At 36.8% G+C, this 141,505-nt stretch overlaps 13 protein-coding genes across 27 annotated transcripts in view; 5 read left to right on the forward strand and 8 right to left on the reverse strand.

The window, feature by feature from the left end:
* The window catches only part of LOC306857936 (pre-B-cell leukemia transcription factor 1-like), a 45,450-nt gene extending 35,087 nt beyond the window's left edge, over window positions 1-10,363 (reverse strand). For 3 of the 6 annotated variants that reach the window (XM_079398221.1, XM_079398220.1, XM_079398218.1), the window contains exons 1-3: window positions 9,111-10,327; window positions 5,488-5,589; window positions 2,069-2,142 (exon numbers count right to left, since the gene is read on the reverse strand). In XM_079398221.1, the coding sequence (XP_079254347.1) occupies window positions 2,069-2,142; window positions 5,488-5,589; window positions 9,111-9,295 (361 nt within the window). In that variant the 5' untranslated portion in view covers window positions 9,296-10,327. Of the gene's footprint in view, window positions 1-2,068; window positions 2,143-5,487; window positions 5,590-9,110 lie in introns of all 6 variants that reach the window. The other 3 variants (XM_079398223.1, XM_079398222.1, XM_079398219.1) reach the window with 1 other exon arrangement.
* Window positions 10,364-14,113: 3,750 nt separating this feature from the next.
* On the reverse strand, window positions 14,114-23,309 carry LOC306845773 (kinetochore-associated protein DSN1 homolog). 5 transcript variants are annotated; one of them, XM_079378754.1, is made up of 12 exons: window positions 23,236-23,284; window positions 22,920-22,947; window positions 22,696-22,726; window positions 21,987-22,254; window positions 21,823-21,896; window positions 21,632-21,704; window positions 20,582-20,663; window positions 20,432-20,482; window positions 20,248-20,319; window positions 20,003-20,150; window positions 18,066-18,153; window positions 15,214-16,249 (listed from the first exon to the last, which is right to left on the reverse strand). In XM_079378754.1, the coding sequence occupies exons 4-12, from the start codon at window positions 22,165-22,167 to the stop codon at window positions 16,167-16,169; spliced, it is 852 nt and encodes a 283-aa protein (XP_079234880.1). In that variant the 5' UTR covers window positions 22,168-22,254; window positions 22,696-22,726; window positions 22,920-22,947; window positions 23,236-23,284; the 3' UTR covers window positions 15,214-16,166. The 5 variants fall into 5 exon arrangements, with proteins under 5 accessions (XP_079234877.1, XP_079234880.1, XP_079234876.1 ...); XM_079378751.1 differs by lacking the exon at window positions 22,696-22,726 and having other exon boundaries at window positions 14,114-16,249; window positions 23,236-23,309; XM_079378750.1 differs by lacking the exon at window positions 22,696-22,726 and having other exon boundaries at window positions 20,003-20,174; window positions 23,236-23,309.
* A 1,093-nt stretch (window positions 23,310-24,402) lies between these two features.
* LOC306848212 (endoplasmic reticulum transmembrane helix translocase-like) lies at window positions 24,403-45,849 on the reverse strand. The gene is made up of 25 exons (XM_079382620.1): window positions 45,394-45,849; window positions 45,109-45,198; window positions 44,144-44,407; window positions 43,793-43,948; window positions 43,101-43,170; window positions 41,749-41,855; window positions 41,535-41,664; window positions 41,361-41,416; window positions 41,076-41,202; window positions 40,102-40,239; window positions 39,882-40,002; window positions 39,398-39,555; window positions 38,247-38,422; window positions 33,625-33,735; window positions 33,414-33,539; window positions 32,135-32,243; window positions 31,850-32,043; window positions 31,647-31,743; window positions 30,257-30,438; window positions 29,838-29,952; window positions 29,557-29,753; window positions 28,180-28,322; window positions 27,373-27,484; window positions 25,146-25,289; window positions 24,403-24,898 (listed from the first exon to the last, which is right to left on the reverse strand). Exons 1-25 carry the CDS (start codon window positions 45,688-45,690, stop codon window positions 24,788-24,790), a joined length of 3,531 nt encoding a protein of 1,176 aa, XP_079238746.1. The 5' UTR covers window positions 45,691-45,849; the 3' UTR covers window positions 24,403-24,787.
* A 1,309-nt stretch (window positions 45,850-47,158) lies between these two features.
* LOC306849844 (coiled-coil-helix-coiled-coil-helix domain-containing protein 5-like) lies at window positions 47,159-48,845 on the forward strand. Its single transcript, XM_079385193.1, has 4 exons — window positions 47,159-47,202; window positions 47,504-47,644; window positions 48,160-48,311; window positions 48,403-48,845. Coding segments are annotated over exons 1-4 (321 nt in total). The 5' UTR covers window positions 47,159-47,200; the 3' UTR covers window positions 48,429-48,845.
* A 1,887-nt stretch (window positions 48,846-50,732) lies between these two features.
* On the reverse strand, window positions 50,733-72,569 carry LOC306845458 (LIM homeobox transcription factor 1-alpha-like). The gene is made up of 9 exons (XM_079378278.1): window positions 72,393-72,569; window positions 70,063-70,148; window positions 69,735-69,918; window positions 55,471-55,703; window positions 55,232-55,395; window positions 55,073-55,150; window positions 53,011-53,128; window positions 52,786-52,941; window positions 50,733-52,703 (listed from the first exon to the last, which is right to left on the reverse strand). Exons 1-9 carry the CDS (start codon window positions 72,434-72,436, stop codon window positions 52,546-52,548), a joined length of 1,221 nt encoding a protein of 406 aa, XP_079234404.1. The 5' UTR covers window positions 72,437-72,569; the 3' UTR covers window positions 50,733-52,545.
* A 1,598-nt stretch (window positions 72,570-74,167) lies between these two features.
* On the reverse strand, window positions 74,168-92,457 carry LOC306845613 (GEM-interacting protein-like). 3 transcript variants are annotated; one of them, XM_079378516.1, is made up of 21 exons: window positions 92,155-92,457; window positions 90,270-90,363; window positions 89,810-89,900; window positions 89,607-89,670; window positions 86,312-86,437; window positions 85,403-85,467; window positions 84,159-84,266; window positions 83,963-84,043; window positions 83,716-83,877; window positions 83,273-83,410; window positions 82,937-83,127; window positions 81,674-81,780; window positions 81,524-81,586; window positions 81,357-81,446; window positions 81,112-81,272; window positions 79,598-79,774; window positions 78,680-78,817; window positions 78,232-78,434; window positions 76,796-77,123; window positions 75,483-75,585; window positions 74,168-75,169 (listed from the first exon to the last, which is right to left on the reverse strand). In XM_079378516.1, exons 1-21 carry the CDS (start codon window positions 92,201-92,203, stop codon window positions 74,589-74,591), a joined length of 3,120 nt encoding a protein of 1,039 aa, XP_079234642.1. In that variant the 5' UTR covers window positions 92,204-92,457; the 3' UTR covers window positions 74,168-74,588. The 3 variants fall into 3 exon arrangements, with proteins under 3 accessions (XP_079234642.1, XP_079234643.1, XP_079234644.1); XM_079378518.1 differs by lacking the exon at window positions 75,483-75,585 and having other exon boundaries at window positions 74,169-75,169; XM_079378517.1 differs by lacking the exons at window positions 89,810-89,900; window positions 90,270-90,363; window positions 92,155-92,457 and having other exon boundaries at window positions 86,312-86,432; window positions 89,607-89,637.
* Window positions 92,458-94,543: 2,086 nt separating this feature from the next.
* Window positions 94,544-107,914, reverse strand: colgalt1a (collagen beta(1-O)galactosyltransferase 1a). 2 transcript variants are annotated; one of them, XR_013782293.1, is made up of 13 exons: window positions 107,516-107,914; window positions 103,818-103,928; window positions 103,623-103,740; window positions 101,080-101,214; window positions 100,794-100,998; window positions 99,069-99,188; window positions 98,916-98,992; window positions 98,726-98,832; window positions 98,506-98,638; window positions 97,614-97,741; window positions 97,307-97,513; window positions 96,091-96,708; window positions 94,544-95,448 (listed from the first exon to the last, which is right to left on the reverse strand). XR_013782293.1 is itself a non-coding variant. In XM_079383768.1 (12 exons), the coding sequence occupies exons 1-12, from the start codon at window positions 107,734-107,736 to the stop codon at window positions 96,441-96,443; spliced, it is 1,830 nt and encodes a 609-aa protein (XP_079239894.1). In that variant the 5' UTR covers window positions 107,737-107,898; the 3' UTR covers window positions 94,547-96,440. The 2 variants fall into 2 exon arrangements, 1 of the variants encoding a protein (XP_079239894.1); XM_079383768.1 differs by having other exon boundaries at window positions 94,547-96,708; window positions 107,516-107,898.
* Window positions 107,915-109,682: 1,768 nt separating this feature from the next.
* On the reverse strand, window positions 109,683-112,730 carry LOC306849017 (6-phosphogluconolactonase-like). Its single transcript, XM_079383853.1, has 6 exons — window positions 111,981-112,730; window positions 111,365-111,634; window positions 110,766-110,873; window positions 110,577-110,678; window positions 110,232-110,372; window positions 109,683-110,091 (listed from the first exon to the last, which is right to left on the reverse strand). Exons 1-6 carry the CDS (start codon window positions 112,041-112,043, stop codon window positions 109,945-109,947), a joined length of 831 nt encoding a protein of 276 aa, XP_079239979.1. The 5' UTR covers window positions 112,044-112,730; the 3' UTR covers window positions 109,683-109,944.
* Window positions 112,396-114,544, forward strand: LOC306848992 (uncharacterized protein). 2 transcript variants are annotated; one of them, XM_079383799.1, is made up of 4 exons: window positions 112,396-112,829; window positions 113,395-113,497; window positions 113,601-113,703; window positions 113,803-114,544. In XM_079383799.1, exons 1-4 carry the CDS (start codon window positions 112,591-112,593, stop codon window positions 114,420-114,422), a joined length of 1,065 nt encoding a protein of 354 aa, XP_079239925.1. In that variant the 5' UTR covers window positions 112,396-112,590; the 3' UTR covers window positions 114,423-114,544. The 2 variants fall into 2 exon arrangements, with proteins under 2 accessions (XP_079239925.1, XP_079239926.1); XM_079383800.1 differs by having other exon boundaries at window positions 113,395-113,482; window positions 113,803-114,536.
* A 200-nt stretch (window positions 114,545-114,744) lies between these two features.
* Window positions 114,745-119,148, forward strand: LOC306849002 (uncharacterized protein). The gene is made up of 4 exons (XM_079383817.1): window positions 114,745-115,141; window positions 116,175-116,305; window positions 116,392-116,509; window positions 117,983-119,148. The coding sequence occupies exons 1-4, from the start codon at window positions 114,886-114,888 to the stop codon at window positions 118,534-118,536; spliced, it is 1,059 nt and encodes a 352-aa protein (XP_079239943.1). The 5' UTR covers window positions 114,745-114,885; the 3' UTR covers window positions 118,537-119,148.
* Window positions 119,149-119,778: 630 nt separating this feature from the next.
* LOC306848963 (uncharacterized protein) lies at window positions 119,779-130,132 on the forward strand. Its single transcript, XM_079383757.1, has 9 exons — window positions 119,779-120,238; window positions 120,405-120,535; window positions 120,616-120,727; window positions 121,250-121,444; window positions 127,283-128,295; window positions 128,391-128,460; window positions 128,535-128,709; window positions 129,564-129,726; window positions 129,910-130,132. Exons 1-8 carry the CDS (start codon window positions 119,977-119,979, stop codon window positions 129,724-129,726), a joined length of 2,121 nt encoding a protein of 706 aa, XP_079239883.1. The 5' UTR covers window positions 119,779-119,976; the 3' UTR covers window positions 129,910-130,132.
* A 730-nt stretch (window positions 130,133-130,862) lies between these two features.
* On the forward strand, window positions 130,863-135,411 carry LOC306849007 (uncharacterized protein). 2 transcript variants are annotated; one of them, XM_079383832.1, is made up of 4 exons: window positions 130,863-131,313; window positions 134,181-134,311; window positions 134,398-134,509; window positions 134,592-135,411. In XM_079383832.1, the coding sequence occupies exons 1-4, from the start codon at window positions 131,058-131,060 to the stop codon at window positions 135,131-135,133; spliced, it is 1,041 nt and encodes a 346-aa protein (XP_079239958.1). In that variant the 5' UTR covers window positions 130,863-131,057; the 3' UTR covers window positions 135,134-135,411. The 2 variants fall into 2 exon arrangements, with proteins under 2 accessions (XP_079239958.1, XP_079239959.1); XM_079383833.1 differs by lacking the exon at window positions 130,863-131,313 and adding an exon at window positions 133,945-134,101.
* LOC306848982 (uncharacterized protein) lies at window positions 135,412-139,474 on the reverse strand. The gene is made up of 4 exons (XM_079383783.1): window positions 139,070-139,474; window positions 138,839-138,966; window positions 137,472-137,550; window positions 135,412-137,366 (listed from the first exon to the last, which is right to left on the reverse strand). Exons 1-4 carry the CDS (start codon window positions 139,338-139,340, stop codon window positions 136,495-136,497), a joined length of 1,350 nt encoding a protein of 449 aa, XP_079239909.1. The 5' UTR covers window positions 139,341-139,474; the 3' UTR covers window positions 135,412-136,494.
* Window positions 139,475-141,505: the final 2,031 nt, after the last annotated feature.

Consider the following 141,505-nt stretch of genomic DNA (forward strand, 5'->3'; position numbering starts at 1 on the left):
CAGGTATGAGACATAATCCTTATTATTCTTTTGTTTTTATTCAGCCATTATCAGCCTTTATACTGGCAATAAAACGTTTACCAATCCACATCACTTCAATCCCAGTACACATTTACCCAACTATTATCAAAAGTATTTCTAAATAAATACAACAAATCATTTTCTTGCGACCTTACATGAAGTACTATGATAAAATGCATTATGAAGAAGAATTGGACCTGTTCTGCAGGTGCATTAGAGCTAATATTAGCATCATGCTACATAAGACAATTTATGAGATTAATAGTACAACTTTTACTCAGAACTCACGTTAAACCACCATCGAGTGTTTGTAATAACTTCCTTTTGCGATCACATGTGTATACTTTGGGCAGCCGCGGTACATTATAAAAGTAGCCCAAAAAACCGCAACCCACGGCTCTGTCATTTTCACATACCCTTATCACATATGAGTATACATATCTCTCACGCACTGTCGCTCTCTCTCTCTCTCGGACGCACTCGCTCTCTCTCTCCACATTCGCTTCACTTTTGTCGAGCCTGGCACCTTATAATCACACAATCCCTGCGTCCCAATGTGCATACTATCCACCCTATCTGCCCTAAATAGTATTGAAAATTACTAATATCACATAGAATTTAGGATGGATAGTGTGCACATTGGGACGCAGGCAATGATTACCTTGCATGCTGCGATGACGGCAAGAAGTCGGGGTCAAACCTTATCAAACAATTAATTTGCGTTAAAATATTAATGCGTTAAAAAATTAACATTTTTTGATTAATCGCATGCGTTAACATTGACAGCCCTAATATATATATCTATATCTATATTAAATATATAAAAATTATATAAAATTTAACAATGTATTATAAATTGTATATAAACAAACAATCTAAAATACATTAAATATATTGGAACTTAGAATTCTCAAATTCAATTTATTGCAAATACAAAGAATTTTAGTTTTGGTGCAAAAAAAAAGTATTTTGTCAATTAATTTACCATAAACAAGCCTTATCAGCGAAACCGCGCCTCATATCAGACAGTAATGGCCTCGCTCCTGTCATCTAGTAAATCAGCTCATTTACGCCAAAGTCTTCAGGGTAAAACACGGATTGTAGATTAAGTTTGGCGATAAACGAAGTGATGTATGGAAAAATTCTGACCATTAACTTCGCCTGTCTGCATTGGAGACAACACCTTCCATTTAGTGCTGCATTTCTCCCTGGCCCTTTCTCCACTGGCAAGCTAAATGTGAAAAATCAAAGTGAATGACATTAGGTAAATAAGACAGCAGGTTGCCTTGGCAACAGGGACAACCCCCGATACCCATTCCTCTAGCCTACCCTTTACTTGCATCCAATTATAGGAAAGTAAGACTGGGTTATTGACAGATTGCCACAAACAGACCGCTGCACATCATTTTTGCACTGTAATTCCACGAGCATGCTTGTTACAGAAGCTGTGACGGATTCAAGCTGCAGGATATGACAGGAAAGAAACGAGAGAAACCATGGCACAAAGACAATGACAACACGCCTCCATAAATATTTAATAATTTGTCAGCCTCTCGTTTGAGGGGATAAAGCTGCAGATCTGCCAGAGAACTGACCACTGTGGATCTTCGAGTTAAGATGCGGGAGCCGTTACCTGTTTGGACCGGGATGGTTTGCGTGGATGGGGTTCACAATGAGAAACGTAAGCTCGAAAGCACTGAGACTAAAGCAAATATACTTGTTGCTCGTTCAAAGCTTTGAAATTAATTCAAGTGAGATTTCACACAATGCAAACATTGAATCCATTGCTATGACACTTAATGACTGCAGTGGGCGATACAATAAGACACCTGGAAAGCCCAGAGTAACATTTAAAAAAAAGAGCACAGGGACACAATAAAGACACAATAAATTCAGCCTGATGATTATTAAACACCTGTCTCTGCATATGGTCAATGCAGAATTAATACGGTGTAATGAAAAAGATCTACTAGCAATGTGGGAGTGCGGCTTGAAGACGCAAACCCGCACAGAAGTTGTGCACTGGCAGAGTAAGCGAACGACTTACCAGTTTTTTCTTTGATCTCGCATAAAACGCTGAAGAGAGCCGGCTTCATCCTGTGGCAGTTCAGTGCGTGTTTTCTGTAAGAGAGAAAAGGAACGTGTTAGAGAGACTGATTATATTCCATCTCAAACAGTCAACATATCGACCGCTATTTGGCCATTTTAAGTTTATTGGCATCTGTCGAATACTGTGCCCAATTAACAAAGTGCCCTTCTGTTTCTAAATCTACCAATAGCCTCGTCAATGAGAAATAAACATTCAAAGCCACTGATAGAGCCATTTATTTATTTACTTTGCATACGTGTTATTTTAGTGACTGAATGACTAAAGAAATTATTCAAATAAGATCATAGCACAAACGCTCCCACAAAATATGTGATTCGAATGCAATTTGCAAAGTGCAGTTCCCCATTTTGTGGGCCAGTTCTGAAGGATGCAGCAGACTAACATAATCTGGCATACTTTACCACATCGCTTTAAACTGTAGAAAGAAGGCCTGTCTACTGCCAATGTCTGAATATATGGCCAGATATAATGCTGATCTACATCATTTGATTAATTACTGCTGCCACAATCAACACAAAACATACACAAAAGCCTCTCTTAAACAAAGTCCATTTACTGTGTATATTTAGTGCCTGAGGTTGTTGAATTAGCCCCAAAATGTTTTCACATTTTTGTGAGTTTTGAGTATATAACATGTAAAATAAGGGCTCATCTAATTCACCATACTTATATTTTATCATCATTGATTTTGCTCTCTAGACCTTTATTTTAAAAACTCATATGTCCTCTTTTCCCAAACATGTCCTGGCTGGATTTTGGCTTTGTTTTCCAATTGTTTTCATACATGCTAAAAGTAATGACTGAAACGTAATTTAACCAGTAGTGTGCAGGTGTACATAATCGACTATTCATGGTTTGCGAGGTGGGATCTATAGAGAACGGTCAAAGCAAAGCAATGCAAATATGCTTACATATAATGTATATGGACTACAGAGGATGTCAAATGGAAAACAAAGCCAAAACCTAGGCATTTTAGAAATCCCAACCAGGACAGGTCCAGGAAAAAGAGGACATATGAACACCCTATTTTTAGAGAATTGTTCATGATAGATTCTTCAAAGTCTCAATTTAAAGTATGAATCGTATGGCTGTCAAACAAACAAGAGGATTTATTGTTATTGAAGACATACCAACAACCTTTAACATTCTTTGCTGAATATGATTGCAATCACAGGTGCAAACATCCACTCCAGAATCAATCAAGATGTAATGGACTCACTAAGACTCGAGTCTTTTAAAAATCTCAGTGTCTGTAGATTGAGAAGATACAGCAGCAGTCTCGGCTCACTCCAGTTAAATGAGTAACTGACACATGGTCCTCATTTGTCTTCAGGGAAAAGCATTCCACCCTTTAATGGTATTATCCAGCCCTTTTTACACCCTGAACGTGCTTAATTTATTGTGCAGGTCTGGAGAATATCAAAACAAGTGAGGACCCTGTCTCGCAGAGGACACATTCTTCTCAAAGCCAGAATCATATGTGCTAAATCCAATCATCGATCATTTCAGGGCAGCCTCTCATCAGCAAACTTTATTTCCAGGCTCGGTGAGCTCAGATGCATGGGAAGCTTATCTACGCACAGCCAGATTTCAGCGCTACTGTATTAGAGAGCAGATGAAGCATGCTTTCCAGGAGCACTGTTAACCCTTAACAAATGCCAATAATCGAGGTGTGCTCGTAAAAGCTGTTGAACTCGCAGCTGGGATTAACATGCCACCTGAGCATGAAACTGATCTGATCATGTGACACACCCACCTGTAAAAGGTTTTTATTCTTAGCATTGCATTAGCATTAAAAAATGTGTTGCATTTTGCGGAAATACTATGCTACAAATCTCTGCACTAGCCTGAATAACCTTTTATAAGAAAGTCCTGAACACCACAAAACTCGCTGCCTAATATTGCAGTTGGCCGCAGCTAAACAAAGTTAGAATGTTTCCCTTTTGCTCCGAGGCAAACAGATAACGTGGGAAATCCAAAAAAAAGATTGTTTTTGGTGGATGAGGCCTTAAGCTGATGACACACAGTGCAACTCGTTGGGTAATTTTGTTGGAAATGGGCAACGGCACTAGCTTGGGCAATGCTGAATAGGTTACTGTTGATTAGTTAGCTTGTCTTATCACATTGCCTACTTTCCAGCTGTCGTGTTTATCATCCAACATGAGTTAGAGGCAGAGCAAACTTCAGATTTACTTCTAGCTAAGGCTTCATTTGCTGCCTAAATGTTCTTTGTTTGCTTTAACATGTTCACACCCAAATATCTGAGGAATGTTGCATTCAACACAAGAGGCACAAATATTTAAATATGTGAGATGCCAAAAAATGGATCGCTGAGTCTTGAATGTATGTTTTTTCTTTCGCTGAAAACTAATGCAGTATGAGCAAGACAAATACAAAAACATCAAGTAACGACAACTGACATTACAAACAGAAATCCAAACTCATGTCTATGGTTGGATGATCATGAAAAGGTGTAACTGACACAACTGAAACATTTACTGGGGTGTAATGACAAGGGAATTATTATTATTGTATAACTATCTTAAGAGAGTTTCACTCTTTGATTGGGGCCTGCAGTGGGTGAATTATTCTTATATGTGGCTTTTGTGTGAACACTCAAACTGAATTTTGAAACGAATACCATCTGATGAGGTGGTTTGAGCACTGTTTACTTTAAGTTGCTTATGAAGCAAAGGTGAGCGCACAATGCGCACGTTATTTTAAATATTTTTGGCCATTACAGGCTATTATACAAAGAGAATGATGACATGCAATGAAACAGAGGAGGGAATAAGTCACTTATTCTCATTTCTAGAGATTACAAGGGGCATATTTTTAAACTATTGTCAAATACACACAGAAACAGCAAAGACTGTTTAGTTTTCTGTGAAAATTAAGGTTTAAGTGTTCAATCTGAGGTGCTTTTTATAATTTAAGAAAACTACAATCAAAAATATTTATTTTATAGTACTTATTTTATTAAATGACAAAAATATTACAATAAACGAAAATATTTTTTTTATATAAATTGGTATTATATTTAATAACTTATTAAAACACAATTGAGTTTTGAACAGACTATCATAACTAAAACTGATTCCAGAAAGAGCCCTTTTTAGAGCCAGGGAAAAGTGAATATAATGAGAACTGGTTTCTTTCTCACTCGATTCACATTTCCGTCTGTTCAAATGAGTCTGAGTTTGGTTCTTTTAAATGTTTAGCCCCACTGAGATCTTTTATAAAAGACTGAACTGCTTCTTAAACTGTATGAGGGTGCATTTTTCTCTTTGTCATCAGCATGGAGGGGATGATGGGGGAGAGAAGAGGAGGGGGTGCTCATGCGCTCCTGTACTGACCTGTGCTGGAAGTTGAGCGGCAGGGCACACCCTGCTGTGCTCCCCCCCAGCTCCCCCTCCCTCTGTGGGGTCCACTGCGCCGGTGCCTCCTCTGGCCAGCATCTGGACACAGGGCAACAGGGTGAGAGACACAGGGCAGCAGGCTCAGACAGCGCTGGCATCTGCCCCCACCGTCCCATTGGCATCCCACCCCATCTTCCCCTTACACTCGGACAACAGACAGAAAAAATAAACAGAAATCAAGCACCGTGGCATATGAGGATGGAATCAGAACAAGTCTGATTTTGCCCAAAAATGTCAAAACGAAGATCAAATCCTTACCAACTAAATGCAAAGTAAACCTAAAGTCACATGAAAACAAAATGTGATGTTTAGCAGACTAGACTGCTGGACTAAAAATATCTAACAAACAAATATTAAACACTTCCTCAATGAATAAGGACGTATGCATAAAAGCCAAAGTGATTTAGAGATGTAAATGCTTAACTTGCAGCTCTTTTTTGTCTGTCAACTCAGCTGACCTTATCTACCAATACTTACAGTGACAACAACAGACCAAAGCAAGTTAAGAAGTCTTGTGCATTTCATTTGTTTTAACATGTAATGAAAAGCCATCCAGACAAGACCACGTCTTAACATGCTCTTCCATTTCTGAGCAAAGCACGTGCCTCCACTCAGCAAATAATGCAGGTTTGGGACACATACTAATTAATTTAAGAGGCATTATGATCCATTTAATGAGATACCACAACTGTGCATATTTCATTAGTCTCAAATAAAGGAAATGTGTTTATAAAATGACAGAAAAAAAAGTTAAATATGCATTGTAGTGTCCAAGAATGCTCACAGCACTAGGTAAAATCCTTCTGAAGCGGAGTAAAGCTCCCCACTCTGCACTAAAACCATCCCACACTTGACAAAATAACAATGCATATTTCTCTCAGGTATCTGAACTATTTCAGGTCTGTGCGGAAGCACCGAAGGGCTTTTTTGCTTCATAACTGAAGGTGGCAAGGGCTTATACTCAAGAATAACGGCAGAATATCAGTGACAGAGAAGAAGTGACTAAAGAGAAAATGCATTTACGTCCATCACTAACAATATCTGGCATTATCCTTAAAGGAGTCGTTCACCAAAAAAAAAAAGAAAGAAAAAAAGTCAATTTTGTCATTCACTCACCCTCATGTCAATGTGATGCTTTGAACAGTGTTTACACTGCCTTTTTCCATACAACTCAAAACTCCCTTTGCTGCAGCTCTCAAATCTAATTCACTTCTGCATATTCAAACTTGCCATATTATGATCAGTTATGAGACACACAAGAACCAACAGTGTTTTGCATCATTAACATGACACATGCTGTGAAAAATCTTCATGCCAGTTTGAAGATGCAGAAGAGCTACAGCGGAGGGGAAAAAGTAGTAATAGGTTACCTTGAAGAGTGATTTATACCTAATCTAACCTAAAAATACATCCATACACTCTGGAAAACTTCAGACTCCCTTTGCTTCAAAACTTAGTTGAATAAAATGTTACACGAACAGAGGGTGTTCTTTTGAACATGAACTTTTGCATTGTCAAATTTCAAACTGTGTGGCTTTCTTGGATTTCATAATGTACCCTTACATAAAGTTCTCCCTGCAACAATTTTTTGGACCTACACTGAAAGAAATTAAGCATAGAAACAATTTTCACTCAGAAATTGCTGATAAATTTCACAAACAAAAAAAAGAAATGGCAAGAAACACATTAAATTAAACATGAAATTCTGAAGTAAAAACATCTGCAACAGAACTTTATTGTATAATATACTCAAAAGATTGTTTTATTGACAACTATGTGTATGCTTACGTTAGCCTGTTCATATGTATGTGGGGAATTCAGGTGAATTGGGACAGTGTTTGTCATTGAGTTGTCTGTGAAAACCTGTCTCAATATATGTAGGTGATATTAAATCATTTTTGGCTCGAGTAAAAGCATTTAATTTGGATGTTACCCCACAAGAAACATTTTTTATTTTATTTTTTAACAGTCTGAGATGTCAGTCTGTTTCTCACGTAAAGTAAACATTTGGCTTCGTAAGACTTTGGTCATACTGATTGTCATTTTAATAATGCTTATCAATTTATGGAGCTTGATTGCATTAGCAGCCAGGTCATTCACCAAAAATAATTAAAGAAATTTTAATTTTTAGGTGAAAAATTCCTTCTTTAGCTGTTTAATCTTCATCCAAACACATTAAAACCCCTCTTCAAATAGACCAGCACAGCATCAACACAACATTCATCTCAGGGGTCTTTTGCACAAGTGAAACAAAGTCACCGCACAACACTATGACCCTATAAACGCAGTATAGACATAAAGGCAATATAGTTGCATTCATAAGTTCTCAGTGTAGAGATCCTCCATCTCATTAATTGAAACTCAATTTGCGGACAGCTGCACACGCGCACACATTATAGGAGAATTGATTGCGCCCAACACACAATGAAAAGGATGAACACCAGGGAGGAGGAGGAGGGTAAAAGAGAAGTGAATTAATGAAGAGAACCAGGTGGTCAAATGGCTTGGTGGAAAATCACAAGCTAATGACACATATACAAGCACATACGATCCCTCATTAAAAAGGCTTTTGTCCAGGATCAGCGGCTGGAGTTGACCTTTCAACAGATCGCAGGTCACCAGTGATCCATAACAGATCAATTTCAATGCGGTCAATAGAAATACACTGACTGTACGCGCGCAGGATTTGCGGGAAAGTCGTCAAACCTGTCCGCTGTTTTCATCTCGAGGTTAAGTCTGACACTGTTTGACGGCGATGACTTAATTAAGCGCGCGCTGATTATCTATGCTAATGACGGGGTAGCACATTAATCCAATTCATTTATCTAGTGGGGCCTCAATCTGGCAGACGCTCACTGAAGACCAAATGGCTTCACAGAGCCCATGGGCTCCTGATAACAAACTGGTTGACCTCCAAAGCCTTTTTGGCCTCATTCAGCAAAATCAGAGGAGAGAAATATACTTGCGTAATTATAGTCTGATCATTTTGGAGCGTGAATGGAAAACTGCGTTTCTTGCGTCAGTTTGTCGCCATAAAAAAAAAAAAAACTAATATAAAATCAAAAGATGTAGACAATTTCTGCCAAAGGGATCTCTAGTATTAAAAACTACTTTATCGTTACAATAACTTTAATTGAGTACATTACGTAACCATCAACCGATTATTTAGAAGATGGGTTTATACTTGTTTACTTCAGCAGATGCCTTTATCCAAAGCAAGTCATTAAATCTTCAAATACCGCGACTGTTTATCCAACGCTAACTTTTAACAACTTAAAAATGGGAAGATGCAAGAAGGCCCAAACAAATGAAATTAATTAACACTAAGTGCATTTTTTTTCTATTAAAACTGTAAATGTAACATCGGTGCAATGCATTCGATCACATGCGATTTTCAGCCGACGCAATTATTCATAGTGTCTATACAATGCAAAGAGATGTTAGATTTTATCCAGCTGCTGTTGCACAGCAATTCCCCATCGGAGAAATGAAGTATCTATCTATCAAAACAATGCTTTTCTTGAGTGCCTCCGCACTGGTCGTCCTCTCGCAGGTCTTACCTCGCCTGGGCTTCGTCGAGGCTCTCGTCGGTGATGGCCATGATCTGCTGGAGAATATCCCCGATGTCTTGCTGCGGTTGACCGAGGGACTGCTGCTTCCGAACCGAATCGGGGTCACCCACGCCGGCTTGAGAGAGTCCGCCGAGTCCACCCAGGCCAGCCAGCATTCGTGTTTGATCATCCATAATACCTCGAGCCGAATCTCGCCGTTTCCCCGCCGCAAACCAATGAAAGCGTGTATCAGCGCCCTGTCTCAGCGACCATGAACCACCAGCGGCGTGAATACAAGCGTGGAGCCCAACGAAGCGCTATTAGATGAGAAAACAACGAGAGTGCGACTGAAATGTGGGCTTTAACCACATCAAAACGACGCGCGGTGGATGGATAAACCAGCTCGCATGGAGAGGAAATAAAAAAACAATGATTTAATTCCAGTACTATCTAAAGCAAACCCCCGCACTCCCATAAAACAGTCTAACAAGAAAATAAAAGCGTCCCTGGAAACATGAAGTATCCCACGCGCGGCATCTCAATGCAACTCTTCTCTAAACAACTCGCAGTCCGCGATCAAATCATTCATGTCCACAAATAACGCGACCAATGTGGCTGACCGCTATAACAGTAGAAATCTCAGACACTAACGTTACTAACAAGCTGGACTAAACCAACCAGAGCGGCTAACGAGCTAATAGAGAGGGGGGAGACTCTCTGCTGGAAATAAATCGAAATAGAAACTCTAGCCTTCGCTTATTAGAGATCCCTCGCTTAGGAAAACGCAAAAACTCAACGGACAAAGCGAATCCCGAGAGCGGCGGAGGAGCGTGACGGCTTTAACGCGTAATTCTGCGATCTCCGACACAATTGACTCGCAGTGTTGGCTAGCTGCTTAGCAGCGGGGCTAACTAGCATTCGAGCGCTGCTAGCAACAGATTCAGACAGGGGCTCCACAAACACCCCCGGGACCGACAGCAAACTGCCCCCCGGTTCTGCGCGAAATACCCCGGCTTTAGGTGGACGGCGCGAAACTGCTCAGCTCCATGCCAGCAGACTCGACTCAGTTGGTTTGTTCCCGAGCCGCGGTGCTGTCGTAGAAAGACTTGCCCCTCTCTTGTGTTTCTGCCCTCCTCGGCGGCTCTTTCTCCCCCTCTGAGCTACTACATACGAGCCATACGTCACCATCGCGCACAAAAGAGCCGCGGCGCGTCGCGGAGCCTCTAGGGGCGACACTGAGCGCGCAGACGCCTCGCGCCTCCACGTACGTTACGTTTGTAAACAACTTGCGCGTCTCAAGCATTAACTTACATTGAACATCTAAGAAATAATAATGATTAAAAAAAAGGCGAAAAGGATGTATAGAATTTTTAAATAATTTTCTTTTGGACATTTCTTGTAAGTTATTCCCTTGTAAGTTTTTCTTTCCATTTTTACGGTTTGTTCCTGATGCTATTATGATTGTAATTGATAATATTTAAAAACAATGTTCACCTCTATATTTGCATGTTGTATTAATGTTGTTTTTAAAAAAAGACAGTCAGTTACAGTTAAAAAAAACACACAATAAAAACTCGCGGGTCTCTTTCAAACGCATCGCGTGCAGGCTCTTCGTGGAAGGGGCTTTTGAATAGTAACCATAGCTGCACTGAGGCATTAGTACAAGTAAAACCTTGGTGACCAGAAGTAAAACAATGAATGACTCCTCACTGCTGTGCTTTGGTCAGTGTAACTGATACACAAGCGGTGGTATTTAGAAACTGGCATTACTATTGGGAATGGATTCACTCACGCACTCCCCTTATGTGTTATTTAAGAATGGACCTTCAACACGCCTGCTTGTAATTGCAATGTTACTGTAGTAAAACCATGGTACGTTTATGGAAGGGTGTCCAGATTCTATAATCAGTGGAGGTTTTTGTAATTTACGAAGCACAATAAACTCTTGTGACCAAAAACTATTTCTGTTAGCAACATTTTTACAAAATATTCTATTATTCAAATTAAACAGGCCTACCTAGAAAATGCAAATCAAGTCTACCTGAATGGTTGTGAAACCATCATTCAATAGTGCTATGTTTCCTCTTTGGGTAAACTGCGAGCTGCTGGTGTAATGTACATTATAATACTTAGCAGAGAAGCTGTTTTGAATATTCAGCTGGTCATTTACAGGCATATAAAAATTTAGTTTTGCTCTTAAAGAAAAAGCTCACGCAAAAATTAAACTTCGGTCAGCATATACCCACCTCATGTTAATACAAACCTGTATGACAGACTTTCTTCTGCAAAGGACAAAGAAAATATTTTGAGAACTGTCTCTTTTTGGTCCATGCACTGTCAATGGGAACCTAAACTGTTTTAACAACATCCTTCAACCAATCTTCTTTCGTGTGCCACAGAAAAATTAATTAGACATTTGATGTCTTTACTACATTTTACATTTATACATATTATGTATACCACTGGGCCACAGGACCAGAAATTACTTTACGTGAAACACAAAGGGAGATATTTTGAAGAATGTTAATAACAAAACAGTTTTGGTTACCAATAACGTCTATTATATGGGAAGAAAAAAACACAGAGCTTGTCTTCATGTCCTGCAGAAGAACAAAAGTCATACAGGTTTGGTACAACATGAGGATGAGTGGAATTTTAAAAATATTTGGTGAACTATACCTTTAAAATATGACATAACAGCATAGTGTGCACATTACTGTACAAGATATCTATTCTGCATGGGAAAAAAAAATAATCCATAGCTTTATACATAAGAAAACAGATTATTAACAAAAGGTTTATAATATATATGTTCATAAAAGCTCCAGAGTATTCACCTGATTACAAAGTAAAATTGACCTTAATTACCTAACAAAAATATTATTATACATATTATTTTAATGTTTTGTCCATATAAATGACTAAGTATAACATCACTTATTTAAATCAATGTCTTTTTCCAAGTGCACGGACAGTTCAGATTAAAAATAAGTGGTCCCAATTGTTTTTGCAAACGTAGACGTTTTGGGGTAGTTCATCACTCAGAGAGAAAAGACAGGCTTCTCAAATGAATGGGTGCTGGAATATGTGGAAGGGAGAGACTCAGCCTGGAGCATTTCAATGGGAGTTTGATGATGTGTGCACAGAGAGAGGAATGGGACAAAAGTGGTCCTGGTTTATGCTGACGCGTAGCACGTCTCTCGGCTACAATCTAACACTAATCAATCTGAAGTGAGAATGAGAACATTAGAGAACAAACTGTAACCTGAACTCGTTATCAGTGTTGCTTTCACACAGTGAGATTTCGAGTAACTGTAAATCTATATTTTTTCCATATTTCTCCTCTCATTTCCTAGACGATGGACAAAGCAGTCCTGTGGCTCCGTGGTAAAATGAACCACAAATATTATATATATATATATATATATATATATGTATGTATAAACACACATACACACATAGAATGTCACATTTTATTATTAGCTTTTCAACACATATGTTTTACCAAATAAAAAGAACAGCACTTTTAGAGTTCATCCCACTCATTGATGTGAGCATAAGTATTGGGACAGTTGAACATAAGGCAGATATAAAAGATTAAAAGCTATTATTTAGTTGCAGACCCCTTGCGCACAATCACAGCAGTGAGTCTGTGACCCATAGACATCACCAGACTCTTGGTCTCCAGCATCTGTAATTCTGTGTCAAAGTCTCCTGAGGACAGTAGATAGATAAAAGTTGACCTAACTCACAAAAATAAGGCAACCTATCACATTCAACTTTTAAGTTAACTCAACTAGCAACCGACAACTTAAAAACTTTAGTTCATCTAATGAATAAAAGTCAGTTTACTGAGTGTTAAAAGATCTGTTAGAGCAACCAAAGATGTTTTAGCATTTAGCAATGCTAATCTTTTTTTTAACAATTCTCTTTCTTTTAGATAAATGTTTATTTTCAAAGCTTTCTACATAATATGGGTAGCATTTGTCTCTTAAAACTAAAGGCAAACATTTATGTTAATAGACAAATGTAATTAACAAGTTGCAATGAGAAGGATCAACAAATTTTAAATCAGTAAAATATGAATTCTAATCCACATGACAGCTAACTGACAGTGAGAACAGCAGCAGGAGCATAAATTAAGCCAGTAAAATGTAAAACAATGATAATATTTTAGTAATAATTTACATAAAATGTTTTCAAGCTGCAATGCATGCTGGGAACTTGTGCAATGTTGTTCAATGTAAAATTGTTTGTTCAGATGACTCAATTTGAAAAGTTGGGAGAACATTTGGATATGTTGTGAATACTTACAACAAATACTTGAGTATCTAAGTAAGGTAAACAAAACAACTTTTGCTAGCGACATGCTTAGAGTATTTTTGTTCAGCTCACACAAAGAATTAAACTGACTTCTACTAAAAATTCTTTGTTCAGGCTACTTTTTTACATTGGTTAGTAGAACTTTTCGAAAGTTGGATTTTTTACAGTGCAGCTTTCTGGAAGTTGTTGGTGATTTTACAGACACATATTTTAGGGTTCATTTTCACAGCTTTTATGATTTGTCTGTCATCAACTACATGTTGTTTTCTCAGCCGATCAGGTCGTTGTTGGTTGCTGGTGGTTTCCAAACTCTTGATTTCTCCATGCCCTTTGTTTTTGCTATAGCTCTAAGTGACTTCCTCTTTTCTTTTAGCATCCAAATTGCTTGCTTTTCTCTCAAAGTCAGCTCCCTCGTCTTCATCCTGGTTTGTGTGTCATCATCGAATGCAAGATTCAGAATACAGAAGTAATGGATATAACTGATACGACACATTCCCTGCTTTTAATATCTGAAGAATTAATGCAACAGGACACAGCTGATCACTTAGAAAGACCTGTGAGGCAACGGTTCCAATACTTATGCTCACATCAGATAGAGGGATGAAACTCTACAAGTGCTGAACTTCTTAGCTGGTAAAACATCTATGTGTTGAATCACCCAATAATAAAATGTGACATTCTGTAGTTTTGCCTCATATTCATCTTTTAATCATATTTGTAAATGTCCAACAGAGCAATTTTGGAGGGCACTACATACACACACGTTTTTCTTAATAATGAAGATTCTATTCTGTGTATTGCACGAACTTAAACTTTGAGAATGATTTAAAGGAACGGTACACCCCAAAATGGATCGAAGACTCGTATTGTAGCCCCAAATGTCTTGATGGATTTGTTATTGCAAACACACAGCTTTTCACTTCTCAAGACATTAGATGGACTGGAGTCATGTGGATTACTTATGAAGTTTTTATCAGCTGTTTGGACTCTTATTCTGATGGCACCCATTCATTGCAGAGGATCCATTGGTGCGCAAGTGATGAAAAGTTTAATTTATCCAGAAACAAACTCCTCTACATCTTTCTTGGATGACCTGAAATGAACTACTTGGTGAACTACTCCTTTAATATGCCCAGCAACAAAAAGACCATCTGATTTTTACTCCATACACAATGTTCCAAAGGTTGTTTTTTTTTTTGCAGTTGATGACATGGAACCATTATTTTGGGTTCCATTTTTTCTTAATTTGAAGAATATTTTAATAATCTAATCTAAACAACCTTTTTCCATGATAAAGAACATTTTGTCTGAAGAAAAGGTTCCAAGGATGTTAAAGGTTCTTCATGATGCCAATAAAGAACATTTATTTTTGAGAGTGGCCAACTACTACATGGCATGCATACATTAATCTTGGTCAATTGACATTTAATTTAAAAGTATTTGCCACCATGAGAATAGTTTTCCCCCTCTTGACTGTGAATAGGTATTCTTCTTAAATCTGTTTGAGGCAGATGCACCCTCGACCCACAAGCGCTGAGCCTCATTTTCATCTAAATAAGAATCGATCCCAGTGCTTCTAATGCTTAACCTCACTCTCCTGCTACACCACCTCCATCCCTACATTAACAGAGAAAACTAAATACAAGCCAAGTCTAATCAGCTTCAGGAGAGAAAGGAGAGAAATATTACCTCGTTTTCCAGATCTTGAGGTCGAAACGGTTAAAGATTTTCTTTTGGGATTGTTAAAACGTCTGTCTTCAATTTCTTAGATCACAGTGGACATAGTATTGAAAGCAAACGCTGCTTTATTCAAACACAGATGCTATTATTATGCCATGGGAGTTCAGAGCAGGTCGTGTTTAGTCTTGTGGGCATGGAAATGTGATATAAACAGAGAGGATGTGAAGTGGAGAAATCACTGGGAAAATCTTCTAAGCCTGTTTCTTGCTCAGCATCCCTGTGTGTTGGTGAATAGAGAACAAGGGCTGGAAGTGTGGTGGAAGGGGTCACGGGACGTACACGAACAAACATAATAGATGGCTAAACGGCCCTCAAAGAGCTCATGACTAAAGCCCAAAGGCCAGTGTCTTTTCTTTAAGCTAATAATGATGACTTAAAGCGTAGACATACTGGCAAGCTTGTGATGTTTGTCCTGGAAACAAGACACCAGCGTTTATTCAATTTTTCCATTCAGGCAGAAGGAAAAAAATCCAGTGATAGATGAATGAATATCATTCTTAGTCCATTAGACATACAGGACCATTTAAAGACCGTTTAAAAGCATTTGGGTGCTAAAAACTGAATGAAATCTTTCTTTTTTACGTGACCAAAAAAAAAAAAAAAAAAAAAAAAAAAAAAGTGTGAAGCAAATGTCAAGGCATTTAATTATATTCAGAAATCTGTAAAATTGTGAAAAACAAAACCCAATACAAAACTACACCGGTTAAAGTAGCGCTTTGAATTACTAGGTGAATATCTAGTCTGCCACCTAGTGTCCATCTTTGAGCTTCATGTACACATTCTGAACCTTTCCCTCTTACTAAATCTAGAACATTTAGTATGAATTTAGATACTTTTTATCCAAATTATTGGTTAATATAAAAAGGACATGTATTTTGATACAACAGAATGTAGAAATGATAGCGTAAAAAGTAATAATGCATAACCGAAATGGTCCTATCAGATCATAGCGTTTCTCTGTGGAAGCTCAGCATCCTATGGGATTCATTACGGCACTGTAAACTAGGAGGAAACGCTAGATATGGGTCCTTTTATCAGCTGTCTGACTGGAGATGAAAGGAGATTCTGAAATCCAGCCCTGGCAGCTGTGAGAAAAACAAACAAACAGAAAAACCCAGTGCTTAATTCAATAAACTGGACTAAATAAAAACCAACTGGCACAATCAAGGCAGCTCCCACTGAACTGTATTTCATGTGAGTTTACACCATAAGTAGTGCTATTTTTGAAACACCACGTTTGTTGTTGTTTTGCACTTAATTGTCAATTCGATTTTTTAAATGTTTTTGAAAGACGACTGCATTTATTTAATACAAAATAAAAACTGTAACATTGTGAAATTACTACAATGTAAAATAAGCCTTATATTTCAATTTAAAATGTATATATATATATATATATATATATATATATATATATATTATTAGGGATGTAACGATTACCGGTTTGATGATAAAATTTCCCATCGTTAGTATTACCATTTCATATTTTAATTATCATTAAAACCGTATTCGATCACCGCGATTTGAACAACTTGCGATAAATACTGTCCAGCATAAAGCACAGTTTTAAAGTGCCCCAATTATGCCATTTTTAAGGTTGCTAATATTGTTTTATGAGTCTCCTAAAACAGGTTTACATGCATCGAAGGTCAAAAAACACTTTAGTTTTCTCAAAAAATAGCTTTAATTTTACCTCATTTCCAAATGATTCCTAAACGACTCGTGCGAAGCAGTTCAAAGAATCAATCTCTCTAAACCCCTCCTTCCCGCGAGCCCTCGCTGCTGTGATTGGTCAGATGGCGCAGTCCTTTGTGATTGGTCTACTCAAATGCGTTACTTCGTGATGTACAGCCGTAACAGAATAAGATTCGAATTCCTAACGACTCGTTTAGGCGATTGCGAGCCGACTCTTTTTTTTTGATAGACAATAACTTTATATATTGTGCACTTTCGGCTTCACAACTTTGCAGAAAGTTTATGTTCACATACAGCTACATGACACTGCATGAAAGGTAATGCTCGAAACGGCATAATATGGGCACTTTAACAGTCTCATGTGCGCACAGCATGCAGAGTAGGCTAGTTTCGTTTTGAGTGAAAATAGGGCAGAAAAGCTGGGAGGTTTTAAAAGAGTGCTATGGGAATTATACACATGAATATATGAATGAATTAATTATATGAATGTACCTCTGAAGGTTCTGACTGTCTTCAGAAACGATTCTATGACATTTTGTTTTAATCTTCGCTCATGTAATACCTAGAAGTGTTCTTAATCGCAATACTGCTTTGTCCACCAGCATGTCCTGCTGTAAATATTGCCCGCTTGATGAAAAACAAGCTTTTGTGGATTCTACACATTTAACCAATTCAGATAAGTTATCTAGAATTATTTATGGAGTAGATAAAATACATTTAATCATTTATTAATCAATTATCATTTTGACAACCATTTTCTTTCTTTAAAGGCTGAAATGTGAGGTTTACCTTTTTATGAAACTTTTTCAAAAGCATTTACATTATTTATTTGAACATGCTAATTAACTGTTGTCAGTCAAGCTGTCATTTAAAATCCGACCATCACTGGTAATGCTTTTATTTTAGTGATTACGCAAACAAAAAGTCATTATTTGTTGTTTGTTGATTTTTAAATATAAAACTTAAAAATTGTGTCAGTACTTTTTGATCATCTCCAGCACATTTTAACAATACCGTGATAATACTGATAACCATGATAATTTTGGTCACTATAATCGTGATAAGAAATTTTTATACTGTTACATCCCTTATATATATATATATATATATATACACCAATGCTGAAAACAAATGTATTAATTAAAAAAAAAAAAAAAAAAAAAAAAAAAGGTAATAATCCCAAACTTTTGGACGGTAGTATCTCACCTAGTCTGGCACTGGTCTCCTTTAGCAGCAGCTGTGATTTCTCATGGAAAGACAGCAGCTCCCTCATTATACAACACTGCGAGTCCATCTGTGAAGAAAGACAACTGCAGCTCTCAAAACTACTTTTTGAAAGAACATGACATATAACCAGTTCTCTAGTTTATAAACTCCACATTGACAATTAGTTCATTTTTATTTCTGAAAACTCTAAACTTTATTTAGTGACATTATGTTAGAATATATTCAAAATGTGATGAAGAAAGAAAGGCTGGGCACCATGAAATAACACAAAATACATGGCATGACCAGTGTAGTCTAATTCACAAAATGAGACTTATGAGCCAGATCTTTTTTTTAATTTCCAAAAACCTCAAAAATCAGTCTTGAGCTCACTCACTGAATAAAACAGACTGGAACAGTGACTTATTTAACAAACAAAGTTGTGTCATTTAACTTGTGTGTGTCTACATAGTTAATGTTAAAATATGTCACCAAAGAGTAGTAGTATTTGTGTTTAGGATATTTGTTATATACAGTATATATTAAGCTTGTACTGTAAATAAAGGAAAAGCCCCAAGTGGCCGTGATGACCTTTAATTTGCCAAGAAAATAGTAATAAAAACATGCCATTAATGCATTTTTTTTGCTTTAGCATTTCTTACCTTTTTAATTTAAATGTAGCTTTATTTATTTGATTTTTTAAAACTGGTTCATTTAAATCCTATATCAAATCTAATATAGTTGGGTCAAAGATGAGATGTTACATTTTGGTGTCTGCAAATTAAACTTACAAAAGTTTTTCTATTTACATAGAAAGCATATTAAATGCAAGTAAAGTGTTTACTTTACAATGTTTCAAATAACTTGTTTAAATCTAATATGAGTGAAATAATGTTCCATATTCGTTCAGCGTAACAGATATACTTATGTAAAATGAAACAACATACTTATTCTGACCTGCGCTTATTAAAATATATAAAAGAATAAGTGAACATACTAAATTTTATTATATTTTTAATGATTAAAATCTTCTTTGTGACAAATGTGTGAAACCTCGTGGTTTGAAGCTTTTTGTTAGATGAACTGTTTTTACACAATAACATTTTAGTTGTCTTCGGTGAATAAAGGTAAAAATGTATGACTGTCATCATTTTTTGCTCAGAAAAAAAATCAAATGAAACAGGGCACATTATAATGTACAAAAAAACATAACTAAAGCTGTATTAACTTCTACTGTTTTGATGCTTTAAAAAAAAAAAAAAAACTTTATTCGTCTTTGACCAGCACCTGTCACTTGTGCAGCATTGGACTGATCATTACCTCATCCAGCATTGACTGCAAACTACCTCTTCGGATGGTCTGATAGAAGGACTGTTCTCCCTACTGACAAGCTCTTCTTGCACTACACATATATCTGCACAGTTTTGTTTTTATTTAACTGGTTTGCACTCTATCTATTCTGCCATGCACCTTATGCCACTTTATCTATTTCTTTATTTTTCTACAATATCCTCATTTGTATAGCTGTATAGTTGTATGTACATATGTTTAAACTGTATTATCTGTATTTGAACGTGTTTAATGTTAACTGTTTACACCAAGGGTCTGAGAGTAACGCAATTTCAATTCTCTGTATGTATGTGCCGTACATGTGGAAGAATTGACAATAAAGCAGACTTGACTTGACCTAGTTATATTAGAATGCAAAATTTACTTTCTCCTCACAGCCCTCAATTTTATTTTTGGCCCTTTGTAGTAAAATGTTTGGGCCCCTCTGGTATATAGTTGCCATAAAATAGTAAAGAAAAGATAGCATTTAATAGCAAAAATGTCAACATTTATGGCAAATATAAAAATTGCCTGACTGATTTCTATGGCTCTCTGGTCTGAATATATACTGTAGTTGAGTCCCAAAGAATAAAGCATCATGGTCTCACCACTAACTCCATGTTTCTGAGTAGTTTTTGCTGTCCCATGAGTACCGCCTTGTAGTCAGGTTTGTTCAGAATGAGCTGACTCTGAGAGGACTTTGCAAAGCATGATGGGTCCAGTGGCACCCCCTTCTCTTCACCCCGCTCCACACATCTGCAACAGGACAGAGATGTACTGCTAATCAACACTTCAAAGAGAATGAATCGGAGCAGCCTTCTGTATCCATGTGTGCTTATGTAGTTGTGCTCACTTGTCTAGTTCGTCAGCTTTGCTCCGATGTTTGTTCAGTAGTGACTCCCATGACATATTTTCAGCCTGTAACCTACACGAGTGCATGAAGACCATTAACATGGCAGATGTACATGGCAAACGCAGTCATAAAATGAATTCGATTTTCACGGTAATGTCTTAGGTGGATGAGAGCAGAGAATTACCTGTTAATGTCCTCTTGAATGCACACAGTGTTCATGTTAACTACAGGGTTACTGCACATACAGAGAGAGAGAGAACTGTAGTAAACTGGAATGTGCTTCAGGATCAAAGGACTAATGATGAATGTAATCAACACAGAAAAACCGACTGACCTCTCAACAGTTGGAAGTGAATTCTGAGTTTCTCTTCTGACGTCTTTAGCCAGACTGTCCCACTCTTCATGCAAAGATTCAACTGGAAGTAAATAGCATTCATATAAATATCACAAAATGTTCTAGACACAATTTTATTATGGACAACATTCAGTAAATATGGGCCTTTTCTGTGACTTTTTTTTATAAGAATGTGTTGAAAATGACACTAAAAAAGTGATCATACATATTTTAAATGATTAAAAACTTGAATATTTAAAATAATTAATTATATATATATATATATATATATATATATATATATATATATATATATATATATATATATATATATATTTTTTTTTTTTTTTAAGAAATGCTTTTAATCAGCAAGGATACATTACAATTGATCAAAAGTGAATGTAAAGACATTTATAATGTTACTAAAGATTTTTCAAGATTTTTAATATATTTTTAAATAAATGTTATTCTTTCCAAATTTCAGTTCATCAAAGAATCCTGAAAAACAAAATCAGTTTCCACAAATATATTCAGTAGCACAACTGTTTTCAAGATTGATAATAATAATAAATGTTTCTTGAGCAGCAAATGAGCATATTAGAATGATTTCTGAGAGATAATGTGACACTGAAGACTGGAGTAACGATGCTGAAAATTCAGCTTTTCTATCACAGGAATAAATTACATTTTAAAATATATTTAAATAGAAAACAGTTATTTTAAATTGTAATAATATTTCATAATATTACTATTTTTAATCAAATAAATGCAGCCTTTGTGAGCATAAGAGGCCTTAAAAAGTTTTTTTTTTTTAAATCTTACCAATCCCAAAATTTTTAAACGGTAGTGTTATAACTGTAGCTTCCAGCTTGTTGCAAATATTCTTTATTTAAAAGGATAAACATTTTAGTAAAGTTATACCTCTAAATGGTAAAGAAAACTTAACACGTAATATATGCTAAAAAACAGATCATTCCTGTCTGGAATGAAAATATTTGCAGGACGAGTAAAAATCTAAATGACTGGCTCGACCAGGACACCATGACTTACCTTGAGTCTGGAGCGTCTCCGTATCAACACCAGGAACAGTGTACAGACTATTTTTGGCCCTCTTCACTGTCCTCTATGCAATCAGGAAAAATAAATGGTTAGACTAGAAAGTAGAAAAGGCGAGAAAGTGGATTCATGGTCACAATGACAAAGCTGAATTTAATTTCCTTAATAATATGCATTTTAAAGACCTGCATAGCAGCTTTAATTAGCATCTCCAGCCTCTCATTATCAGGTAAAGACAGACTGATGGTTTCACACAGAGCTAAAAAGCACAAAGAGAAGGGAAAATCAACACAGTCATAAACAATTCCAGCATGACGTCCGGTGAAAGTGTCTTTGGTTGGGCACTCACACTGTGAGGAGCAGGAGAAGGCCGGCAGAGAGCGTCTGCCTCTGGACGATCTCCTCCAGGATTTCCTCCGCGAGCGAGGGCTTCGTTCTGGAGCAGTAACGGTCACACTTTCCCTCATACTGTCCTCAACAGAGCTCATCTTCAAGTCCTCCAGCCGCTCCTCCTCTCCTAAATGCTGCATCGCTGCAGGAGGTGGTGACTTCTGAGGAGGACCTGAGATGTGGCTACTGTCACGAGGCCGTTTGACTCCATGAGACACTTCTGAGACCTAGTTGACATCACAGCGGTTGTCTATGCATTTGTCGAATGACTAAAGATACTGGAAGCAGCAATAAAGCATAATGACAGTTTAAAAGCATAACTAAAGAAAAAGCCAGAATCAAAATATAATAACAGGCACAAAGCATGATAATGATTTTTGGATATAATGCTCTTTTAAATTACACATTCAAAAATTATCAATAATATGCTCACCGATGCTGCATTAAATTGATCACAGTAAAACACTAGGGCCCAGTTTCACAAACAGGGCTTAGACTAAACCAGGATTAGGCCTTAATTCAACTAGGACATTTAAGTCATTTTTATAAACGTGCCTTAGGAAAAAAAAAAACACTACTAGTGTCCCTCTTGAGACAAAACAAAGGCATTTATATATTTTAAGAGCAATCAGTGCACGTTTCTTTCAATTGAAACAGTTCAGACTTACATTTTAGTCTGGGACTAGGTTTAAGCCTTGTCTGTGTAAAAAAAACAACTTAATATTGTTAAATATCATTACAATTTAAAATGTGATTTTTTTCAAATTTTGCAGCCATTACTTCAGTTTTCACGGTCACATAATCCTTCAGAAATTATTTTAATGTGCTAATTAAAAGTCTTGATCCCAAAAGTTTGAAAGGTACATTTAAAAACAACCGAAAACAGATTTACCCTGGCATTGATGTTACTCGCATCAAACCTGTGAGAGAGATTGAATGGTCATGTACATTACATCAACATTTCACAACCTTGTTTAGTGCATCCAATAGAGCGATAATGCAATTTTATTTTAAACAACAGTTATCTGTATTTGTCCATTAAAATCATATATGGCGAGTTTAGCTGTTTCACAACATCAGCCGCGTTAAACGCTATTCCAAAAGCTGTGCTTTATTAAAGGACGTTCTTCATATAAAAATTATCATCACGTCAACAGGAAACATTTAGTACATATATTCCCCATGTTGTAAAAAAAAAAAACACTCACAGCTCCATCTCTCCAGTCTGAAGCTCCGCCATTTTCTTTCAAAAACCGCGCGCAGTGTCAAAGATGCCCCGCCCACCTTCATGTCGACCGTGATGGTTCTTGGGAAGTGTAGTCTTGTTAGGTTATCGTGACATTACACACGACATGACGATTCTCATGTTTTGATTTGTGACACAGCTATTAGAAAAAGTCTGATAAACTAATATCTAATATAAAATGACCCTAACATAAAACATACACAAATTGCAGAGTCCACTTCATAACGCTCAACCTTCAAACCTGTAAGGAAAAATGTCAAACAAACATTTAATTTAATTTATAATTTTCCTGGAACAAATCTAGCTTGTTTCTCCTGAGTAATGCCTTCCTTTAGAGTAGAGGGGCGACCCAGGACGACTTAATTTTCAGATGAATGTATTATTATTAATACAATTGATATTAATATTATTAAAAACATATAACTTAAATAGTAAAAACAATGCATGAAATGTACACACATTTAATTTCCCCCTCAAACAAGTATTGTTTGTTTCCCAGTTTCTGTTTATAAAAGACACGATTATAGCAGAAGTACTGGCAGAAATATCAGATAGTCAACAAAGTTGAGAAGCACAGATTAAAGGTACATTTACAATCCTGTTATTTATGTCCTTGCATCCCATTTTTAAATATTTTAAATTTTTTCTTATATTTATTAAAAAAATTTAGTTGGTGCATAGAAAATAAATGTAAAATAAAACAATATTTAGTTTGACCTTTAAACTTGACAGTCAACATTTTCTGAAAATAAAAGCCCTCCTTTCCCTAAACTTTTTGTTTTATTTTTGAAAAATAATATTAATCTGGAGAAAATCTTCAGGCTCTATTTTCACTTTATGCCTGCTGAAATGTTGATATGAAGAAATTCCATTGACATACAGTATTTAATAACACACCACACCATGGGGTGCAATCGCATATCATGTCATTATTTGCATTCCTACATGTGATTTAAAGCTTTAAGTGACCATTGTAAAATAATGTACTTTCACCTTGCTTTCCTGAAAGTATTAGCTTATATAATATCATATATTGCTATGTTATTAGTACAAAATTAGCTTGTTCTCTAAAATTTAAGTCTTAATAAGAAAAAGGCATGGAAATAAAGAACACAACGACAGCTTTTTTTGGTCATTTATAAGTCTTTCTGAGATTTGTCTTTTTACAAAATGATGAAAACAAATCAAAATAAAACAAATAAACACTTCTTCAGAACGCCCCTGTCACAGCCGTGTGCCTCAAACGCACTCTCACCCTCAACACAATACTGTAGTTTTCTTGGCCTTCAGAGCAAAGGGGGTGGTTAAAGATGTCAGTAGAAAGAAAATGAAGCTAAACTATTAAGACAGAGAGGACAAGGAAACACTGGGGTGTGTACAGTATTGAGTTTCACATCCATCCTTTCGCATCTCTTAGAGTTTGCCACCAGTCAAGTACCGTGTTCCTGTAAAGCCCGTTCACAGTCTGGTCACGAGAGGCAGCAGCTGCTTTGGTGACTGTTGGCAATAACAGTTCATTTAGGCAACCTCAGGGTTCCTTTGCCCAGCAGGAACTGCAAAACTCTGTCCACCAACAGGGCGGCGACAAAATCCAAAACTAGGACCTGGGATATTATTAACTTAAACTGCAAAGAGAAAGAATATAAAAACATATTAGTCATAAATAGCTACACATGAGAGGTCAGCAACAAAACTGCAGCAAGTGCTTATAGTAAACAGAATGTCTGTTGGTGTGGACGCTAAAAGGGTTATATAATAATAGTTAGTTATCGTCGCTCTTGGTGTGAACAAGCCTTTACTGCATGCTTAAAATGCAAGCACGTTTCCACAGACAGTCTAGTATGTGAATAGTGTGGAGTATTGAACTCATACCTCAGTTGGAATATCCACTAAGGCGAACTGCTCATTGAATTCAGGTGAAGATCCCGTCAGAAGTCCTACTATGGCGAGCCCTGATATACCGATGCTCCACAGCAAGGGCCGATTCTCAGTGAGAGACTCCATGAAAGGATGGCCCTGAACAAGACAGTGTGTTGAATCTTAGGCTGCAGGTCTCAAATCTCATCTGTGTTTGCAGTGTTGTTACTGTTAACTAAAATTATTAAAGGGATAGTTGACCCAAAAATTAAAATTACACCATGATTTACTCACCCTCAAGCCATCCTAGGTGTAGATCACTTTCTTTTTTCAGATGAATACAATTGGAATTATATTAAAAAAATGTCCTGGTTCTTCTAAGCTTAATAATGGCAGTGAATGGGGGTCAGGATTTTGAAGCCCAACAAAGTGCATCCATCCATCATAAAAAGTTCTCCACACAAACGCATTGCTTCACTTCAGAAGGCCTTTATTAACCCCCCGGAGCCGTGAGGAGTACTTTTAAAATGGATGGATACACTTTTTTTGGCTTCAAAATCTCGACCCCCATTCACTGCCATTATAAAGCTTGGAAAGAACCAGGACATTGTTTAATGTAACTGATTATACAACCCGAATTCTGGAAATGTTGGGATGTTTTTTTAAATTTGAATGAAATGAAAACTAAAAGAATTTCAAATCACATGAGCCAATATTTTATATAGAACATAGATAACATAACAATTGTTTAAACTGAGAAATATTACAATTTTATGCACAAAATGAGCTCATTTCAAATTTGATGCCTGCTACAGGTCTTAAAATAGTTGGGATGGGGGCAGGTTTACCATGGTGTAACATCTTTTCTTTTCAAAACAGTTCAGAGTTCGTGGTCGTCTTTGACATATTTTTTGTTTAATGATGCGCCAAATGTTCTCTATAGGTGAAAGATCTGGACTGCAGGCAGTCCAATTCAGCACCCGGACTCTTCTACTATGAAGCCATGCTGTTGTAATAGCTGCAGTATGTGGTTTTGCATTGTCCTGCTGAAATACACAAGGCCTTCCCTGAAATAGACATCTGGAGGGGGGCATATGCTGCTCTAAAACCTTTATATACCTTTCAGCATTCATAGTGCCTTCCAAAACAGAAAGCTGCCCATACCACTTATGCACCCCCATACCATCAGAGATGCTGGCTTTTGAACTGAACGCTGATAATGCACGGGAAGGTCTCCCTCCTCTTTAGCCCAGAGGACATGGCGTCTGTGATTTCCAAAAAGAATGTCAAATTTGGAACAGTCCATTTTAAATGCGCTTTGGCCCACAGGACACGACGGCATTGTTGGACCATGTTCACATATGGCTTCCTTTTTGCATGATAGAGCATTAGTTGGCATCTGTAGATGGCACGGTGGATTGTGTTTACCGACAGTGGTTTCTGGAAGTATTCCTGGGCCCATTTATCAATGTCAATGACAGAATCATGCCGATGAGTGATGCAGTGTCGTCTGAGGGCCCGAAGACTACAGGCATCCAACAAAGGTCTTTGGCCTTGTCCCTTACACACAGAGATTTCTCCAGTTTCTCTGAATCTTTTGATGATGTTATGCACTGTAGATGATGAGATTTGCAAAGCCTTTGCAATTTGACGTTGAGGAACATTGTTTTTAAAGTATTCCACAATCTTTTCATGCACTCTTTCACAGATTGGAGAGCCTCTGCGAATCTTTACTTCTGAGAGACTCTGCCTCTGTAAGACCCTTTTGTAGCTAATCATGTTACAGACCTGATGTCAATTAACTTATTTAGTTACTAGATGTTCTCCCAGCTGAATCTTTTCAAAATGTCTTGCTTTTTCAGCCCTTTGTTGCCCCCATGCCAACTTTGAGACCTGTAGCTGGCATTAAATTTGAAATGAGCTCATTTAGTGGATAAAAGTGTAAAATTTCTTAGTTTAATCATTTGTTATGATCTCTATGTTCTATTGTGAATCAAATATTGGCTGATGTAATTTGAAAGTCTTTTAGTTTTCATTTTATTCAAATTTAAAAAACGCCCCAACATTTCCGGAAATTCGGGTTGTATTCGTCTGGGATGACTTGAGGGTGAGGAAATCTTGGGGTAATTTTAATTTTTGGGTGAACTATCCTTGGGTGAACTAACCTTTAAGTGCTACAAAGCATAACTTCATTATAAAGCATCATTATATGTGATTGATATCAAACTAACAATTAAAGTACCTTATAATTAATGGCAAATGTGGCCATTTGCATGGCCATGGACATGATGTATACAGTACTGTTAATGAGACTGGGCTCAAACTCTTTGTACAGGTCCACAAACTGATCTGCCCTGCAGGAGAGGAAAAAAAAGGAAAAGAGAGAGAGAGGTGAAACATGAAGCTAGATTGCAAATGTTATGAAAATCAAACACAAATGTGAACAATGACATCACATATAAGGAATGTCTGGTACGGACTGAACAGCCTAAAGAGGCATCCCACTAAAAGTGATATCCAGCAACCCTAAGTACATTCATTTTGAAAACAACATGTGCCATTGGCTAAAGTTTGGAGACAGTAAGATTGCTTTGGAAATAAATTAATACTTTTATTCATCAAGGGCACATTTAACTGATCAAAAGTCACAGTAAAACATTTATAATGTTACAAAAAAATTATATTTCAAATAAACGGTTTCTACAAAAATATTAATCAGCCGTTTTCAACATTGATGATAATAATCATCATATTAGAATGACTTCTGAAGGATCATGTGACACTGAAGACTGGAGTAACGATGCTGAAAATTCAGATTTCCAATTGAAGAGTAAATTACATTTTAAAATATATTCAAATAGAAAACATCTATTTTAACCAACAAACAATTTTACGTAAAAAATATTTACTATTTACTGTATTTTTGATCAAATAAATGCAAGTGTTACGAGAATTTTCTAAGATTTACGGCAGAATTCTTTTGTAAAGATACTGGGAAATCCCACTCGGCCCATTCATGTGATGATAAGTGTCCTAGTTCCATTCATACCTGGGTGGGCTTCTGCTCTGTGCCCCTCTGTACAGGTACACCAGACTGCAGAAGTGGACTGCAAACTGCAGCAGCACTGTGAGGACAGTGTACAGGTTGAAGATGTTCGGTAAAGGCCGCTCTTTGGACAGAGACTTCAACGGCTGAGGTGAAAAAAAATTCTTATTTAAAATTACATAGCGCCTTTCTGCACCTCAAGGTTGCTTTACATATAGCCTAACAAGTAGTTTTGTACATCCACGCAAGCAATATAGACACAAATACAATATAAACACATATAGCCATTATCCAAAGTGTATATTAATCAGATATGTTTTTAACTGACTCTTGAAAGCAGACAAAGATAGGATGGTACGGAGAGTAAGGGGTAATGAGTTCCATAATTTAGGAGCATTGAAACTAAATGACCTTCCACCTACAGCAGACAACCGAAAGCGAGGGATGGACAAAAGGCCAAGTTCAGAAGATCTAAGAGACCGGGGAGGACAGTATGGGTGAAGTAGATCAGCCAGATATGGTGGTGGAAAACCATTTAGTGCCTTAAAGCAGTAACTTTAAGTGAATACGCGATGCCAGTAACCAGTGAAGATCAACAAGGAGTAATGTGAGCAGAACGTCTGGTGGAGGGGAGGACTCTTGCTGCAGAATTTTGAACATACTGTAATCTTGCAATAAATTTTTTGGGGAAGGTCTGCAAATAAAGAATTGCAATAATCCAGACGTGATGTGATTAGCTGATAGTGAAATTTTTATTCATGCATTAGAGTAAGAGAAGACCGAAGATGTGCAATATTATGGAGGTGGAAGGAGGAGTTTTTAACAACAGTGGAAAAATGAGAGTAAAAAGATAAAGTTGAGTCAAATAAAACGCCATGATTATGGGCAGATGAGAAAGGTGAAACACAAATCCCATCAATGTCAAAAGACAGGTCCATTATTTTTACTGAAGTAGCAGAGCCAATCATCAATATTTCAGTTTAGTCATTATTTAGTTCAAGGAAATTCAGGGACATCCAATGTTTGATATCCCTGATACAAGAAGTGAGTGAGTCAGGTATGGATGGTGGTAAGCTGGTGGTAAGGTAAATTTGGATATTATCTGCAAAGGAATGAAATTGAAATCCATGCATGTGTATGATGTTATCAAGCGGATACGTATAAATGATGAACAGTAGAGGCCCGAGAACTGAACCTTGAGGAACACCCTGTGTCAGTGGAGTAGTGGCGGATTTACACCTTTGTATATTGACAAAATACTTTCTGATGCAGATATAGGAAATGAGCCAGGAAAGAGCTGAACCAGTGATACCGTTCACAGTCAGTGAATCTTGGTCCATAACAAACGACAAGCAGCTTGACAAAACATTACAGGCTCACCTTTGACCTTGAGATGAAGAGAAAGCAGCCGGCTAGCAGCAGGCCCTGAAGAGTCGCCTGAAAGTCGCTGAATTTGACCCCCTCCAGGTAAAGCACAGACTGACTGTAAGCCAGAACCAGAGCATTCAGCGCCAGGATCTTAAACATCTGCAGGGTGGTCACCAGAGTGCAGCGCCCCTGTTTAATCACGTGACAGACTGAAAATAGATGGGACAATGTTAGGCCAAATGTACAAAGGACTAAATGAGAGCGCAAGCTGATCTAAAACATGTGTTACTTACTGCACTGTATGGAGGACAGTTTAGAGGTGAATGGAGCAGCAATGGAGGCGTCGCCCAGTTTAACGACCTGAATCTGATCCTCTTCTAGCTCTCGCAGCACCTGACTGATCCTCTCCTGTGACACAAATCATTAATGCAACATATGGTTACATATTTTGGAGTAAATAGTACCAGCTTAATAGGCAAGGTTCACCCAATTTAAAAAATATTTTTTTTCCATACTATGGAAGTCAATGGCTACGATCAACTGTTTGGTTACCAACAGTCTTCAAAATATTCTTCTGTGTTCAAGAAAGAAACTTATACAAGTTTGGAACAACATGAGGGTGAGTAAATGATGACTGAATTTTCATTTTTGGGTGAACTGGTTAAATACTGACATTCAAAATGTAAACCACAATCAGACTTGAGCTGCTTACCTTCTGTGCAGCGAGCTGCTCCTCTCTCTGGGCCATCATTCTCTGTCTGGCTGCACGGGAGCTGAATTTGACCCCTGAACTCTGGACTGGGGGTCTGGGCTCCCCAGAGAAGAACTCTTTGTCTTTGCTTCTCCTCTTTTTCTCAGGCATGTGCTCTGGGGCATTAGCTAACAACGCCACACCTGGTAAACACAAAGGACGTGTTATGGTATGAGCACATTTACTGAATATCAACTATGTTAAACCTGACACATGAAATAATAGTCTGAAAACTGTTTTTATTATTTTTTGAAGTTGGAGAGTTTATTGGACCTTTGAACAAAATATAAACAAATCAACCTTTGTTAAGTATCATATCTGATGCATTATGAAAACAAAAAGGACATGTGTGCCATGACCTGATAGGGCATTTACTTGCTATAAAAATATGAACTATCAGTCAGATGACAGAAGGCATTTGGTAAATTGTGTACAACAATTGTAGGTATTGATCATGCTGATAATTTAGAGGTATATTTTGCTTTTCAAATATGATACAGTAGACTTTATAGGGTAGCCTTTATAGATTATGTTCCAGATTCAATACAAGAGAATCCGTGACATGCTGTCAATTGATGATGAAATTGTCTTTTAATTTTTAAAAAGAGCACAATTAATGCACTCATATTTGTGTTTAGAGCAGTGCCTCTCAACCAAGAGGATGGAGCCTACTAGGGGGCCTCAGCAAACTTCTAAAAGGGTCTAAGATCACACCAAATGATTTAAAATAAGTTAATGCAAGATATTTATCTTTTCACCCCCTCAAAAACTGTCTTTAAAGAAGCAGAGTTCCCACTTTTTAGAGCTGAATAAGTTAATTTAATAAAACCTTAAAATGCCAAGGGTATTTTTTATAATCAACATACATATATTTATGCCAAGGAATCCCAAACGACTGGAAAATTAGTTAAGTTAAAAAAACTTAAAACTACAGGAATCCTGAAATGTAATTATTTTAATTAATTTAACCTTCAATAATTATTAAAATCTAATCTATGGACACATTTAGTTTCTGTAAATTAAAAAAAAAAGTTGATTGATTGATGGAGGACCTGTCAAAGTTCATTCTAAATATAAAAGAAATGCTGTTCTAGAACAAAATTTAGTGCAAAGCGCACTACAAATTGAAAATTTGTCCCTTCGGGGTTATACAAATAACTGTACTCCTACAGTATGTAAAAAAATTAAAAAGTACAAAGTAAAAATGTTCCAGATTTTTTAAGAATTGGCTGCACACTAAGATTCCATTAGTAAGTGTCTTACTTTTCTTGCTTTAAACAAGACCAAGTGCAGGCCCAATTTACCATCGATGACATTCTGCTGACAAAGTTCAGCATGTTTAATGACTCACCTATGTGGGCATGCTTGAGTGCACCAACATCATTTGTACCATCTCCACACATCAGTGTAACGAAACCCAGTCCTTTCAGACTAGTTATGACAAACTCCTGCATAGACAGGAAAATCAACAGAGTTAACAATGCTGAACAACATTGAATACAGAGCGTGATAATTCAACTATCAGCAAAGGTTTATCAAACTTGTAAAGCTGACCTTCTGTTTAGGGCTGACACGAGCAAAGACTCGCACGTGAGGAAGCAGGGCGTTGAGTAAACTGGGTTCATAGGTCAACCTGGTCAATCCCTCTCCTGTCACACAGAGGTCATACCGCCTGACCAAATCTGAGACTGAGGAAGTAGGTAGAGAGAGGCACACACTGCCATCTATGGACACCCACTGCCATTCAGCTGCAAAAAATAGAGGCGATTCAGTGAGACGCTGATTTAAAATATGTTCCTCCAGCTCTTGTAGAGCAGTATTGTCAGGGATGTCACAAACCTTGATTGGGGCTTTGCTGCAGTATAACCGTGTGCTCCTTCTGGATGAAATGCAGCTCTCTGGCCACATGACACGCTGTTAGAGGGTTGTCACCTGTGATCATTACAACCTGTGGACAGAGAGTCTCACAAATGTTAGAAATACACAATTTAAATAACCTACAATAAAATATAATAAAACTAGAAACTACAATAAATGTTCTGGCAAGGATCTACAGAGCCCTGCGAAAGACACATTACACATTTAATCAAAATTGAGACTGAAATCATGAATTATCATGTGACAGACAAGTTTGGCTGAACTTAATCAGATTCTGTAAAAAAAAAAAGGGTGAAAATTTATATGAAATTACTTAACTTTTTAATAAATCACACGATCCTTCAGGAAACATGCAGATTTGCTGGTAAAGAAACACTTCCTATTAATGTTTAAAACTGCTTTTTTTCTGGAAATCCTGATAGACTTCGAATGAAAAAGTTCAAAAGAAAGGCATTTATTTGAAATATTTTTAAATACTGAGAATTGTTTTGTAACATTATGGTCCATTTAATTTGCCTTGCTGAATAAAACTATTAATTTCCTTTTAAAACCAAAAATATTACTGATACCAAACTTTTAAATGGTTGTATAAATGTTGGATTTATATATATTTATACATTATGTATATAAATTTCATTACGACTCATGATACAAATGTCAAATGCATAAATATAAGTGCAAATTAGTGATGCTTCCAAACTCCAAAACAAACACCCATGATGATTTCTAACAGTGAAAAATTGTCAATACTATGGCGATAGTACAGACATATTATCTGTTAACTAAATACATGTTAGCATATGGATAGGGATGTAACGATTAACCGTGAGCTGGTTGAAAATCAATTCAAATCGGTTGAGATGTCAAACAAACCGTGATACTGGAGTAGGAGTTTATATGAATGAATGGGGAACTGACTGTCTTTAGAAAAGTTTAAGTTTTCATCTTGCCTCTGAATGATGCAAATTAATGTAGAGTTCATAAGCTCAGCTCTGTTTTGTTTAAAGCGGTAACCCAGGAAACACTGTATCATTGCTGTTCATAAGCGCCATCTGCTGGAGAGAGTGAACCTGCGTCTCATTCAACTCGTCTGCTGTTTCGTTCGGTTATGTTTTATGTAGTATAGTTTCACAAAACTAAAGTCAGACCAAAAAAACTGCCCATGCTGCATATATGCTATATCTTTGTTTGGATGATGAGTGAATTGTTACATTCCTACATATGGAGTTAATTCACTCACTTGATGTGAGGCCTCTTGTATCTCTCTGATAACTGTCTTGCTGTCAGTCTTGAGAGGACAGGACACGACCATGAACCCAGCAAAGCGCAGGTCACACTCCAGCATGTCACGGCTCACCTCCCTCATCTGCACACACAACAGACTGTGATAAACAGCAGAGCAGGTGTAAATGTGATGTTCAGCATTTCATTCAGTGATCGCTGCTAAATACCTGCTGATGGCTCAGGTGGCCCATCTCTTTGTATCCCAGTGCGAGAACTCTGGCTCCCTCCCGTGACATTTCTCTGTGCACCTCGTCATAGCTGGCCGGACACTCAGAGAACTGAAAAACAACAGTGTCTATATTATTCATGACCACTAATCTATGGTACCTATTCGGTCGTCAGAAGTTATAATGCACAAAATAATTCACAAATTCAGGTCAAAATGGTAGCAAAAACTAACAGTTATGATATAACAATTCTTTGGTCTTCACTACAAGCAAAAATCACAGCCAAACAAACAAAGCAATTAGGTGTACATGATATAGTGAAATAAAACTGATATTGCGATATTACGGTGGCCGAGAAGTGCAAAACAAATCACGATTCTGAAAACAAAATAACAAATTACAAACGCAAATCTAAAAAACAAAATAACAATTCAGAAAACACAACAACAATTCCGAAAACATTATAACAAATCCGAAAACAAATTAACAAATCAGAAAACACAATGACAAACCAGAAAACAAATTAACAAGTCAGAAAACAATGACAAATCAGAAAACAAATTAACAAGTCAGAAAACACAATGACAAACCAGAAAACAAATTAACAAGTCAGAAAACAATGACAAATCAGAAAACAAATTAACAAATCCGAAAACAAATTAACAAATCCGAAAACAAATTAACAAATCCGAAAACAAATGAACAAATCCGAAAACAAATGAACAAATCCGAAAACATTAACAAATCAGAAAACAAATTAACAAATCAGAAAACACAATGACAAATCAGAAAACACAATGACAAACCAGAAAACACAATGACAAACCAGAAAACACAATGACAAATCCGAAAACAAATTAACAAATCCGAAAACAAATTAACAAATCCGAAAACAAATGAACAAATCCGAAAACAAATGAACAAATCCGAAAACAAATGAACAAATCCGAAAACAAATGAACAAATCCGAAAACAAATGAACAAATCCGAAAACAAATTAACAAATCCGAAAACAAATTAACAAATCCGAAAACAAATTAACAAGTCCGAAAACAAATTAACAAGTCCGAAAACAAATTAACAAGTCCGAAAACAAATTAACAAGTCCGAAAACAAATTAACAAATCTGTAAACAAATTAACAAGTCCGAAAACAAATTAACAAATCTGTAAACAAATTAACAAATCAGAAAACAAATTAACAAATCCGTAAACAAATTAACAAGTCAGAAAACAAATTAACAATTCAGAAAACAAATTAACAAATCCGTAAACAAATTAACAAATCCGTAAACAAATTAACAAATCCGTAAACAAATTAACAAATCCGAAAACAAATTAACAATTCAGAAAACAAATTAACAAATCCGTAAACAAATTAACAAATCCGTAAACAAATTAACAAATCCGTAAACAAATTAACAAATCCGTAAACAAATTAACAAATCCGAAAACAAATTAACAAATCCGAAAACAAATGAACAAGTCCGAAAACAAATTAACAAGTCCGAAAACAAATTAACAAATCCGTAAACAAATTAACAAATCCAATCCGAAAACAAATTAACAAATCAGAAAACAAATTAACAAATCAGACAAAACGGAAGAGGTAGGTATAGTTGGAGACAGCGCCATTGGTTTGGGAATAGCTAAAATTCAACGTAGCACAAACCATAAGGCTAAACCTGGCAAGTTTGGTATCGATGGACTCGGCAACGATTCAGGAGACTAAAAAGGTGACTCCTGTGAAAATATGTCAACCCCACCCAAAGTTATAAGCATGTGAAAATTTTATTTTACCACTAGGTGGCGCTGCTTCAAAACTTCTCAGGCTCCTTCAGGGCATCGTGCTGATGACCCATACCAAGTTTCGTAACGATACGTTAATGCGTTTGTAAAATATAGCATTTTACTACAAAATTCAACATGGCTGACGCCCAAAATGGCTGATATGGGAAAATTGGATATGGTTGGACTCGGCATGATGCACTGAATCCAATGAGACCAGTTTTGTGATTTTTTGGCCAAACCATTCACAAGTTATAAGCAAAAATATTCATTTTTCATATCTCCTGACCACTAGGTGACACAGTGCTGAAACACTGCAGGTAGCCTCAGGTCATGCTTGTTATAACACACTAGTGTTGTCAAAAATATCGATATTTCAATAAATATCGATACTGAAATATCTGAACGGTACCAATATTAATTTCCCGAAGTATCGATACACCGACAACAACAACAAGCGTGGACAAGCACCACACGTGACCGCACTCGTCTCCTTCGCTCTGGTTAAATAGCAAAAGTGGAGTGAATAGAAAGATGACTGCTCTGGTTGTTAAAGAACACAGCAGGAGCGCTATCTGTAGGGATCTATGATCTCCGCGATGCAGAGAACGCCACGGAATCCAGTCATAAACACGGAATTTACAGTTTAACGTCAAAGTTTGGATGAATTCATCAAAAGTAGGTCATTACACTTAAATCAAATCGCGATATGGACTAGTATCTGTAAATATTAAGCTGCAAAAGTGGATTTAAATATGAATCCTGCATGTTCTGCGCGTCTCTGTGTGAATGTGCTGCAGGTGCGGTTGTGTTTATGTGGCGCTCGCGGTGATTTCAGCGTCTGCCGTCTCAATGAGGACATAAATACATCAACAATATCTCCAGAACTGATCTGAAAGGCACTTTACGAGCATTTTACCATTTAATTTGAGTAAAACTAGCATCATATCATACACACACAGAACTTTAGAAGTATTCACGGCAACCCGTCAAAATAAAAGTTCGGTTTAACTTAGCCTATTAAAGACCGTGTGCCAGAAATAGGCTATATTACTATTATTTAGTAGAATGTACATAATACTACTACTTACTACTACTGTTAATTTTTTTAAAAGAAATAATCACAAAATATTTTAATTTTAATAGTAAATCACCTTCATTTGCCAAAAATGTAAATGTTTAATTTTCATTAATTCAAATATAAATTAATTAAAATAGTTTTGTGCCTTCATCTGATATCCAGTAAAATTTAAATACACAACACAGAATTTCTGAGGGGGAAAACACATTTCATAAGGCTACTGTAAGAATAAATAAAAATTGTTTGTATGCATTCAAATAATAGACATGCTAAAACACAGAATTTGGTAACAATAAAACATAAGGTGAGAAAAAATAAAACATTTCATACGGCCCTAAACGTATCATTTTTGTTACACTTTTAATAAATTAAATGTTAAATTGTATAATTTTCATGATTTTAATGAATTAGACATGCTTTTAGATTAATAGCATTTAATTTGACCATTAAAAAAAAAAAAAAAAAGAGTCCAGAAAAATTCAAACGGAAAAAAAAACGGAATCCAGAAAAATTAAAATGGAAAAATTGAATGTAGAAAAAAATAAAACGGAATTTGGGGAAAAATAAAACGGATTTCATAGGGCCCTATATCTGGAAATATTTTGGTTATGAAGCAAATGAGAATATCAACAAATAGAACTTTAATCAGATTTTAATTTGTACATGTATTAGTAAACGTTAGTTTCAATTAACATTTAACTAAGATTAATAAAAGATTAATAAATAAATCAACAAATGCAGTACCTCAAGACATTTTTTTATATAAAATATACCGCATGTTCTCGACTTGTTACATTTATCTTTAAATTAAAAAAATTACCCCCTTAATATTGTGGCAGTTTTTTTCACCGTGGTATCGAAAATGGTATCGAATATCGATATTTTTCAAGGTATCGTATCGAAGTTAGAAATTCCAGTATCGTGACAACACTATAACACACACCAAGTTTAGTCTCACCCTTGTGGAGATATAAGCTCAGATCCATTTTTGCGTGCTTTTCGGCAAATTCGTTAGTGTGATATTTGAGAATGCTTGGATGAATCGACTTGAATTCCATAACTTTTTGCCAACATGGTCTGTAGATGATCTGAGCCCATTTTGGTGAGAATCGGACGAATCCGACAAAGTAAACTAAACCTTACGATTTTTGAATTTTGGACTTGATTCGACTCGGCTTGAGCCAAGGATTCAGAGGAAAAAATTATTTTCATTTTGTGGCTTACGGTTCAAAAGTCATTAGCATAAAAAAAACAAAAATTTGGACTAGTGGTGGCGCTAGAGAGTTTGAGTTAGAGACTCCAAATTTGGTGTGGTTACTATTGACAGTATCATCTATCAGTGTGCCCATTTTTGATAGACTAATCAATTTTACAACTTTCCCGCAACCGGTTCTATGGGCTGCCATTGACTTCCGGCGGAAGAAACGGAAGAAGAAGAATAATAAGAACGCTAACGATAACAATAGGTGCCTACACCTTCGGTGCTTGGCCCCTAATTATTATGATATGGTGCTTCTCAGAGCAGCTTGGTTCATTTACTATGAATCAACTGTTCTGAGATGCTGAAACCAACAATATTCTCAAACTGCTCTCAAAAGTGACTAAAGTGTGTGAGGGAGCAGAACTAAAAATGCGCATGTTAGCAGTGTTATCATTCAGTGTTTGCAAGAGCAGGCACAGATCTGCGGTAAAATGCAGAACTAACTATCAGCAGTGTACCAGACATGTACCTAAGGATCAAAAGAGATGCTCACCATGTCCTTCAGGGTCTCTGGTGCCCCTTTAACGGTTGAGATATAGCAGAGTTCAGTGGAGCCCATCCGCTCATATGACGCCAGCACTGACATCCTCTTCAGAGCACTAGCAAAATGAAACCTCTGATGGATCTTCAGCCCCGGAGTCTTTATACTGCGAGAAAACACCTTCTCGTCTAAATAAAGCGACAGAAACCGTGTCACACATCAAAAATTCAAGTGTATCTACAATGTGTTCTGTCAATTACTCAAAATGATTCAAACCTTTTCTGACATTTTCACAGTTAAAAATATTTTTTTCAATATTTTACTGAAATAAAACAGAAGATGATGAAAATTTACTAAATTGTAGTAACTAGGGATGCAAGATAAGTAACTGCTTCTCTCTACAAATTGTCTGTGATATTTGCTTACTGGTTATTTATCCTGAAAATGTTTATTTCCTTTATTTTTTTCCCATTTAACATTTGTATTATCTTGTATTGGTAACAAGGCTCTACAAGCTTTCATGTATTGGGTTGCCAGATGTCAAGAGCTTAAATCTGAGCTTTGTTCAAATTTTTTGAATTGATACATTTTTTCGTCCGGTGTTTTACTTAATCTCCTCAATCTGGTAACTATGAGAAGACACTTTCTTCACTGAAAAGAGAGAGAACATGAATGTTGGAGTTTAGCAAGCCCCACTGGCATATTCCGCTCAAACGAAAGCTACTTAGTGGCATCAAACCTTCTCAGTGATGATCTGGAATAAATCTAAACATGAGCTTGACGGTACTGTTTGCGATTGTGGTTGCTGAATAGATGCACTTATGCAACCTCTGTGCCACAATAAAAAATCATTTTTGTTATTGTTTTAATAGAAAAACATTAATTTGGAATTGTTAATACTAAAAAGTTCACAGGTTTAGTATGTGAGAGAAACTTCTTGCTTTACCAGTTTTCATAATGTAGGCTAAATATAATAAATCAGGAAACTAGATGATGTAGATTAACCCAAGGATACAATTTGATGTTCTTTTGACGTTCTTTGAAAGTATAATAATTCTAACTAAATGTAAAAAAATTCTCAAATGACAATATCGGGATTATAAATTGAGCAAAATCCTTATAACGCAGCCTTAAATGTAACGATCATATGTAGTGAATCAGACCTTTAGTGAGGGTCCAGTCTGCTGCGGTCAACATGGCCTTCTCCAGCGGATCGCCCACCAGTTGTCCATCATCTAGTGTGACCAGCGAATGACACGTAGCCACCACCCGATGAGTGTCCACTGGAATATCTGACACTGGCGTCACTTGTTTCCCATCTCTAAGGAAAAGAGGAACAGAAAAGTTGGGTAATCATAGTTCAATAATGGTGAACAGAAACTACATCAAACACACTTTTTGTGGACGTTTCTAAGACTTTCGAAAAAGGAAAAAATATAGAGACTGATTACGTTGGTCAAAAGAGAGAAAGATGTCAAGCTGCATTAACTATTTTTCTGTAGTTTAACGCCAAGGTACTATGTATAGGTAATATGTATGTTGTAATAGGTAATAACTGTGGAAAGACGTGATCCACGTCTGTGATCACAAGCAATGAAGGAAGACCATTTTTAATGATCTTGATTTCACAAGATGTTCAGGCTTTACCGGAGTCCTGCGACACCTCGAACTACCAGGCTGTCGCTTGTCAGGGTGCCAGTCTTGTCGAAACAGCAAATCTCCACTTTCCCAGCGAAGGGGATTCTGAAAGGTTCTGTGCAAAACACATCTATAAGAGAAGAATTTGAGAGAATAAGTGAGAGAAGGGAGAGGAGATGAGAGAGTGAGATAAGGTTACGACTATGTTGAATCCAGTGCAGTCACTCACAGAGTTTGGCCAGGGCTATGAGAGATGTGTTAACGGCCAGTGAGAGCTCTATGGGTAATTCGGGAGGCACCACTGACGTGAGGATCAGAGTGCACTCCAGAAACAGCTTATACTTGTTTCTGCTCAGGTCCTTTGTCCCTGGAAGGCACAGAGAGTGAAGTATGAGACAGCTGATACATAATATGTAATGCTCCTCTAGGACCAAGGATAAAACAGTAAAAACATATGCTGTTGATATGCGAGCAATTGCATACCATGTATGCGCAAATAAAACATATACTACCATACAACGGTTTTGAGGTCAGTACGATATTTTTTTTTAATGAATACTTTTATTCTGCAAGGATGAATTAAATTCATAAAAAGTGTTAAAAAGGTTAGTTACAAAAGGTTTCTATTTAAAATGTATCATAAGCTATTTTCATCACTGATAATAATAATAATGATGATAATCATTGAAAATAATAAAATATTAATATGATTTCTGAAGGATTATGTGAAGCTGAAGACTGGAGGAATGATGCTGAAAATTCAGCTTTATCATCACAGGAATAAATTACATTTTAAAATATAACACAATAGAAAACAGTTATTTAAAATGGTAATAATATTTCACAATATTACCATTTTACTGTATTTTTTCATTAAATAAATGTAGCCTTGGTGAGCGTAAGAGACTTCTTTAAAAAAAAAAAATAAAAAAAAATTTTTTTACCAAAACCAAAACTTTTGAATGATAGTTTAAGTAGAAAACACAAACAAATTTTAAAAAAAGATAAAGTTGCTTGGAAGGTACGAATAGCCAACAGAGATTTGTATAGATACATAAAACAACAGGAAATAAGTGAAACAATAAATGTGTTACTGCAAAACAGAAATGTGCAAAACAACACTTTCAAAATGGACTAGTCTCCTTAAAGAAGCAGTTTACACAAGATATAAGGTATAAGAAATATAATATGAATGTGACTCACCTTCGACCCAAACATACGCAGCTGCTGCGATGGCAAAAACCAACAGGAAAAGGATGAAGATAAACGTCTCCAGGTTGTTGGCCGTTACCCTCTTCACACCAAACAGAATTGTTCTTAATAATTTGCCCTAAAAACAACAACAACGTGTTAACATTTCTCACACACGCATTGTGACTCATTTTTCATCATTCCTCTCTGAATTGCCTCCTGTCGATATTTCACTGACCTTGCAAATTGTCCTAACAAATGTCTTTCAAAAACATGTCACTTGATCAAGCACCTCACCTGAGAAGTGTAGAACCCCGTCCGCAAAACATACGCAACACAGCCATTGTCTACAGCTGTGAAAAAAACAGAAAACGAGGGAGTATAATTACATATACAAATTTTAAGGGGACCTTTATACTTGGCATTAGAGCTAAAGGTTCTCGAGGACCAATCTCATCTGTGAGTACTAACGTTTCAGGCCTGCACTGGCTCGGAGAGGCGGGCTGTGCTGAACCACTTTGGTGCCTCCAGAGATGACGTGAAGACGGGAGTCTGTCTGCAGGTCCAGGATCCTGTCAGGGTCCAGGTCCTCTACAGGCTCCTAAAGACACAGCATAGCTAATCAGAGACAGCAGATTTTCTTGAAGTTGGCTGCTGATTCTGTGACGAGAGCAGCCAGACGCACCTTCATCTGAGGCACAGACTCTCCCGTGAGCATGGCCTCATCCACAATGCAGCGGCCTCTCAGTAGCAGCACGTCACAGGGAACCAAGTTATCCTGAGGAGAACGTCCTGCGATGACATGAGAAACAGACGTCCATTCATACGCTCGTAATTATTAGATTTCCATTTCTACTGGATGTTCGATGAAGTCAGTACTAGTGTAGTAACAACAGGTGTAGATCATCACATTAATTACGAATGCGTGACAAGCAGAAGCCAAATACTTTATATCTTCATTTTGAACAATATAGTCTACCATACCATTAGGGGTTGGTATGTTGTTGAAAGAAGTCACTTATGCTCATTTGATCAAAAATACAGTAAACATAGTAATATTGTAAAATATGAATTCAATTTAAAATAACTGTTTTCTATCATTTCTATAATACTCTATATCATTTCTATTCTATAATAAATGTAATTTATTCCTGTGATGCACAGCTGAATTTTCAGCATCATTACTCCAGTCTTCAGTGTCACATGATCCTTCACAAATCATTATAATATGCTGATTTGCTGCTCAAGAAACATTTCTCATTATTATTAATGTTGAAAAAAGTTGTGCTGCTGAGCATTTTTTTATAAAAACTGAGATAACAATTTTTTGATGAATAGAATGTTCAAAAGAAAAGCTTTTTTGATAATAGAAATCATTTAAAATATTACAGAAGTAAAATTTATAAAACAGTTCACTTGAAATGCGAGTATGCTATCCATTTTTAAATAAACATGCAAAGATATGCCGTCTCAAATAGAGATCATGATTCTCCCACAATTTTTAACTGAACTAAAAATAACGTGTGACCAAATATTACTGTTTATTTAAAAGTGTTCATTACTGGATGAATCAGCGTTTTTGAACAAATCTCTTGAATGAATTCATTTTTTAAGTCACTCTTCAATGCAATTGACGAACATTATTTGAAGCGCCAGACAGTTATTTTCAAAAAGGGATTTGCTCTATTGTGATCACTACCATAGACATCAATGTTTGTCTCTGAACTATAAACTTTCATCTCAGGATTTCTGAGATAAAATGAATGACTGTAAGACTGTGTAGTAGAAAAGACTGCTTGTAAAGCTGTTTCTTATTACCTAACCATTCTAACTGTCTGCTCTCTCTGTGTCAGCAGCAGCATGAAACACAGATTTGAATGTTCCAGAAATACTTTTTCAAAGGTTTAATAAACACGGGCAAATCGTTGTCCTTTAAAAATGGAATTGCATGAGTGTCTGAATCGAAATTGTGGCCTTTTAACGATTTATCATGCAGCTCGACTGTACACCATTATATACAGATTCCATGAAACTCACCAACTGAGACAATGTCTCCAGGAACTAGTTCATCACTGGATACAGGCCTCCATTTTCTGTTTCGATAGACCTGTTACAGATGAAAAGAGCCCTAATTATACATCTTAATCTTATTCTAAATTACTGTTTATAAACTAATCAATAAAGTAAGATAGGGTGTCCCATATCTTGAAGACAGTCATGGTAAGATCAGCCTATTATTACTAAAGTAAAGCAAAGGTCATGCTCCATGAAGATATTTTGTAGGCCTAAATTTCCTACCATAAATATATCAAAACTTAATTTTTGATCAGTAATATAAGAACTTCATTTGGACAACTTTTAATGGTGATTTTCTCAATATCTAGATTTTTTTTGCACCCTCAGATTCCAGATTTTCAAAGAGTTGTATCTCAGCCAAATATTATCCTATCCTAACAAACCACACATCAGTGGAAAGCTTATTTATTCAATTTTGACCCTTATGATTGGTTTTGTGGTTCAGGGTCACATACATAGTCCCTGGCAAGCAAACAATAACAGAAGGTTTTCTATTGTAGCTGTGCTTATATGTTACTATATTGTGGATGATATGCACTGTACTGACCAATCAGAAGACAGAAACAGCACTATGTGCTTTATAAAGAACATTTCAATAAGAGTTAGTAGACGAACATTTAATTACAGTTCAACCAGAACATTACGGCAGTTACCTGGATCATGTAAGGTTTGTTCCCCATTCGGCGGATTTCTGACATGTTCCTCATCTGCTGCTGCACCAGAGACGCTTCAAACGCCACAAGCATGAAGAGCGTAAAGACGCTGTAGTACCAGTACTCATCCAAACACCACAGACCCACACAAAACACCTGCAGGGGGACAACAACATAAAGTTCATACCAAACTCACAGGCTGGTGTTTCACAGTCCTGGATCCAGGATGAATATTCAATGCTGTTTTCATTGGTAAAAAGCCTTCGGGACCGGGTTTGAGAACCACTGCCATTATACGATTTCTAGTACACTCATGCATTTATTATCAAACCGCATGCTCTGCAGACGAACCTGGAAGACAAAGAAGGGTGCTGTGGCTCTCTCCTTGAAGAGCTCCAGGAAGTCGGGCACCACCATCTCTGCACGATTGGTGCCATAGCGCTTCTCTGCAGCCCGTAACTGATCCTCCTCCTGATAGCCTTTCCAGTTTTGGAAATGACTTATGGGAAAGTTGATCGGAAATGCCACCGGCAGAAAGCATTTCTTCTCCTTGTTGTCGTACACATAACAGATCTTCTGGAACTCAAAGGACAGGATTTCCGCTCCATCCTCATCCTGCACAAAACAAAAAAAAAAGACTTTTTTTTAATTATCATGGCTTTTCTGGTTGTTCATGATTTCCAAATAAGGATATTTTGTCTAAATGCTTCAAAATCTTTCATTTAAAAAAAAAAAAAGTTTAAAAGTTTCCATGCCTGACAATTTCAGTTTTTGAAACGGTTTGACTGTGACACCTGTATAATAAAATTTGAGACCCTACAAAGCATCATATCACATTAAATACAATGATCTTAATCTGAATACTAAAACAGCTATTATTGCATTATATTATTTTTACACTATTTATTTTATTCTCTGATGATCTTGTTTTTTTTAGATTTGTACTTAATATGAAAATCGGGGACTTTTGTAGTACTTCAGTAGATTAACACACACAAAAAACTTGGATATTATTACAAAAGGCTAAAATAGTCACACTCTTGATTTTCACGGTTAAAAATGACTGCCATAGGCAATGAAACAGAAATATGAAAAATATGAAAACACGTAGCAATTTTTTGGGGGGTACAATCTACAAATTAGCCAAAATGAAAAAGTCTTTGATAATGTAAAAATATGCATCCAAATTCAAAAGCTACAGAAAGCAAACACTCTTATAAACAACTAAGGAAAACAAATCCCAGTGAACCCTAAGCATGAACCCTAAATGAAGAATACCAGCAGAAAAGAAACGCCAGGAAAAAATAAGATCTCACCTTATCCCTCAGAAGAGGCACCAATTCAGCTGAACCATTGTTGGGTGTTGGTATAACTTTTGCAAAGGTGGCTTTGGTTGGATCAGACTCCTGTTGAAAATATAATGGCATGATTACAGTCAGCTTACTGTGCAAAATGATGAGATGTCCCAAACATATGGCTGGATGAATGACTTACTAACTGCAGTCAAACCAAACCCAATAAAAGCGATCATTCAAACCTACTGGTTATTGAAAATAACATTTATATTCAGTGTTTGCATTGCACACATATGTTTTTATCACCTTGGAGCAGGTGAGCCAGCAGTGCGCGTGCACGGACCAGTAGCCAGAGAGCACTGTCAGGACGTGCGCGATCCCGAGAGCGGCGAGCGCGAGCAGACCGGCCTCAGCGTACTCCGCAGCTCCGTAAACCTCTAACCACGCGTATAAGCAGCCCGGGTAGAGGAGGAGGAACGGGAATACCGTGCCGTGCAGAACGCGTGGCCTGCGGCTGTGGAGAGACACGGATCTCACCAGATCATCGCTCGGGGCGCGCGTCTGCGTCCTCCCGTCCGCGGACATGTTTTTAGCTTCGTCCATTCTAGAGCGTGCCTTCCTCCGTCGACCCTCCTACTCTCCACCTCCTCCTTGCAGGTGCTGATGGTTAAAAGGCAGCTTCACACCGGCCCGTTGTCTGCCCACTCCACAGATTCCTCAAAAATTTCAGATACAAACGACAGCTTCCGCATACGCAAACACGCACGCCGGTGACGCAATATCCGGTACATGTCCATCCTTGCCAGGAGATTTTTCGGATTGACAGAAAATTTCATATGGAAATTATATTATTAAAAAAAGTCAAATCAAATGCCATGGCATAGTTAAAGAAAAGACATATATTGCACGACTGTTAAAGTATTATTTGGTGGTTCTTTATACATAAATAAAATGGTCTAGCTCCAAAACATTGTTTTACTTAATAAATTAGGCCTACTTCAAACTAATAATTTGTGACTCTTGACCAATGACCACAAACCCATTCATAAGGGTCAATTTTTGGAAATTGGGATTTATACACAAGCTTTCCATTGACGTATGGTTTGTTGGGACAGGACAATATTTGAGATGCAACCATTTAAAAATCTGGAATCTGAGGGAGCAAAAAAAGAAATAAAATCGAGAGAAATTCGCCTTTAAAGTTGTCTAAATGTTCTTAGCTATGCATATTACTAATCAGAAATGAAGTTTGATATATTTACGATAGGAAATTTACAAAATATCTTGGAACTTGATCTTTACTTCATATCCTAATGATTTTTGGCATAAAAGAAAAATCGAAAAACAAAAATCGTCTGTATATATATATATATATAGCATTATCAAAGACTATTTCATCTTATCTGATTTGTTAATTGTATTTTTCATATTTCCCATTCATTTCTTATAATGGCAGTCATTTTTGACCATGAAAATCAATATAATTAAATACGTTAATAGGTGAAATTTTAGTAAATTTTCAATTGAAACACTTTGTCCATATTTAATAAAAGAGAAGTCAAATGCATTTGTGTGAGAGCACGATATCGTGCTTTCTCTTTGCCATGCAAACTCACTTCCAGTTCTTACATTTCTATATTATGCTAAAAATAATAAGAGTGACAGGGTTTTTAAAACTAGTCTTAAAGATACCTCTGATGGCACAGATAAGCTGCTTTCTACGGAGCCCCTAAGAGCTCCGTAGCTTTCCTCGTTAATGAATGAGTATTACGTTTTTACCGTTGTTCTTTTATCGTGTTTCTTGTATCTAATGTACATTAAAATGAATAATAAAGAAAATAAATTAATCAACACAGCAGCAGATAAGTATCGCTGGTTAACCGATCTTCTTTCAAACAAAATACGACAATGAAAAATGTGACTTTAAAGAATTCCTTATCTTCGAAGCCACGCCCATTAGTTCACGCTACCCGTGATACGACCAATAAGATCAGCGCAAGCGTAAATATTGACCAATCGAATTCCTCCGGCGAGAGCGCGGACGTTCTCTTTGCACATGTGCGTGATGTGACGTAACCTTCAAGAGAACCGAGTGAAATCAAAGGTGGTCAACATGTAAGTAGCTCTGACTCACAGTGGTGTGTTAAAGACTTGTTTTTCATGTTGTGTATTACACTTATCGTTCTTACTCTGTAATAACAAGCCAACCTTTGTTTCAACTCCATTAGCTAAAATGATAAGTGTATTGTAGGAACTATAATGTGTATTGTGTAATAAAATGGCCCTGAACTGATTTTAAAATGGTTTGCTGTCCGTCATATTAGTGTTCCTTCTAAGACGTGAACCTGCAGTGTTGAGAATCCATTGTAATTTGCATGTAGGCTAATTAAATACATGTTAAACTGTATTATAACAGGGAGGCAGCAATGGCCATCACGACCAAATACTGCCAGAAGGAGCTGGAGGAATATGGTGCATGTGTTGTCTCCCATCCAGCATCATGGCAAGAGAAGTGTGTAGACCTGAAGCTGAGGGTGGCACAGTGCACTTCATCACAGTATGTCCATATTTAATCAAAGAGAATTCAAATGCATTTGTGCTTTCTCTTTGCCATGCAAAGTTGTTTATTCTTCTTTACATCACAAATTGATCTAAATGTGTTTCTTCAATGCATTAAAACTGTTGTTTTGCCTGCTTTTATTGATCTGTGACGAACATTATAAAAATATAATAATTAGTTACAACATATCCAAAACCCTAATCAAATTTAGTTTTTAGTTTCTTTATTTTGCTTTAGACATCAAATCATGCTAATTAATCACCCATCAAGCTGTATTTAGTCATATTGTTTTTATTTTCCAAAAAGTTGAAATATTTATTTTAATTAAATTTAAGATATGTATACGTTTAATTGTGGATGTTATACATAAAATGCTGGTTCTGAAATATTTGTTTATTTTCTGAAAGCCCACAGTTGAATTTTCCTGTAGCTTAATGACACTAGGATGAATTATTAAGCCAGATAAAATAGTAGCACTGTATTTATGATGTTTTTCTTCCATCTCAATGCAGTCCTGTGATAAGGAAGATCCGAAGCGACTGTGCTGGTGAGTTTTCAGTGTTTGAGCGCTGTCTGCAGGAGAACCAGCGCTCTGCTGAAGCGTGTCAACCTCACCTCACACGTTTCCTTGCCTGTGTTGAGACCGTCGACCTTTCAGGAATAGGTAAGCTGTAAAGTCTGCGTTTCTATAATTATACCTGAATGTATGACTAAGTACAATGAATTAAAATATTTACAACACTTTCTTCCAACAGCAAATGCTGCGCCGCAGCCCACATAGCTGTTTTTTTTTGTCGTCACTGTTCTGGATAATGAGGACAATAACACAGGTGTTTTATATTCAGTACTGGGAAGAAATAGGCTGTGGAAAAGAAGAAAAAAACTGAAAGAACTGCTACACGCACAAAAACAGACCTCAGTCTTTTGCATACCTTTTTTCCAAAATAGTCAATGTGATGTTCAATGTTTTGGTGTAGTTTGTTAATGGAACATTTCACACTATTTATGAGTTTTTAATTGTTTTTCCATGATATTAAAACATGAAGTTGCAATAAAATATGCATTTCTGTTTTTATCTCTAAATTCTCTGCCCTTTTGAAGATTTAGAGTCCTATTTTACCAAAAAGTGTTAAAAAAATTAATTCACATGCACTGCACTTTTTACACAATGCAATTTATAAAATAATTTTGCTACTTTTTCAGCCTGTATTGGATTGTGTAAAATATGACTCTTGTTCCTTTTCATGAATCCATAAATCTAAAAATGCTTTTTTCATAAACCAATATGAAGTTCTACTTTGAGGTGGACGCATAATGACATATGAAATAGTTTTTGAATGAGAATTCAAAATCGGCATTCTTAATATTTTTACTAATATCTATTTTAATACTAATAGCAAATTAAAATGAATAATAATAATTATTATTAAAAAAAAAAATTATATAATTAATTTTAGATGAACATGCTGTTCTCTCTTTACCATATTGGATTGCTGCAAGAGAATCTATTTGTCTTAATTCTATTGTACTTTAAAAAATGAACTATTTTTAGATCTATATTAATTCTCTTCAGTTCAATGGAAACAATTAACTGTAATATGTTTATTTTTAGTTATGTATTCAGGATGCTTGTTGATTTAACGTGAAATCTAGGTTCAGTACGCAGGTTTATGTCATTTATAACAGCTTTTTCTTGTTTCCTGTTAGTCGTTGTTTGGATGTTTTTCTCCTTACCTTGGCGTCACTGTATAATATTAAACCAAAGAATGCAGGCATGTAATATCTCCCCCTCACATTTCCACCGGTTCCCTGCGTCCAGGAACAAAAGCCTGTAGGGAGGCAGTAGATTAGGGCTGCTTTGCCCGCTGGTTAACAGGAGGGAGGACACAGCTTTTGAACCTTTGACCACCGAGCTAAACAGACCTTTCATTTGGTCCATTTATCAAAAGAGGAACAAAATGTAACTGTTTTACCAGAATCGCATACTTATCAGAGAACATGCGCCATAAATCACACAGCCAAGCGTCAGTGTTTCAAATGACGAGTTATATTGGAAAACCGAGAACACTGTACACAAAAAGCACATTCACTGAAAGTGATCAGAAAGACGTACCATTCAACAGCTGTCATCACCGCAGTCCTTTAAGGAAATATCAGACCACTTGAAATGAAACAGTCCAGTATCACAAAATGCGTCATGAAAATGTGAGCAGTTGATTTACCAGCAACTCATGTCCAGTGTACTAAAAACTACATTTCAGTTTGTCAGGATTTTGAAGGTTTTCATAAGCAGATGGTGTTTGTGTAAATCTGCTGTATATTCTTCAATATAAATAATGCATTTCACATATACAGTGTCTCATGCTGCAACATAAATATTCTATTGCTATTGTTGCCGTTAAAAATAGCCAACAAGAACATGAGTTAAAAGAAGTGAAGTAAATAACTACACATATAACAATAGAGCTAATTACAACAACAGTCATGTGACCAACACATTTAGTATATTACAATAAAGCACAATTAGCAACACGTTGCCAAGTGTACACGTCCTGTAACATTTAGGGGGTATTCTTAATACTTTGTGCTATTTTTCTTGTCAGTACCAAAGAGATAGATTACCAACCCTGTAATTGTAAGGCTAACGAACCCTGTAACAGCAGTAACCCTGATTATTTCCTCACCTCAGTTTGGAGATTATAGCACGTTCCTACATTTTCCTGATGTCTAACCATCTAAAGCCTACAAGTCAGTGCTGCTGCTGCAGAAAAATTCAAGGCCCTTCATAGTTTTCACGGCTCACTTTTTTATCAGAGGAAATCTACCCTGTGTCCAAAACCTGAAATTAGAATTTCAAAATCTCTTTTGCGGTTTGGTTCCATCATAATTTTCCATATTTGTCAAACCTGACTTTAATCGAGCAGGGATGTGTGTTTTGACAGTGTTGACTGAGCACTGTGGTATGTGTGCCTCCTTTGCTCTATGAACCCTGTCAAGACTCCCTCGCTGATATTTTCTGTGAGATATATACTTCAGCTTTGACGTTTCATTATTTTGTGGTTTCTTATTTTCTTTTTAATATTTTGTCTCTTTAATTGTGTAATGCACAGTTAACGCGGCTTCAAAGTCCCTGTCTGAGAAACTTACAATAGTTAAAAACCTACCAAATTAAATTTCTTCAGAGAAAATACTGCAATAGCTGTCGACATTTTTAATTTGTGAAAAGCAAAAAAAGTTGTGTTAAAGGTGCACTCAGTATTTTTTCCCCTAATTTAAAGATTCACACGCAAAAAAATCAATGCTTTTTAAAATAATGTAATTATATACATTAACATGAAGACTCAAAAGATATTTTAAATTTTCTACATTTTTATATTTTCTGCTTTAATTTTAATTAAGGTTTTAGTAATTTAGCCATTTTTTATTAGTTTTTTAAGTGTCTATATACTTATTATTTTAGTACATCAAGTTAAACTAAATGAAAATGAGACATGTTGCCATGGCAACTAGATTTAAAAAAATTCAATTAAAGTTTATTTTAATAATGAAAGGCCTTTAGTTTTAATCTACTAAAATAACCTTGCTTTTGTGTTTGTGTGATGCTGCATCCACACCACTAAGTGTCAGTGTAAGTCCAGGACAACTGCTATATTGGTCGGCTTAACATACAAAAACTGAGTGCACCTTTAATAAACATTGTTTCTGTACAAGAAATATTAATGTACATTTGACTTACGCCAGCATGCTAGACTCTTTTGGTTTTCATGTTAGCTTTAAATAAAAGTTGATTCCTATTCAAGACGGACATTAAGGAGAGAGTGATATGAAATTGACTTGGGCTGTGTCTGAAATCACCCCAATAAATCTTTATAGTGTGCTGTAAGGGGTTATGAGGGGACAGCCATTTGTAGTGGTGTCCAAAAGCACAGTGGACAGAACTTTTGTCTCACTTGGTTTCATTCACTCATTCAGTGGTTTATAGTCACCTTATTTTTCTCATAAGAGCAGGTGTGGCCATTACAAATTGAATGTGTTTGGCTTTCGGTGTCATTCACTTTTAGCCATTTTTAGCTGCACAAAACTCCTTGATATTGCAAACTGATGTGTCTTACCATATTATTTTAATGTAATATCTTAATTGTGAACACTGGTTTGTTGTGCAAACCGTTTTACCGTTTACTGCACTTTATTATTTTTCGTTATTTCCCTACAGAGGCTTATGAGCTGAAGTATGAATCTAAAAAACATCTACTCTAAAAGTTTGAGTTAGCGATTATAAACGCAATGAGGCTATGAAAGCAACTATTTGGACCCAAATGTCCCATTTAGCCACTCATTAACAACCGCAGTTTTAAAGTCGCTTAAAAGCTTAAAAAACATTAGTGAGGTATTACTGCTTTATTTTATGCTGTGGAATAAAATGTGAAAATATTTTGCGCCAATGGACCCGGAAGTGCTAAAATAATAATCTATTTCTGGGTTTTGGCTTGCAAAAATATATCACTGTAGTGAATGAGGTATACTATAGAGGGTGATTTCGGATACAGCCTTGATCAGTTTATCAGCTGTGCAGTGAGCAGAGGGTGAGGTAACACTTACACGTCATGAACAGCTGCCCATTGATGTCTGTTATGTTTGAGCAAAACAAAGCGAAAAAATGGTGCATATGTATGATATAAAACATGTTTTTCCAGTGAATTTCCATTCTGTCCATGTCAAATTGAATTTTTAGGGTGTGACCCTGCCATGGTTTGGTTGGTAAGAGCTTTATTGGCACGACTAAGATACGATTGAGGGATTCAATTAGTTTTGACAATAAAAGATTCCTCCAGTGAGACTCAATCTACTTGTTCGCCCCTGCAGTGGTGGAGGAGTGCTTTAGGTAGGTGGAACCAGGGTCATGAGGTAAAGTAGGAGTTTTGCATCGAGTAGAGGCGATCAATGGGATTTCCTATCCGTCCTGCCAGAACTCCACCTTCGGCAGTTGACAAGAGACAGTCCCCAAGATGACTGAGGCTTCCATCGTTGTCCAAGTCATGGAAAACTGTCTCTGAGTCTGAAATGAAGTCGGCGTTCAAATACAAACAGTAACTGAAAAAATAACCAATGCTGAAGTTGATGCAGTGGGAGATCCTTACCGTAGGAGTGCATCTGCTCGGGGCCTAGCTGCGGTGGCGTGAGCCCGTGTCGGAACTGCTCGCTAGCGTATATGTTCGGATCCAAAGCCAGCAGTTGTTGGCGTGGCAGAGAGGAATATGAGAGCAGGCCGTCCAGTCCATGACTGCTGGAGCCATCTGTGGAGAGACAGAGCCGGGTTCACACCTTTCATCAAGCCATTTCACACAGGTGTGTCCGTGTCTTACCCTCGCTGTCATCGTTACTCTGGCGGCCCGCTCTGCTCGGGCCCCTCCTGGTCCCGCCCATCTGCTCCTGTTCTTGCTGTTGCTGCTGCTGTTGTTGTCTGCGAGCGATCTTCTTCATCTGAACTCACAAAAACAACAGGTTTATTGAAATCCCCTTGTCCTGGAACAACATTCCCATATAGTAGTACTTATCAAACAAGCTCTGAAAGTGCGTTCACAGCAATTAATTTGAATTTAAATGTAATTATTAACACTCATGAGTGTAGAATACGCAGGAGATGTGGGAGTCGTGTCCCCCCATCTATCTGACGTGCCAGGAAATCCCTAATATGGACAAAGGCATCGACCTATCGCTGTTGCTAAGCTAAATAAAAAGCAGAAACGTTTGATTGATGAAATGTGAAGACAAACACAAGTCATCTCCAGGTACTAAATAAATAAAGTATATAATGTAGATAATTATCGTTTATTACAGTATAGAAACTATAAAATATACTTTCTGCCTTATTCTGTGAAAAAAAGCAAAAAATATAGGGGAAAAATGTTAGAGAGTGCAATTGATTGGTTATTGTCCAGCAGTGTATTTGATTTCTTAGTCAATTAAAAGTAATAGATAAGAAAAAAATAAATAAAGCCTGTCAATTAGACAAAAATAAATAAAATTAAAAATGTCAATCGATCCATGTTTTTCCTCAAATTATCTATGCGTTTGTCTGTCTGTCTGTCTAGCTTTCTGAATGTGTTATCAAACTAGCTCTGAAATTGTGTTCATAATGACTGATTAAATCGTTTGATGTCATGAGTCCCATTGTTGTTGGTTGCTAGTGATAATAAATGCTGGGAAAAAGAAGTGACGCCCTTTGAAAGTTTGAATTTGAATTTAATTAGTAACACCCATGGGCGTAGAATATGTTGGGGACGTTGGGTCGTGTCCCCCTCCCATTTAATAAAACAAATTCATCCCCTGCACTTTTTTCGGCCAAGTGTGTTCACATAGGTTTTCAAGGAGCAGTGTGAATAAGTCTAAATTTAAATCTAGAGACAAGATATTCCATGCATGACCTGACATTTTATTTATATCCAAAATTAGGCAATGTTAACATTATGGAGTGCTAAACGCTCTCATGCAGTGTTTGTTTCATTCATACTTGAAGCTGGAGGGCGCTCTCGTGCAGACATTAATAAAAAGACTCATAGAAGTAATAACTTATGAAGTGCCAGCCAGGAAATCCTTAATATGGACAAAGGCATCCAGCTAGCTGTTGCTAAGCTGAATAAAAAGCAGAAATGTACTGATTAATGAAACATGAAAACAATATGGTTTATATGTGTTTAAGTCATTTCCAGGTAATAAATAAATAATAAATATATGAATAATGCAGTGTTAATTGACACCATGTATTGAATAGAATCTATAAATACAATATTTTCTGGCTTATTCTGTGAAAAAATATAGGGGGAAAATGTTATAGAAAACAACTTTTTTTTTTTTTTTTGTCCAGCAGTGGTTTCTTAGCCAAGAAAAAAAAATAAAACCTGTCAATAAACAAAAATAAATGAATGAATCAATCAATTCTATCCAAAAAATATATCCATCCATTCATCCGTTTTTCCTAAAAGCATCTATGTTTATCTTTCTGACTGTGCTTGTCTGTCCATCCGTCTTTCTTAAAGTAGTGTCTATCCATCTATCTGTCTGTCTGTCCACCTATCTGTCTTTCTGAAAGACCATCCATCAGCTCATTAGACCTATAAACATTGTCCCCAAAACTTTCAAAGAAGGCTTTGTCAAGCCAACATTCAAAACGTAATTGACAAGCATTTTCTTTTTTGTCAGAAATCTACAGCTACATGAAGTTCTATGATTTTCAGTTCATTTTAATTCTGCTCTCTTAAGCCATGTTCTAAGCCTCAGAAATGACACAAACACCGAAAACTCATTCATTGATAGAACAAGGATGCAGTTTTTACTTTTCTACCTAGGTAAATCATGATGAAGCAAGATCTAGTGTTTTAAACAGGAAAGTTTTCTGAATTTATTTTATTTTGTATGCCAGCTTACCTTTGCTCTCTGATTTTGGAACCACACCTGCACGACTCTCACCGTCAGTCCAGTCTCAGCTGCCAGAGTTTCTCTGACCTGCAACAACAGTATATGCATGAGATGTACATACATGCTGTTTCCACACATAATGCACACGAGCGGCCTGTGACTGCTGACCTTTCTGCAGGGTTTGGAAGACACCTCGAAGGAAGCTTTGAAGGCGCGCCGCTGTTGTGTGGTCAGGATGGTTCGTGGTCTCTTCGATCTCTTGTGCTCCTTCCCATCATCTCCAGCCTTCCCCCCAACAGAGACACCACCACCATCCTCATCCTCACTCTTTACTGCAAAGGGAAACTGAGCATTGGCTTAAAGGTGAAGAGAGTAATTTCAACCTACAGCGAGGTCACTGAGGTTACCTGACTCGGTAGGGGCCGGACTGATGGCAGCTAGCATCTCTCTCTCCTTCTCATAGTCTCCCCGGCAGAGCAGCTGTCCCTCCTTTAGCACAAACTCATCTCCTCTCTGCAGCCGGCGCTCACACTCGCAGCAGCTGAAGCAGCCCAGGTGGTACACCTGTCCCAGCACACGCATGATGAGCTCCGAGCGGCCGATCGCCTGCAGACAGGCACTGCACTTCCGCACAAACAACCTGACACACACACACACACACACACACACACACACACACACACACACATGTTATTGAAATATTTCTGAAAGTTCACTTTATGTAATGTTTTGTCTGTAACACTGGGTGGCAATATTTGACAACAGACTAGATGTCACAAGCAACTAAACAAAAATGTATAATTTAACCCTTTAAAGCCTACTGTATTGTGTACACTAAATGATCAACATGATCAAAACCTTACTGAAAAAAAAAAGTCCTGGTGTCTGATTGATATTTTTTAGCAAGTAAAAGGCCTTCTAGTTCAATTCTATAAACATCCACCTTCGGATCTTTTTTTAGATTATTTTTATAAAGTAAACTTTTTGTATTGTTTTAGTAATATTTGAAAATGAACATTTACTAGATCAAATCCACTTAGCTTTAATTACTTATCCATATAGCATTTTTTAGAAATATCATATTAAAATGTGAGTATCAAATATGATGCATCAGGCTTTTGGGGAATGTATATTTATTCATCTCTCAGTCGTCATTGTATTGCATTCTATGTTTTGAAACTAAAAGCTACCAAGCTTTGATCATAAAAGCATACAAATATAATCTTTTAAGACACATTATTGGCAGATATAGAGTAACAATTTATATGCATTTATGTAAGTAGCCGCCAGCTATACTTAAAAAAAAAAAAAAGATATCACTTGAGTATGAGCTCCCTATTCTCACTCTATATGAGCCATAAAAACCTGATGTCATCAAATACGAACACATGTACATTTTTCACATACATATATTTACGGTCCAAACATAAATAAAAAAAAAAGGTTCCATTTAAAAAAATATAAATCTTTTTATATTAATTTTAAACGTCAGGTTTTACAGGGGTAATTTTATAAACATTTATTTATTACGCTGCATTTAAGCTGTACATTTTCTCAGTGGGTCACCTGGGAATTGAACCCATGACCTTCGTGTTGCTAGCACCATGCGATATGGTAAATGTTTTTAAACTTAATGAATTTCCAAAATGTTTAGCAAATACAGGGATGTACAGGGCAAAAGTGAGCAAATGTATAAAGAAGGTCATTTGTACCGCTACCAACCCTGAGAAATGCCTCTTACGCTCTTTAAACAGTGTTTTATTTCTAAATAGCTCATCAGCATCACAATTGGTTTTAAAGGCACTCTAGTTCTTCAATCCCCACCAAACCTCTCGTTTTTTCCTCCTCTCTCTCCCCTCCCTCGCCGCTTGATATTTTCTGCCAGAATCACCCTGTCCTCCCTCTCTCGCTCCAAGCCTCCCTCCCCAGCTCCGTGAAACTAATAAAGACAGGATTAATTAGATTGTTGTTTAAACAGTGCGATGCCCAGACAGACGCTGTAAACTCATAACCAGGGATTGAGGATAGCATGGGGTTAATCTCTCCTCTCTCTTTTTCACACACTCGAATAAACACACCATACTCACACACACACTTACCAGCACCTTTATACGGCCGTGCTCAAGTACTCTCATAAATATTGACAGGTACCCACAGATGAACCTGTAGACGCTCATATGGTGTTGATGACAATTTAATTCTTCTGCACATTTCATTAAGCCAAAGCAACAGTCACCATTCACCCCAAAATGTGACAAACCAGTGTGAAGTTACTGTCACACACCTGAACCAGACAACAACATTTTTTTTTGTGGATTGACGTGATCGTTGCTAGGGTGTTTTGGGTAATTGCTAGGTGGTTGCTTACTGTCCCAAGTCAAGTCAAAGTCCCAAGTTTATGATACTGTGGTCTCAGGACCCTGCTTTAGTGCAATTTTGTCAACCATGTAAAAATCGTCAAAAGTCACCCGATTTTACATAGCATTCTATCACGGTGCAGGACAATCTATCATTTAAAGTAATAGTTCAACAAATGACAATTCTGACAAGAACTATTCCTTTAATACTTCCCTAATATCCCTAACCCTAAATATAAGCATTAAGAATAGAGATAGCTGCATTAGCAGTGACCGCTAATGAAATTAAAAGCACATATATATAGGTGGCAAATAAAAGTATAAGTCTGATGAACAAAATATTTTGGAGGTGAGGAACAGATGAAATGCACATTTGATGGATAACATGGACTTCATGACAGTTGCAGAGACGGCTGGTGGGAGTTCTGGTGTGTGTGTGTCGAGGAGCACCGAGTGCAGGAGATGAAGGTGTCATATCAGAAATCTGCTGAAAGGAGAGGCAGCCAGGTCCACACATTACAACCTCTGATCTGCACGGATATGATGATCCTGTCCGAAACGCAGCTGCTATGGCTAATCTGTCTCAATCCATCTGCCAAAAATGCCAAATTACCCAAACCACCACCTACTACACCCAGATCAAAGAATGCCCTTAAACGGTTTAAAAAAAATAAATAAATAAATAAATAAACCCTGAGCAAACTCATACAGAAACTGATTCAAAGAGTGAATCTCATGAAACCTGTAATACTTCACCTCAAAACCTAAAAAAAGTGAAAAATTATATTTTTCTTTAAAAAAAAGACGCATATTTTTTGGCTCTGACATTTTTTTTAGTTATTTAGTCCCAAGTTCTCTGTAAAATAACAGTGTCATTATAATCATGCGAGATAAAAAGATGAGTTATAAATCATGGTTGCATCCGAGTAAAAAAGATACAAATTAGTGACAATAAATACACTAGAAAAGAAACTGGCTTTGAAACAATTTTCACAAATAGTTACGAAGAAACAGCAAAATAAATTGAAATTTTGAAGTAGGAAGACAGAAATTGTACTTTCTAGTAAAACATGCCAACTATTTTTTGTTTTGTTTACAACTTCGAAAAATATTCTTTTTTGTGTACAATAATGAGAATTTGAGGTCAAATATTTGTAATTTACATGAAAATATTATTATCACAATGCAAAAACTCTTTATTGGTCATAAAGTAGGCTCCATTTTCTTTATGCAAAATATAATTTCTTGATTTTTTATATTGCTTTTGAGGTGAAATGAGACCTGAAAATCACCAGGTCATGACATTGACCTACAAACTTTTTTAAAATGACAGAAAGCGTTGAATGGAAAAAAAAAACAATGCAAATGGGACACATTAAACGTGAGGGTTACAGAAATAACACCACATTTTTTAACATACACAGACCTGAAAACTGGAGTTGACTTAGGATGAAACTATCTTGGGGGAGGAAATTATTATTGCGGGAAGGCAATTAGGCGCTATGAACGTATAAACTGTGTTCATGATGTCAATTCAATAAAGTTTTACATGAATCTATAGCCAAATCATAGTGTGGGGCCTAATCCATGCATGAACACAATTTTACATAATCAAGCACTTACCGTCATAGTTGCGAGGTTTGTCTCGCAGACTTTTCGTGCATCTTTGTATATATATATATATATATATGGAGGCAGTATGTAAATCATACATGTACACATAATTGCAAGGGTTGGTGTGGTGTGTGTGTGTATGAGCGAGAGAGAAAGAAAGAGCGGATATTGCTGTGAGGGAAGGTGGCTCAGAGCCAGGATTCAGTAATCACATCATCTTCTTTTATTAAATCTCACTGCACTGCTTCTGCGTTATTAAAATCTCCCAGCATTCCCCACAACCCACTCCCGCCACCCCTCCCTCCCTCCCCGACACACCAATATTCACAATGATGAAATATGAGAAAACCAACAGGTAGCTGATAAAAATGTACACATCAGACCACTCGCACGCAAAAAAGAAAGCACAGGTGAGCAGCTAAACCGTTCAGTACTGACACATATTATACTGCCCCAATCATGTCATAGATGCACACTTCAGTGCTTACTTGCTAAAAGCTTGCCTTTTTGTTCTTAGCATGTAAACAGTGCTATGCACAAAAATACTGAAATAACAATCGACTAGTGGCATGCATACTTTAATTGTCTAATTATGTTTTGATTGCACTGAGACACATAATAACTTTTGGGTTTATGCTAATAAAACAACTAATGGTGTCATTGTACAATATGAAACACTCTCCGCTGAATTCAGTTACATCTATGGATTGCTAGTCATATGAAGAACACTTCAACAGGGTTATTAGAAAGTGTACTGTATATCAAGGTGGCAATAAAACTAAAATGACATTTCTTATGATGCCTTGTAGTGTATTAATGAGACTCAATATTTTTAGATGATCATGTAAAAATCATGGGTGAAAAATAACGGTAACGATTTGATTCCATTTGTTAACATTAGTTAAAGGGATAGTTGACCTAAAAATGAAAATTACACCATGATTTACTCACCCTCAAGCCATCCTGGGTGTAAATGACTTTCTTCTTTCAGATGAATTCAGTCGGAGTTATATTAAAAAAGATGCCCTGGCAAGGGACAAGCTTTATAATGGCAGTGAACGCACTTATGACAGTTAGCAGAAGCTAGGGATTATGATTTATAAAAGTTTTAAATATGGATATTTTTCTTACAATGTCTTTTTTAACCTCCCCGGAGCCGTGTGGGCCACTTTTTATGATGGATGGATGCACTTTTTGGGCCTCAAAATCTCAACCCCCATTCACTGCCATTATAAAGCTAGGAAGAGCCAGGACATTCTTTAATATAACTCCAATTGTATTCGACTTAAAGAAGAATGTCATACACCAAGGATGGCTTGAGGGTGAGTAAATCATGGGGTAATTCATTTTTTGGTTGCACTACCCCTTTAACTACATTAGTTCATTTGAATTATAGGGATAGTTCACCCAAAAATTAAACCGCTGTCATTAATTAATCACCCTCTTGTAGTTCCAAACCCGTAAGACTTTATTTCATCTTCGGAACCCAAATTATGATATTTTTGATGGAATCTGAGTGCTCTCTGACCCTCCCATAGACAGCAAGGATCCTTACCCGATCAAGGTCCAGAAATATAGCAAGGATATTGGTAAAATAAGCCATGTGACATCAGGGGTTCAACCGTACTTTTAAAGAGATACAAGAATACTTTTTGTGCGCAACAGAAAAAACATAACTTTATTCAACAATTAATCTCTTGCTCGTCACCCTAGCGCCATTATGGAGCGTATCCACTGAACGTAAACAGTGTATGCTGTTCTGTTTTAGCTGCACCAAGTGGATACGTTTTCTACGTTGTTGCGCCTTGATCTGAACAAAAACAACTGCTTTTTGTTCTGGGTTTGCACTAGTAGAAAAGAAAAATGTTCATGCAATATTTGAACCTGTAATGGACCAAACGTTCTGGATGCAGAGAAAGGAACTGCATACAACCAACTTAGTGTCTCTCAATATATCTTCCTGGATGACTCTGCCTTGCAATGGCCTGCCAATGCTGTAAAAATCCTGGTCATGTAACCAAAAATGTACTTAAATCATCTAAATGATTCAAATTATAAACAGAAAAACACATTTAAAAGAGAACATTTACACTAACAAAATGGCTCTATCAGGTAACAGTCCAAGATTTTATCAGTTATTCTCACCCTCATGTTTTTCCAAACCTGTGTGACTATTTCCTTCTTTGAAACATAAAAAAAGGTATTTAAAAAAAAAATTAAACTATTTTTGTCTGTATAATGAACATCAGTGGGGTCCAAAACAACTGACTTCCATAATAGGAATAAAAAAAAACATATTTTTAAAATTTTTTTTCGTTCCACAGAAGAAGTTATACAAGCCTGGAATGACATCAGGAAAATCAATGTCTCTCTCCTCAAAATACTACAAAATCCTTGGTAATTCTTTGTAACTCACTAGGCACTTGTCAACAAAGCAAAGGTTTGTAGAAAATCCTGATTCTGGCAGTCGATATGTTGTTAAAATATGATGGGTATCATAATATCCCATCTTATATAGAGAATTTCACACTTATTTTGGTGATGAATATGCACTGTGCTGATGTACTTATTGTGATACATTCCCCGACTGACAGCATAGCCTGTCCATACGTTACAATCACATGTCGGCTTCCTTGTGTGTGTGTGTGTGTGATACTCAAGGGCTCAGGGACCGACAGGATCGATGTGTTGAGTTGTGTGAGGCGAGAGCGAGTCTGCAAGTGTGTGTGTTTGGACAAAACAGCTAATCCCCAGGCTACCAGAACGCAATATCCTGTCAGCCAGATTCTCATTTCCTGTCTCTCTGTGGCAAGGCGAGAAAAAAAAAAGACGCATAGAGGGGGGGACGGGGGATTCGTTGCCCCAGAAACAGAAGATACGGCAGCCCTGTTTGAGGACATCTATGGCATTCTTTCTATCTCTCCCCCTCCTGCTTTCATTTTTTGCCTTTCTTCTTTTATTATCTCAGATTTAATAAAGCCAAGGCGAGCAGCTTGTTCTGCCATGAAACATTTATTAGTCGTCTGTAATGAAATTGTTGTGCGGGAGGCGAGGTGATGGAGACTCATCACACATTATGCAAAAACAGTGGCAATATCACAAGAGGAGACACCTCAAGCTCATCTCTCCTCTTCCTCTGTCATCTTCCTCTTTTCACCTCTGTTTGTCACCTCCATGGCCTTCTGACATCCCCTGAGCTCTCGTTCACTGTCTGCTCTTCTCTCCCTCTATGATCATTGCCTGATATGTATACTCTGGAAAATAAAGGTTCTTTATTGGCATCCATGGTTCCATGAAGGACTTTTAACATCCATGGAATCTTTCCACTCCACAAAAAAAAAAAAAGTAAAAAAAAAATGTTTCTTTAGATCATTAAAATGTTCTTCACTCTAAAGAAGTGGTTCTTTGAAGAACTGTTCACTGAAAGGTTCTTTGTGGAACCCAAAATGGTTCTCCTATGGCACTGCTGCGAAAACCCTCTTTTGGAACCTTTATTTTTGTGGCTTCAACGGGAACTTCAGGCACAGAAAAACAAAACATGTTTTCCAAAAGCAGTAATTCAGGCTTCTTAGTAATATTTTTCTTGCCTGAATTACTACTTTTGGAAAACATGTTTTGTTTTCTTGACTTGAACTACTACAATGTGTTTATGTCCTTATCTGAAGTACCATGTAAACATATTCAGCAAACTGACTACACACATGAGGTTATACGTTTAAAACTAAACGTTTTAAACACTCATACAAAAATAAATGTTCCAAATGAGGTTTTTTACAGTGATGCCATAGAACAACCATTTTTGGTTCCCAAAAAGAGTCTTTCAGTGAACAGTTTTTATAGAAATAGTTCACCCAAAAATGAACATTTTGTCATATTTACTCACTCTCGTGTCGTTCCAAACCTGTATAAGTTTCTTTCTTGTGTTGAACACAAAAGAAGATATTCTGAAGAATTTTGAAGAACCAAACAGTTCCTATTGGCTTCCATAGTAGGAAAAGAAATGGAAGTCAATGGGGACCATCAACAGTTTAATTACTAGCATTCTTCAAAATATAATCTTTTATGTTCAACATAAGAAAGAAACTCATACAGGTTTGGAACGACACAAGAGTGAGTAAATGACAACATTTTCCCTTTTGGGTGAACCATTCCTTAAAAAAAAAAACGTTTTCTTAGTATGAAGAACATTTTTAACAACGTTTTGTGGAGTGGAAAGATTCCATGGATGTTAAAGGTCCTTCATGGAACCATCAATGGCAATAAAGAACCTTCATTTTTAAGAGGGTAGGTTGATTTTAAACTAGAAGCTGGCGTTTTATATTTAGAAGGAGTGAGTGGCTTGTCACCGTGATGCTGGGATGTTGTGGGTGGTTGCCATGGTCTAGTTGCTAGGTAGTTGTTTATTGCTAAATCTGACTTGGATCCCTTTTTGTTAATTTCATCATCAAACAGATTGTGAATCTGATTGCTCAGAAAGGTAATATACACATTCAAAACTTTGGGGCTGGTAAGATTTGTTAATGTTTTTGGAAGACATGTTTCCTATGCTCACCAAGGCTGCATTTATTTGATCAAGAATTTAGTAAAAACAATAATACTGTGAAATATTACTACAATTTAAAAACAGTTTTTAATGCAATGCAAAGTTGAATTTTCAGAATCATTATTTGAGGCTCAAGAAACATTTCAATGTTGAAATCTGTTTCACAACTTTTCTAAATTGTTTCTGGATTATTTTTTTTTTTTTTGTTAGTTGTTTTTTTATGACATTTTCAAAAGAACAGCATTTATTTTAATTTCTTCTGAAATCTTTTGTAACATTTTTACTGTCAGTGTGATCAATTTAATGTGATCTTGCTTAATAAAACGTTTCGTTTCTCTTACAAAAACAATTCTTGACCTCAAACGGTACCCAGAACAACACCAAACTGAAGAAACTGACTAACGAAAAGTACTTCTGCTCATACACGGTTTGAACAAAAAAACAGATGTACATAAAGATAGATTCAATTGATTGTTGCTTTATTGCATTTTGCCTGATTGCATATGCCACAATTTAAGCACAGTATGAATGATAAAACTAATGGCTTCGGCAAGCACTATTGACAATCCAAGGTACGGCAGCATCCTACACGAGAGTCCATGCGTCATATTCCTCTCTGACAGTACAGCAACTCTCTAACCACAACACAGCTTGTAGTCATGCCTAAGAACATAATTAGCAGTGTTCCCAATCAAGACCCCTCCCCGTTCTCACAGACACAAAGAGACAGCGAGCAGAGAGATGATTAAGCGAAAATGTGGGATAAATGGAGAGATAAACTGATTGGTGTCATCACAGCTATAAATCTCAACAAGTAGGAAATTAAGTTTGGAACAGAAATATTATTAGAAATCAGACAGTGATGGACGAGCTAGAGGAGAGATGCACTGGGAGGAATAAAGACCGAGCAAAAGAAAGGTGAAGATTTCGGTAAACATCAACCGAAGTGCTCATAATAATGACTCCGACTGAAGATTTCAGTAGAATGGTGTTACTGTAAATGATTGACATAGAAAAATGTACTATTTTGTAGTTGCTCTTTCGAAGTACAGGATACATAAATGAGACTGCATTTAAAGGAATATTCTGGGTTTAATGCAAGTTAAGCTCTGTCGACACAATGACAATGGTTACTATAAAAAGTAATTTATCCTTTATGTATTCAAAAAAAAAAAAAGTAAAAATAAAGGTAATGTTAAGACACAATCTGCTTAAGTCAAGTCATGACCCATCAAATCAAATCAAAATTGTCTCCGGATCCAAACATCTAGTGAGAATACAATCTCTACGGCTGTCTATGAGCACTTTTTATTTATAGCATCTTTACGCTAAGCTTGAAAAGATGAATCACTGTCTGGTCAACTAAGATAATGGTCAAGATTTTCTCAGTACTGTAGCATACAATTACTGTTTATTAGCACTGTTTGTTATTTGGGTCAATGGATCTGATGGGTCAATTTGGACCTGGCGAATAAAAGTGAAATATTTGCAGAAATGTGGAGGTTATAATAAAAAAAATTATTCTGTTAAAGTGTATTATTTGAGCTATAAAGCGTTTTGTTATTGTTTTACGATTTTAGGTGTTACGTTGTCAGAGCTTCAAAGTAGTAAAATTGGATATAACTTTACACAGAAAATGTTAGCAAGGGATGTTTTCACACTAAATTCATGTGCGCAAGCATATTGTTTACATCTGAAACTGTGAATAGTTTAACATTCATTCATTTCCCCCTTACCGTAACCCCAATTTCTGCGTTTTTAAGAAATGGAGGGACAACTGGAAACTAATTTTTGCGTTAATCAGCATTATGCCACAAATGTTGTCAAATGTGCTTAACTGAATCAAAATATTCTGAATTCGAAATTCATCTGAATCCATATTCAATCCGAGCTATTCTGGTAGTATCAAGTATCAACTTTGTCTCAAATGTTTTTCATAAAAAATCCCTATGATAAATTGAAATAGAATAAATGGAACAGAAATCTACAACTTTTGATTACAGACTTTGAAATTTTGGCACATTTCAGAACATTTTTGAGACCTCTTCTAAAATTCTAAAAGACACATGACATTACTGGGTCTTTTTCTCAGAAGCAAAGTCTGAGAAGCATGAGACTTTAGCCAAAATCTCAATTTGCAGTCTAGGAGAAAAAAGTGAGATTTTAAAAGAGCTCACATTCGTGATTTTTCATTCTTACTAGCATCTCTTTACACACTGGGGGCTGTTTTCGTTCTGTTTCCCACCCTCGCAGAGTGATCTATTAAACTTGGGGCATCTTAAATATCCACTCCCCTGTCTCCGCTCTGATAGGCCTCCGAGACCCTCGCTAGTCTAATTTTCTGCCATGGATCCAGGCACTGTACCCTGGGGCTGAGAGCCTTTATTGGTCTGGGACTGGTTTCACTAGGCTGGGCTGCGTGGTTATCTGATGGCTGTGTGTGACGAAGTCAACCAGGAAGATAGTGATGGAGAGAATTTGACCATTTCAGGGATGTTAGCAAATGTTTGTGTGTTTAATGAATAGGGCTTCGGGTTTGAGTTTGGTTTCGGTTAAGTGGTGCTGCTTGAATGATTGAAAAATTAGTAGTAAATGAAAGTCAGATTTCTGATGACGAGAACAACAGGAACGCAAGTGTCATAAGGAATCGTCATACAGTTGTGATCTTAAAGCTGATGCTGTTTGCATGTTCGTTGTCTTATTGTGTACATTATTTAAAGTAGAAAATGTCTGGTCTTTGTAATATTTCATTAAACTGTAATCTAAAATCAATCCACTTTTTGTGATCCGAAGAAAAAATTTAGATATTTTCTAAACGCATGTCATTGATCTTATTGTGAATGATTAATTCATGCATATGATTTCATTAAAAACAATCATAATTTCATAACTCAATCTTCTAGTGAAATTACAGACTTCTTTTTGGTTGATGTACGCCAGACTTCTCCAGTCATTTAGTCTGTTTAACTCTCCTTCACACCTGCCTCCATTCAAACACCACCTGATAAACAGAACCAAGTCCCGCCTTACATTTTTTTTTCTTTTTCGATAATTCATTTGACTCAGACATACATTACAGTAAGGAAGAAAAGAGCTGTTGCTACTTCCATTTAATCGTGACTTGGGCCTATACAATGAAAAAACTGCCCTACATGGAAAAAAAGTCTCATTGAAAACAGTTTTACTTGGGAACATGTCATAATATGAAACTAAAATGGGATGTGAATGCCATTTAATGTTGACTTTAAGTGCACTCTTAAAAATAAAGGTTCTTGATGGCTTTATGAAGAACCTTCAACACCCAAAGTATCTTTCCATTCCACAAACGGTTCTTTATAGTGGAAAAGGTTTTTTAGATTATTAAAATGTTCTTCACATTAAAACAAAATGGTGGTTCTTTTAAAAAATATTCACTGAAAGGTTCTTAGAAGAACCTTTTTTGGTTCCTCAATGGCATCACTGTGAAAAACCTCTTTTGGAACCTTTATTTTTATGAGTGTGGCTGTTTCCACTTCACCTGACTTTTATAAATGAATTTTGCTGGTGTAATGATTCAGTTATTTTAAATAATATTTTCTAATTTAACGTAACTAGGAAATGTACGCGTTTCCACATCAAACATGTTTTTTACACTACCTGATGAAATATTTTTACAGTAGAATGTCAGCTCAAGATAGTGTTGTTTTTCCCCAAATTACGTTTTTTTGCACCATCAAAGATTCCTTGGCACCCCAAAAATGGAGCACACACCTGCTGTAGATGGAGCATTGGTAAAGGGGCAGAAGTGGCAGGTGCTGACGGACAGACAGCAAGAACACAAGGAGATATTGTTGTGGATTCACTCAAGGTCACCCACACAACAGTGTGCCAAGTCTCCTCCATAAATACACCACATACCACGCCGCAGCCTCAATATTCACAAATGATGTCTGCAAACGAGACATTTGCATTCAAGCGCAACAAAAATGCTTACTTTTCTTACTTTCCTTACGGAATGAGAAAAACTTAAATCTCCACCATATAGTAAGAAAAGGCTTAATGTAAATGATAATAATACAAATTGACCAAGCTCAAGGGAATAACAGCACCAGCTTTCACAAGAACAGCTTCACTGTGCTCTGATCCCAGAAAAGCCATCTCATTTGTAATCGTTGATCACTTTTACCCTCATTATGACATCCTTGCTGCAAGCACCCATACAAAACAATGATCAAATCTATGGTTCCATTTTTCTTCAACGGTGTGAAGAAAAGCAGTTAGTATGGTAATTTCATACCCTGAAACAGTCCTGGATCTCAGGTGATCTATCTTTCCGGGAACATATATAGAATTATTTTATTTTCCCTCTGGGAATTCTTCCTGCTAACTTTTCTATCCTCTTTTATTCTCTCCGGTCCATCTTATTCCTTTCGGTTGGCCTCCAGTTGTCAGCAACAGAGGGAGTGTCCACACTGCTCAGCGGTGTCTGACAGTTCTCACAACAGCGATAACAGGCCACAAAGTCCTTCAACTGTCCGCACTCCAGCTGATGTCACTGGTTTCTCGGAATCTCCCTCTGACCCAAACTGATATAGAATGATTCATCAGAGAACCAGCAGTTAAAGGGATAGATCTCCCAAAAATGTCAATTCTGTTATTATTTGCCCATCATGTTATTCCAAAGACTTGGTGCATATGTACTGTTTAAATTTTTTGGTTCTTCAAATTTGTTTTCCACAGAATTAAGCAAACTTTGGGTTTAGAATAAGATTAGGGTGAGTAAACAATAATACATTTATAATCAGATCGATGGCTCAATCAGACAGAAAAGCCTTCATGTGAATATGTGTGTAAAATCAGATTGAAATGGGTGGTGTAAACCTAAAATAAACCAATTAAAAAGAAAACTTAAAGCATGTAAATGCTTAAATCTGTTTTCTCTATTTTCTCACATGTAATGCACATGTAATCAAATATATGAACCAAACTGCAAAATTTAGGCTTCATATCAACTGAATTTTGAGAATCTGAAATCAGATTGGATTCATTCCAGTTTACGAAAATTAGTAAACATACCAAATAATGACGGAATTTTCTTTTTTGGGTTGAAGTATGCCTTTAAGAAACAGATTCAAACCTACAGCATTACACATACATCAACTAAACCTACCGTCAACAATTTCTAACAGAAATTGACCCTTCGCAAAGACCCGCCCCCTTTAGTTACTGTTTCTACGTCTGACAAGCCATGCCACTCTTGCGTCACACACCATGTTCTCACGCAGTGAAAAATACATCGCGGAGCAAACAGAAAACTGACAACAAGCCGACAGAGCAGGTTACTTCTGGTATGAAACAAAGTCTCAGCTTTCAGCTGTCATTTATTAAGAAATTAAAGCTACATATGAACCGATCATCTCTTCCTCTTTACCAGTTATAGCACGAAATAAACATGAATGAACACCAGTATCTTGTTTCAACCGCAGAAAGACGTCAGTACACCGTTGTTCAAATTCAAGTCCACAGACATTAATCTGCTCTACCGTCTGGTTTGTTTGTTGGACAAAATGGCAGATTCTGCGTTATGATTGGTCAGATCACCTGTCAGTTAAACTCCCAGCGAAGAGTGGGAGTGATTTTACAGTGTCCTTGTTACACATTATATGTACTTACTATAGTAATATAAGACACTAAAAACAATATACTACAGTATAACAACCAAATCTAAATCTATATTAAGCAAGAGCATTAATATTACTCAGTACTTATATGTGTAATTACACTGCAATTGCAATACCTTACAATAAAGGGTTACACTTTATTTTAAGGTGTCCTTGTTACAGTGTAATTACACATATGTACTGAGTAATAGTAATTAACTACATGTACTTACTATATGATTAGGGTTTGGTTTAGGATTACTTGTTATTATAATAGTAGCCTAAGTACAGGTAACGTGTAACAAAGACGTCTTAAAATAAAGTGTTACCAAATAAAATGTAACCAAAGTTCCTTATCAGAGCATCAGCATGATCAGAAGATCAACACACCCATGAGGCATTTGCAGAGAGATTAGGGGAATGTTCTGGTGTGCTTCGTGTTAATCTACACACTCTCTGCCATACCAGGACTTTGATGGAGTGTATACAGACACACGTTGCACATTGAACTGTCTTACTTCTCGTAATCATGCTTGCAGTAAAGCAAGCGGTCGCGACAGTAGCAGGTCCCGCTCAGCGTGCTGCGACACACTGCACACTTGACACACGACTCATGCCAGGACAGTTCATTGACGCGCAGGAGGAAGCGGTCCGCGATGGGAGACTCGCACCCTGCACACACCTCACCTCCTCCCACGTGCTCTGGTGGAGGAGAACAGAACAGGTGTCAGCTGACAAGACACACACAAATGTGCCATGAAGGACTCGAGACACACGCATTACACACGCAAATCGATATTAATATGGAAAGATTAAGAAATGATAAATGAAGAATAAGAGTCTCACCGTAAGGCGTGGCGGAGGGGGCCTGCTGAAGGCATGATTGGTTTTCTTCTGTTTTCATTCCGCTCCTTCCTTCTTTGGAGTGCTGACTGAAAAACAACAACATAAAGACTCACATGTAAAGACAGCAATCGGTTTGTGTTAATATGGGACTATTGTAAGATGCTTGTAATTGCTTAGTGTTATCATCATATTTGATTGTTATATTTACATGTAATGAGGGTAAAAAGCACACTGTAATGTAATGTTACTGTGAAGATACTGACATAATCTGAGGAAACAGAGCATCGGTTTCATTAGTAAAAGCCAAAATCAGGCCCTGTTTGTTCCCATTTTAATGTTTTTTTGTTTTTTTTGAAAGGGTAATACGAGAAATATCACATTTTAAAAATAACATTACATGTCATTTTCGGAAAATTATGTTTTTTTATAAGTAAAAATGGTCTTGTAGTTTTTGGTTTTAGGTTTTACAAAAGAAAAAAATATCTTGAATGTTGTCAAATACTGATATTATATGATTTAACGACATGTAAAGACAGAAACAGCAGGCTGCGATGCATGTAATCTCGTAATGCCTGGAAAAAGGTCAAATTCTGCGTCGACGCTGCCAAGTTTTATATTTTACCGTAAATGTAACATTTATTTGCAGCGTAGCCTTCACACGCTTCCTCTCGCAGTCTATCTGTTTGAAGAAAGCCGTAAGTTCTTTTATTTGATATCACTCTGTAAAAGGGAAGGTGTTTGCTGAATGCATGAGCAGGACTGGATGTGTTTTGTTCCCCAGTCAGAAGCTCGCGCAGGTGAATTGTCCGGCTTCGGTCGACACATTTCTCATCACAAACGCTTTAGTAGCTTATTTGGCAAAACGAAACAGCGCAAAAAGAAAAAAACAAAACCAACTCCGTCGCAGTCAGATTTAAAACAGGATTGCCTCTGAAATAATAACGGATGACGGTTGTGATTATTGTAATTTATTATAACCAAAGCTTTCACAATAAATATGTATTTCTCACTCACTAAAGTAATGATATGACAGCTAAACTTTGGAAAAAGAGGGAACTCAAAATCTTAATTGGTATTTTATTGCCTACTTTGGTTTTAGAATATTCAGGTTATATCTTTTTTCTAGCTATTATCTTTGTTGGTGGTTATTATATATGCTTATCAAAAATCTATTTTCCTCTGAAATTTAAAGTTGCATTAGAAATATTTTTTTTCTCACAGCAGAAATGACACTGCGTGTCTGATCGCTTTCCCCATTAATAATGCAGTTAATTGCATGAGTCGATTATTAAAAATTGAGGAGCTAATAACGGGTCATCATCAGTCTCAATAATGAGGAATAATCACACTGCGATATTCGCGCTTACACGGAAGCATGAGCATTTTATATAGTCTTACATATTTTACATTTATTTTTTTGGAGCTATACGCGTTATCGAAAATATAGGCTTATTTTAATACTGTCTGTTAAATGTACGTGGGCTACAATATATGGCCCACTGTCGTCGTATAAAGGGGAATAGCCTAATGATGATTGCGGCTGAGGGCAATGTTTAAGTGAAAAAAAAATAAAAAAATAAAAATCAACTTATCACTCCAAGTATTTCTGCAAGTAGTAGGCTATTAAGACACTAAACTGATGCAATTTAATACTCATGATTTCATGATTTCATATTCTGATGTGCATTTTGTTTCAATTAAAGTTGAGTTATTTTTCATTCGAGGATGCTCCATGACAATAAATTTATAAAGTGCAAACGTAAATATGAACAATATTAATTTTCCTCGGGCTGTGAAATAGCGGCGCTTTCGATTATGATGTCCATTTGATCCTAGTTTTTTACTCGAAAGCCAAACCGTTTATAAACTTGCAGAAACTGCTGCCTGTAATACACTCAAGTAGAGTTGACTAATTTTTAAAGTTTGATATTTTAGATTTTCTGCACAATTTCACACTTCCCTGAAGAGACGGATTGGTATTTTATTACTTAGGCTACATTTAAAATTCTGACACTCGTCCGTAATTTTTCCTATCATCTGGCCTAAACTGAACTCATGAAATATAGGCTCAGGTTTGACCAAATACAGACACGGCAGACCTATTTGTTAGATGAAAATAAATTAAGGTATAAATATATTAATTAACAGAAGCGCAGCAAAACTTCGCACTTGTGTAAAATGTATCCTAGCCTAGATTACAGTAGACAATATGGCTACACATATGTAAATGATCATGCATGTTTCCATGAACACAGTAAGAAAAGTTGAAGTAGCTACGAATAGTGTCATAGATGACAGCAGGTGATGCTCGCTCAGTCCCGTGCACTTACCTTGTGCTAAAACACACTCCTGCTGAGATTTCTGTTGGTAACATCAAAATACCTTTGAAGAAGAGGACGGGCACCAGTGCTCCAGAAGCCAATCTTTAGTGTTATAGTCCAAAATGCACGCAGTAGCGCAAAAGCATTGCCAGACTGTGTGATGTTAAGGCGCGTGCTTTATGTGATGAAGACTGGGGCTGCGCGCGCACAATGAATGACTGCTGGAGGGGGGAAACATCAAGGAGGGGTGCAAGATGAAGAAAAAAAATACACACAGGCAAAGTAGATTTGCCCTGTTGTATCTGGCAATGGGTATCTCGCCCTTTTGGGTTCTTCTGGGTGATGCTTTAAACAAATAGATTGACAAACTCCTTATAGCCATCATAGCAGTCTATAGGCTAATAATCTCAGACTTTAGGTAAAGATCATTTATACTTAAGCTGAAACGTAGACTAATATTGGTTTGTAAGTTACAAGCAAATGAGTGTTAAAGATGTAGCTAAGGAACGTGACATTTCTATACAGTTGAAATCAGCCACCATTCAGGATAATGCGCGTTTTCGGTTAAATACATAATCAGATGTAATTGTACTTGCAGTCAATATTTCAAAAGTATATAAACATATATAAACATTTCCAATATATGATTAGCAAATCTATAGAGCAATAAATACATAAGTATGAATTTGTAATATAGTCGTATCAAGAGTGCAACAATACTTAGTTTGTCAGCAGACCTGTATAAAGTATGTCAAATATGGACGTTCAGGTCATTTTTGAAGTAATTAAAATGCCCAATTAAGAGCGAAGAGGTTCTAACTCGAAAAAGTCTTCAAATGCAATGCGCATCGCGTCTGTCATCTAGTGGCCAAATCATGCCACTTAACAAAGCACTTTTTTGCCCAGTTTAGCTCCAACCCCAATCAAACAGATCTGAACAAGCTAATCGAGGTCTGCAGGATTACTAGAAAGTTACAGGCAGCTGAATTTGATCAAGGTTGAAGCTAAACTGAAAGCGGACCTCGTGGGCTAGAGCTATATGAAATACAAATAATAAGCAGGTAAGATTGACAATTAGCATGTAACATAAGGCCCTGATGTGCATTTTCCTCGCTGATAATAAAACGTCTCACTGTGTGGTTTTCTCTTCAATGACTCCCCAGTGTCCAGTTATTAATGTTATATAGATGTTAATTATTGGCGATCTCATCTGTTCAGGATGGACGTTAACTGGCTTACGATTTTATTATTATTATTACATCATGAATGCGAACTAAAATGAGCTTTTAACATACTATCTCTGTATTTAAAAATGTATTTAGTTAAGTAGCCTAGTACACTTGAACCCATCTTTCATACACTAGTACACTCAAGTGGTAACTAAATGTTAAAAGTGCATTTTAGTTCATATTCATGGTGTCCCAAAACAGACACAGTTGAGTACACTTCTTAAGATAAATTTAAGATCATCTAAGTCAGGGGTGCCCAATCCTGCTCCTGCTCGACTGTCCGGCAAAGCTCAGTTCCAACTCTAATCAAGCACCTGAAGCAACTAATTAAGGTCTTCAGGATCACTTGAAAATTAAAGGCAGGTGTGTTTGATTAGAGTTGGAACTGAACTTTGCCGGACAGTCGATCGCCAGAAGCAGGATTGGGCACCCCTGACTTAGATGATCTTAAGTTTATTTTAAGAAGTACTAAAGATTCAGTTTTTGTATATTATGTACAAAATTAGTGCGCGAAAATAGAGCACTTTTAAGTACATTATGGCAGTGTACTTTTTTACACCTGGGTTTATAAAATATAAAATGTTGAAAACAAAGACGTGTTGTTGGTTACAGATGTAAACACAATAAAAAATTATGTGGTTTTAAAGAATCTGAAAACAGCAAGTAGCCAGTTATTTTTTGTTTTGTTTCCATATATTGCATATTCATCCCCCAAAGACTCATGATTCAGCATCAAACATCTACACAAGACCAGCAGTCTGTATCTCAAATAAACAGGTAAATCTGTGGCAAATTTCCAGTGAGAAAGGGAACTACCATCTGTACTGTGATTTAACTGCACCGTACGTCATGTGCCACAAAGCAGGAAATCAAAAAATGAACAGTTGTACTAAAAATACTTTACAGCCCAAAATGGGATGTATTCCAGTGAATTTGAGGAAACCCAGAAGATAAGTAAACATTGTTTCAGTCAATGTCAAACAAAATGGAGCTGCTCGTTCTTCCCTGAATCACTGCGTTTAAGCTTCAGTCCGGATAGAATCTTTTGGGCTGTTTTCTCCGTCGGACGCCTCCTCAAGGATCGGATCAGGCGCTCTCTCCCCCCCAGTGTGTTGTTTGATTGGTTGGAATTTCGTTTTCCCATTTGTCCTACATGTTCTTTAAATGAAGAAGCTACAGCTTTAACCACGTCATCCGATACAGTCCTTTTTACCCCTGCATGAGGTGCAGTCTGACTCTCAGGGGTGTATGCAGTTTTATTCTGCGGGACGGGGGTCTCGTGTAATCGGCAGTGAGTTTTTATTGGGATCTCAGGCTCAGGAGAGGAGCTGCGACTGCTGTCTGCGCTTCTTGACACAAGTCCTTCCCTGCTCCCAGGGAAATTGTCCTCGTCCCGTGACTGAGAGGCTGCTTTGAGTAATTGCGCTCCTGTCAAACCCTGCCTGTGGTACTTCACTGGCTGCCTGCTGAAGTGAGCCCTCGACTGAGTTTGTAATTGACTTTCTGCAGCCTGCTCCAAATGCACCTGAGGAGATGTTGTCGCCCTCATAGCCAGGACTAGAAGAGATAGATAAAAAACAGACATTTAATAACAACCATATCATGAACAAAACTTTTTGTTTTCATAATTAAAGATTATATATAGGCCTAGATTATAATCAAAATGCTTTTGAAAAATGTGTCTATATTTTTCCCACACATTTAGACAGAAAATGTTCCAGCATCTTATAGAAGTCAAAAGTTTGACTGAAACAGATTTGCTTATGACAGCAGGAAGGAAATTATTGGCAATGCTAGAAAAAAAACAGCAAATAGTTTGCGCAAGCAGCCAGCTGATATTGAACGTCAATGTCTTTTAAAGCCCGCCTACCTGCTCTCTCAACGGCTTCTGGGCTCAGCTGGTCCATTGCTTCATTGGATGATGACTTGTCAGAAATATAACCCTCACTTGATTCTCTCTTGATAGTGCGATTCTGTTAAAATGATAAAAATTCTGAATATACGTTGACTTGAGAGCCAATAAGGCAGAAGGGTCATTTTGATTTTTAAATTACTGTAATGTTATAATATTTTATTACTTTAATATTATTTTGTAAATAAAGTCTCAGTGAATTTAAGATTTCTTGTTAAAACTTGTTACATACACATTATCATTTAAAAGTTTGGGGTGAGTAAGATTTATAATTTATAAGACATTTATAATGTTACAAAAAATCATATTCCAAATTAATGCAGTTCATTTGTGCTTTCTATTCATCGAAGAATCAAAGAATTACAAAGTGTTTCATGGTTTCCAAAAACATAAAATTATTAAGCAGCACAACTGTTATCAACATTGTTAATAATAAAAAATGTTTTTTAAGCAGCAAGTCAGCATATTAGTATGATTTCTGAAGGATCATGTGACACTGAAGACTGGAGTAATGATGCTGAAAATTCAGCTTTATATCATAGGAATAAATTACATTTTAAAACATATTCAATTAGAAAACGGTTATTTTAAACTGCAATAATATTTCACAATATTACTGATTTTATTGTATTTTTGATCAAATAAATGCAATTCAATTTTCTTTTTTGAATGGTAATGTTCTTGTTAAGTCAGTTTTACAGCTTTAGAATTCTTGTATAAAGATTTATTATATTATATATATATGCAGGTTAGTGTTGATACAAAATGCTGGTTCAGTTCTATGGTATTTGTGAGAAACTATTTCCAGCTAACAACTAAGCAATCTTAACGTGTGGAAAACTTTGACCTTCTGAACTTCTGTTTTGGTTATTGCTAATAAGAAATTCTTAGATGGTTAAACTGTTTCAGTTAGAGGAGACTAGTCTAATAGCATAACTATTAGCATCCTCCAGGCTTTCCCATAGTAAACAACTGGGTGAGAAGCTAAAGCAGAGTGCAACAGGGGTAAGGCTCTAACACAAACACAAGCACACAGGCAAGCAAAAGTAATCTTCACAGAATAAGCGTTTAATCCCTCCAGGTCTTTCCACGGGCACGGCGGGACAATTAAGGCCCAAGCGGTGCAAGAGAGGCTCAAGCAGATCAAGATGAACTCTTTTGCCCGCACGGGCATGGTGAGCTTTTAGCATCGTCATGACAACAGCCAGCTTAAAGCACGGCCTGCATTTATTTGACTGCCGATTGTGTGAAGTCAAGTATTTATTGCCTACCTCCAGAGAGCGTGGACGTTCCCTGCCTGCGGCTTCAGGGTCCTGAGAGGAACTGTTGGCAGGAGACAAGGGACACGAGGCTCTGGGAGGGGTGTCTGGGAGGGGTGCTGTGGGAGGTGGTGGAGGAGGTGTGCTGGATCTTGTTGTGGGACCGAATATGAGGTCATAGTGTGAGATCATGAACTCCACGAGAAGAGCCTGATAGCTGGTTTCCAGCAGAGCGATCATAGACACATCTCCTGACACCAGGGGCCGCAGGAGAGTGGGGCCAAACACAATGCCCAGGTTTCCTGGAGACATCTTGTTGTCCTCGTAATGTTCCGCAACCCTGAAGAAAAGAAAGTTATGCATTAGTAGGGAACTACTTTATTTAAACAAGTGGCATATTTTTTTTTACACACTTGCTAGGGCCCATTTCTCAATACTCGGGTTACTTTTCCAAAACACGTTTTCTTTTTTTCAGATGGGCTAAACTGTGGCTCATTTTCCATTGCATTGGCATAAAATGCACTCAATGACTACTGCTTCCAAATATTCTTCTCTCACTCAAACACAATCACAACAAAAACTATATGTACTTAATTACAAGCCAATCTGAACATGTTTATTTTACATTCTCTTTTTGACCTAACACGAATAAAACAGTAATTTGCTACATTTTATTTATTATTATTTATTTATTTACATTTTTAGAGTAATATCATATTGAAATATATTCTAAATCTAATAAATGAAATACAATCAAAACAAATGCATGTAGCTAAATTAGTGTTATTTTAGTATCATTGAGATATTATACAATTTTTATTCATATTGTAAATTAGTTTTTATTAGTATAATTTCTGTTTTCATTTTCATTTTAGTTCAACCTTTTGTAATTTTGTTTTTTGTCATTTTATTCGTTTTTTAAAACATGTTTATATAGTGTTTATTAATTTTTATTTTGGATTTAGTTTTAATAATTAAGTTTATTTGATATGTTTTCATTTATGTTATTCATGTCAGGGTTTTTTCCATGTAACAAAATTAGTTTTTTGTACAGTTTCAGTTAACTATAATAAGTCTTTCAATTTCATCACCATCTACACAAAAGTGAAAACTTTGAAATAATGAACCATGTAACATACAGTACAGTGAATTCTAATAATAAAATAAAATAAAAAATTGTATTGTTGGCATTAGTGTTTTTAGGTCATTGTTTTATGAGTGACAAAGTTTGCTGCGTGACGATCTTTGCTAGTGTTCAAAAGAATGAGCTGATTTGAGACACACATATTTTGCTCATTTTAGTGCATTCTGGATGTGAAATTTACTGCAGTGCCAAGCTGACTTCAAGTTGGTTAGGAGAACTGTATGAAGAGATTGGAAAAAGTGACCTAAATATTGAGAAATGGGCCCTAGAACACACTGTAATGTGATTTCACACAGTATGGTACCTGTTCAAGTGGGCCATCATGTGCTGCACTGTGTTGTAGTTACACAGAGGCAGTCGTCCGATGAGTTCTCTGAGTTTGACCACAGTACTCGTCACAATCCCAGCAGTCTCGGCAGCATGGTCCTTTTCACTAAGCCTCTGAATCACCTTACCCGCATTGATGAAGTCGTTGTAAAGGTCAAAGGTGAGTAACGGCTCTGGAAGCTGTGAAAGAGGAAGACGGGGTGTGGCGTTATATATTTTAAGCAGGGTCGTAACCCCAATAGACATTGAGGACAAGCTCCCAACTACATAGAAATGGCCAAATTGCCCCCTCCCCCCCAATATTAGATATTCTTGATGCTGCTCTGCATTACATATGCATCATGTAATTGTTCTGAATCATACTGAATCATGCCTTGGTTTTAGTTAATGAGAAAGTTATTAGCTGTACATGTGTGTGTGTTCACCTCTTTGAAGAAATGCTTGAGTACGGAGGTGATGTCATGTGGTGAGAGGTCGCCAAGGTCAACTTGGTCTTTCTGGATTTCAAAAGCCTGACATAACTTCAGAATGCGAGGTTTGGATCCACTGATTCTGTAAACTCCCTGGATGTAGAGAAAAGAACAAGAGATTGAAGACAGCTATATTATTTCATTGTCTGAAGAAAGTGCGAGTGGTGTTTGCCCATGCAAAACTTGCTGTTATGATGCTATAGGGTGTTACTAAAATATTCTGAGAGGCCTGCAACTGCTCTGCACACTACACAACTTTTAAAGTCACAACAGCTTTTAAAACACTAGGTGAATTTGTAAATGTTTACAGAGAAAAAACTGTAAATCATACACTAAACGACTAAGGATCACACATTTCCAGACTTTGAAGTCTGAAGTAGATTTGGCTCGGGGGTCCTTCAGTTTAATTCAATGGAATTTGTAGTCTGTTTTATCATTTGCAAAATGAAAACTGTAAATATAATTACTTAGAAAAGTAATAGCACATCCTTCCACAACAAGCCACACTAAAAACTACAAATCACTAGTTTGTCGGCCAGAAATGAAAATTCATCTCTTTTCAAACTGCATGATATAGATCTTAATTTTTTTGGTGACCTTGTAATCTTTAATAAGAATGTCATAACGGACTTCTCCAATCATTCAGGATTAAACCCGCCCCTGCAACGGCCATTTCTCAACATTCAATCAAAAACCAATGCACAGAACCAAGCCACCTCCTGCATCTTTTTTGATAATCAGATACTTATCAATACAATTGCGTACATACCGACATTGGGAGAAAAGATCAGTCGCTACTTTTATTTCATTGTGACTTTATCAAGCACCATTATCGCTTCATAACATCACAAGATTCATGTACTGAGTTCCTACCTGGACTCCGAGAGCCCTGTTCTCAATCTCTTCTGTGCAGCGCAGGACAACGAAGGGCACAGAGTCTTGGCTCTCTCTGGGCAGCAGGGAGAACTCCATCCCAAAGATGAAGCCTCTCCTGTGCTCACACTCCATCTGGCACACCTCCAGGCACTTCCTGTGGACTGCAAGGCCACACTGGCAAGAGAGGAGCAACTGTCAAACCGCCATATTCTGACCAGTGCACAGTCAAATAAGGAGTGGCTCTTTTCTTTTATGAACTAGTCATGTAGGTGCTTAGTCATATCCAGTACATCACCAGAAGTAAACTGAGGTTAAATGTCTAAAAAATAGAGCGCAGTATGTGGCTTCCCCAAGTAAAAATCCCACTCATTTTCAGGTTTAAGGACAATTTAAAAACCTTTGTCAATAGACCTGCCATTAGCTCTGAGATTGTTATTTAATGATATGATTCAAGATTTCATCTTCAGTTTCAAATGTAATTTATTTTATTTATCCTGATTTTTGACTACACTACCCATAATCCACCCAACTGACCTCCCACTCTCATGAAGCATTGCTTAGTAATCTTACACTAATAAAACAAACAAATATTTTTGTATATATATATATTCAAGAATACCCTAGTGAAAATAAATATACTAAAATATTTAAAATACATTTATTTTGTGCACAACAAATAAGTATACAACAAATACATTCACATATTTATGTGCTTAATAAAAATACTGTGCAATTGTATTTAATTAATGCACTTTGTGCACATTGTGGGTAAGTAGTGCTAAAGTCCAGCTAAAGATATAATAAAGTATATTTGATTGTGCTAATGTGGAACTATACTGCAAGTATACTTCAGGTGCACTTTAAATATCTTCCATTTAAAGACCAATATTATACAGAGATCATATCCTTATTAATAGTGATATTAAAACACATTTTAGGCTTAATATTAAGAAATGTGTTTTGTGCAGTAAAGAAATACAATAAATAAAGTTTAATTACACTTTTATATCAGTAAGTCTAAGTGATAAGTCAATAAATACGTCAATGCATTTGAAGTATACTTAGTATGAATAAATGTATTTTAAATAAATTATGGCATAGTTTTTTTCTAGGGTATAACAAACTACAAATATATTGTATTTTATAACAGTGGCTTACAATCTATCTATATTGTATATTCAAATCTATATTGTACTGTAGTTTCATTTGAAAAAAAGTAGATTTTAGCATACTTTATAATATATTTAAGTGCAAACTGAATCTAATGGTCTCAGACACTTAATGTATGTTTTTACAATTCAATCAAAATGTATTATATTTTGTAATGTTATACCACAATGTATAATTTGTATTAAAAGCAATTAGTTGAAATTTAGAGTGCTTTTTTGACCCACTGCAGTATGATTTATTTGTAATTTCACAATTACATTGAAATATGGTTGAGTGTACTGTCTTCAATTCACTGCTTAGATCTTTAACCAAAGAGCTTCACACGTTTTTCTGACACTCACCTCTTCACACTCAATGCCGTTGACCAGGATGTAATTGTCACATTGCTTACACTTGACCATCTTGCTCTTCATTTTTTTCAGTCTGTGGGTCAGTGCTGCATGTGATGCATTTCGTGGTTTGCATGTCATTCCGTTGCTGTCAGACAAACCCTCTTCACTCTCTGCACACACAAGAAGAAGATTCAACAACTGCATTGTCAGCCATAAAAATGCAGAAAGTGTAAATGATGAAAAGCATCTCATACCTGCTTCTTGCAGAGTGTCTTTCTCATCAAGATCATCAGAAGACATGGTTCCTGTGGAGGAGGCCTTGGGCAGCTTACGGCTCCCATAAGCTTCAGAGAGGAGACATATGACTAACCTATTTACAGATGAGACAATTACTTCATAAGTTACAATAGATTTTCCCTACCTGGACTGGACAGTGATTCAAGACTTCCTCCGGTGCTGTCTCTGTCACTGTGACCAGGACGTCCTGCACATCAACAAATCACACGAAAATGTTCAAGTGCGCTTCATCTGGTTGAGTTATATATAAGAAAATGTGTGAGAGGAGACGTACGTCCATCTACTAAACTGCTGCTGTGTTTCAGTTCCTCTGGTAGCACATAGGAATCTTGTTGGTAACTTGGAGCAGTGCTTTGTTTACGTCGACTTGTTGGTGGGGATCTGTGAAATATACAAAAATCCAACTCAAATGATGTGGTTGCAATTGAAGTAAGCTTTAGTCGACTGATATTACAGGCAATTCAGTTCTGTTCACAATAAACTTCACTGGGCTTTAGCAACTGATTCATGCAGTTATGATGTTACAATGAAAAACCTAGCAAATCTCAACAACAACAAAAGAAAAGACAAAAGGCAAACACTAAAACAAATGTATGTTTCCATGTTAAAGTGTTTTTTTTGGCCTTTTTGACATCTACAATGGCATAATTAAAGTACCTTGGTTTTTACCCAGGAATTTTTCTGGTTTTCTTGAAAGATTGCCTTCAATTATATTATATGATACACTATACTGGCAAAAGTATTGGGTCACCCCCTTCTAATGAACAGGTTTGACTACTTTAGTCATTTCCATGAGTACAAATGTTAATGTTTAAGCAGACCAGTCAAGTTCTTCCACACTGACTGAATCACAGTCTTTATACACAGAGGCACTGTCATGTTAGAATAGAAAAGGGTCCTGTCCAAACTGTTGCTATAAAATTAAAAACACACAATTCCCTAGAATATCATTATATGCTTAAACATTAAGATTTGTACTCATATAAATGACTAAAGTAATCAAACATGTTCATTAGAAGGGGGTGACCCAATACTTTTGGCAATATAGTGTATCATATGCTAATTGTGCTGTATATATATAAAACATGCAAACTAGAATTCAAAAGTTTGTGGTCAGTAAGATTTTATGTTTTTGAAAGAAGTTTTTTGTGGTCAACCAGACTGTTTACTTGATGTTCACTTGATAAAAAAGCTGAATTTTCAGCACCATTACTCCAGTTTTCAGTATCACATGATTCTTCAGAAATCATACTAATATGCTGATTTACTGCTCAAATAACATTTATTACTACTGTACGTTGAAAACAGTTGTACTGCCTTATATTTTTGTAGAAAACCTTATACATTTCTTTTAGGATTCTTTGTTGAATAGAAAGATCAAACGAAGAACATTTATTTCAAATGGAATCTTGTCTTTATTGTCACTTTTGAGTAATTGAATGCTTCCTTTCTTGATGAAAACATTCATTTGTTTAAAAAAAAAAATACAAATCTTACTGACTTCCTGCAACTTACAAGTCTTGTGTGTCCTCCTTACCTCTTGTTTTGGGGGATGAACTCCTGAAATGTGAAGTTGTGGAGAGGTTGTTCGGGCAGGTGCTTTCCCAAGATGTAGTGCAGGTAGGGGTCACCTGGATCACAGGGTCTGCAGGTCAGTTCTAAGTTCTGGTAGCCCAGAGGAACCGGCTCAGTCTGCTGCCGCTGGTAATAAAACATGTTCACCGTTGCCTGACAGAAGAATAAGACAAAGACAGCTGTTTCTATGGTTGCTAGTTTATTCTGAGGGGTTACTTAACAGTGCAAACCAAAAGAGCCCACTTTCTATAGTAGATGATTACTTTTCATTTTAAGGTGTCTCTAATGGTGAACCAACCTCTTTTAGCACAGTGTCTCCTTGACAGATGAGCTTGCGAATGTGGACAAGGATTTTGCGCTTCACCTTCTCCAGCTCTTTCTGATGGTTGTTCGCTTCACACACACACTGCCTGTACAGCATCTCAGTCTCTATAACCTGCACAGTAACAAAGCATAATGATAAATATCATAGTGAAGAGATGATGATTAACAAAAAACATATTTATGTTTGGTTATTTGAAGAAATAATCCTAAATGTTGCATTTCAAATACACTGATGATAATATCATATTTAAATAATTAAGGGAAAGCATTTTATAATCTCACATAAATAGTATGTTTGCTTGAAATTGTCTTGATGAAATATATGAACCGAGACAGTAATGTTATTGAGAAAGCCTATTGTTTTTATAGTTTTGTGTTGATGTGAAATGATAGAACGAGCCATATACTCAAGATGACCTTCGTTTGGGCGTCATCTCTGGACTTCCTCCTCTTGTCCAGGGTTTTGTAACCCCCTGTATCCTCTTCAGCTTTGGCTGTCATGGCTTTGGCCTTCTCCAGCTCCTCACAGCGCTGCTGATATTGCTGTCTTGCTCTCTTCAGCGCAGACACAGCATCATTCTAATGCACAGAAAATGACCAGTCACATTACTGGAAAAGCTGATCAAAAACACACACATTATCAACCACAGCACTATGAACTGACCATCCTCTTCTGCTCTTTAGACCACTGCTCTTTGAATTCCCGTCGCCACTTGTCAATTTCGTTCCTCTTGGCCGAGAGAGCCTGTGGGATAGATAGCAGAATCCCACAAGATATTAGATATTATGTATTAGATGTTAGATATTATGTTTGAGATTTCTTGCATTTGTTATAAAGATTGTTTGGACAGATGGAGCACCTGGTAGCAGCGCTGTTGAATGAGTTCAGCAGTTTGTTTGGCTGATGTGCTGCTTTTGATATCATGTTCAAACGCCTGTGTGTAGATGTTCTGCAGAGGCATCATGTCCTGTGGAGCGCGTCCAAACACATGCATTAAGGCGAACAGCAAACAATGTGTTCTTTACACAACAGGACAACAGAACAGTTACATTACAGTGTTTGTTCAGGGGTACAAGCGTTTATTGCATTCTCTTTTTGTTACATTAAAGTCAAATGAAAGTTTTTCTTTCTTTTTATCATTTATGCATATTTAGATGGTGAGCTAAACAAAGTACGAAATTAAATTATAAATCATTTCAGTGTTTCTTAATATTAAAATTATTTTGTTTATCATTTTTAATGATGACTGCTACTGTTGTAGTGTCATTTCCATGACAATTTTTTTTGTTTTTTTTTTTACAAAAGAGACAACAGTGTCAGAAATGCTTGAAATAAATTAAATATAATGCGAAGAAATCAACATAATTGTCTTGTATCATACGTTTTCTGAAATGCTATGTTTATATACGAAAATAAGGCATTATCTAATTAAATACACACTAATTTACATACATTTTCAAAAATTTAAACATTGGATAAAGCCAGGTTTATTCTTGTTCTTGATATTTCTTTTTCAGAAAATACTGTCAACAGCCAGAAAAAATATTTACACATTGTTTTTAGGAATAAATTAAAATATAAATATAAATTAGGCAAGAGATTGTATTGTTATTGTTACATACAGACAAAAATACATACATTTAATAAAATTAAATCTGAAATGTGAAAATCTGAAATTTAGGCAGTAGTCTGAAAGAAGTCAATTTATGAAAGCAAAATCGCCCAAAATCTCAAAACTTAGAAGTGCCTTTCCACAAATAAAATATAATTGAATTGTGTGTATTTAGTATACCTAAAATGCTAACTATAAAATCAGCCTTAGCAATACAAAGTGTCAGCAATTGTTTTATTGTTTACAGTTGTTAAATGTTAATTCTACCACTATTGTTTCTATAACATGCTATGGATGCTATACAATCTTGTGCAAATTTTCATGCCTTTCTATAAAAAAAATAAAAATGCATGTATGTAAATACACTGTTTAGTATTGTTGGTAGAAAAAGTAATAAACTAGTTAGAGTATTAAGTGTGTTTTAAAAGAGTTACCAAATAGCTAAAAAAAATCTCTTTATACATTTTGTGTAGACACACACACATTTTTACCTGAAGAGCAACACATGACTTGGCTGCATCCGCTGCTCTCATAATACTCTTTGAGAACTCTTGCTCTGTAAACAAACAACATGATTTCATAATCACATAATGCACCAAATCATAATAGCAGAAGAAAGAGGTGAATGGAAAATACGATTGACCGATATAAATAGTTTGCATCTGTATCGATGAACAGAGTGTTTCAAAACATCAATACAACTGTGAGTGGACATTAGGTGACATAACTGGATTAGGCCATAACCCATTAGCATTACAGCTCAATGGAAAATAGGATATTCATCATCACCGATTCCAGGAATACCACACTGACTCATGTTTTACAGTGGTAATGTACTTTATGCTTTCCCTGTTCTGTTCATTCATTCATTATTATTGACGCATATCCTTGCTCTGTTTCATATTTTGAGTATAAGTACTATCTCTTTTTGCTCTGGTTATAAATCACACTATAGGTTATAGCAAAAATATACAATATCTCAGCTACAGGTTATAACTGGCTTGTGTGCTGACACAAAAAACATCTTCAGTCTCCTGCTGTTGCCCTAAAAATGGGCTAGTAGTTTGTCTCAGTATTGGGTGTAAAGGCATTAGACACTTTTAGGAACCTATCAGTAACCTTCCACTAGAGAGCGCTGTGAGGGATGACGTGTTAAAGGTCACTTCATCCTATCTCAGGTGTTGTTTAGCACAACTGATATTCTCTCAGAGATCCAAATTTAGACTCTTATTCTGTTTCCAGGAAGAAGTCCCTCAGCTTCTCTTCTAGACAAAAATGAAAGATTTCTATATTTTGAATGAAATGAAAGGCATTTCTATATTTTTCTGAGTTAGTGGATGTGTTCCTGTGACTATTTGACAGAAATTCATGCAATCAAAGATTCAATTTAAAACACTCACCCAGGCTGATTCTTTTGTCCATCCAGGCCAACAGGTCTTTGGCATAACGGCACCACATTTTGGCATACTGCAGGGCGAGCTCCACGCCACCCTCGCAGCGACACAGGGTCAGGTCGGCATCCTGGGCTGAGGGGGAATACATCAGCATCAACGGATCGTGTGCATGCCTTACTCTATAAGCTAAACCCAGCTCGGGACTGGCAGAAGCTTGACCTCAACCAGTTTTAATGATCCTGTCGGCTGTTACTATACAGGATAAATCTCCTGTATCTTCAAAAGAAGTAAAGGCAAAGCTTTGGGAAATGCTGAGTTGTGGTACATGCCCAAAGTTGGCATCACAACAAAGACTGTTGCCCAAAAAAGCAACTTAATTGTTAAAAACAATGCAGTAAGCCATCATTCTCCACATGTCTGTTAAAGACGTCATAAACAAGCACTGAATCATAACATCTGTGATAATCCAAGGGAAAAGTAGAATCCCTGCGACTCTCCACCACAATATTCCGGATTGGGAATTCAATATCCATGCAAGATTTGTGTATAGGGAACTCCTGAGCTCGCTCAGTAGAGTCCATGAGGCTTTAGGGCTCAGCAGTGAGTGTGTGAGGATTTCACAGAGACCGAGACAGTTCACCCTCCCTCTGTCTGCTGTCTCCTCCCTGTGCATTAAATGCTAAAAATCTGATCTGATCAAAACATCAGAACTAAAAACATACATTTTCTCCATCATCCCTCCAATTGTAGTGTTTCTATCCAACTTCTATCCTCCCATACTTCCTGTCTCATTTTAATCCATTTGTATGTGTGTACATGTTTGGCACAGAGGGGAGGGGAAATAATCCAGGACAGTAGCAGACTGTTGAGTGATGGTCTTTAGATTAGGGTGGGGTTGACTTCCTGATATAAGGATATTGGTATCTCATCATTACTTTATGCTCTCCTAAACTCTCTTTCTCTCTTTTTGCTTCTCTAATAGTTATATATTGCATAAACAGTTAAGCCTATATTTTAATAGGAGTCGTAAAAAAAAAAAATAAATAGTGACACTGCAATACAATAACATCCGTTACTACGAAGCATAAAAAAAATCAAATTCTCATTAGTGTGAAAATAATCTTATTCTCATTACCGATGTAAAAATCCCACAATGTTAAAAAATCTCATTGTTATTACTGTGATGTAAAAAATACTCATGCTCATTACCATGACGCGTAAATATCTGTCATTACCTTAATGTTAAAAACCTCTCATTCTCATTACTGTGATGCGCTAAAGTCTCATTCTCGTTCGTGTGATGTGATTTTTATTTATTTTTTTTCATCACTGTGATGCAAAAAAAAATCTAATTCTCATTACCGTGATCCGTAATTAATCTAATTCTTTTTACTCTGATGCAAAAAACCTATTTCTGGTTATGCAACATGAACAATTTCTCTCTTATTACTCTGATGTGAAAAACCTTACTCTCATTACCATAATGTGAAGAAAAACTCATTGTCATTACCATGACATGAAAAATCTCTTTCTCGTTACAGAGATGCAGAAAAAAAATCTAATTTTCATTACTGTGATATGTAATCTTTTCTTTTTACACTGATGCAAAAAAAAGAAAACTCATCCTCGTTACACTATGCAAAAAATCTCATTCTTATTACTGTGACATGTAATTAATCTAATACTTAAGCCTATAACCCTGGTCCAAAAAAAAAAAAAAATGTTACCGCAACATGAAAAATCTCATTCTCATTACTGTGATGCAAAACAAATCTCATTGTCACTGCCTTAATGTTAAAAAAAAAACTTCTTCTCATTACTGTGACGTGAGGAGTCTCATTTTCATTACCGTGATGCAGAAAAAGGCAAAATATTTATGATACTGTCAGTCCTCTGTCATGTGTGTCATGTGTTCCCGCCTCTTGTGTCTATATTTGGTTTGTTTCCTGTCCTTGTTTAGTGTGATTATTAGTTAATTCCGTTCAGCTGTGTTTTAGTCATTAGCCTGTGTATTTAAGTTCCTGCCTGTTCAGTTTCGTGTCATCTGGTCTACTCGTTACTCCCCGGTGTTCCTGTCTGTGTCTACCTTGCCTTGTCTTGCCCTGCCTTGTTTTCATTAAAGACTGTTATTTTGAGTTTGCATCCTCGTCTCATGTTCCACGTTCATCCTTGCTGTGTGCACCGTGACAGATACATTATTTAATTTGTAAAGCAAAATATAATTTCTTCTACTTCTTATTCTTTCTTTTTATTCCGGCATGAATTATGGACTCTTTGTGAGATTAAACCATATGCTGGTCAATCCAGCCATTTGTTATTTAACCATTTAAAATTAATATATATGATTTAATATGATGTTTAATAGGATACAAGACAATAAACCCACAGTTTTATCCAGGGTAGTCATGAAAAGTCTCTGCTTAGTCAGCCCATTAGGTTGATCAGGTCTCACAGTGGGGGTTTGAACTAGGCTAAGAACATACGGTTGATACTGCAGTCTGTCTCAGGTGTGAGTAATGAAGGTGAGGTGCTTTGTGAGTACCAGCCAAGGTATCATCTCGAAGGTCACTGTGCGGATGCTTTATTTAAACTTTGAGTGTTATCGTAATTCCTAATCTCAGCTAGCAAACAGCTATATGATCACAGGACAAGCAGGTCTAGCCAAGGTAGCAGCCAAGGAAGATGACGTCAATATATAGCTATTCAATACAGCACAGCTATCACCTAATCAAAATAATCTTATTTTATTTTGGTTACATCTCTCTTCTTCATAATTTACAGTTCATATGTACTACTCTAATTTTATATAAAGATTACAGGTCTATATCTAACATGCTATCCTATTCTATCCTATCTCACTACAGTTTTCGTGGGGTGGATCAGCGGGAAAAACAGAGCAGCTGTCTGACACTTTAATCTGCTCTCTAACCCCCATCCGGTGCTAATCTTGTTAGCGAGAGGCAATTAGTCCATATGGCTAATTACACGTAAACAGTGCAGGTTGAAGAAGAGAGATTTAGTGGCGTGACATGATGCCTCCGGGCCTGATCAGTCACTCTCTTTGCTTTGCTCCTCTCAGATATCAGTCATTGCTGTCTATGTCCAAATGTTGGAAAGAAGACTATTTCGAGTCAATCAACCACAATGAACCCGGCTGGATGTATGATATTCATTCTAATATTTGTGGGGGCACAAACAAACTGTTTATTGCAAATCTCATTAATCTTTCACCCTGTTAGTCTTCCTCCAAATGTCCAGCATGCAAACATGTATGGGACACAATGATCTTAAAAAGAATTACCGGTTACAGCGCAGTCTTTTTCCTCCTCCTCACGGCAGATCTTCAACGACTCTACATCTTCACCCTGAAAAACACACAGCTTTTAATATTCACCGTAAACCTCATTGCTTGAGAGAGATTGTTGAACCCAAAAGTATCATGAAATATGAGTACGAGTATATGAAAAAAAGAGTGGGAACAATAATTCATCAATCATGTCTCACTGTAATATCATCCAGATCAGCGTTCAGTGTGGTGTCTGCTGAAGTGTCTGTTAAAGACAGTGAGTCTTCCAGTAGCAGCTCATCCACAGTCCTGAGAAATCAAATCAGCCGACACAAAGATATTAAAAATGAAACGTTCTCACAGAGCCAAAACAGAGCCGATCTTTCATTTATTCAAACTATTTTTATGCTCTTAAAAATAAAGGTTGTTTATCGTCATGGTTTCATGAAGAAAATTATGATCCATGGAATCGTTCCACTACACAAAAGGTTCGTTATAGTAGAAAAAGATTGTTTTGATTATTAAAATGTGCTTCAAAGTAAGAAATAAATTGTTCTTTTAAGATATTAAGGTTCCTCTTGATAAACCCAAAATTATTGTTCTATGGCATCCCTGCAAAAAACCCTCTTTTGGAACCTTTATTTTTAAGACTGATATTTCATGTAAAGGTGTACATACGAGCATGTCAATGTCAGATCCAAGTTAGCGTCAAAATCACGTAATATCTCACTGTAACGCTTGGTTTCTGAGTGCCGGACTGAGGTACCACCATCTGAAACAGAAGAATAAGACAGGTCATGATGCCGCATGTGATCTTGTAAAATGAAAATCTGATTACAAAAATAAGTTGGTTACATTTTATTTTAAGGTGTCCTTACTACAGTCTAATTATACATGTAAGTACTGAGTAATATTAATTAACCACATGTAATTAGTTGCATGCAATTATGCATAATTTATTGTTATTACAATAGTAAGCAGATGTAACAAGGACACCGTAAAGTAAAGTGTTACCAAAAAGTTCTAACCTATGTTCATATCATAATAAATATTTTGGATTATTGACATTATTAACTTCTTTCCCATGATACAAGGAAAACACATACAATAACCAACAGTAAAAAAAAAAACATTAATATTAATACTGTTACAAACTGAAATTCTATGCCATTAATCTTAAAAACAAAATTCTTTAATTTTCTAAATGTTTTTTCTTTCTTTCCCCATTTAAACTATACACAATATAACACAGGATGCAAATAATAACTCAATTCCTAAAGGAACCTTAAAGACCATTTGCTGTTTAATAAAAGTCTGATTGTATAGATACAATCTATTCAGTCAGTTTACTATTAGTCAATTTATTACTGTCGATTTACTGTTGTAGTTTTGATATTATGAAAAAATGACAATTTTAAGTAATACGTGTAACATGGACAGTGTAATGCAAAACAAGTTAAAGTATGATAACACTTTTTTGTGAAGAAGGCTGCTGATTGAGGTTGAAGTACACAAACTTTTGTGTGAACACTTGCAGGAACTGGAACTTAAGCTTTTAGCACAAATCATTTTATTGCATATTTTAAAGCTAGTAAATTACTTAAATTCACACATGCTTTTCTGGGTTTTTACTTAATGTGAACTCTCTGAAGTTACCCTTGAATGCACATCTGCAATGCTGTAAATGTGGCTCTGAACATGCGAAGTGTCACACTAATGCTGCACTAACAAAGAAAGTGTCACAGTCAATCTCTCTTTCTCTTTTTCTCTGACATGCTCCATTTAGGTCAACCACATCCTGTCTAGGTTTGGTAACATGCTCTGCTACAGGGACAATAAGGACTTGTTTTTGATGAAGAGATTAGTTCAGATGTATGGAATAAGACTTTTCTCTTCATCTCCATTTTGTTTGGCAAAAATCACCCACCGGATGTGAAAGTCATCTCATGGATGGCACTGCGGTTATGCTGTTAGTTGTTACACAGAATGTTTTAATGCCCATTCTGATAATTATTTCAAACAGATAATGTTAAATGACATGTGACACTTAAAGTGCTTGAAACAAGAAGCGCTGCATCTATCACAAATTATTTGAAACCAGTGCATGTGACTTCCTCCCACTGAGGTCTTAATGAGGTTTATTTCCACATCCTGGACTTAATCCAGTTATATGTTTTCTGAGAATTTAAAAAAAAGAACAATAAATTATAAAAGAAACAAAATAAATTTTTAAAAATTCCAATACACAGTGGCAAATAATACACTTTTTTTTGGGCAATTTTTTTTACATGTGGAAAGTAGTCATAAGTCACCCCAAGATATGGTAATTTTGTACATATGTCAAAATGTCCTACACATGAAAACTTCCTTGCCATGTAACTTTTGTACAAATGCAAAATGGACAAGACAGGAAGTGCTCTGATCATTGCATGCAACACAAACACGCAAGCACACACATGCAAAGAAAGAGAACAAAAGCCAGATATACACATATCCAGCTTAAAGCTGTGGCTAGATTGGCTACAACAAAAACACATTTTCCTCAAAGTCTCATGTAACTCACCCTGAACCTTTGGTTTCCTCAACTGTGCAGTCTCTGCTGCCTCCTCCATCTAGTCCTCTACTGACGAACCAGCAGCTCACAACAGACCGTGTTCGTGTTGTCATCCAGCAGTTAGTCCATCCACTCCAGCTGAAGATGATTCGGTCAGAATCATCACCTTTCATCGAACACTGACACAGAGCATGAAGACTGTGTGGTTTTTGATAACTCTGCTCTCTCTTCTCTCGCAGCGCCACTTCTCTTCCTCTAAAGCAAAGGTTGGCCAATGTTCTTTCACCATCGTATGAGGAGGAAGTTTGTCTCACTATCACTCTCAGACACACCTAACACCCCTAACTTCTGCTAAGGCCTGAGATATTTCTGTGGTAGCGTTTGTTGCAATGTTATTTTGTTTGTGATTCTTTGTTTGTGGCCTTTCAAAGGCTCTTGAGTCTGGAACTACTTCATTTATGTTGCATCAAAAGAATACCAGACAGGAACTTTTATGCCGTAAAAACCCTTGAATTAGCAATAAATCAGCCTGAAATCTTGCTTTAGCAGTACTTGCATTTATTTTCTATCTATTAATCCATGTTTTTTTGTTTTTGTTTTGTTTATTATTGAAAGGTACTTTGTTCTTTTGTACATACTGTTCTTTTCTGCTTGTTTTCCATCATACTGTATTCTTTATTATTTTTGCAATAGAAAAAAAAAAAATAAAAAAAAAATAATCTTGCTTTAGCATTCACCCAATGAAATGTATCCTCATAGCATTGCCCCCTGCTGGCTGATGGTGGTCGAGACACAGGAAGCGCGGTGAAGTGCTGACTCCGTGATGACCAACTCATTGATTTTGAGCAAAATCATCTCTGTTCTCCTCACATATAGACCTGCGGACATTAGTTGGTTTCATATGGCTTTGTATTTTGACATATTTTCAAGAAATATTTCAAGTGAATGTGAATAGCTGCCTGTGGATACTCTTTGTGAACTGCACAAGCTCTATCAGTGAACAACAAACCAACAACCCTGACGACTTTTTCATAATATCTGGTGGTAAACTTAAAGTCAGTCTTGCCGAAGTTCTACCAACACGTGAACTTTGCAACAAGGAGAGACAACACATTGTTCCAAAGTAAAACTACACAGTCCGATGTGAAAAACACATTAAACCACTTCTAAAACTTGCCAAAGTGGATGACAGCGTGGCCAGATGATGCTAACTCAATACCTCAGGACTGCTTTAGGGACACAGATTGTAAAAAAGGTGGAAGACACATAAAATGATCACATGGCTGACAAAAAAACCCGAGTTGACACATTCAGTTCAGGAGATAAAGCAACTCTAAAACACCAAGAACCAGCCTGTCACGAGGTATCAGAAAGGCAAAACATATATTATCATAGTAAAAAGGATACAGTGCCCACAAACACACACCTTGCTCCAATGATTGGCCTTCCAGTATCCAGGTAATGATATTCTCTGAGATCACAACCTCATGGGACTGCCACAGCTTCAGAGCGGGTCCTATGCTGGAGTCCAGAACAAATACAGATTACTGAACTCTGAAACATACATAAATCACAATTACTCGTGCACAACTGTTCAAAAGTTTTGGGCCAATAAGATTAATACTTTTATTCAGCAAAGATGCATTAAAATGATCAAAAGTAACAGGAAAGACATTTACAATGTTACAAAAGTTTTCTATTTCACGTAAATGCTCACAGTTGCCATAAAAATATTAAACAGCACAACTGTTTTCGACATTGATAAGAAGAAATGGTTTAAATCAGCATATTAGAATTATTTCTGAAGGATCATTCTTTTCAAATTTCTCTGTTCAAATTTAAAGTGACACAGGTGTTTCAAGGTACATTTGACGATCAGTTTTACATCTCAGTACACCATATACTGCATGAATTGAAAAACTGTTAATTAACTGTGTTAATTAACAAATTAACTTATCAGTGTCTCAAAGCCATGCAACATCATGGTAGCATCTGTTGTGCTTCACAACACTGGTAAAATCAGCAGTGACAATAATTAGCTACTGCACAACATCCTATAGCAATAATTTGTTCCGAATCTGAATCTTTTTATATATCCTCTAAAGCATTTAAGCTAACTTTACCCACCAATGAAGTGAGATCTACACTCAAAGCAATAGACACATCATCATCTATCTTCAGCATGCAGGAAAATAGTTTGCAGACCTGTGCCAGCAGCATGGCGTTTGTCTTATGGCTACACCGCTGTGATATAAATAAACCTGGAAGACAGATATAATGTTGATATGGCTGAAAAATGGTCAAAAATAAATGGCACGTCATTCAGTATCTCTACGGAAATGACATGCAGCCTCCATTGAGTCTGCTGGAAATAAAAAGACATATTTCTTCCAGTGAAAATGTTTTAACCATTCTTTATATTTAAGGCACAGTTGGTGAAATACGGTCACAGTTACATACATAGTGATTTAGCAACATTGTGACTAAATAGCGCAATGACACAAATTCATATCAAGCACATTTAAAGCCTGATCAGCTGTCCTGTGTCAAAAAAGCAAAGAAGTGAGAACCAAAAAATGGGACTGTTGACGTGTGGAATGTGTGTAAACCTTTAATTGCTGTCCTGATGACACGACAGAAAAACCACACAATGAGGCGTTTATGATTGTTGGCTCTGATGAAGGGAAGTAACACAACAAAGAGGGTAATGGTATCACAAGGCCTAAAAATAACAACGTTTCATGTCTCTTTTACTATTGTTAAGAATGACTATGTTCATGTCTGGAATGTGAACACTGCAAGAAAAATATTAGCTACATGTGATTATTTCAACTTTTTTTTTCAGATTGATTAATCAAACTGTTCTAAAAACACCAGTGGACGGAAAATATCCTTAAGATAAAATTCTTCTTAGCTGCTGTTTTCCTCTTATTTTTAAACTTAAAGGGATAGAGAGCTTTCTGACTCTGCATGGACAGCAACACAACTGCAATGTTCAAAGACCCAGAAACGAAGCAAGGAAAGGACATCTGTAAAATAGTCCATGTGACATCAGTGGCTCAACTTCAATTTTGCGAAGCTACGAGAATACTTTTTGTGCAAAACAAAAATAATGACTTTATTCAACAATTCTTCAGAGGGGTCAGAGAGCTCTCAGATTTCATCAAAAACATCTTAATTTGTGTCCTGAAGATGAACAAAGGTCTTACAGGTTTGGAACGACATGAGGGTGAGAGAATTTTCATTTCCAAAATGAAGAACTTGCCTTTTTTCTGTTACAAGAATACAAAACTTGCAAGAATAGTTCACCCAAAAATGAAAATTTGTTGACCAATGGATCCTCTGCAGTGAATGGGTGCCGTCAGAATGAGATTCCAAACAGCTGATAAAAACATCACAATAATACACAACTAATCCACACGACTCCAGTCCATCATGCCTTATGTAATCTATAGAAACAAATCTATTATTAAGGCACTTTTGGCCAAAATACACAAGTCCATAATCCATAATATTATTATATAACCAAAATATTATTGTTTTAGACTGTTTTTGCTTGTAAATGGTACTTGATTATGCAAATTTATGCCCTGTTTTAGATGAAGCTGCAGGAAGCGTTATTATGGATTATGAACACATATTTTGGCCACAAGTCACGATGTCAAAATGTCATGATGTATTTGTTTCTTACAAACACACCGTTTTTTACTTTACAAGACATTAATAGATGGACCGGAGTGGATTACTTTGTATTATAGTGATGTTTTTATCAGCTGTTTGGACTCTCATTCTGACGGCACCCATTCACTACAAAGGATCCATTGGTGAGTAGGTGAAGTAATGCTAAATTTCTCAAAAATGCTCTGATGCACAAACTCATTGACATTTTGGATGGCCTGAAGGTGAGTAAATTATCATTTTTGGGTGAACTACTCCTTTATGAATTTTTCAAGAATTGCCCTTAAGAACATCCTTACAAACTTAACATTTATCTTAGTAAATCTTTCTTAAGAAGATCTTCAGGAATCCGGCTCCTGGCATTTTTATCACAGGATAAAGTGAAGAACAGATGCTGTTGTCATCAGAAAGCTCAATCAGGCCTATGTTACAAATTGGATCTACAAATAAAGGGACAGATGTTTAAACTCAAAAACATTTTTTTTTTTTTCCAGGCAAACAACCTATTTAAAAAAAATCTCTAAAAAGGCCTCTTCTGGTCAGATATATTGTGCTTATAAAGTGGAACTAGACTTTGCCCCCAGAAGCAAGTTTAGAGGTGTGTCCAAAACAATGCATCATAGTTCGTCTCGGGCTGTTCTGTCCAGAGGAGACTGGAGCACATCTGAGTTTTGGGCCTCTGTGCTGATCTCAGCCTGTTCCCGGGTTTTACCCGAGCGCCTCCTGTCCCAGTCTGTGCGCACTTTCTCATTGTCCCACACCGTGGAGGTTTCTGTGTCACTGATATACCCAGCTTCACCCGTGTAGTGTGACGGAAACACAAGCAAGGGCTCCGCTGAAAATGCTTTCAGGTCCCTCGTCTCAAACTGATCCATGTAATCCGATCTGAAGATGATGATGGTATTAGAAGTAAAGATGAAGACAGAGTGAAATTAGACAAAGGCAAAACATATAATAACAACAATAATAAATACATTTTCTGAAAACTTTGCCAATTAACTGTATTTAATATAAGTTTATATACAACTATAACACGTTTAGTTGTTATTAATATGCAACTAAGTGTTCAAAGAAATTACATTTGGCTATGGACGATGTTTTTGCCACTGAATACATAAAAAAAAAAGGTAACTAAATTCACATCTCACAATTCTGACTTTGCAAGTTTATATGCTGCAATTCTGAGAAAAAGTTAGAACTGTGAGATGTAAACTTGCAACTGTGAGAAAAACTCAATTTTATTTCTCACAGTTTGTTTGTGTGTGTAAGCATACACTCTATGTTTTGGTGTTCAGTGTGTTTGATTGACCGATATCGATTACATTCTAAAACTCGCTTTAGACTATAAATCACAGGACCTTCTTGATGACAAAACACTCAATAATTGATCTAGAAGTAAGTAATGTTACTTGGGATGTGCAGAAATTCATATTACTTGCATATATGAAAATGTGTAGAAATTTCCTCCATTTGTAATACTTACACAGGATGCTTATTAAACATAATAGGAAGGAACTCGTCCACAGGCAACATTTTACTGAGTGGTTCTGCTTTGAGGAGCTTTTTGGCTCCTTTTAATGACATCATGTAGCCCAAGGTCCAATAGGAATAGTCCGCCTCCACCAGGTTACGAATGTTTGGTACTGCCTTCTCTGGTCGGTCCACTTGCATCCTCTTCCTCCCAACATAACTGCAAAAACACACAACAACCGACATGAACAAAGCTACCATCAATACATAAACCAGAAATTGAGTGCAGCCAATGATTGTACACAAAAAGAGCCACTCACATGAGGTCCCAGTCCAGACCCTTACTCTCCACCTCACGCATCAGATTCTGCAGGCGGCGCTTGAAGAAAATCTCAAACCGCAAATCATCTTCAAGCACCAGTGAGGTCTTCAGGCCTCTGTCTACAATCTGTGTATTAAAGCATACAAACATCAAAGCTTCAGATGCTCTCAAAAACCCTTAGTCTATATTCACATTCTCTTCCAAAACCTAGTGAGCTGCCTAATTAGACAATATTTTACGGCAGATATTAATACAAAGCTCTTCCAAAACATAGGTAGCCATGTTTGCTACCTTGTGAGAAGCTTTGTTCAATGACAAATCGGCTGTCCGTGAAGTTTTATTTCACTTACGATTCTGTATTAGAAGTCATGCCTATACTACCTTTAAAAATTCTAGGGTCAGCAAGATTTTTACAAATGTTTTTGACTGAAATTAATACTCATCAATATTCAGCAAGGAGGCATTAAGTTGGTCAAACGTGACAGTAAAGACATTTATGATGTTACAAAGGATTTCTATTTCAAATAAATGCTGTTCTTTGAACTTCAAAGAATTCTGAAAAAAAGGGTCATGATTTCCACAAAAATATTAAGCTATAAAATATTTCAAAACATTATTATGTTTTCATCATTGATAATAATAAGATATTTTTCTTGAACAGCAACTGAAGGATTTCTGAAGGATCATGTCGCTGGAGTAATGATGCTGAAAATTCAGCTTTGATACTACTGGAATAAATTAGAACATAGCTATTTTAATTGTTATTAATATTTTACAGTATTAGTGTTTTTAATGCATTTTTACCAACCAATGGTACATTTCAATGGTAGTTTATTTAGGTGACTCACTAGATTTGGGAAAAGAACTACAAACTGGGATTTGATCCAGACCTCTTTCCAGATGTTATAGTGGGACAGGAAGCAGCCCAGCTCTCCTTTTGTCAGAGGTCTGCCATGGTATGGGTCACTGTAGCCGGGAAGCATGTGGATTCCCATAGTATGGACCTCACTGACGTTCATAGCTCTGGCATTTAAAAGAAAGGCTGTGAGCAAATGTTTCATGCCAGAAATGAATGCTGCATTTGTTTGAAGGTAACAGAAGTGAACTTACTTGCCATCAACAGCTGCTATAATCTTGCAGTCGATTTCTTGCTCTCTCAGTGCCCTCAGCATGCGCTCACGACGGTCGGCCCGCCGCTTGAGGTTGATCATAAACACCTTTTAAAGCACATAAAAAGCACACTGAATACAATGTTAAAAAAAGAACCATTCCAATCAGCACAATTAACCCACATGTTTACCTCATCAAAGTCCATTTTGTCAGGTCTTTTGACAGGTTTGGACAAGTATCTGGAAGGCTCAACTGGAGGATTTCGCACTGGAAATTAAAAGAGGTGGTTACATTTGATAAAGCACAAGTATACTTTTTTCTTCTTTGTAAAGCTGAAACGTACCATTGACCTCCAGCAAAGTATGAATAAAGCTGTCAGCTTCATCCTGCATGGTGCTGTGGGCACGAAGAGGCACTGGGAGATGCCCATAAATCTCTTTGTTACAAATAAACATTTGTACCTCTGCAAAAACCACAGAGAATACAAATAAAAGTGTGAATAGGCACAATATCATCTTAAAGGAATGGTACATACAAAAATGCAAATTCAGTCATCATTTATACACTATCATGTTATTTCAAACCTACTTGATGCTCTTTTTTCTGTGGAACATAATAGATGATATTTTAAAAAACTAGTTTTTTTGCCATTTAAAAAAGTCACTGTGGTCCAAAAGTTTGGATTTCACTGTAAATATTCTTCAAAATATCTTCTTTTGTGCTCCACAAAATAAAGTCAGTCATTTAGGTTTGCAACGACATAAATGATTTTGATTTTAGGCTAACAGGCATGCATTGTGGGTATCTGTTGTGGCACCTACTGTAACGTGGGGTTTTGTTTGATGGTCATGTTTTCATGTCTTTTATTTTGGAGTTTAATAGTAATAATAATAATTCATTACATTTATATAGCGCTTTTCTGCTTTTCTAAGCACTCAAAGCGCTCTACATTGTGAGGGGTGGTGTCTCCTCGTCCACCACCAGTGTGCAGCATCCACCTGGATGATGCGACGGCAGCCATAGTGCGCTAGAACGCCCACCACACACCAGCTTACTGGTGGAGAGGAGACAGAGTGATGAAGCCAATCAGTGTAAGGGGATGATTAGGAGGCCATGATGGTCAGAGACCAATGGAGAAATTTGGCCAGGATGCCGAGGTCACACCTCTACTCTTTTCGAAAGACATCTTGGGATTTTTAAATGACCACAGAGAGTCAGGACCTCGGTTTAACGTCTCATCCGAAAGACGGTGCTTTTTGACAGTATAGTGTCCCCGTCACTATACTGGGGTGTTAGGACCCACACAGACCACAGGGTGAGCAGGCCTCACTAACACCTCTTCCAACAGCAAACTAGTTTTCCCAGGAGGTCTCCCATCCAGGTACTGACCAGGCTCAACCCTGCTTAGCTTCAGTGGGGAACCAGTCTTGGGCTACAGGGTGATATGGCTGTCTATCACCCTGTGATATGCTGTTTAGTCATGGTCCCTGTTTGTTTCATGCTTCCCTTGCCCTCATGTATTCATGCTATTGGTTCTCTTGTTCATTGTGTCATGTTCTGATTGGTTGTCCTAGTCATGTGTCTGGTCTCTCATTGGTTGTTCTTGTCATGTGACCTGTACTGTTTGCTATAAGTAGCCATCATGTTGCCATTGTCTGTTGTCGTATATTGATGTTGTAACCTGCTGTCTGTGAGTCTAGTCTGTTCATGCCAAATCTGTTCTGTTCAAGTCTGTTCATATCAAGTCAAGTCTCTGTTCGGATTATGTTTGTATTTTGGATCACCTTTTGTAAATAAACTGCACTAAACATTGCACACTGAGTCTGAAATTTTCGCATGCGTTTTTCCATTTTTTTTTGTATTCCCCATCCTTTCCAATCAAAATGGATACTATGGATGCGAAAATATAGAAAATCGAACCTGATCCGATTTTTTTTTTGACAGACGAAAGTTTTGGAGGCAGTGTGCAAACGTGAGGTCGTATTTATTTTTTAACGTGTGAAAATTTTGGACTCAGTGTGCAGTGGCCTTTAAAACTCGCCTGCAGTGGACTGAAAGTTACACCTACCTGCCATGCGGGCTGAAAAAGCAAAGACTATAATGTCGTCAAAAGCCCAGGTGTAGTCTGGATGTGGTGGGTGAAAAGCAAGCAGTCTGGAAGCTTCTTTCCGCAGGTCAACCAGGAATGTCGAGTGCACCATGGGAACAGGAAAGCAACCCCTACGCACTTGCTTGCGCATGGGGATGTAGGCAGGGGTTCGTTTATAGTAGCCCTGGAGAAGTTTGATATGTTTGTTTTTTCCTATTTCTGAAGAAAGTGAAAGATTACATACACGTATTCAGAGGAACAGTACCTGGGATGTCATTCCACACCAGAAGTTTGAGTAGGCAGCACGAGACTCCATCATTGGTGCCACAATTGTCTTGTTCTCCTTTATCAGTTTCCACAAGACGTCTCGGTTGATCAGGAGGTTATCACAATCAATCATCTGGAAAGATATAAAATAACAATACATTTTCATGCATGCATAAGCTACCTACAAAAACAAAGCTTACTCAAGCATCACCAAAAGGCATATCAGGAAGTAAATTCAAGTCAATCACGAGTCTAAATCAGTGGTGTTCAATGTTATTGATTGTGTCCAACACAGTATTCAAGGGTCCCCCATTAAGATATTTCTTCTAGTGTATTCAGTGTATTCAATACGGCTTGGATTCAATTTCTTACAGAAACTGGGAGTCATGCCCTAATCCTGATTTATTTTGTAATTTAAGAAGTTTCAAGAACTGTATGTACTTAATGAGTGTTCACATGTAGCCTTTGACAGTCGTCATTTAAACCGTCACTTCTGGCCAAAATACCAGAGTGCATCCCTGTTCATCCCCCGTTGTGCTTTCACACCAAAATCCACCGATCCATTTGTTTAGGACTGTTTTGGCTCATAAACAGAACTTCATTTGTGCATATTTCTCTCCTGATTCAGACAAAATTTTTTTGGAGTAAGCAATTTTATGGATAAAGGATGGAAAGTAATGGTCACCACTTTTCACTTCAAGATGTTAATGGATGGACTGGAGTGGTGTGGATTATTGTGATGTTTTTATCAGCTATTTCGACTCTCATTCTGACGGCACCCATTCACTGCAGAGGATCAACTGATGATGTAATTTTACATTTCTCCAAATATGTTTCTATGAAGAAGCAAACTCATCTACATCATGGATGGGTTGAGGGTGAGTACATTTTAAGCCTTTTTTTTGGGGGGGGGGGGGGGGGGGTGAACTATACTAATTGCAGTAAAACTTTGCAATGTAGTGCTGAATTATGATTCCCCTGCTTCTCCCTAAAACACAAGAAAATGAGACACAAGAGTCCACAGTTGATGGCATTTCTTTATGCTCTTAAATTTCACCTTATTTGAATGGCAAAATGTGATTGAAATTTACACTGCCCGATTACTTCAGTTATCTCAATAACAGAGATTAGTAGTAGCAGTAGTAGTAGCCCTTTATTGTCACTAGTCACAAGTACCAGCGAAATTAGCCATCAACCTGTCCATACATACACAACATACATACAATACAATATGACAGGGGGATGGACAGGACAGGAAGACAGGGAATTGAGGAAGAAATACAGCTTAAACATGAGGAAGGAGGGGAGAAAAAAAAATAACCCCCAGACTATGCTCCTATGGGAGTACAGTGTGAGAACAGGAAAAAACACCCAAGCAACAAAAGCACATAATCAATACACCATAGACACACGACTTGCAACAGGTGGGGGGTAATCCAGGTCCTACAAACAGCCATCCGGTCCAGCAGCTATTCTCAGCGCCGGTCACAGACCCGCCTGTCGGACTGGCGGAAACAAAGCGGCGAAGGCGAGGGATCGGGGGTGGGGGGGTGAATGGAACGTCTGTATATATGGGTATGTGTGTGATGTGAGTTCGTGTATTTGTAAGCATGGAGATTCGCCACGCTGGTATTCAAATCAAGTTGTCTCAGTCCACAGATTGTGATACCGACACAGCAATTGCCATGGAAATGGCCTTGAGCGGGACCCAGATGGAGTCGACAATCAGCAGGTGTCTGTGCAATGGGGGAGGAATGCAAGAGCGTCTCACTGCAGCGCTCTTCCAGGGGGTTGTTTTGGGAAGCCGAAAGATAAGATTGTGAATTGTTTGGTCTTGGGGCGAGTAGCTGCATACCAATTTCACAGCTACTCTCTTTTTCCATTCTATCTCCAAATCCATCAATTCTTCTCAGCAAAGCCATGAGCTTATCCGTGATAAAATCCATATTGCGGTTGATAGTTTCAGTCTCAGTGCTGACCGCTCTGCCCACTGCTTCAATCATGACGGGCAGCCTTGTGAGGCTTTGGACAGCTGTTCCCGTCTTCTGAATTCTCTGATAACCCAGGGCAAAGTCTAATCCAATCAGCAGAAACCCCGTTATCATGGTTCCAAATAGGTAGATGTCTTCAATGTCCTCCACGGAAAGAGCCGCCAGACACACGACCCGCCATCTCTCCCATGCGTCCATCGTGTAGCCAGTAGCGAACGTTCCAGCAGGACAGCCAGGTTCCCCGAACCCAAAAATGAGGTCAATTGCGTTGGGAGACCAGTTGTTTGGAGAGCAGTGCAGAGAGAGTCTCTCAAGTATTAGACAGTAGACGAGACGAGACGAGAGACCAAAGCAGGGAGGGTAAGGGTAGGAGAGGAAAGAAAAATGCATCCGCCTTCGTTGAGAGCCAAAGTAGAAAGATCAAATAATCATGATAATCAGATGATTAACCAATAATTAAACCATTCAATAGCCACAAGTCTCTATTTACCAACTTGGAGATTCATGGTCCTAACGAAGAGAGAGGACAGTGTGTGGTAAGTAAACTCACCATAAGATAGTCTGCCCACATCTCTCGTGCAGAGTCAAGTGCTGCCTGCCGCAGTTTCATGACGTAGGCATAGCGCTCATTCGTCCAATCCTTTGGTCCCTCCTCATCATGATATTTTCTGAATGAGAAATGTAGTACAAGAAATGCAAAAATGAACCAGTTCCATGAAACCACAAGTGAAGAAACATGACAAACCTTGGTTCCTCCTTTGGTCTCCACTCCACATAATGGTAGAGTTTCTGTACATTGATGAGCCAGTCTCGCAGTAGGTAAGTAGTGTTGTCAATATTGTGGTCGGTTGCCACCCTGCCAGAAACATACAAACGGTGCTCATTATATGCAGTTTACTTTCTACAGAATACATTATCTGGTTGAAACTAAAGATTGCATGGGCTAACCACAAGATTATGATTACCTGCACTCTCACAGAGTATAATCACACCATATTTAAGAAGACATTTCAGTGCATAATGTATATTTAGACCAGCAACAGGGAAACGAGTGAAGAAACACAAAAGCTCTAAATTAAACTCTATAGCAGAACTAGTCTAAAAGGTTAGCAGAACATGAGAAGTGAAACTGCCAAGCTATCGGGTTATCACGGAGAGACAGTAACAAAGAAAGTAAACAGACAGGTAGCGTCCCATTCTGGTGAAGACATAAGTTAAACCACACATCCTAGTTTTCACCTGCTCTGTCTCAGAATGAACAGATGAGTCTCCCAGAGCAGAGCGTGAAACAGCATAGCTCTACAGATCCAAACAGACTTAACCCATCAACTCTGGCCAACAGCTACTACTACTACAGTACAAACTGATTCTTGAGGGAACTTCAAGTCAGATTTTTACAAAGTCTATTATCAAACAGTTATATCAGTGGTTTTCAACCTTTTTTACTCAAAGGCCTCTTGCTGTTTAGCACAATACAAGCTATTTCCGGTATTTGTGCTGCAATTGACAAAGCTGCTTGTTTTCGAAACCTTTTTATTAACAGAAACTAGAAATATTGATAATAAATTAATTAACCACAATCATTTTGTGACTTCAGAAGTTTCATGAAATGCATGTTCTTCAATTCAAAAGTTATTTAGGGGGAAAATAAATATTTGTACTATTTTTATTTTAATATATTTTATTATTATTTTAACATTTTACTTCAGATGATAGTTATATATATTAATAATAATTTATTTATTTTTAATACTTTTTAGTATAATCTTGAGGCAGAAGGTTTCTGAGGCCCCTAGTTATATGAGTGCCATTGCATTAATAATAACTATGTTAGGTCATAACTGACTAAACTAGGTTCATGTACATTAATTTCCACTTCTGCCATCGTGCAGAAGTGAAACTGTGCACTTGTTATCTTAAAAAGCTATTTCTACTTAATCTAACCTTAAACCGTTATTTTTGTTGTTGTACCTTAACGTAATCGTGTGAGTTCAGTCATATAAAAAAAAAAAAAAAAAAAAAAAAAAAAAAAAAAAACAATTAATGGATTTAAGGGATAATCCAACCAAAAATTAAAATTCTGTTATCATATTGGCCCTCATTTTGTATGCATTTCATTTTTCTGCTGAACACAAAGGAAGGTATTTAAGAAAATGTTGGTAACCAAACAGTTTTGGTTCCCATTGACGTCCATGTTTGTTTACCTATATTCTTGAAAATCTTCGTTTGTGTTCCACACAAGTAAATCATACAGGACGAGGGGAGTAAATGACAGAATTTTCGTTTTTAATTTTTTTATATACAGTAAGAATAAAAATAAGCAAAGGGAAGTGAGGCGAAATGGGGTCACCAAATGACACGAGCCGAATTCAAACCTGGGATGTTAACATCAACGTGTTGGGGCATGTGCACTAACCTCTAGACCACAGCTCCATCACCTGACAGCTATTTATTAACAAAAAAGCTTGATCTGCATGCTGTCTGTGAGACCCATATGCTACCACATAAAATTTCAATGCATTTCTGTTTTGCAGTGTTCACTCCTGAAGAGCACCGTAAGCAGCTAAACTGATTGTATTATGTTTATTTCCTTGTCGTTATATGACAATTCAATCTGTGCCACGACTACGGCAAGCTTCAGAGCATTCTTGGTAACTGACACCTTTACAACAGAGCTCTTCATTCACTGGTTAGGGCAATGACAACTTAAAGGGAAAATTTCAAGTAATGCTGGCAGAGATGAGCAGGACACAGTAAGTATGGCAAAGCCCCTCCCATCTAATTTTTTCCCCCTTAAATTTGCCTTCCAGAACATTGAGTTGCTGGCAGACAGATGTTCACAGGCACCAAGAATGAAACCCTAGTCCAAAAAGCAATTGAAAGTAGTGCAACAAGTAACAAATCTGACCATGTACTACAAAACCAGTCAGAAGGGTCAATTTTTTAAAATTGAGATTTATGCACAACCTGAAAGAAGAATAAATAAGCTTTATATTGATGTATGGTTTGTTAGGATAGGACCATATTTGGCTGAGATGCAACTATTTGAAAATCTGGAATCTGAGGGTGCAAAAAAAAAAAAAAAAAATCACCTTTAAAGTTGTCCAAATTAAGTTCGTAGCAATGCATATTACTAATCAAAAATTAAGTTTTCATATTTATGGTAGGAAATTTACAAAATATGTTCATGGAACATATTAATTAATATCCTAATTTTTGGCATAAAAGACAAATCGATCATTTTGACCCATACAATATATTGTTGGCTATTGCTACAAATATACCCGTCCTACTAATGACTGGTTTTGAGCTCCAGGGTCAAAAACGCGATACTAGTGTCTGGTAAAAAAGACAGGGGTAGGCCTATCTAATAATGAAGTACTAGTGCAGCTCATGTAGATACTATTAAGTACTAGAATAGTTACTTGTAACATAGTAATAATTCCTAGTACATATTAATAACTAAGTGCAAATAGCCCATCTTGTTGGCAAAGGCTATTTACACTAACTCCGCGGTGCATGCTTTTTGAGGCGAGCGACCCGAGTTCGAGCCCACCTTTTTCCAAACATTTTTTTCTCCCTTTTCAAATCTCATATCGCATCAGAAAGGCATTTATTTTTAATAAAAAAATAAGGAAATAATCAAAAAGTTGAAAATAAAGTATCGGGTAGAGTTAGGGTAGGTAGGTGTAGGGGGGGGGCTTTTTTGTCCCAATAAGGTGGCATCCATTTAATAAATTTGAATTAAAATTATAATTTACACTCAGTACGTTATTACTGCGTACTGTTTTATAATGTACTACAATACTGAGGTGCAGATAATTGCCACTATTTGCAATAAGTAGTATAAATAGCAGAACATCTTGCTATTTTAACAGTGTAAATAGAATCTATAGCTATGCACTTAGTGTAAATAGCATATCGTTAAAAAATACTGCTATTTTCACTTGGTGTAAATAGAATCCATTGCTATTTGCACTTAGTGTAAATAGAATCCATCGCTATTTGCACTTAGTGTAAATAGAATCCATCGCTATTTGCACTTAGTGTAAATAGCATCTGTCACTAAAAAAATATGCTATTTGCACTTGGTGTAAATAGCATCTAATTGCTATTTACACAGTGTAAATAGCATCTATTGCTATTTGGACTTAGTGCAAATAGCCGCTGCCTATTAAGAAATAGTTAACAACTGGAAACAGCGTACTACTCGGACGTTAAGTTTGCTACTATTAACAACAGAGGAAATGTAGTTATCACTTAGTATGTTATGAGTAAGTACTAACGTTAGACACTTTTGGAACACTTAGAAGTAATGGAAAATTCGTTCTGCACGCGCACACTACAAGCATTATGACGTGTTATGAGATTCTACCATTATGACATCAGTAACATAAGAATCTGACTCTGAGCAGCTGCACACACTCACACACACACTCTTACCACACCGCGATCCGGTCTTTAGGGTAATCGAGGCGCTCGATAGTACCGAGGAAATGTGGCAGCGAGTGCTGGGCGTTACGGCAGATGAAAGCGATCATTACTCGGGGAGCTAATATAGGAGACTCCGGACTCCAGCGCTCTTCGTGGAAGTATCCTTGAGCTGGTCCAGTGTTCATCAGGCAGGACCACAGCACCGACACGAACAACACGAACCAGAGCATTGTACAGCACACACTCTTTACAAACAAGCATTCAAGCTCTTGCAGCTAAAGCTAACCCACACAGTTACACCCAGAGGTAGAAAGTTAAAACGGGTAACTTTAGTTTTAATAATTCCGCCGACCAAAATCAGCCAGCATTGACAACACTGCAGTTTGGAAGACGAGCGAGTTAAAGGGGATGTTACGCTGACGTTTAAAGGGGAGGGACACCTTCTGGTAAATCTGCAAACTAAGGGCACTGATAGTAACACGTTACATTCATTTAATATTTCAAATCATTATCTGTCTTCATAAAAAATATCTAGCAGTTTCATAATGCATTCAAAAATGTATACATCTCTCTCTCTCTATATATATATATATATATGAAAATAAACCAGCATTATTAATTCATTACAAAAATCTATCCTTTCATTTAACTAAATCAATTGAAAATGGGGGGGGGGGGGGGGGGGGGGGGGGTCTCATTATGAAATAAATGTTTTTCTCAAATACACGTTGGACACAATTATTGGTACCCATAGAAAACTTTAAACAATATATCAAACAGCACCTACACCATATGTTGTTTGGGAGGGTTTCCAGAAAAGAAAATGCTCTCATCCAAAAACAAACTCCAGCATATTCAGTTATCAGACACGACTGGAACTTCAAATGGGACTGGCTTCTATGGTCAGATGAAACACTCAAGATGGGTTTGGTGAACACAGGGATAAAAGTACCCCATGTGTACAATGAAATATACTGCTGTATTTTTGATGTTGTGGGCCTATATTTCTGCTGGAGGTCCCGGACATCTAGTTTAGACACATGCATCACTGATTCTATCAACAGATAAAACATCAATAAGTAACTGACTCTGTTAGAAATCTTATAATGGGCCATGTTGGGATCTTCCAACCGTACAATAATCCAAAAACAATCCTTAAAAGCAACATAAAAATGGGCCGCTGGGCACAAAACCAAGCTTCTGCTATGGCCATTCCAGTATTGAATTAAAGGGTACCGTTAATTGTGTCCAATGTGTATTAGAGAAAAACATTTTTCATAATGATATTTCCCCTCATTTTAAATGATTTTTCTCCAATGAAAGGTTATTTTTTTGTGAATTTTTAAAATAAAAGATCAAAAGGATTAACAATGCAGATTTATTTTCACAGCATTCTTTGTTCATATTTACTAAGGGTGCCAACAATTGTGACCACGTGTGTAACTGTAATAACCCTGTATATAACACCAGACACTATGCACTGAAAAAAAGCAATTTTCATTCAGAATGGCAAGTAAATTTCCAAAATAATTGCAAAGAAACGGCAAGTAACATACTGAATTGCACATGGCATTTTGAAGTAGAAAGTATTGTAGAATAGTATTTTCTTGTAAATAAACGTAGAACACACAACTAATTCATTATCCATTCACCACACTCACTTATTTTATTTTTATTTTCTCATTTGCACATACTTGACCTGTACATACATAGTCGCCTATATTATATATTGTGTATTTTTTTTTTTTTTCTGCTGCTTTGTACATTGGTTATTGGCTATTTCTTGTTATTTTGTTTTATTACCTGTGTCCTGTCCTGTTACTGTCTTTCTGTTGCACTGTGGAGCTTCTGTCACTACAACAAATTCCTTGTATGTGTAAACATACTTGGCCAATAAAGCTCATTCTGATTCATTCTAAAACGTACTCCAATAATCTGTATTTTATTTTACTTTATTTGTTTCTGCCACAGGATTAAAAAAAAAATAATAAAAAAGTAATTACGACTTATCAATTTTTAAAAAAAAATTCCCTGAATTTCTAAGTTCATATCTCACAATTTGTTCCTTTTTTCCTCGCAATTCTAAGAAAAAAGTCAGCAACGTTAAATATAAACTTTCAATTATGAGAAAAAAAGTTTAATTGTAAGATAAAAAGTCACAATGTAGCATGTAGCATTAATGTAGCATTAGTAAACAGTGTTTCTGTTCTGTATATATATATATATATATATATATATATATATATATATATATATATATATATATACATACAATAAGAAAGCTTCATATATCCCAAAATAGTTTTACAGTAGTATTATGGTTATAATGATAATTTTCGTGTGTAAGCGCTGTGAAGAAAAATCTGTGCAAACATAGGGCTTTTTAAGGACTCCATAAGAATACTAGACAGTGTTTCTAAAAGTTCTGTCTCCTAAATTCAGAGCTTTGTTCCAGGACCTGGCCTCTCCACCGGAGACATGAGGGAGGCAGCTGCTGGCTCATCCACTAGCCAGAAGAGTTCTCCCTGTTTAGGTTCGACCAGAGCTGCTGGAAGTGCAGGGCCTTCTCCACCCTCCAATACTTGCTATAAAAGTACAGAAAATACAGAATCAAAATTGGAGCAGTAGGAATATCGAACTAATAAGGTAAAAATGTAACAATGACAATTAAAGATATACAATGGGGTCCAAAAGTCTGGACTGAGACAAAATAGAAAGTGCTTACCTTGAGTACAGGAGCTTTGCTGCCCCCAGTTGACACAAACACTACACATCGAGCAGCGTTAACTGTGGGTAATGTCATAGTGACACGCTGAGGCGGTGGTTTGGGGGAATCAGAGATGGGCGCCACTGTCCTCTGGCTTTCCTACAAAATCACATGTCCCATAACACAAAGATACTTTAAAAAAAGAAAGCCAATAAACACAAAACCATACCAAAACAGATAGGACAGGAGCAACAGGATTTCGTAATAAGTGACATGCTAAACTAAAAGTAGATGTTATATTAATATAACAGATATTAATATAAAAACCATTAATTGCTGCTTTATTAAGAATTTATCTGAAACCTGTAATAAAGGATGATCTGGAAAGAGAGAGCAGGTGTGCCCATCTGGTCCCATTCCCAGCAACAGCATGTCAAAATCTGGAACTTTCTCTGTGTTAAAAGCCTGCAATGACAAAATTCTATTAAGGGATATGTATTTGAAAAAAAAAATTGAAAATCTATGTAATCTGTCTAGAAAACGAAATTGCACCTTGCTCAGTTTACCAGCATAGTCATCAGCACATTCTTGCACAGGCAATGAAGGATCTATAGCCAAAATCCTTTCTTCTGGAATGCTGATTTTCCCAAACAACTGATTCTGTAAGATATAAAAATCAATCAGTAATCATAGTTTTCACATGACACGATCAGCCCAGATTATTGTCATGTTTTTATCAGCTGTTTGGACTCTCATTCTGACGGCACCCATTCACTGCAGAGGATCCATGATTGGTGAGCAAGTGATGTAAAGATAAATTTCTCTGAATTTTTACACAAAGAAACAAACTTACCTACATCTTGGATGGTCTGAGGCTGAGTAAAGGTTCATTTTTGGGTAAACTAATTTTTTTACGAAGGACTGTATATGAATTGCAGTTGCCCAAACTTGCAGTTTGTTCCCATATATTTGATTGCATTCATTTGATGGGTGATCTAAATTTTTTACAGGACTGTGTAGCATTTCTATAGATGTTTTACCTCTTGGCCTCTGTGTCATGTGACTGAAAACTATGAATTGACTTGTTTAGCTCTACAGGTTTTGTAGTATAAGTAAAAGACTGCCACTCCTTCTAATATGCACCGAGTTACCTTATATAAGCCATAAGTGCTCTCAGGATCAGTGAATGGAACGAGTCTCTCATCGCAAAACCCAACGAGCCATCTGCTGCAGTCCAGGTTTGGGACAGCAGGCAGCTCCTTACTCAGGATGGACACCAAACTCCCTCCTGAAAGGCCCAGAGAGAAGCTTCCACCTGTGCTGAGAGCCTTCTCTGCTCGAGAGGACACCAGCTGGGCCAGAGTGGCTCCAAGCTCGGCCACTGAGGGGAAAACCACCACTCTTCGTCCAGACATAATTCTCTGAAATAAAGAGAGGCAATGATTATGCCAGTCAGTTCAGATATGAAGCAATGCACAAATACATACGTTCAACTTTGCATGATCAGAAAAAGGAAACAATAAGTTAACAGCTGCCTGCAATACAGGTCTTATGAACAACGTGTACTGTTGAATTTGATTGGGCAGTGCAGGTTTAATAAAGTCGAATGAATGAAGGAAGTATTGCACCGAAATGTGAGTCGTAGTATAAGTGCACTAAGAGCCTATACCGACAAACTCGGATAATAATAACGCGTCAAAATGATGCTTCGTGCTTTTAAACTTCCTTAAGGAAGCTGTAAAAACTAAGAAATTACATTTCACTCACCAAGGAATGTTTTCTTAATAGTGAGATTTCCTTTACGTGCCCCTCACGCGCTCTGACCGACATCCAATCGCAGAGAACGTTGCCTACTGTTGCATTCTGGGTAATGTAGTGCTGACTTGAGTCGAGCTCAGTTTCGAAATATTCAAATTAGAGTCTCAAATACCATCATAATATAATATAATATAATATCCAGGGTCACATATAGCATTATCACAATATGTAGGGAATTCCAATTTATCTGCGACAATTTAAGACTATTATATGTTTTGGGAGCCTAAACATTTTCTCCATAGATGCAAAAAGACGTTATATCAGCAGTAAATAATCGAAGATTATATTTACAACAGTGTATTTTCCCTCTGGCTCGCAATCAAACGGCGCCATTTCAATAGATGTCGCTAGTCCGCCATATTTTGATAAATCATTTCCACTGAGCTAAAGATAGGAGAAATAGTGGGAGAGGGAACCGTCGGTGTAAGATTACAACTGTGGAAACATTTTATTTGGCATTATTACGTTAAAACATACGACTAGCTAAAGTATATGAATAGCAGTCGATTCTGTATATATCTGTAAAAAAAGTTTGACTTCCTTTCGATAGTTTGTGGAGATGCTGTCCACTCTCTCCTCTTTCCAGACTCAGTTAGCGTCCATCATGGACACACTTGTGCAGACAGCAGTGTTAGAGATAGGCAGGCTCGTGGATGAGGAGTGTGAAGTGTTGCTGTCGGAGGTGACCCGCAGCCGCAGTGAAATCAGCTCTCTGAGGAAGAGACTGAGGCTGATGGAGCTCCAGCCGCTGGCAAACACTGGACAAACACCGACAGAGAGGGTCACATGTCTCAAGAGGTACTTACACTCTTTAGCACTTATTTAGCATGGAATTTCATATACTTCATGAGACAAATATATGCAACCAAATGTTTATTTAACACATACACACACACACACACACACACACACACACACACATACACACATATATATATATAAACTCTATGCAGTCTCTATAACTCTATAACTTGGCCACAGTCAAGGTCATGAACCATACTCATTTAGATTATACTGGAATAGTTAAGATTGTTTAATGTTTTTGAAATAAGTTGCTTGTGCTCAAAAAGGCTGCATTTATTTAATCAAAAATACAGTAAAAGCAATACAATTGAGAAATATTACCATTTATAATGACATTTTAAAATGTAATTTATTCCTGTGATGGCAAAGCTGAATTTTCAGCATCATTACTCCAGTCTTGTCCAATTATCACATGGATAATTATATTTTAAAATATATTCAAATAGAAATCAGTTACTTTTAAATTTTAAGAATTTTTCACAATATTACTTTTTTTTCTCAAATAAATGCAGCCTTGAGCATAAGAGACTTACATTTTTATTTTTCTATTTTTTATTAGTGAATGTAGCCAAGAAGAGATGCACAGCCATTTGAACAGGCGTAGAGGACCAAGAGAAGGCGTCCCAACAGTAATTGAGCAAGACCAAGTAGGTTCTCTTCAAGTAAATATCCATATTAATGGCCTTTAAGCAAAAGAGCTGTTGAAAATGTAATGTTTCTATTTCATACAAATATGAGATATAATGTGATGTCACAATGTCAAAGGACAGTCCAGAGCAGAAGTGTGAGGTAAACCATCCAGTTAGTATGGTAAAGCAGGAGCAACAGGAAGTAGATGTTTGGATTGGTCAAGACAACAGTGAAGCAGGTAACTAACTGTTGTATAATGGTGGATAATTTTAATTTGCCGGTGTTTCTAAATAATTTATAACTTCCTTCCACTTACATTACTCTCACTTAACCACAGGAACCCAATGTGGTGAAGCTGTGAGCCTGTCACCCATCGAGGATGTTCTCAAAACTGTTCCTTGTGTTGGCAGAGGAAGTAGAGGAGACGCAACAGCAAGAGTCCCATCTAAAGCAGAAACACCAGAAGTGAACAGAAACCCCTCACCCAGAACAATCACAGTGAACCAGACTGTGCCAAATGGTGAACCAAACATGTCTTTCAGTCACGCACAGAGCTTGAGTGCATCAAACTCCACAAGAACAAACAGTGCCAACACTATTTCAGGAGACAAGCGTTTTGTTTGCTCCTATTGTTCGAAGAGGTTCAGGTGTTTTAGTCAGCTTACGATACATCAGCGGAGCCACACAGGTGAGAAGCCATACAGGTGCTCGCTCTGTGGAAAGAGGTACATTCAGAAAGGACACCTGTACACCCATCAGCGCACCCATACCGGAGAGAAGCCATATCAATGTTCGCTCTGTGGAAAAGGCTTTATTCAGAAATGCACTCTAGACATGCATCTGCGAAGTCACACTGGAGAAAAACCCTACACTTGTACAAAATGTGAGAAAGGGTTCACGACCAAATATAATCTTAACAAACACTTGTCATGTCAGACTTGCAACAACATTAGTTAATGACAATAAGCTTGAGTAAATGTGCTGATATTAGTTTCAAACTGCATTGATTTGCACAGAGATCATTTAAAAAAATGTACTTAAACATGTTCTATTAAAATTATTTATTGCATTAAACACATGAAGATTATTTTCATTTTTTTTCGCAATGCAAGTAAAAAAAAACCTCATATCATATTAATAAAAAATACTCTTGTTCTTTTCGTGCTCCTATAAATCTAAATAATTTTATTTGTTAATTTCATTTGTCTGATGTTATTCTGAATAGTAGCATTATTTTTCTCGTATTTTCTATGCAGTGTTTTACGGTATTTCATCCCATGATTCCTTGCAGCCAAACGCTATTTATGGTTTCTACAGAAAGACTGTACCGAAAATAGGGACAGTGACTGCCAAAAAATAACTATATTAAGAGTACAGTGGAGCCTGCATTTTCTCCAGACATTGTAAAGCGACGGACATCATGAATACTGCTGATTTTCAGACGCAGCTAACATCCATAATGGAAATGCTGGCGAAAACAGCTGTTGTGGAAATAGGCAAACTTTTCGAGGAGAATTCTTTGTTGCTGCGATTAGAGATTTCACGCTGTACAAACGAAAATGAATCTCTGAAAAAGAAATGTCGTTTTCTGGAGAATGAACTTCAGTCTGCTCGGAAAAGCGCTGGAAAGATGAACGGGACAGAAGCTCCTTTCAACCATCATCTGGGACTTACAGGTGATTATAAGACGCGTGTTACTGCTGTGAATTTGCCTAAATTAAATGCGGCGATAGATGGTCACATGAGGATGTGCAGGCTAATTAAAGACCTGAGCTGGTCAACTGTGTTTAATCCCCACAAAGGGTAATGTTGTTGCCCTTGAGGGACTGTTGCTGATGAATTGTGCTAGCGGATACTGTAGTCTTTGCTGTAACGTTAAGTGAGGTCATTTTTAGGAAACGACATAATTCACAGATTAGTGAGCAATATTTGATAAATTGTAATGCACAAACTTTCATAGTAATATCTGGCAATTGTCCATATCCGTCACCATTTACATTCTGGAAGAGTAAATAGAAAATAATGTTGCATTCTTCTGTTTCAAATATCATGCTCGCTTCAATTTCTGAAAATGTTACGTTTGTCTGAGGAAAAACAAATGTTTTAATCCTCTTGACATAAAACTATTTCTGGATCTGTGGAGTAGGAATGGACCCAGAACATAAACAATTGAACACCCCCAAATACGGTATAAATGTATTTGCAACTCTTGTGTCAGTTCACTCGGTTGTGATGTGTTTTTATGAACTTCAGACATCCAGTTGTCTGAGATGGTTCTCAGATGGTCCACCATCCTACAGTTGATGACCATTTGCAACTATGAAAGTGTCAGTTTCTTTGGGTTGATGCAGTTATTCTAATGAAATCACATGAAGCAGAATCACATTTTAAGGCAGGGCACTGCCACTGATGTTTTGCAATATGGTGTGACAATTGTATGATTCTATTGCAAGGTATGCCAAAAATGGAACGATACTACAAATGCAGTACATTTATTCCAAAATTATTGGGATGGGGTTGAAATAATGTAACATTTTTGAGTTGTATATTTCAAGGCTATAGTTCTTTTGGCCTGTGGTAGGAAAAGCTCAGATGAAACCTTTTCAAATAAAATTGTATGTCAAAATTGAAGACATGAAAAGCTCTGTTTGTTGAGAATGTGTTTTTGTAGGAGTGGTTTAGCCTAACTAATGCCCACATGTTCAACAGACAACAAACACCAGCCCACAATTGACAATGTCTTTGGTAAGGAATGGTGCATGAACCTCTGGAGACACGAGGAATCTAATGTCGGTCAGAAGGACGACATGCACCAAGACTCTTCAGTCAACGCAGAGGAGGTTGGTCTCGCATACTGCTTACGTTTTTTTTCATGTAATGTCAGAATGCAGCTTACTAATTCCTCCTGTATTGTCAATAATTTTAGCCAATAAATTTGCTGGATGAAGAAACAGATGTGATTATGATTAATGAGGAGACGCTGAAGGATGACAATTACACTGGGAAAAATAAACCAGAGGAAGACGAAAGTAGCAGTTTGAGAGGTTTGTGGAGAGAAAACTTTGGAACAGCTGGTATTAAAGAGATAGTTCACCCAAAATTCAAATTTGCTGTTCATTTACTCACCCTGAGGCCATCCAAGATGTAGATGAGCTTTTTCTTCAGTAGAACTGTAAAGACTTTTAGCTGAAACCATGGTCCTTGGTGATACATAAAGTGCAAATTAATTGCTACCTTCATTTCACGGTAAGAAAAAAAAATTATATACAGGCACAACAAAATTAATACCCATGGCTCTTATGAAGCGAAACGATTGGTCTGTGCAAGAAACTGAACATTATTTACAACATTATTACTGGAGTATCTGGAGTTCATGAACAAATCATTCTTTTGAACTGTCTGAAACCGTCTGCCACTTGAGCAGCTCAGATCAACAAGTTACTCAATCAAAACTCACTTTTGGACAAGTCTAACATTCACTGATTGAAATGAGACAAAATACAGGCGTATATGATCCTAGGATGCTGGTTTTTGCCAACTCATTCAGCGCTCAAGTTACTCCAACAGTCACTGAACTGAGGAAGTGGTTCGGACTGAAGCTGAAGACCAATGAGCCAGTGATAAGCGCATATGTGAACTCAGCACTTGAATGAAGGGGTTAAAATGTACGTTTTAATGTTTTTTTTATCGTTTATATAAAAAGGTGAGTTGATTAAGACTACTTTATTCACTTTATGTGCTTTCTTAGACATGTAAAACAACCATGTTTTACATCATTATTGGCTGCTTTAATAACATACATAAACATCAAGGAGTCGGTGAATCAATTATTTGAACCAGTTCATTACAACAAACTGTCCAAAAGAACCAGTTTGCGGAAAATAATCAGACTTCCCTGTATAGCCTTAGGCTATAATGTTGTAAATAATGTACATTTTCTTGCACAGATCATGTCACACTCTGCCAGGGAGCGAGGAGTACTTCAAAAGAGAGTCTTTAATAGTCCAACATGGAGCAGAGGAGGCACAGGGAATGACGTTTAGAACTGACAAACATACACAGAAGGACTGGGACTTTTAAACATAGGGTAATTGGGGAAGACGACGAGACACACCTGGAGCAAATTAACACAATCAAAATGAGGAAAAAACCGGGTCACCGGGAACACATGGGGAGCAAAACACACACAAAACAGTCTACAAGCCTGACAGATCAATCGTTTTGCTTCATAAGACCGTAATATATTGTCAAGAGCCACAGGTTTTCATTTCTCATATGCCTTTTTTACTTCTCAAGGTGACGATAGCCATTGATGTGCATTTTATGAATCACCAAGGACTTTTTTTTCAGCTTATGAAAAACTTTTTTACTGTTCTACTGAGGAAAAAAAATGTCCCCTACTTCTTGGATGGCCTGAGGTTGAGTAAATTAACAGCAAATTTTCATTTTTGGGTGTACTATCCCTTTAACTTTTTTTATTATATTTAGATGTTCATGTTTAATTTATTGAATTCCAGGATCTGCAATGACCAGTGATGAGAGATGTGTTGCCCAGATCTCTGATGATTTTATCACATACACGGTACCTTCAGATGACCAAGACCAATCGAATGTACAGCAGACACAAGCTGAAGAACAATCTCTTGATGGAGCTACACATGGAGACATCACAGTAGGGTCAGATCTAAGCCCTGATGTTGGATTTATTTCTAATAACTTGAATTTCAATGAGACAATTACAACAAAGAACAAATTCAAGTGTGTGTTCTGTGGGAAAACCTTTGAGTATTTAAGCCATATGACAAGACACATGCGAAAACACTCTGGAGAAAAACCTTACATCTGTGCAGTTTGTGGTAAACGGTTTGCTCAGAAAACATATCTCACAACTCACCAGCGCACTCATTCTGGAGAGAGGCCGTACGTGTGTATGGAGTGTGGAAAGAGCTTTTCTCAAAAATCTTCTCTTAATGTACATCTCCGAAGCCACACCGGAGAAAAGCCTTATAGGTGCTCACACTGTGGCAAAAGCTACGCCTTCAAAATTGCGCTTAGAACACACCGATGTTAAAACAGAAATAAATTGATACTGAACATTGTCTCCTTATTTTTAGTATAAAACCTCTGTCTAGGTCATTATAGAATATCCTTCTTATCTGTTGTTATAAAATAAATGTTAAAAAATGGGAAAAAAGTCAGAGTAGACAAAAATACTGGTTGTTTGTTCACATGTGCGCAATAATAATGACGCACTAACACTAAACAGTTTCCTATTATGGTAATTTCCATTGATTGCTGGCAATACGTTATGGTTTAAACACTGTGAAATGTGTTCTTGTGTGTAGTTTTCTGATACTTTGGAAAAGGAACTATGGATTTGTTCATGCTGTAACTTTTTGTTACATAACGTTGGTAACTTGATATTTTTACTTTTACCTTTTGCCCTCCCTGAAATATTTGACATTGCACCATTGTTTTTATCTACTTGACAGTTTTCTGAATAAAATATGTTTTTTTTGTATCAATGTGTACATTTTTACAAAGTAGTACATTTTTGACTCAAACAGATCATCAAATGTTTAAGCATATTTGTATTAATCATATTAAAATTCCTTTTGCAATTGCTTCAAATCCTTCATTTGAAGCAATTGCCTTTCCCAATAAAATTTACATCAAAACTTTCAATTTTATTCTATTGTTATACACAAGACCTCACAAAATTTTCATTCAGTTGGACCATGTGGTTTAAACTTTACATATTAGATTTTCAGTTTTGTAACTGTGCTCTTGTAAAGCATGTTTGAGACAGGATAACCAAACATCACGCTTCAATTCTTGTCCAGTTTATTGCAATTCTTGGTTACAAGGTGTCCTTGTTACAGTGTAATTATACATTTGTTAATTAACTGCACATGTACTTATGATAAAGGTTTGGCTTAGGGTTATTTGCATGTAATTATGCATAATTTACTGCTATTATAATAGTAAGTACATATAATATGTGTAACAAGGACATGTAAGAATGTTACCCAGTTTATCTGAGCTTGCAGTAGAAAAGACAGCAATAGATCATGGGTTGTGTGAAAGAGCCCATCAGTGAGGTGGACATATAATTAATAACACTTTTAACATCATAATCTTTAAAATGAAATGAAAGTAAATTGTGCTTGTGTGATATACTCCTCTCTGCTGACATATGCAGTGAACAACCAATCCCACCTTCTGCATTTGATGAGCCATTTTACACGGAAATGCGCCTCAATCTCATCCATTTCATGCCGATTAAAGGGTTTTGTTTAGAAGCAGTCAAACCTCTACACGGTGGTTTACGGTAAATCATCCCATGATTCTTTTCTGCCAAGCGCTATGCTTTGTTTCTATCTACATAAATACTAAAGGCAACCTAACGCCATTGTTTGTTTGAGGTAGAAATAAACATCTATATTAAGACATTAATAGAGCTGCCGAGTCAAAGGGCGAGTGTTTACATCTTTAAGGTGTCCCGTGAAAGATGGACATCATGAATACCGCCGAATTTCAGACACAGTTAACATCCATAATGGAAACGTTAGCCAAAACAGCTGTTGTGGAAATAAGCAAACTTTTCGAGGAGAACGCGTCTTTTCTGCGATTAGAGATTACACGATTTACAAGCGAAAATGAATCTCTGAAAAAGAAATGCCATTTTCTGGAGAATGAACTTCAGTCTGCATGGAAAAGCTCTGGGAAGATGAACGGGACAGAAGCTAAGTCAAGCCATTCTGGACTTACAGGTAACCTTAATATTCAAGTCTTTTCACATGCACAAATTGACGTGTTGATATACTGATGTTAAATGCAAAAAGTGGCGCTAAAGGACTGATATTTTAAAGTTGGAGATTCAAGCAGCCACGTTGTGCCTCTAACTCTATACCCACCTAATGCCCACATGTTCAACAGACACTGGACATCGTCCTGCAATTGACCATGTCTTTGGAAAGGAATGGTGCCTGAACCTCTGGAGACACGAGGAGTCACATGTTGGTGAGCAGGAGGACACACATCTGGACTCTCCAGTCATCATAGGAGAGGTTGGTCTCACATACTGCTGTATATGGAGTTCAAAAACAATGTCAGAATGACCAGTTCTGTTTTATTTTCTATCCTTTAGCCAGTAAACTTGCTGGAAGAAGAACCAGACATGATCATGATCAAGGAAGAGGCATTTGAAGATTGCTCTTCAGGAATAAATGAGGAAGACCAAGATAATCAATGTGTGAAAGGTATGCAGAGAGAGAACTTCATTTATTAATTGGTCATCACCTCACAGAAGTATGATCAAATACACATGCAGTGTAGACGTGTGTATTTTACGTGATTGATTACCATGTAAATTGCTAATGAATAGCAAATGATTAGTAAATTACGAAACCCTACTGTTGTAGACTGCAAAAGTCGTGGAAAGATATAACACTGGGTATTTTTGTTTGTTTGTTTGTTTTGTTTTTTTGGAAATGTGCAGAATGGATTTAAATATGTTAAACGAGAGTGCAACATTCTTTAGAGTAGCTAAAAATCATATCAATATGTAATAAGTAATCAAAAATGTAATAAACATGCAAGTGGCAGGTGATGTGGATAACACATTGGAAATAACAGATGCAATTGAAAAAAAATCCAAAATGATTGTTTAAATTTAACCTTTATTATTTGTAAACAAGTTTATTTTAAATTACATTTGGTTTAGGCTTAGTCCTTATTGTTGAAACTTACCCTCATTGTGTGATCTTTCCATCCCCCTGCAGGCGCAGTCCAAGAGGAAATCAAAAAAGTTCTCCCAGAGTTGGACTTAAACAAACTTCAGAATGTGGTCAATCATCTTTCATTAGTGGTGGGCGTGGAGAAGACAGAGGATCTTTCCCTAGTAGAGGTGTCCGATCTTCAGGACTTTCTGGAGCCAATACAGTGTCGAAAACTTGTGAAAACGTTCAAACAAAGAGGTAAGAAACAAACTTATGGCTGAAAAACAAGTGCCTGTTGCACACTGTATGGCGTTGCTGTGTCTTGCACTTCACTTTGATGCCCACTTTAAAGAATTGGGGTGTTCACATTTATTACCCCTTTTTCACAACTGGCCCATGTGGGCACTGAATTGAGAGACTTTGACCTACAGATGTGGCCTTTTGAAAACACATTTTTTTTCTCCAGGTGCCTTCACACAACAGTAGTGGTCGGACAGACTTTTTGTTTTTAAAACCAACTCTTTCAGGCACATTTGGTCAGCCAGCCATGGGTTTAGAGTGGATTTACAGGTATTTCTTGTGCATGCATGTCTAATGTCTTTATCACAGAACTGGGGGATGGACTGTCATTGGCTCTGAGATGATAATGGGGGTGTTCAATGTCGTCAGAGCACCGTTTTGTGCTTTTTGAATTTTCAAATAGCCAAATCTTACCCCATTTACACCTGTTTTAAGATGCACCATGGGTGATCCATCATAAGTGGTCAGTGCTAAATAAAGGAGTCAATTGGGTCCAAAACCACGATATGTTTGCATTGTATATGCTAATCTGTCAAGATATGTTGGTAGCAACAAAGGAGGTAGCTAACAGTATCAAATTGGAGGATAGAGTGTCAGTAATGTATAAAAATAAGATTAAACACTCAATTTTTAGTTAAGGCATTTCATTATTGAGTTCAGAAATGTCATTGTCTAGATCAGTTTAGTTTAAATAGTATCTGCTAAATCAAATTGACGATAATCACTAGAAATTAAGTGTCCCCAACTGAGCAAGCCAGAGGCACAGCGGCAAGGATCCAAAACTCCCTCTGTGACAGAATGGAGAAAAAAAAACCTTGGGAGAAACCAGGCTCAGTCGGGGGGGCCAGTTCTCCTCTGGGCAGGAGATAATTGTTTATTTATTGTTTACATATTGTTTTAATTAAAATTTTAAATATATAAATTTATTTATTTATATTTTCTATTGTTGCAATTTCTAACAATAATAGTGTTATGTAGTTAGGTATTTTATTATATTTTTAGTTATTTTCTTTTATTTAAAGCACATCTTGTTTGCTTAATACAGGTGCTGTTATTCTATTTGAAATGTCACATTTGTGGCTACATTAACTATGAAGAGATGGTAGTATTATATGATGATGATGATGATGATTATAGTGATTACACTTATTAAAACATGATGTAATTTTTTTATGTAAAGTGACACTAGCTACGTTTACATGGACACCTTTTTTTAAATTGGAAAATAATATCATTCTGATTGATAATTCCGAATAGAGTTTTTGCAGGAACACTAAGTAAAGTGATCGGGTTGATGTGCGCATTTATATGCCACAAGCTTCAATATCAGATTTGATCTTTTGCTGAAATATACAGTTTCCCGCTGTTCACACATACTATTCTCCTGCTATTGCTTCTTTCCAATAGCAGGAGAAGATCCATTAAAGAGTAGACTTAATATTTGTCTATTTCGGGTCCTAATTAGGAGACGACGAGCACATGAAGCTTTGTGCCGTGCTGCTTTTATTAATCAAGCAGTAAAATTGCCCATTCCTGTGGCCAAAACAAGCCATCTGTGGATGAGAGTATAAAGTGAGGATTGATGGGAGGTTTTTCTGCTCCACTTCATAGACGTTGAGTGGAACGAGAATTTTAGAATAACATGACTGTCATTTATGACACTTCATTTTCCAAATACAACAGCTCGTGCCATGCGTTATGCATCATTACACCAATTCTCTGTCATTGCACATGCACGGTACTTTTAAGTTTCGGTTTTCAATCTGATCAAGTTCACATGTCCTCTCGATTGGATCAGAGAAGGTCTACACCACCCCTTCAAATCCGATTGAAAGTTCATTCGGATCGAGCTTAATCTGATCCATTAAGGTGTTTACATGTCTTAAAAGTCTTTTCAGTCTGAATGAGAATCTGATTGCTAACGGATTATTTGGGCCTTGTCCACACTAATATATTTTCGTTTGAAGACACATCTTTTTCCTCTCCGTTTTGGCTTTCTGTCTACACTGAGACAATGTTTTTGTCAAGGAAAACGGAGCTCTTTAAAACACTCTCTAAAGTGGATAAATAATAATAAAAAAATGCTGTGTTCACGTTGTAGTGTGGACTGTGAAAATGGAGGCTTTTGTAAATTGATTCATATTCAGTTATGTGACACATTGTATCACTAGATCTCTGTTTATACCAATATATTGTACCTGTTATGTGCTATTCATGTTCACACTAATGCTACAGATATGTGTGTACACTCTTTATATCACAGTCCTGGAAAGATGACAGAAAATTTACTCGCCATTGCTGTTTGTATTTTAAATCAGATACACAATTGTAAGTGTGACCTGAATGCATCAGTGAATGGTGAGATATTATCCTAAATAAAATTATCCTGCCAGAAGAATTGCATGAAAACATATCATGTCTGTATTGTCTTGATGAGCTTTTTTGAGGCTTTAAAGCAAATGCTCAGTTAAGCGAATTTAACGTTTTCAGAAGTGTGGATGAGAAACTGTGGTGGTTTCCCTTCTCTCTGAAGAATCACTCTCAGAGCCTTGTGGGGTTTTGATGCCAGAAAATAGACTTTATTATAACAAGAAAATAAAGCCGAGAAGTCTTCTGCAGAAAAGTTCTACTAAATGTTCTCTGAGTTTCTCTTTAAATAGTCTTTCCTCTAGGCGTGTTCAGAACATTTCATACATGTGCATTTTTCCTATTTTGCCAATATTCCTTATACATATGTTCTTTCCCTACAGAGAAGGGGCTTCTAGACGTGTTTAAGGAAAGAAGATCCCTTTGTATTTCCACATATGTTTCCCATCATGAGGGTCAGAACATTCCATCCATGCGAGCCCTTAACACACAGGCATATGCTTATAATGGAAATATAACTTAATACACAAGTGGTTAAATTCACCTTAATTATACCTGATTAATTAATATTTTGACTAATAAACATCTTCTACAAAACTTGGAAGACACCAGTATGAACGGAGTAATATAGTCATAGCCTTGGTTGCATGTAAATGTAGCTACTGAATCAAATTAAAAAAAAAAAAATCTTAATACCTATTTTAGGGTGAATTTAAAAGGCATTTTATGGCCATTAATTTGGTTGTTTGTATTTAGATCATACGTAAGCTGTATGTTGTTTCAGGTGACGTGTCTGCAGCCTCTTCATCTTCTACAGCCTGTACTTTGTACCAGCAGTCATTCAAGAAAATTAATTCTGATCCTGATCACGCTCTTTTAGTGGGATCAGCATCACAGACAGACCAAACTCACAGCCCACAAACTGTGATTTCAACATCTGAACAAACATCTATGTTTTTAACGTCAGCTCCATCCAGTACTTTGTCCCATTGTTCTTCATCGACGTCTCTGTTTGATTTGAAACTGCCAGAATCTCCAAAAAATTCAAGTTCCCAGCATCAAGTTCACCGTTCTTGTCATCAGGGGGTGATTCTACCTGACATGTGTTTAAATCCAGTTTCCTTGAAGAAAGACAAAAATCTCTACTTAGAATCAGCTGGAAAAGACAGGAGACCAAGGCCAGAACGCTTTGCTGTGCTTCTGTTTAAAAGTCTAGTACCACAGGAAGTTTACAGAGAATGGTCAGGTGCTGTTAACTTTGATGGCTCCCGAGATAAAAATGCACTACCTAACAACCTGCGGAAAGCAATAGCAGAAATAGTTCGCCAGAAATTTCCCAACTCTACACCCCATGACTGGCAGATGATAAAGGATCGGCTGAATGAACTTTGCGCTATACCTGAAACATGGTAGGCTACTCTAATAGCTATTACTTTTTAATTTCCACCTAGTGATGTTGCTAGGTTTTCAGGGGTCGTTGTATAGTACCTTTTTTTTTTTTTTTTTTTTTTTTTTTTAACAGAACCTGCAACAAAAAGTTGAAGGGGGTCCATGTGGGGGAATATTGTGGGTCCCCCAATAGCTCTGGGCCCCCTGTAATTAATTTACACTTCAAAACATCTCTTTTCCACCATTTCCAACCATTTGACTCAAAAAAAAAGAAAAAAAAAGAGGTCTCTAAGGCCCTGTTTACTCCTGGTATTAAGATGTGTTTTGGTCGATCAGATCACAAGCAGGCTGTTTTAATCTATCTCTTTTGTCCTCTTCTGACCACTTTCTTGATGTCAGGTGAGGGTCTATGGGCGGGTGCATGTGTGGGCTTTTTCTGATCTTTTGATCCAATTTTGTGTAATAAGCTCACGCATTTTGCTAATGAACGTAAAAGGAGACCTTTCATTAGTGGCTTTTCAAACGTATTAGAACACATTAACGTTTATGCTACGAAAGCAGGTCGGTCAAATGCATTTTCAGCTACCTCTATAGAAGCGGTGGAAAGCTTAAAATGTTTCAGACCCCATTTACACCTGTATTAGTTGAATCCAGTTTCTAAAACTAAAATGGGTCCTGTTCACTGTAGTGGAAGTACAAAGTAGTGCTCATCATTGAATTTGTTTGAGAATATTATCACTACTTTTATCATATGAAAGTATCAAATATTGAGTCTTGTTTTTTAAATTTGTAAATTCACAGTTAACAGTGTAAACACAGCCTCTTGTATCATTTTGTTCGTTAAACATATCACCAGATTTGACAATAAATCTATTATGTTTCCCAAATTTATTGACATTTTGAATAATTTCCTAATGTTTTAAATAAAATTTTGAGTTGGAGCAGTAAAAAGTTAATGTGTATGCAAATTTTGCCTCCAGTTTTCTGCTATTTCCACATTTATTGCTGAAATAATAAATTGCTCTCTAAGTTTACACGTCATCCTAACTGACATTGTTTATTAATTCAAAACCCTTAATTGCTTTTGTGCCAGAAAAAAAATAGAGCTCTGATTGAATTAGAAATGATGTCCTTGGATATTTGCGTTTCAAAACATCTTTTCTAACACTGACTGAGACATACCATGCTGGCTAACATTGTGTGACATTGCATGAAATTTCAAGATCTTTTTCTTTCAAGTTTTCAAAGGCCACATCTGTATTCTCTTCAAAGCTAGAGAGAGATAGTCTATTTACACAATGATGTTCAAGAAATGTATTTATGCCAAGTACATTTATTCAGAATTCGGAGCAATTAATACAATGGGTCTCATTGTGTATGCACAAATTTGTGTGTGACGTCTATGTACAAACATTTTCACGAACAGAATTCATCAGTAACTTTGATACAAAAATATATTCTAAATTCATGGAAAAATGTAGCAACTACCAAAACCACACATATACAAAAACCTTCTTCTCTGGGTGGAGCTGTGAATGTGTGAGAGGAAATTTTATACATTTGATATTTCATAAAAGCAATGATATACATAGGTCTGTAATCTGGTTGTGTATAAAAAGTGTCTGAAATGGTTTTAAGGATGGCATACTTGGCATTGCTCGAGAATCTTGTTGCACATGCTCCAAGGTGAGAGCATGTCTTCAGAAAGCGTAATATGTCAGACGAAAGATTGTGCCGAAATCCCTTATAAAGAGATGCTTTGAGTATGTTTTATGGTCACTCATTTAGCATACTTAATTCATCCACATTAGAATAATATTGAGCAGATGCATATGCATGTTGTGAATTTTTAAAAATATTGTCTGTATTTATTAATATGAATCCATGCACTTGTTAGTGAATGAGGCTCAGTGCAGTAATACAAAGATTTACTGATAAATGATGGTTGAGGCCTCTGAAGAAGGTACCTTGTTGGCCCATCAACATATTTCAATTTCCCTGTATCTCTTTTAATTATTATTTTTTTTGTTCCCTCCCAAGAATCCAATGGTCAAGTGGATGGAACACCTAACGAGATGACGCTCACTCCGTTATCATCAAATGAGTCCCTTCCTGAACAGTCCTTCATTCCTTCATTCATCAGGTCCAACTGGGTCAGAAGTTTCCATGTTCCTTGGAACCGCATGTCAGCAGCTCTCGCTCAGGCCACGTCCACTGGAGAGAGAGCTCGACCAGGACCGAGAAGGGAGTTTGTTAGGATCGTGGTGGCAGCCATGCAAGCCCACTGTCCAAACCCAAACTTAGCCGCTTGTGGGGAAGTGGCACGAAACATCGTGTCTACATATCCCCTGACATTCGGAGACATTACTGAGGAAGGAGAACAACTAGGAAATGGCTTCAGTTGCTTACAAAGACAACTAAAAACTAGGGTAGAACATGTGAATAGAGATGTTATGGAACACAGGATTCGTCGACCTAGAAGACCATCAGCGAAAAGACCTGGACAACAGGACAACTACATGAGGACAAAAGTCAGATGTAAAGTGGACAGTTATGGATGCATCAATTGGCAACCGTCTTCTGTCCCAGAAGGAGAGACGGCAGAATCTCTTGAAATGAAGAGGAAGGTTGCGGCAGAGATTTTTCAGTCTGCAGGCCCAAAGGCTGCCGAGTTGCCCAACGTGGATGACTTAATGCAGCAGACGTATGTTTACCAGCGCCACATGATCAACTCATGCCCCCCTCCTACCATCAGTGAGATTGAGGGGCATTGGCCGTTCCTGTTCACCGAAAGAGGCCTTTGCAGGCACTTCAAAATCCTGACTGGTATTGACATCAGAAGCCGCTTTAACGAAACTCTTGTTGTTAAATCCAAGAGAATACTGAACTACTTCAACAGACAGAGACTGAAGTGGAACGGAGAGATCCAGAGTATGCTGAGTGAGATCGACGATGCCAATGCAACAGATAATAACAGGATTGCCATGTCAGCCATCCTGTTAATGATGAAATATTTTAAGGAAAAGGACAACGCTGTGTTCATCTTAGCAGATGTCAGTAACTATGAAATATTACAGTTCTACTTAAGTTTTGAATAAGGTTTTGACAAAGCTTGAGTGTTAAAATGTTTTTATGTTCTGCATTCAAGGAAAATTCTACCAAGACGTCCATCGAAAACGAAATTAGCTTACCCGCAACGCCCCGGCTCATCATGCTTGGTAAGACATTGCTACACTATAAATGGTAGGTTTTTTACTTGGACATGTATTTATAGTCATTTTTCATATTTCAGGTGAGACATTGCTGACTTCATCCAAGTGGTTTGTCAGCATTGAGGGCAGAGTAACACATTCCATTGACGACCAGCTGGACTTTACAGCGGCATTGTCTGTGTTCTTTGGGTGCTTCTACGTTTTTAATATCGAGTACGAGGAGTCAGCCAGCGCCACCCTGGAGCTCATTCAGAGGTCTGTGTTGAGTACATTCAACCTGTTTGACTTTTTTATTTTTTTATCTTACTCCCTTTCTTTTGGTATTTTACTTTGGTCTCTTTTGGATCAGAAATACTTAAGCTTATGGAAGTAAAATAGTTTGTGGATGCAATTTCATGGTGACTAATTAAATACTGTAACTAAAAATGAAGCTTATTGGTTTGTTGATAAATTATACATGATTTACCAGAAACTCTTTTATGCTTTTAACACTATGTGAACTGACTTGCAGCACATTGTAATATAATCATTTAAAAGCAGGTGTAGGTGATTTGGTTTAAAAACATTTTTTGTTATGCTGGTTAAAAGTCTCTTCATATCCTGATAGCAATCACTAAGTTAATTGGTCTAAATGTATTTATATCATCTGTAGAAGGTGTAGGAACATAAAATGTTCATCCAATCATATCCCTCGGTCTGAGGACTACGATAGGCTCTCCGACCTGCCTGTCAATGTATGTATTTGCATATTTCCACGCAATGTTCTTGCAGACATTATACGCCATTAGTGCGTTCAATTATGGTATTGCAGACCGAGCGAGAAATAAGTTTTAATAATACGCCCTTAGTTTGTACTAAAATGGGGGGGGGGGGGGGGGGGGGGGTGCTTTCAAAGCTAGATTTCTATTGCTAGGTTTTCTGAAATCGCCTACCTACCTTTTAATAGGATTAGGTAAACAAAGTTATGGCTCCCAGTTTTGAGTGTCCCGCAACTTATATAAGATAGCAAACCTCTTATAACCCTTTTTTAACCATGTTTCAGTGACTGACATAGTTGTAGGCCTAGCGAAATTGATGTTTTGTTTAAAAATTGATCTACTGTTCTTTAGGTTCTTTGTAAGGATTAATCCTGAGGGGACTAAATGTACCTCAAAATCAGGTACAAGCCGAAGGACGGGTTCAGCTGTCCAAAGGAAATCCCAAAACTTTAATACCCGCGTGGCTACGTTTATGCAGAGGCTCTCAGAATTTGAGTGGAAAACAACAAGTTAAGTAAGTGCGAGCAGTTTTATGAAGTTGAAAAAAATCTTTGTATAGAATTTTTTTTTAAGCAAAACTTGTCTTTGTATGTGATTTAAACACTTAAAATTAAATTTAAAATGTAAACGTAATGAGTTACAAGAGGTGTTCTGAAAGTAAGCAGCTGACATTAATCAATTTTTTCATGTGTTTCAGAATTGTCTTCATCCTGGCCCTGCTTTGAATACTGCTACTACTAATATAATATGATGGGCTACTACTAAAGTGACAATTTTTTTTTACCTTGCAATACCTTCATTTTTTAACTTTATTACTTGTACTGTTCTGTTTGAATGTTGCTGGAATGTTTGTATTATAAATATTTTATTACGTTCCTTTAAGTCATTCATGCAACAATAAAAAAAATGTATCAACTGTTTTTTTGTTGTTGTTTTTTTAAGGAATAATATGATTACAGTGATAATATAATGTGGTACTACATTATACAATAGCTAAAAGTAGATTACAGCAGATTGTTGTATTGTGTATTGTTTAATGTAAATATGTAATCAAAACAGTACTGTAATTTCAGTAACCTGCTGGTAAAAACGGAAAAGTTTTAACAGTGTACAATTAAATGTACAGATACAAACCTACACGGACCCAATTTGAAACCTGGTGAGTTTTTTCATTAGTAGTGTGAATTTCAACATTTCCTGTACCACAGAACATGGTAAAAGCTATGCTTACCAATATTACATAGATCACTGTGGCTTGTTGAGGAGAAGCGTGTTATTTCCTAAAATTTGCCTGACAGCTGATAAATAAATTGGGTGAAAGAGAGCCTTACAGACTCTTGTCAAGGGGACTCTTGCCAGATATCAAAGAGAGATAAGGTGGGCTTATTTAGAGAGCAGCTACAGAACACCCTAGCTAGCACTTAAGTTTTATACAACAAGGCTCATTATTTGTTCAGAGTGCGCCAGCAACAACGTTTTGGCCGTTATGTGTATGTGTTTTTGTATAATTCCATTCGGAACACTTACACAAAAGAACAGAACATCCATAGCAACAGTTGCCAAGGTATTACAGGCCAGAACCGTTTTGCATGCGACCAATCAAAAAGCATAATTCATGCGCGCTCTCTATTCGGTGGTATACGGTAATTCATCCCATGATCCTATTCTCCAAAATGCTAGATATGCTATGATTCTATACTCAGAAATATACTGAATACAGTACCATTGCATGTTGAGGATATAAAAGCAGCTCAAGACAAGAGACTAGAGCGTAAACAGTCAGATCGAAGGACGGGTGTTTACAATACACATCCCTGATAAATGATCCAGTAAACGACGCACATCATGAATACTGCTGATTTTCAGACGCAGCTAACATCCATAATGGAAATGCTGGCGAAAACAGCTGTTGTGGAAATAGGCAAACTTTTCGAGGAGAATTCTTTGTTGCTGCGATTAGAGATTTCACGCTGTACAAACGAAAATGAATCTCTGAAAAAGAAATGTCGCTTTCTGGAGAATGAACTTCAGTCTGCTCGGAAAAGCGCTGGAAAGATGAACGGGACAGAAGCTCCTTTCAACCATCATCTGGGACTTACTGGTGATTTACTGATTATGCACAATAAATTAATCTGTGTTTTGATTTATGCTGTAGGTTTAAAGCCTGCAGTGGGCGGTCCTTATATCATCATTGTGCCCTTGAATTAGACTTAGCCTACTCCAGGGGCACAATTTCGGTAGTAAATAGTAGTTCATCTTGATGACCGGAATCTTTTGAGTCCATCCACCAAAATAAATTCATTCAGTGACTCTTTCTTTAGGCTACATCAGTAGGTGGTGACAAGCAGTGTTGGGGGTAACGCATTTAACGCGAGTTACGTAATAATATTATTTTTTACAAGTAACTAGTAAAGTAACGCATTACTTTTAAATTTACAAGAACATATCTGAGTAACTTCTTCAAAAAAGTAACGCCAGTTACTTTTTTCCTATTTATTGACTGACAGTGCACTGTGTGAACATGCTGTTACTGTAGTATATTCAATATATTATATATATATATTCAATATATTCAATACCTCTGTTCATTACTAAATCCAGTTACTTATTCGTCAGCTACTGTGAAGACGCAACTATTACAGGTTGTTTTTGTCCCCCCCCCCCCATATCCTGAGTCCCAGCTATGAGTTTTTGTCTCTGTAGAGGACATTATATTTTAGTGAACTTCTCTTAGTCCTCACATGTCAACAGTTTTAATTAATACAGGATGTCCTGTAAAGAGCACATTCAGGGCTTTTCAGAGATACCAAATGTTTGGAAATCTCACCATGACCATTCCCTCTCCTTGTTTTTTTAAATATTGCTGGCAAAATTGTACTATCTTTATGGAAACATGATAATATTTTGTAATTATCATTTAAATCAGATTTATTTTCAAATTGTTTGTCGTAAATCAACATCTCAGGGAAATGTTATGGGGTTTCAAATCAAAATATGAATTCCTCTTATGAAACAGGACATAATTTCATACATGTCCACTGTTGAGGACACCAGGACTAAAAGCATGTTTATTACACTACAAAACAACTGAATAGGAAAATAAATTATATAGCAATGTTCTTGATACAGTGTAGGGGTGTGCGATATGACGATTTTTGATCGTGGACGATAAAAATGTCTCCACGATCTGCTTTTGAAGAAATATCGTAGTATCGTGCTACAGCGCACATTATGTCAAATACAGTTCTGGCGCCTCCGTCTCTATATACTGTACAACACGACATACAGCAGTAGAGTTACTCTGACAGGACACTGCACTTATTCGCGATCGCACAAGTACATTATTTGCACACAAGCCTTGTTGGTTAAATGTTTAATTCGCGCGCTGTCTGACGTGCGCTTTTTCTGAGCGCATACACCTGAAGCACGCGCACTAAAAAGCCTGTCTAACAGCGCCTGATTACTCAACTAACTTATTTTTGCGCTAATACTGTCAAACACACATACAGACTCAGTTGGTTATCTCTAAAATAAAAGTAAATAGTTAAGAGAGAAACAGATGCATGCCTGTATTATAGATGCGTGCAGCTCTTAAAGGGACAGGACACTAAACATGCTGTCGACTGTCATTAAAGGGATAGTTCACCCTAAAATTTAATTTCTGCATTATTTACTCACATGTTGTCCCAAACCACTATTAATTTCTTCAAACAGTTGCTGGTCCACATTGAATTTGATGGCAGGAAAGAAAAATCCTATGGAAGTCACTGAGGACCAGCAACTGTTTGGCTTTCCACCTTCTTCAAAATAGCATTTATGTTCAGCAGAAGAAAGAAACTCATTCAGGTTTAAAACAACTTTTGAGTAAATGATGGTATAAAAATAAAACATTATGACAGAATTGACAGAAAGATGACAGAATATTTATTTTTGGGGAAACTAGTCATTTAACATTAACAAAACAACAAAACGCAAAGAGAAAAATCACTCACTATTCTTGACTGAAAAACTTTAATACAGTTGCTTTAGGAATCAGTCTATCTAGTGTTTTATTCTTATACTTGTTCATTCAATTTCATTGAATGCTCCTGCTAAATACACCTATTGTACCTGAAAATAAAGCACTGTTTGTTTTATTTGTATAATATGTGTATTTGTAATGTGTATCTTTGTTCTTAATTTTTAATAAGAAAGATAAAATAATGACAAAGATTTTTTTATCTTCGCCCACTTTGGCCTAAATATCTGCCATGCATCTTTGTCTTTCTAGTTTGGTTGTAATGCTCAGACAACTTGTAAAACCAAAATGGTAAAAAAATTGTGATATGATATTTTTCCCATATCGCCCACCCCTAATACAGTGTATATTTTGTTGGGCTATATCTTTTATAACATAGTTGAGAATCATCCTTGTACAAAGTTTGTTATAAAAAAAAAATCCTAAAAAATTGATTGGTAATTTTCATTTTAAATCCCATTGTTTTTGCCTTTTCATATCTATTAATGCCATTTTATTTCTTTATTTCTCTGGTGTCCTGTACAGAAAATAAAGCATAACATGAATAAAATATCATTTTTCAAAAATTTTATTTTTTCATTTTTCTTATGCTCCAAACAATGTAATGACATGAAAAATTCTAAATTCATAACGTTTTCTTCCCCCTCGTTCTCAGGAGGATATTAACCCTGTACAGGTTACCCTAAAAACCTAACAACTGTAACCCTTTTGTAGCGTCCAATCCAGGGGTTCTCAACTCTGCCCTCAACGTCCACTTTCCTTGCATAGTTTAACACCGACCCTGATCAAACACACCTGAACAAGCTAATCAAAGTCTGCAGGATTACTAGAAAGTTACTGGCAGAAGTGTTGATAGTGATGTATATACAAGGTCAAAATTTTTTATTTTAGTAGACATTGCATTCCTGTCTTGCATTATGACGTAACCAAAAACAAGGCATGTCTTACAGAAGCCGGATGTCGCCCTGCAATTGACGATGTCTTTGGTAAGGAATGTTGCTTGAACCTCTGGAGACACGAGGAGTCACATGTTGGTGAACAGGAGGACACACATCTGGACTCTTCAGCCATCGCAGAAGAGGTTGGCCTCACATACTGCTGTTGATTTACATGAATCAATGTCAGAATACAGTTAACTAGTTCTCTCTTTTACGTTCTGTCCTCCAGCCAGTAGATTTGCTAGATGAAGAACAAGATATGATCATGATCAAGGAGGAGACATTTGAAGACTGCTCTGGGAAAAATAACCCTGAGGACGATGAAAGTTCCAGTTTGAGAGGTTTGTGGAGTGAGAACTTTTAACAGTGGCTATTAACTCTTTATTATATTCACATGTTCTCATGTCATTTGTTGAATTGCAGGATCTGCAGTGACCAGTGATGAAAGATGTGTCGCCCAAAACTCTGAAGATTTTATCACATACACGGTAACTTCAGATGACCAAGTCCAATCGAACGTGCACCAGACACCAGCTGAAGAACAAGCTCTTGATGGAACGATCTCTACACATGGAGACAGTACAACAGAGCAAACTTTCCATAGTACACACAACCACACAAGTACTCCAGAAGAGAAAAGGTTTGAGTGTGTATTCTGTCGAAGAACCTTCAACAAACTAACCTACCTGAAAGCACACATGCGAATGCACTCCGGAGAAAAACCTTTCGTCTGTACAGTCTGTGGTAAAAGATTTGCTCAAAAAACATACCTCCGAATACACCAGCGCACTCATTCTGGTGAGAGGCCGTACTCATGCATGGAGTGTGGAAAGAGCTTTGCTCAAAAGAGCTCTCTAAATGTACACCTCCGAAGCCACACCGGAGAAAAGCCATATAGCTGCTCAGAGTGTGGTAAAAGCTACGCGTACAAACAGGGTTTCAATACACACCAGTGTTTCGGTTAGACTAGTATATGCTGAACTGAACCATTACTGAATTTGATCTGTATCAAAGTTGCTGTTACAGCAGAGTGTGTGTTACTCTGCAATATGAACCCTTAAAAATGGCAAGTATGTCCATGATCGTTCACAGAAATGTAAGTCCTTCAACAGTGTTTGTAAACGTGCTATACAGAGGCATCTGTGCATTGAGTTCACCTTCATTTAGGAGCATCTAGATGTGTATATTCATTTGAACAGAGGGATAAACAAACATGCTTTAATAAACTTGACAAAGTGAGTGAAGTCATGCAAACCACTTTTTATTCAGCATGGTTGAAAATACACATAGTAATTGTTGTTTGCTTACGCATGCAATCTAGTTGACATTTGATCCTGAACAACTCAAACTTCTAGAAGCATTGTACAAACTACATACTACTGAAATAACAGTTTCCATAAAGATCTAATAGTGTTGCTTGTCGCTTTACACCAATGGCCCAAGCCTGATATAACATTTTGATAATGTTTTGAAAAACGGACTGTATTCACAAAAAAACTTTAGCATAAAACCATAATTAGTGATGGTGGTGTTTTATATCTTCTAGACTACATATTTTCAAAAGTTCTATCCAGATATATCCAAAATTACATCCATTCAAAAGTTGGGATTTATTTTTAATTTTTTTGCATTTATTTGATCAAAAATACAGTAAAAACATTAACTGAAATATTATTACAATTTAATATAACTCTTTTCTATTTCATTCTTGTAATGTAAAGCTGAATTTTCAGCATCATTACTTCAGTTCTCAGTGTCACATGATCTTTCAGAAATCATTCTGATTTGCTGCTCAAGAAATGTTTATTATTGTCAGTGTTGAAAAGTTTTTGCTGCATGACACATTTATAAAAACATGATTTTTTTCTAGTATTCTTCAAAGAGTAAAAAGTTCAGCATATTAGAATGATTTCTGAAGGATAATGCTACACTGAAGACTGAAAATTCATCTTTGCCATTACAGAAATAAATGATATTTTTTAGTGTATGGAAATAGAAAACAGATATTGTTATTTGTAATACTATTTCACAATATTGCTGTAGTTTTCATCAAATTTATGCAGCCTTGGTGAGCAGAAGAGACTTGTTTCAAAACATTTAAAAGTTTAGCCCAGATGTCAATGACCACCATAAAGGCTGTGCCTTCGGTTTAACAGAAGAAACAAATTAGTTGGTGGGACAACAACTACATTACTGAGCAATACACAGCCATACCTGACTATATATTTCTGCTACAATCTACAGTATTACACACAGAGAACCACTGTTCATATTTCACTTTAAACAGCTACTGCAATCTCAAATTGAGATATAACAAAAATGTGTGCTACATAAAGCTATGATTTATATCACGGTGACTTTTCCTTGGTTTCCTCCTGACAGGTTTAGCAGTTCTGTCATGGACAATGAGGTGTTGTTTGAGGGTGACTTGCTGGGTGAAACCCTTTCCGCAGGTTATACAAGTAAAAGGTCGTTCTCCTCTGTGGATGCGTTCATGATTACATAAGCTAACTTTCTGGGTGAAACTCCTTCCGCAGGTGGCACAACTAAAAGGTCTTTCTCCTCTGTGGATGCGTTCATGAGCTTGTAAATTTCCTTTCTGGGAGAAGCCTTTTCCACAAAAACTGCATTTATTGGGCCGTTCCCCTGTGTGGACCAAATAGTGAACCGAGAGATTGGTGTTTGAATGGAAACATCTCCCACAGACCTCACAGCGAAACTTTTCATTTGGTTTCAACTTTGAAAATCTATGTTTTCTGAGACGGTTTTTGGCAGTGTTTTGCCGAAGAAACGCCTTCCCGCCGTCATAGCAACTCAAGTTGTTTGGCAGTTTCTGTACCTTGACTTTCTTTTGGCAATGTTCTGTCGTGGTTGTGGCATCCTCGTGTATTTCCTGTGCTTCTTCATCCTCCTGAGCCTCAGAGGAAAACTCACCATTGTGCTCCACTGAAAACTGGTTGAGTAAAGAGTGACCATCAAATTCCAAAGGATCCTCTATTGGTGCTATTAACTGGTCCACAGCATCATCAATAGAGTTTTTCCTAGAGTGTTTGTCTGATGAATCAGAGGAGGTGTTTTGTATTTCCGATAGCTCTGAAAATTCATCAGACGCAAAATGGCCATCAAAACTTTTTGAGTCTGCCAGTGGTTCATATACAAAAGATGTTGGCTGTCCTCTTGAAGCTGGGGGTGTGTTTCCTGTCGAAGTATTTAAAATAGTTCAAATCAAATCATTCTTTTAAGCATGATCCAAAATAATTAATCTAGACTAATTAAAAACCTGCTAGAAGTTTTGAACATTACCTGTATAATTGGGATAAGTGTCCACTTCAAAACACTCTTCTTTGATTATGATCAGGTTGGAGTGCTCTTGTTCTTTATCCTGCATGAGGCAAAATGAATAGAATATGTAAAACAGCATTTTGTTTTTCTATGTAGAAATAACTTCTACAAGTCCAGAGTCATATTTAACAACCTTGACAAAACCTCAAATATGTGTTCGACAAGAGAGACATAAAAATTGTGCAGTGTTGGGGGTTCTTTAGGGCCAGGATTGGGAATTGCTGATCTAGACCTGTGGTTCTCAACCACGTTTCTGGAGTCCCCCTAACCGCTTATTTACGCTGCACACGTCTGCGGCTAAAGAATACCCATAATGCACTGTGAGAGTCACATGCTGAATCAATCGTCGCATCAGGAATGTGGTTGGGAACCCCTGATCTAGACCAATGCTTCCCAAATCTCTCCTATAGGCCCATACTGTGCACATTCTGAATGTCTCCACACCTGATTCAACTCATCAGCTCATTATTAGAGACAACAAGAACAAATGGTGCATTCAAGTCAAAAATCTTGCTGAATTTTACATAGAAATGGTACATTGGCATCTAGCTTCAACCAAATTCACTTGAACAAACAACTTTGTAATGACAACTTCCCATCCTGTAAATACAAATTTTCCAGGAGGACCGGAATGCTAATGCCATATTGGGTGTTTCCAATATGGGAGACATCCAAAATGTGCAGTGGTGGAGGGCCTCAAGGACTTCACCTTCACCTTCAAATTAAACACACCCCTAAAAATGACTTTAAAACGATAATTCAAATTGGCCAGATGGTGCAGTAGGACAGCTCATTTTTTATGGTCATTCCATGTCAAGTTCATGGGACCATTAAAAAAAGTTGGGTAACACTTTATTTTAAGGTGTCCTTGTTATGTACTTACTATTATAATAACAGTAAATTATGCATAATAACATGCAAGTAACCCTAAGCGAAACCCTAATCCTAACCAGTTATAACAAGTATTAATATGTAGTTAATTAACATTGCTCAGTACTTAAATGTATAATTACACTGTAACAATGACACCTTAAAATAAAGTGGAAGCAAAAGTTGCAGTTAAAATGTGCATTCTGATAGGTTTATAATTCCAGTGTCTTATCCGAGAATCTGCTTTAAAACACAACTGCAATTTTTGCATTTACAACTTTTTTTTACTCCTTTATACATGCAGTGCATAACGCATGCAGTCTGATTTACACTTCTTACTGTGAGCGTGGAAATCTTTTGGGCAATATTTTAAACTCGTAGATTCAGCTTGCTAACGGACAGCTTCTAAAACATAAGTTTCATTTTGGGGTGAACCACTTCAATGGAATTAAGGGAACCTTATGAGGCGACGCGCTGTACAGGTCGACATCGATCGCCAGCTCATCTTCTCTGGACTCGTTCCTCCGATCCCACAAACTGGAGCACCACTCCTTTCCAAATATCCCTTTGATGGAGGGCTGCGCTCCTGTCAGGAGTAAAATATGCAGATGCATTACAATCATAGGAGTGGACATGGAAAGAAATGTCCGGCGAACATCTTCAAACAAAACTACTGTGTAAAGATTTACCATCTTCGGTTTGAACGCAAATTGAGCGATATATTTTGGAGTCAGCGCGCGCTTCTTCCTTTGTGTTGCGCGTGCTTTCTTCATGCCTTTCGCTCCCGAGACAGAGCATTTTGTCTTTAAGAACCGTATTTTCACCCATGACACGAGACAGTTCTTGTCGCAAAAACGCAAAATCGCTGTCTACAATTTTGCATATTTCTTCTATTGCCGTTTTGGTCATAATCTCCAATATTGAGCTTACTTGCAACCGAAATGATAGAGATTTTGACATCTTTTAAGAATCGTGAATTTTTGTTAATATGTAAGAAAAAGAAACACTTGCTAAAAAAAAACGTAAGGTCAGTCACCGAAAAAAAAAATATTCCAAATTCTGCAACTTGGTACTATGCAAAAACCGGAAATAATAAGTCCTCGGCTTTTATCTTGCCGCAGAATATCGTTAGCTTCCGGTTTGTGATGGATTTCCCCCTTAATTAAAATTCTCATACTATCCGTCCAATGAAGTTTCCGATAACAGCTTTAGTGTGTCCCAAACAGATATAGATCAGAGCATATATATTTTTTTTTATCTAAAAAAGCTATTTTTATCATTTATTGTTCAGCCTTACAAATAAGTAATTTTACATAGTCCTTAAAAAGTTTGTTATTCTTACTATTATTTATGATTTTAAGAGATTTTCAACAAGAAAGACATCAGATCGAGGCAAAGATTTGAGAAATGTTCTTGTAAATAAAAATATTGCAATGCAAATAAAGATATTAACAGTGGTTACCAGGGGCGTAGCCATCATTTCAAAAGTGGGGGGGACGGAATGTCTAGTGTTATACCTGTTCTTTGTTGTTGTTTTTTTTTCAGTTAACCCTTGTCTAATTGACAGGTTTTATTTTTAATCATACCTTTTTGCTTAATATGCTTTATGATTATATTATTATATATGATTGTAAAATAGAAGGAAAGAAAGAGAGAAAAAAGAAAAAGAAAGAAAGAAATACAACAGCTTGTCACTGGGACAGTACCCTTAAAAGCACATCTTTGTACCTTATTTACCCCAAAAAGTTTCATAGTTGTACATTACGGTACATATTGGTACTCTATATGTGCACCTTTTTGAGTATAAGTTACAAAGATGTCCTTATAAGGGTACTATTGTTTACATATTTCAAACTGTATTTTCTGTGTGTTGTATGTACAGTACATGGCTCACAGTAATGGATACTTGCACATTCACATACTTCTTTATTCTGTTCTGTTCTATTATACATTAGTCTGATTAGTCTATGTTAAAAGAAATATCTTATCATAGACAATGCTGTAAATAATCTTTACCTCTGAAGCCTCACTGAAACTCTCTGCCTCATTCACTCTCAGCTGTGAATGCACTTCTGCCTCTGTCTATAGCAAATAAAGCAGTGTTTGAAACATGTACATACAGGGAATAGTGACATACAGAAGAAAATAACACATTAAGTACACTGCTGGACAATAACCAATCATTTGTATCCTAAATTATTTTTTAACACTTTAGAATGATAAACACATATTCACTATTAACTATGACTTTTACTTCAATAAACTCTTCATTTACTGCTTATTAATAGCTTGTAAGGTAGTCGCTGTAGTTGTTAGGTTTAGGATTATGGGATGCAGAATATGGTCATGAAGAATACAGAATTAACATGTGCTTAAGTACTAATAAACAACCAATATGCCAGCTAATAATTACCTACTGTAGTTAAAAATTATAGCTGAGAAGTTGTTCATCATATTTTTTATTTTTCTATATTTGACTAATTATGTGTTTTCTATGATTGGTCCATATATAATCCTACAAACGCTTGTGTATTATAGATTATATACAATGTAAAAACAGCCAGGTGTTAAAAGCCACTCTTCTCACCTGTCAGTCACTGTGTGTCGTCCTGATTCTGTCCTAACAAACCTAGGCTGACTGTTTCTTGTTCATTCTTGACAACACATAAAAACGTCAAATTAGTGCAATAATGACAGAGCAGCCCTAAATTAAGATCGGTCCTGTATCAGATCAGTGCTTGCATACTTGATTGAAATAGGCCTACATCATGTAGAATTGGCAGAGTGTCACAATGCTGCAAACGCTGTAAAATCTCAGTTCAACATTATCTTTATTCTTATTTGAAGGGTTCTGATAACATACATACGTGTTAAAATAAAAGACGTCACAAAAGAGTTACGGAAAAATACACTGAAAATAAATAAGTGCATGTTTGTCCAGGCAGCTTTTTATTTCTCCGTATAATGAACATCAAAACTTGCTATTTATTCAGCAAGAGCAATAGGCAGAGTCACTCAACATTGTGCAACATTATTCGGATACCACATGCCAACTTACACTGCTTGACTTTTTCGTAAAAAAGGAGTGAAGAGTTTCTTGCCGCTTTGAACTCATCTCGACCTCT

The sequence above is a fragment of the Barbus barbus genome (genome assembly GCF_936440315.1).
Source record: "Barbus barbus genome assembly, chromosome: 3".
Lineage (NCBI taxonomy): Eukaryota > Metazoa > Chordata > Actinopteri > Cypriniformes > Cyprinidae > Barbus > Barbus barbus.

Excerpts from the sequence above, each read along its gene's own strand:
- LOC306845773 (XM_079378750.1), bottom strand. The coding sequence starts at position 23,267 with ATGGCGGAGCTTCAGACTGGAGAGATGGAGCT. Across the intron at positions 21,897-21,986 it reads CTTCTCCTGCTCCTCACAGT|CTCTGTGTGAAACCATCAGT; the intron begins GTGAGTGCCCAA and ends TGTGCTTTTTAG. Across the intron at positions 20,483-20,581 it reads TCACTTCCAACTGTTGAGAG|TAACCCTGTAGTTAACATGA; the intron begins GTCAGTCGGTTT and ends CTGTATGTGCAG.
- LOC306848212 (XM_079382620.1), bottom strand. The coding sequence starts at position 45,690 with ATGGACGAAGCTAAAAACATGTCCGCGGACGGGAGGACGCAGACGCGC. Across the intron at positions 43,171-43,792 it reads ACAAACCTTACATGATCCAG|GTCTATCGAAACAGAAAATG; the intron begins GTAACTGCCGTA and ends CATCTGTAACAG. Across the intron at positions 24,899-25,145 it reads TAGTGGATATTCCAACTGAG|TTTAAGTTAATAATATCCCA; the intron begins GTATGAGTTCAA and ends TTCTCTTTGCAG.
- LOC306849844 (XM_079385193.1), top strand. Across the intron at positions 47,645-48,159 it reads GCACAGTGCACTTCATCACA|TCCTGTGATAAGGAAGATCC; the intron begins GTATGTCCATAT and ends ATCTCAATGCAG. Across the intron at positions 48,312-48,402 it reads CGTCGACCTTTCAGGAATAG|CAAATGCTGCGCCGCAGCCC; the intron begins GTAAGCTGTAAA and ends TTCTTCCAACAG.
- LOC306845458 (XM_079378278.1), bottom strand. The coding sequence starts at position 72,436 with ATGTTACCAACAGAAATCTCAGCAGGAGTGTGTTTTAGCACAAG. Across the intron at positions 69,919-70,062 it reads CCCCTCCGCCACGCCTTACG|AGCACGTGGGAGGAGGTGAG; the intron begins GTGAGACTCTTA and ends CTCCTCCACCAG. Across the intron at positions 52,942-53,010 it reads GAGTAACGATGACAGCGAGG|ATGGCTCCAGCAGTCATGGA; the intron begins GTAAGACACGGA and ends GTCTCTCCACAG.
- LOC306845613 (XM_079378516.1), bottom strand. The coding sequence starts at position 92,203 with ATGGAGGAGGCAGCAGAGACTGCACAGTTGAGGAAACCAAAGGTTCAG. Across the intron at positions 83,411-83,715 it reads GAGATGACGCCCAAACGAAG|GTTATAGAGACTGAGATGCT; the intron begins GTCATCTTGAGT and ends GTTACTGTGCAG. Across the intron at positions 75,170-75,482 it reads AGAAGCCGTTGAGAGAGCAG|TCCTGGCTATGAGGGCGACA; the intron begins GTAGGCGGGCTT and ends TATCTCTTCTAG.
- colgalt1a (XM_079383768.1), bottom strand. The coding sequence starts at position 107,736 with ATGCTCTGGTTCGTGTTGTTCGTGTCGGTGCTGTGGTCCTGCCTGATG. Across the intron at positions 98,639-98,725 it reads ATAGCAGCTGTTGATGGCAA|AGCTATGAACGTCAGTGAGG; the intron begins GTAAGTTCACTT and ends TTTAAATGCCAG. Across the intron at positions 97,514-97,613 it reads GGTCTGGACTGGGACCTCAT|TTATGTTGGGAGGAAGAGGA; the intron begins GTGAGTGGCTCT and ends GTGTTTTTGCAG.
- LOC306849017 (XM_079383853.1), bottom strand. The coding sequence starts at position 112,043 with ATGTCGGTCAGAGCGCGTGAGGGGCACGTAAAGGAAATCTCACTATTA. Across the intron at positions 111,635-111,980 it reads TATTAAGAAAACATTCCTTG|AGAATTATGTCTGGACGAAG; the intron begins GTGAGTGAAATG and ends TCTTTATTTCAG. Across the intron at positions 110,092-110,231 it reads GCAAAGCTCCTGTACTCAAG|CAAGTATTGGAGGGTGGAGA; the intron begins GTAAGCACTTTC and ends GTACTTTTATAG.
- LOC306848992 (XM_079383799.1), top strand. The coding sequence starts at position 112,591 with ATGCTGTCCACTCTCTCCTCTTTCCAGACTCAGTTAGCGTCCATCATG. Across the intron at positions 113,498-113,600 it reads ACCAAGTAGGTTCTCTTCAA|GACAGTCCAGAGCAGAAGTG; the intron begins GTAAATATCCAT and ends ACAATGTCAAAG. Across the intron at positions 113,704-113,802 it reads TCAAGACAACAGTGAAGCAG|GAACCCAATGTGGTGAAGCT; the intron begins GTAACTAACTGT and ends ACTTAACCACAG.
- LOC306849002 (XM_079383817.1), top strand. The coding sequence starts at position 114,886 with ATGAATACTGCTGATTTTCAGACGCAGCTAACATCCATAATGGAAATG. Across the intron at positions 116,306-116,391 it reads CTTCAGTCAACGCAGAGGAG|CCAATAAATTTGCTGGATGA; the intron begins GTTGGTCTCGCA and ends CAATAATTTTAG. Across the intron at positions 116,510-117,982 it reads CGAAAGTAGCAGTTTGAGAG|GATCTGCAATGACCAGTGAT; the intron begins GTTTGTGGAGAG and ends ATTGAATTCCAG.
- LOC306848963 (XM_079383757.1), top strand. The coding sequence starts at position 119,977 with ATGGACATCATGAATACCGCCGAATTTCAGACACAGTTAACATCCATA. Across the intron at positions 120,536-120,615 it reads CTCCAGTCATCATAGGAGAG|CCAGTAAACTTGCTGGAAGA; the intron begins GTTGGTCTCACA and ends TCTATCCTTTAG. Across the intron at positions 128,710-129,563 it reads ACCCTGGAGCTCATTCAGAG|GTTCTTTGTAAGGATTAATC; the intron begins GTCTGTGTTGAG and ends ACTGTTCTTTAG.
- LOC306849007 (XM_079383832.1), top strand. The coding sequence starts at position 131,058 with ATGAATACTGCTGATTTTCAGACGCAGCTAACATCCATAATGGAAATG. Across the intron at positions 131,314-134,180 it reads CCATCATCTGGGACTTACTG|AAGCCGGATGTCGCCCTGCA; the intron begins GTGATTTACTGA and ends CATGTCTTACAG. Across the intron at positions 134,510-134,591 it reads TGAAAGTTCCAGTTTGAGAG|GATCTGCAGTGACCAGTGAT; the intron begins GTTTGTGGAGTG and ends GTTGAATTGCAG.
- LOC306848982 (XM_079383783.1), bottom strand. The coding sequence starts at position 139,340 with ATGTCAAAATCTCTATCATTTCGGTTGCAAGTAAGCTCAATATTGGAG. Across the intron at positions 138,967-139,069 it reads TTGCGTTCAAACCGAAGATG|GAGCGCAGCCCTCCATCAAA; the intron begins GTAAATCTTTAC and ends TACTCCTGACAG. Across the intron at positions 137,551-138,838 it reads ACAGCGCGTCGCCTCATAAG|GATAAAGAACAAGAGCACTC; the intron begins GTTCCCTTAATT and ends TGCCTCATGCAG.